This window comes from Rhinolophus sinicus, linkage group LG10 (genome assembly GCF_036562045.2).
Source record: "Rhinolophus sinicus isolate RSC01 linkage group LG10, ASM3656204v1, whole genome shotgun sequence".
NCBI classification, from domain to species: Eukaryota; Metazoa; Chordata; class Mammalia; order Chiroptera; family Rhinolophidae; genus Rhinolophus; species Rhinolophus sinicus.
In genome coordinates this window covers 70,261,885-70,406,063 of record NC_133759.1, presented here as the reverse complement: position 1 = coordinate 70,406,063, position 144,179 = coordinate 70,261,885, and the positions used below count along the sequence as shown (strand labels likewise).

General features: G+C 43.4%; 2 protein-coding genes, 2 long non-coding RNA genes and 1 pseudogene across 12 annotated transcripts; 3 read left to right on the top strand and 2 right to left on the bottom strand.

Annotated features, from left to right (window-relative positions):
- Window positions 1-18,395: 18,395 nt before the first annotated feature.
- Window positions 18,396-27,118, bottom strand: LOC109437615 (butyrophilin-like protein 8; annotated as a pseudogene).
- A 12,588-nt stretch (window positions 27,119-39,706) lies between these two features.
- On the top strand, window positions 39,707-53,454 carry ZFP62 (ZFP62 zinc finger protein). The gene is made up of 2 exons (XM_019716991.2): window positions 39,707-39,856; window positions 49,571-53,454. Coding segments are annotated over exons 1-2 (2,718 nt in total). The 5' UTR covers window positions 39,707-39,855; the 3' UTR covers window positions 52,288-53,454.
- Window positions 53,455-71,369: 17,915 nt separating this feature from the next.
- On the bottom strand, window positions 71,370-99,668 carry LOC109437629 (uncharacterized). Of its 2 annotated transcripts, XR_012489751.1 has the most exons (5): window positions 99,463-99,593; window positions 90,502-90,569; window positions 89,679-89,740; window positions 89,259-89,334; window positions 71,370-87,601 (listed from the first exon to the last, which is right to left on the bottom strand). It is a non-coding gene; the product is annotated as an uncharacterized LOC109437629 (long non-coding RNA). The 2 variants fall into 2 exon arrangements; XR_002136273.2 differs by lacking the exons at window positions 71,370-87,601; window positions 89,259-89,334 and having other exon boundaries at window positions 89,530-89,740; window positions 99,520-99,668.
- On the top strand, window positions 88,386-91,241 carry LOC141567254 (uncharacterized). Its single transcript, XR_012489752.1, has 3 exons — window positions 88,386-88,499; window positions 89,218-89,323; window positions 90,446-91,241. It is a non-coding gene; the product is annotated as an uncharacterized LOC141567254 (long non-coding RNA).
- A 49-nt stretch (window positions 99,669-99,717) lies between the features above and the next one.
- Window positions 99,718-116,637, top strand: MGAT1 (alpha-1,3-mannosyl-glycoprotein 2-beta-N-acetylglucosaminyltransferase). Of its 8 annotated transcripts, none has more exons than XM_019716964.2 (4): window positions 99,718-99,852; window positions 100,767-101,195; window positions 108,099-108,295; window positions 114,073-116,637. In XM_019716964.2, the coding sequence occupies exon 4, from the start codon at window positions 114,191-114,193 to the stop codon at window positions 115,532-115,534; it is 1,344 nt and encodes a 447-aa protein (XP_019572523.1). In that variant the 5' UTR covers window positions 99,718-99,852; window positions 100,767-101,195; window positions 108,099-108,295; window positions 114,073-114,190; the 3' UTR covers window positions 115,535-116,637. The 8 variants fall into 8 exon arrangements, with proteins under 8 accessions (XP_019572523.1, XP_019572524.1, XP_019572519.1 ...); XM_019716965.2 differs by lacking the exon at window positions 108,099-108,295 and adding an exon at window positions 103,234-103,310; XM_019716960.2 differs by lacking the exon at window positions 108,099-108,295.
- Window positions 116,638-144,179: the final 27,542 nt, after the last annotated feature.

Below are 144,179 nucleotides of genomic sequence, written 5' to 3'. Positions count from 1 at the left end.
GTGTGCACTTGAAAAGAATGTATATTCTGCTACTTGGGGGTTAAATGTTCTAAAAATATCAATGTGGTCTAGTGTGTCATTTAAGGCCCCTATTTCCATCTTGATTATGTCTGAAGGGTCTGTTCATTTGTGTCAGGGTGTGTTAAATTCCCCTACTATGATTGTGTTACTATTGCTCTCTGCCTTTATGTCTGTCAATATTTGTTTTATATATTTAGGTGCTCCTATGTTGGGTGCATAGATGTTTACTAGGGTTATGTCCTTTTGTTGGATTGATCCATTTATTATTACACAATGTCCTTCTTTATTTATGATTATAGTCTTTGTTTTAAAATCATTTTATCCAATATAAGTATTGCTACCCTTGCTTTTTCTTGTTTCCATTTGAGTTAAATATATTTTTCCATCCCTTTACTTTCACTCTGTGTGTCTTTCCATTTGTGCTGTCTTATAGACAGCATGCATGGGTTTTATTTTCTTATCCACTCAGCTACCTTATATCTTTTGATCAGAGCATTTAATCCATTTTCGTTTAAAGTGATTATAGAGATGTCATAGGACTGGCGGCAGTGAAGTGGGTTTCTTGAGTTCTCCCCTGGAACTTACCACAAATTGAAAATCTATAACCCATCAAAGGATTCTCTGCTCATCACACAGAACAGCTAAGAGACTCGCAAGAGGATTACTTGAAGGTGGGCAAATTGGGCAAGCAAGGGAAGAGGGAAAGGAGCGGTGTGGGGACGTGGCCCGCATCTACGGCTGCAGCAACGCGGGGACACCAGGACGCAGCAACCAGACTTTGGGCGCTCTCCCTGCAACTCACAGCTGATCTCTCCTGCCGAGAGGTCAGCATATCCAGCATTTGAATCAGTAAGCTCAGTTGAGCTCTCCAGCTGAGCCCTAGATCAGACAAAAAGCAAACGTGATACCTGGGACCCTCACCCCTTCTCCCACAAGAATCTTACCCCTGCCCTTCCAGAGTCTCAAGCTGGTCTCTGAACTGAGGAGTAGTGTCAGATTACAGAGGAGCTATAGTGCTCAGGACCTGGAAAAAGCCCGTTAGCAGCTGTGACCTAGGGAAGAGTCGGGGCACAAGACAGAAGACTCCTCCCTTACCACCCTCACCTTTTCTGGGCTGCTTGCAGCAGGGCAATGAGAGCTGCAGAGACACACGCACAGGTCAGCAGCAGGTGGCAGAGGCAGCTCTGGGCTTTCAGCAGCTCAGCAATCTCGCACATTCCACACAACCCTCACCCCCCATGGAAGAAGTGCCCTAAGACTCAGGAGACCTGGGCACAGAGAATAAACCCACCTACCAGTGGCTGGCTGTGGTGCTCTATGTGTACGTCTGTGCAGGCGAGTGCAGAAACTGCACTGACTTTGTAAAAAGTAACAATCATACCCCATAGCCCCACTCATCTGGAACTGCAGTGCCAGGGTCACTCTGGACATCAGGTTGGTGGCTCTGCCTCACAAGGCACAGAGAAGTCTTTGTACAGCATAGTACAACCTGGAGATACCTTGGTGGACTTAAGCCATGACTGGTGCTGCTTTTTATTTTATTTTTTATTTTTAGTATTATTATCATTTTTAGCATATATATGTATATATATATATATATATATATATATATATATATATACACACACACATTTTTCCTTTTCTCTCTCTTCTTTTTTCTTTAACTTGCCCTACTTTTCCTCCCTCTTTCCATTATTCTGTATTGATTTTCTTTTGTATTTTTGATATTTTTGCCTGTGTTGAGTGTTGGTTATCACTTGTTTTTACATGTGTATTGGGTTTTTTCTTTGTTGCTGTTGTTGTTGTGCTTCTTGATTTGTTTAGTCCTGAAATCACCCTACACCAGGGCCCAGGCCAAGAGGCACAAGATTCAACATACCAGGAGACCAATTCGACCAAACCAGAGTATTACTGTATTTGATGTACAAGTGACACACCCAAAGGGAATTCTCTACAAGCACAAGAGCCCTCATCTGAAGGGTCAACTCTCACACAGAAGCTCATCCCCTGTGGGCATAGCCAATTCTCACAACTAGTCAGCCTAAGAGTCAATCCCACCTACTGACAAACCAAAAGGAATTTAAAGCTCAACTTTAACAGGAGAATACACACAATACAAGGGTCACCTCTGGAGCACACGCACAGGAGAATAGGGAGGAGGTGCAATTCAAATATAAAGGACACATACTATATAAGGCCACCCATTAAAGATTGAGAACCCTGGGGGATCTATCTAATACATTGAAGTAAACACAGAGAGTCAGCCAAATGGGGAAACAAAGAAACATATCCCAAATAAAAGAACTGAAAGAAACTCCAGAATTGGGACTAAATGAAATAGAGGTAACCAACCTATCAGAGACAGAGATTAGAACACTGATGATAACAGTTTAAGGAGCTTAGTAACGACATTAAGAAAGAAAGAGAAATCATAACGAACAACAAGTTAGAACTAAAGAATACAATAATTGAAATAAAGCACACTCTTGAAGGAATTAACAGCAGGTTAGATGTAGCAGAGGATCAAATCAGCAATTTAGAAGACAAGGTAGCAGAGATCACCCAAGCAGAACAACAAAAAGAAAAAAGAATAAAAAACAATGAAAATGGTTTAAGAGACCTCTGGGATAACATTAAGTGCAACAACATGCGCATCATAGGAATACCAGAAGGTGAAGAGAGGGAGCAAGGGATCGAAAACATATTTGAAGTAATAATGTCCGAAAACTTCCCTAACCTGATGAAGGAAACCAACATAGAAGCCCAGGAAGTGCAGAGAGTTCCAACCGGGATAAACCCAAACAGGCCCACACCAAGACACATTATAGTTAAAATGGTAAACGTTAAAGACAAAGAGAGAATCCTAAAAGCAGCAAGAGAAAGACATTTGGTTACATTCAAGGGAACTCTTATAATACTATCAAATGACTTTTCTACAGAAACTCTGCAGGTCATAAGGGAGTGACAAAAGGTATTCAAAGGGATGAAAAACAAAGCCTAAAACCCAGATTGTTTTATCCAGCAAAGCTATCATTTAAAATTGAAGGAGAGATAAACAGCTTCCCAGAAAACAATAAGCTAAAGGAATTCATTATCACCAAGCCAGCAAACCAGAAAATGTTAAAAGGGCTTCTGTAAGCAGGAGAAAGATGAAAACAATCTTATTAATGAAGACTAGAAATACAAATAACAAAATGGAAATAACTGTGTACCTATCAATAATCACTTTAAATGTAAATAGATTAAATGCTCCAATCAAAAGACATAGGGTGGCTGAATGAATGAGAAAACAAGATCCTTTCATATGCTGTATGTAAGAGACTCACCTCAGATCAAAAGACACACACAGGCTGAAATTGAAGGGTTGGAGTAAGATATTTCATGCAAATGGACATGACAGAAAATCTGGAGTAGCAATATTTATATCTGACAAAATAGACTTTAAAATGAATAATATATTAAAGAACAAAGATGGGCACTATATAATAATAAAGGGATCCATCCAACGAGAGGACATAACCCTAGTAAACATCTATGCACCCAACATAGGAGCACCTAAATATATAAAACAGATATTGACTGACATAAAGACAGAGATCAACAGTAACACTATCATAGTAGGGGATTTCAACACACCACTGACAACAAGGGACAGGTCCTCCAGAAGAAAAATCAATTTGGAAACAGCGGCCTTAAATGACACATTAGACCAGTGAGATAATAGATATTTTTAGAGCATTTCACCCCAAAGCTGCAGAATACATTCTTCTAAAGCACACATGGAACATTTTCCAAGATAGACCACATGTTAGGCCACAAAACAAGTCTCAATGAACTTAAGAATATTGAAATCACATCAAGTGTCTTCTGTGACCACAGTGCTATGAAATTAGAAATCAATTACAAGAAAAAAACTGGAAGACACACAAATACAGGGAGGCCAAATAGCATGTTACTAAATAATAATGGGTCAATAATGAGATCAAGGAAGAAATCAAAAGATATCTCGAGAAAAACGAAAATGAAAACATGACGCCCCAAAATCTATGAGATGCCGTGAAAGCAGTCCTAACAGGGAAATTCATAGTATTGCAGGCCTAACTAAAGAAACAAGAAAAATCACTAATCAACAGTTTATCATCACACTTAAGGGATCTGGAAAAAGAACAGCAAAATAAGCCCAAAGAGAGTACAAGGAAGGAGATAATACAGATCAGAGCAGAAACAAACCAAATAGAGACCAAAAAAACAATGCAAAAGAACAATGAAACTAAGAGGTGGTTTTTTGAGAAGACAAACAAAATCGACAAACCTTTAGCCAGACTCATCAAAAGAGAGAGAGGACCCAAATTAATGAAATCAGAAATGAAAGAAAAGTGACAACAGACCCCACAGAAATACAATAAATAAATAAATAAATAAATAAATAAATAAATAAATAAATAAATAAATAAGAAATTACTACAAGCAACTATATGCCAACAAATTAGGCAATCTGGAAGAAATGGATAATTTTCTAGAAGCATGCAACCTTCCAAGGGGAACTCAAGAATAAACGGAAAAGCTGAATAGACTGATTACTACCAGTGAAACTGAATCAGTAATCAACAAGCTTCCAACAATTTTTGAATAGACTGTCTTTACCCACAATGTAAATAGTTGCTTCCATTGTTGTAAATTAAATGCCCATATAGGCATGGATTTATTTCTGGGCTCTCTATTCTGTTCCATTGATCTATGTGTCTGTTTTTATGCCAGTACCATGCTGTTTTGATTATGATAGCCTTGTAGTATGATTTGATGTCAGGTAGCATAATACCTCCTGCTTTCTTTTTATTTCTCAATATTGCCATGGCTATTCAGGGTCTTTAATGGTTCCATGTATATTTTAGGATTATATGTTCTATTTCTGTGAAAAATGTCCCTGGTAGTTTGATAGGAATTGCACTGAATCTGTATATTGCCTTAGGCAGTATGGATATTTAACTATATTAATTCTTCCTATCCATGAGCATGGTATGTGTTTCCATTTATTTGTGTCTTCTTTAATTTCTCTCTTCAGTGTCTTATAATTTTCTGAGTACAGATCTTTTACTTCTTTGGTTAAATTTATTCCTAACTATTTCATAGGTTTTGAAGCAATTGTAAATGGGACTGTTTTCTTAATTTCTCCTTCTGGTAATTTATTATTGATGTATACAAATGTAACTGATTTTTGAATACTAATGTTTTATCCTGCTACTTTATTAAATTCATTTATCAATTCTAATAGTTTTTTGGTGGAGTCCTTGGTTTTCTCTATATATAGTATCATGTCCTCTGCATATGACAATTTTACTTCCTCCTTACCCATTTGGAGGCCTTTTATTTCTTTCTCTTGTCTGAATGCTGTGGCTAGAACATCCAGAATTATGTGGAATAAAAGTGGAGAAAGTGATGGTGTGGCCGGTTAGCTCAGTTGATTAGAACATGGTGCTAACAACACCAAGGTTGCCGGTTCGATCCCCACATGGGCCACTGTGAGCTGGGCCCAACTTAAAAAAAGAAGAAAAAAAAAATTTTTAAAAAACGGGGGTAGAAAGTGGGAAACCTGGTCTTATTCCTGATCTTAAGAAAAATGATTTTCGCTTTTCCCCATTGCGTATGATGTTAGTTGTGGGTGGATCATATATGGCCTTTATTATGTTGAGATATGGTCACACTATTCCCACTGTACTAAGAGTTTTTACCATTAATCGCTGCTGGATTTTGTCAAATACTTTTTCTGCATCTATTGATATGACCATATGATTTTTATTTTTCATTTTGTTAATGTGGTGTATCACATTAATTGATTTGCAGATATTGAACCAACCTTGCATACCAGGAATGAATCCCACTTGATTGTAGTGTATGATCTTCTTAATATATTGCTGAACTCTGTTTGCTTATATTTTGTTGAGGATTTTTGCATCTATGTTCCTTGGAGATATTGGCCTGAACTTTTTTTTTTTTTTTTGTAATGTCTTTTTCTGATTTTGGGATCAGGGTGATAGTGGCCTCATAAAAAGAGTTTGGGAGCTTTCCCTCCTTCTGGATTTTTTGGAATAGCTTGAGGAGAATAGGTGATAATTCTTTTTTGAATGTTTGGTAAAATTCACCAGTAAAGCTATCTGGTCTAGGGCTTTTTTTTGTTGGGAACTTGTTGATTACTGATTCAATTTCAGTGGTAGTAATCAGTCTATTCAGATTTTCCGTTTCTTCTTGAATTAGACTTGAAGGTTATATGCTTCTAGAAAATTATCCATCTTTCAGATTGTCTAATTTGTTGGCATATAGTTACTAGCAGTAATCTTAAATTTTTTTGTATTTCTGTGGGGTCTGTTGTCACTTCTCCTCTTTCCTTTCTGATTTTTTTAATTTGAGTCCTCTCTCTCTTTTTTTGATGAGTTTGTCAAATTTGTTTATCTTCTCAAGAAATCAGCCCTTCATTTCATTGATCTTTTATATTTTTTTTGTTTGTTTAGTTTTGTTTTTAATCTCTATTCAGTTTATTTCTTCTCTGATCTTTATTATCTTCTTCCTTGTACTCCCCTTGGACTTATTTTGCTGTTCTTTTTCCAGTTCCCTTAAATGTAAGGATAAATGGTTGATTTGAATTTTTTGTTGTTGCTTTAGGTAGGCCAGCATTGCTATGAATTTCCCTCTTAGGACTGCTTTCACTGCATCCCATAGATTTTTGGGTCACTGTGGTTTCATTTTCATTTGTCTCAAGCTTTCTTTTGATTCCTTCCTTGATCTCATTGTTGACCCATTCATAATTTAGAAACTTGTTATTCAGCCTCCATGTATTTGTGTGTTTTCCAGGTTTTTTCTTGTAATTGATTTCTAATTTTATAGCACTGTGGTCCAAGAAGACACTTGATATGATTTCAATTTTCTTAAATTTATTGAGAATTGTTTTGTGGCCTAACATGTGGTCTACCTTAGAAAATGTTCCATGTGTGCTTGAGAAGAATGTATATTCTGCAGCTTTGAGGTGAAATGCTCTAAAATAAAAAGATTAAATCCAACTGATCTAATGTGTCATTTAAGGCTGCTGTTTCCATATTGATTTTCTGACTGGAGGATCCATCTCTTGGTGTCAGTGGTGTGTTGAAGTCCCATACTGTGACTGTGTTACTCTTGATCCCTGTCTTTATGTCAGTCAATATCTGTTTTATATATTTAGGTTCTTCTATATTGGGGGCATAGATGTTTACTAGGGTTATGTGCTCTCGTTGGATGGATCCCCTTATTATTATGTAGTGCCCATTTTTGTCTTTTAGTATATTCTTCATTTTAAAGTCTATTTTTTCAGATATAAGTATTGCTACTCCACTTTTTCTCATTTCCATTTGCATGAAATATCTTACTCCAACACTTCACTTTCAGTCTGTGTGTCTTTTGATCTGAGGTGAATCTCTTGTATACAGCAGATACAAGGGTCTTGCTTTCTTATCCACTCAGCCACCCTATGTCTTTTGATTGGAGCATTTAATCCATTTACATTTAAAGTGATTATTGGTAGGTACACAGTTATTGCCATTTTGTTATTTATATTTCTGGTCTTCACTAGTTAGATTGTTTTCATCTTTCTTCTGCTTACAGAAACCCTTTCAGCATTTCCTGGATTCCTGACTTGGTGGTAATGAATTCCTTTAGCTTATTGTTTTCTGGGAAGCTGTTTATCTCTCCTTCAATTTTAAATAATAGCCTTGCTGGATAAAACAATCTAGGCTGTAGGCTTTTGTTTTTCATCACTTTGAATACCTTCTGCCACTCCGTTCTGGCCTGCAAAGTTTCTGTAGAAAAGTCAACTAGACGTCATAAATACGGCAGCATGAGTTGAGCCTCTTGAAATCTCCCCTGGAATTTGCAACAAATTGAACAACTATAACTCCACAAAGGACTCGCTGAGCAGCAGAAAGGCATGACTAAGAGGCACACTACTGAAATCATCTAAAGGTGGGCAAATTGCATGAGCAGGGGAGGAGGGAAGGGAGAAGTGCGAAGATGGGGATGCGTGAGCAAGGACACAGACCTAGCTCGGTGCTCTGAACTTAGTGCATTCTGGAACTACCGCAGCTACCAGATAGGGAAGAATTCAGACTACTAGGGCTCCTCTTATGGCCCACAGGGCTGAGGGGACAGCATATAACACGGCTGAACCCAACACTTATGGCAGACACCTTGAAGGAAAGACTGATGAAAGTAGGTTGAAAACAGTGGGTTAAGCTTTCATTGCCAAGCAGAGAATAGAAGCCTTAGGCAACTGTGCCTTGCTGTCCCCGTCCCTACTCACCCAGAGCTCAACCCACAGCCACCTTCCAAGTGCTAGAAGCGAAACAGTAGCAGTGTCATATCAAAGAACAGAATATTTGCAGTTCTGAGAACTGTGGTCCGCAGACCCAGACTCACAGCCCAACTAGTTCTAGCAAAAGGGAGGGAAGCAGGACTGGATGTGGTGGTGGTTGCCGCCATTGTTCTGGGCCACCTCTCACAACCCACCCTGCCACTGTCCCCACCTATTTCGTCAAATCCCTGCAGGAGTAAACAGAGTTGCTGAAACACACGAGCTCTGAATCTTTTGCAGAAAGAGCTTTGGAACTTCAGGAGCTCTCCACATTCCCCCACAGAAGCGGTGCACTATGACCCAGGCGAACTGTTCACAGAGGAGAAGCCCACCTTCCAGGGAATCCTCCCATTGTGTGAGAAGCCATAATAGTGCATAGACAATATAACACTACAGTGTGTGAGAGAATAAAAGGCTGCAGTTGGCAAGAAAATAAAACATTCTACCAACACAAAGTGGAAAGCAAAAGAAAACCTCTTTCTATCAACCTGTTCCAGAACCCACTCCTGTAGATGTCTAGGAAGATAAATAATAAATCATTAATTGCCATGAATAACCAAGGTAACAAGACAGCTCAGAAATAAAATGAAAAGTCTTCACAAAATGAACTTCAAGACATGGAAATATGGGACTTAAATGACAGAGAATTCAAGATTGCAGTTCTGAAAAAACTCAATGAGATGTAAGAAAACACAGAAAGGCAGTTTAATAAATTCAGAAACACAATCAAAGAATGAAATAAACATTTTACCAAAGACATTGAAAAATTTTAAAAGAACCAAATAGAATTTCTGGAGATTAAGAACTCAATAAAAGAAATGAAGGATGAAATAGCCAGCTTAAGTAGTTGAGTTGACCAATGGAGGAAAGAATTGATGACATCAATGATAGAAATCTGGAAATCACTAGGATGGAAGAAGAAGAAGACTTGACACTTAAAAGAAATGCAAGAACCCTACAAGAAGTTTCTGACTCCATCAGAAAGAGCAATATAAGAATAACGGGCATACCAGAAGGAGAAGAAAGAGAGAAGGGAACAGAGAGTATATTCAAACAAATAGTTCATGAAAACTTCCCAAACTTGTGGGAAGAATTAAATCCTCGAATTCAAGAAGGATGCTGAACACCTTATTAACTCAACCTCAACAGGCCTTCTCCAAGACACATCATATTGAAGCTGTCAAAAATGAATGACAAAGGAAGAATCTTCAAGGCAGCCAGAGAAAAGAAGGTGGTAACCTACAAAGCAAAGCCCATTAGATTACATCATATTTTTCATCAGAAACTCTACAAGCCAGGAGAAGTGGAAACAAATATTCAAACTATTGAAGAGAGAAATTATGAGTCAAGAATAACATATCAAGCAAAGATATCCTTTAGGTATGAAGGAGGAATAAAGATCTTTCCAGACATACAGAAGCTGAGGGAATTTTCTAACACGTGACCTGCACTACAAGAAATACTGAAGGAGGGTATTTGACCAGCATAGTAGGGATAATTTGTGACAATCAAAACATAAAAGGGGGAAGAGTAAAGGCCTGAACTGGAAAATGGGAATGGAGAAAGTAAGCATGCTGAAGAAAATGGAATATTCTAAATATCAAATATTCTTTTACATAAACTTAATGGTAACCACTCAAAAAAAAAAAAAAAAAAAACAAGAAAGAAAGAAAGAAAGAAAGAAAAAAAAGAAAAACCAGAACTGAAATATATAATGTAATAAAAAAAGAAACAGAGGGAAAAATCATAGAATACCACCACATAGAAATAATAGACAACAACAAAAAGGCAAAGAAAAACTGGAGACACATTCTTACCAGAAAACCAAAGATAGAATGATAGGAAATGCTCACATATCAATAATCACCCTAAATGTAAATGGACTGAACTCACCAATCAAAAGGCACAGAGTAGCAGATTGGATCAAAAAACTAAACCCAACTCTATGCTGTCTCCAAGAGACACATCTCAGTTACAGGACAAACATAGACTCAAACCGAAAAGGTGAAAATTGACACTCCATGTAAATGGTATCCAAGAAAATCAGGTGTAGCCATACTGATATCAGATGAAAGAGACTTCAGGATAAAAAAGGTAACAAGAGTCAAAGATGGACATTTCATAATGATAAAGGGAACTATACAACAAGAAGACGTAACAGTCATCAATATTTATGCCCCAAATCAGTGAGCACCGAAATATACCAAGCAACTACTAATAGAACTAAAGGGAGAAATTGACCAAAACACAGTTATACTAGGGTACCTAAATACATCATTGACAACTATGGATAGTTCACCCAAACTGAAAATTAATAAAGAAACACCAGCCCTAAATAACACATTAGATGAAATGGACATAATTAACATTTATACAACACGTCATCCTAGAACATCAGACTATATGTTTTTTCTATTCTACATGGAACATTCTCAAGGATAGACCATGTATTGGGACATAAAATCAGCCTCAGCAACTTTAAGAAGATTGAAATCATACCAAGCATATTATCCGATCACAAGGCTTTAAAATTGGATATCAACTGCAAAAAGAAAGCAGGAAAAAACACAAATACATGGAGATTAAACAACATACTTTTAAAGAACGACCCGGTCAGAGAAGAAATTAGAGGAGAGATCAAAAAATACATAGAAACAAACGACAATGAAAATACATCCTACCAAAATTTTGGGGATGCAGCGAAAGCAGTTTTAAGAGGGAAATTTATATCATTACAGGCCTATCTCAAGAAACAAGAAAAATCCCAAATAAATAACCTTACGTTACACCTTAAAGAACTAGAAAAATAGAACAAATGAAACCCAAGGTCAGTAGAAGAAAGGAAATAATAAAAATCAGAGCAGAAATAAATGAAGTAGAGGACAAAAAGACAATAGAAAAAATTAATGTACCGGGGCCGGCCCAGTGGCTCAGGCAGTTGGAGCTCCATGCTCCTGACTCCGAGGGCTGTCGGTTCGATTCCCACATGGGCCAGTGGGCTCCCAACCACAAGGTTGCCAGTTCAATTCCTCGAGTCCCGCAAGGGATGGTGGGCTCTGCCCGCTGCAACTAAGATTGAACACGGCACCTTGAGCTGAGCTGCCGCTGAGATCCCGGATGGCTCAGTTGGTTGGAGCACAGGCTCTCAACCACAAGGCTGCCGGTTCGACTCCCGCAAGGGATAGTGGGCTGTGCCCCCTGCAACTGGCAACTGGTGGCTGGACCTGGAGCTGAGATGTGCCCTCCACAGCTAAGACTGAAAGAACAACAACTTGAAGCTGAATGGCACCCTCCACAACTAAGATTGAGGGGACAACAACTTGACTTGGAGAAAGGTCCTGGAGGTGCACACTGTTCCCCAATAAAGTCCTGTTCCCCTTCCCCAATAAAATCTTTAAAAAAAAAAAAAAGAAAGAAAGAAACCTCTCTTATTAAAAAAAAAATAGTAATGTACCAAGAGCTTGTTCTTTGAAAAGATTACTAAAATTGACAAACCCTTGGCTAGACTCACTAAGATAAAAAGAGAAAAGACACAAATAAACAAAATCAGAAATGAAAGGGGAAGTTATCACAGATGCCACAGAAATACAAAGGATCATCCAAGAATACTATGAAGGACTATATGCCACCAATTCAATAACATAGAACAAATGAACAAGTACTGAGAAACATATAACCTTCCTGGGCTGAACACAAAGAATTGGAAAATATAAATAGACCAATCACCAGTAAGGAAATTGAATCAGTCATCCGAAACCTTCCCAAAAGCCATAGTCCGGGACTAGATGGCTTCACTAGTGAATTCTACCAAACTTTCAAAGAGGATCTAATACCTGTCCTACTCAAAGTCTTTCAAAGAATTGAAAAAGAGACAATACTCCCTAACTCATTTTATGAGGCCAACATTACCCTGATACCAAAACCTGATAAGGAAAGCACAAAAAAAGAAAACTACAGACCAATATTTCTGGTGAATACAGATGCAAAAATCCTAAACAAAATTCTAGCAAATCGAATACAACAATGCATTAAAAAAGATTATTCATCACGACCAAGTGGGGTGCATCCCAGGGGCACAAGGGTAGTTCAACATACGCAAATCCATCAATGTGATATATCACGTAAACAAAATAAAGGACAAAAATCATATGATTATATCAATTGATGCAGAAAAAGCATTTGATAAGATACAACATCCATTTATGATTAAAACACTTAATCAAATAGGTATAGAAGGAAAATACCTTAGCATAATAAAGGCTATATATTGACAAACCCTCAGCTAATCTCATAATTAATGGTGAAAAACTGAAGCCCTTTGCTCTATGTTCAGGAACATGACAGGGGTGTCTCCTATCACCTCTGCTTTTCAACATAGTGTTGGAAGTCCTCGCCAGAGCAATCAGGCAAGACAAAGAAATAAAGGCATCCAAATTAGAAATGAAGAAGTTAAATTGTCACTCTTTGCAAATGACATGATGTTATATATAGAAAATCCTAAAGACTCCGCCAAAAAGCTATTAGAAACAATCAAAGAATACAGAAAAGTTGACAGCTACAAAATCAATGTACAAAAGTCCATTGCATTTCTATATACTAACAATGAAGTCTCAGAAAAAGGAATTTTAAAAAAAATTCCTTTTGCAATGCAGCAAAAAGAATAAAATACCTAGGAGTAAACTAAATCAAGGATGTGAAAGATCTATATGCTGAAAACTATAAGACACTTTAAAAAGAAATTGAAGAACCCAAAAAGAAGTGGAAATACATTCTGTGCTCCTGGATTGGAAGAATCAACATAGTTAAAATGGCCGTATTACCCAAAGCAATATACAGATTTAATGCAATACCCATCAAAATCCCAATGGCATTTTTTAAAGAAATAGAACAAAAAATCATCAGATTTCTATGGAACCACAAAGGACCCCAAAGAGCCAAAGCAATCCTAAGAAAAAAGAACAATGCTGGAGGTATCACACTCCCTGACTTCACCTTGTACTACAGGGCTACAATAATCAAAACAGCATGGTATTGACAGAAAAACAGACCCACAGACCAATGGAATAGAATTGAGAACCCAGAAATAAACCCCCATAAATATGGACAGATAATTTTTGACAAAGAAGCCAAAAAAACACAATGGAGAAAAGACAGCCTCTTCAATAGATGGTGCTGTGAGAATTGGAAAGCCACCAGCAAAAGAATGAAACTGGACTGCTGTCTGTTACCATATACCAAAATTAATTCAAAATGGATCAAAGACTTAAGCATAAGACCTGAAACAATAAACTGCATAGAAGAAAACATAGGTACTAAACTTATGGACCTTGGGTTCAAAGAGCATTTTATGAATTTGACTCCAGAGGCAATGGAAGTAAATGCTAAAATAAATGAATGGAACTATATCAAATTAAAAAGCTTCTGCACAGCAAAAGAAACTATCGAGAAAACAAAGAGGCAACCAAGGGAATGGGAGAAGATTTTTGCAAACAGTGCCTCCGATAAGGGGCAGCCTGGGAGTTAATCCCACCTACTGACAAGCCAAAAGCAATTAAAGCTCAACTTCAACCATGAGAATACACACAAAACAAGGGACACTTCTGGAACACACACACAGGAGAATAGGGAGACTGTGCAATTCAAATATGAAGGACACATACTACACAAGTCCACACAGCAAAAATCAAGAACCCTAGGGGACCTACCTAATATATCGTAGCAAACACAGAGAGTCAGCCAGAAGGGGGAAACAAAGAAACATGTCCCAAATAAAAGAACAGAAGAAACCTCCAGAATTGGAACCAAATGAAATAGAGGTAACCAACCTATCAGAGACAGAGTTTAGAACACTGGTGATAACAATGTTTAAGGAGCTTAGTGAGAACATAAAGAAGAATACAGAAATCATAAAGAACACATAGTTAGAACTAAAGAATACAATAACTGAAATAAAGAACACACTCAAAGGAATTACCAGCAGGTTAGATGAAGCAGAGGATCGAATCAGTGATTTAGAAGACAAGATAGCAGAGATCACCCAAGCAGAACAACAAAAAGAAAAAAGATTAAAAAAAAAAAACAAAAAAAACATAGTTTAAGAGACCTGTGGGATAACATCAAGTGCAAAAACACGCACATCATAGAAATACCAGAAGGAGAAGAGAGGAAGCAAGGGATCGAGAACATATTTGAAGTAACAATGTCCGAAAACTTCCCTAACCTGGTGAAGGAAATTGGCATACATGTCCCAAGAAGTGCAGAGAGTTCCAACCAGGATAAACCCAGACAGGTCCACAACAAGACACATTATAGTTAAAATGGCAAAGGTTAAAGACAAAGAGAGAACCCTAAAAGCAGCAAGAGACAGACATCGAATTACATACAAGGGAACTCCCATAAGACTAACAGCTGATTTTCCCTTTGTTTTTTTCAAATTAAAGTTTATTGGGGTGACAATTGTTAGTAAAGATACATAGATTTCAGGTGTACGATTCTGTAATACATTATCTATATTTCACCTTGTGTGTTCACCGCCTAGAGTTAGTTCTCTTTCCATCACCGTGTATTACACCCTGTTTACCCTCTTCTAGAGTCCCACTCCCCCTTTACGCTCTGGTAACCCCTAAACTATTGTCTATGTCTATGAGTTTTTGTTCCTTCATTTGTTTGTCTTGTTCTTTTGTGGTTTTCAGTTTTATATGCCACATATCGGTGAAATCATATGGTTCTCTGCCTTTTCTGTCTGACTTATTTTGCTTAGCATTATAATCTCAAGATCCATCCATGTTGTCACAAATGATACTATTTCATCTTTTCTTACCACCGAATAGTATTCCATTGTGTATATATACCACAACTTCTTTATCCATTCATCTATCGAAGGACATTTTGGTTGTTTCCATGTCTTGGCCACCGTAAACAAAGCTGCAATGAACATTGGAGCACACATGTCTTAATGGATAAACATTTTCTTATTTTTTGGGTAGATACCCAGGAGAGGGATTGCTGGGTCATATGGTAATTCTATTCGTAATTTTTTGAAGAACCTCCACACTGCCTTCCATGGCAGCTGCACCAGTCTGCATTCCCACCAACAGTGTATGAGGGTTCCTTTTTCTCCACAGCCTCTCCAACACTTGTTACTATTTGTCTTGTTGATGATAGCCATTCTAACTGGGGTGAGGTGATATCTCATTGTGGTTTTGATTTGCATTTCTCTGATGATTAGTGATGTTGAGCATTTTTTCATATGTCTGTTAACCATTTGTATGTCCTCTTTGGAGAAATGTCTCTTCAGGTCCTCTGCCCATTTTTCCACTGGGTTGTTTGTTTTTTGTCGTTGAGTTGTATGAGTTCCTTGTGTGAGGGTTGACCCCCTCTGATGAGACTTGGCCCCTATGGGCTCTTGTGCCTGTAGGGAATTCCTTCTAGGTGTGTCACTTGTAGGTCAAACCTGGAAATGCTCTTGTTTGGTCTGGAGTTGGCCTCTGGATGTGTTGATTCTTGTACTTCTTGGGCTGGGCCCTGGTGTTGTTGGATTTCAGAACAGAACAAATCAACAAGCCCAACAACAACAACAAAACAAATATACTCACAGGTGAAAACAACCGACAACCAATACTGAACAGAAACAAAAATACAAAAAACAAAAGAAACAAAACAAAAAATAGCAACACCCCCCCCTCAAAAAAAATCAACACAGAAAAATGGAAAGAAGGAGGAAAAGTAGAGCAAGGAAAAGAAAATAGAAAAGAAGAGAGAAAGAAAGGTGAAAAAATTTTATATACTTAAAATGATAATAGAAAAATAAAAGAAAATGAAAAACAGCACCAGTCTTGGCTTAAGGCCACCAAGCTATCTCCAAGTTGTGCTCTGCTGTAGAAAAACTCCTCTCTGTCTTGTGGCAACAGAGCCAGGCACCTGGTGCCCAGAGTGACACTGACAGTACAGTTCTAAATGAGTGAGGCTATGGGCTGTAGTTGGTAGTTTTTACAAAGTCAGTGCAGTTTCTGCTCTCGCCTGCACAAGCGTGCACTTAGAGCACCACAGCCAGCCATGGGGAGGTGAGTTTATTCCCTGTGCCCAGGTCTCCTGAGTCTTAGGGCACTTCTTCCATGGGGGGGAGGTGAGGGGGGGTGAGAGGGGGGGATGCGGAGGGTGCAAGACTTCTGAGTTGCTGAAAGCCCAGAGCTGCCTCTGCCACCCTCTGCTAACCCTTGCGTATGTCTCAGCAGCTGTAATTGCCCTGCCGGGAACCACCCAGAAAAGGTGGGGCTGGGTAGGCAGGTGCGTTTGTCTCCCTGTCCAGCCTCTTCCCTAGGTCACAGCTGCAAATCAGCTCTTTCCAGTTCTTGAGCGCTACAGCTCCTCTGTAATCTGACACTACTCTTCTGTTTAGGGACAAGTTTAAGACTCTGGAAGGGTGGGGGTAGGATTGCTGCGGAAGAATCGGGGGAAGGGCCTGGGTACAGAGTTTTCATCGATTTCTGTCTGACCCAGAGAGTCCAGCCGCAGTTCTCAATTGAGATTTGAGGCAGTTCTCTGCCTCAAATGCTGGGCACCGCCATCCTGTATGCTGATCTCTTGGCAGGACTGTGGGGCACAGGGAAATAGCCCACAGCCTGGCTGCTGCCATCTCTGGTCTATATCATGGGGCCCCGCATCTCTGCAGCCACGGATGCGGGCTGGTCTCCACACCTCTCCTTTCCCTCGCCTGGTTTGCCCACCTTCAGGTAATCTTCGTGTGAATCTTTTGGCTGTGCTGTGTGATGAGCAGAGAATCCTTTGATGAGTTATAAATGTTCAGTTTGTGGTAACTTCCAGGGGAGAACTCAAGAAGTCCTCCTCACTGCCGCCATTTCTGTGAAGTCCACCTTCTAGTGTATTCCTCATTTCAGTTATTGTAGTCTTTCTTTCTGACTGGTTCTTATTTATGGTTCTTTTTTCTATGTCCTTCTTTGTAGTTTCTGCCTCTTTGTTGAAATTCTCAGTACATTCCTTAAGCATTCTTATAACCAGTGTTTTAAACTCTGTCTCTGGTAGGTTGGTTGCCTCCATTTCATTTAGCTCCATTTCTGGAGGTTTCTCCTGTTCTTTTATTTGGGACAAGTTTTTTGTTTGTTTGTTTCCTTATTCTGGCTGCCACTCTGTGTTTGCTTCTATGCATTAGGTAGAGCTCCTATGTCTCTCAGTCTTTGCTGGGTCGACTTAAGTAGTATGTGTCCTGTGTAGTCCAATTGTGCAGTCTCCCTAATCTCCTGTGTGTGCGTTCCAGGAGTGTCCCTTGGGTGTTGTGGGTGTTCTCCTGTTGTAGTTGACCCTTGATTGCTTTTGGTGCACCAGTGGGTGGGATTGACTCCTAGGCTGACTAACTGTGAGGCTTGGCTGTGTTCACAGTGCATGAGCTGCTGTGTGTGGGCTTTGCCTCTGTGGGCTCTTGTGACTGTTGAGAACCCCCACTTTTAGTGTGTCGCTTGTGGGGCTAACCAGGTACTGTTCTGGTGTGGTCTGAAGCTGGCCTTGGGTGTGTTGTTTCTGGTGTCTCTTGGGAGGGGCTCCCATGCAGGAAAATTTCAGCCTTGCCTGTTACAGACCCATGGCTACCTGGTAGGAGCCTCAATGCTGTATGTGGTTGGCTGCTGCCTGGGCTGGATCTGGAGGCATGTGAAGCTGGCCTCACTGTGAACTGAGGCTGGCTGCCACCAATAGTGGGCCTGAGGCAGCTTAGCAAAAGGCCCAGGGCCCCCTAGGCCTGTTGCCACCTGCCAGCTGCCTGTCAGACCTAGTCATTGGAAGAGGCACTTGCTAGTCTGGTTGACCCAGTGTTGAGCGTGGCCTTGGTGATGCAGCACTAGCTGGATGGGGTGGAGTTCAAGGGAGTCATGGGATGTGACTGGTGATTTTTACAATGTTAATGCAGATTCAGTTCTTACGCCAGTACCTGACCTGTGACCACCTTGCACAGTGCCCTGAGAACACTGCTGCCAGCCACCACCTTGGCTCACAGATTCCTGAGAGCTGCCCCCGAGTGGCTGCGGTGCAGTTTTTGGGTCACTGTCCACCACCAAAATCTCCCTGGGCTATTGTGATTGTCCACTTTTGTAAAATAAACCTCCTCCATGGCTATCGGGTGGGGCCAGCCCACCAGGGGCCCAGAGTGTGCCTGGTAATGCAGCTCTAGGTGGGCTGGGTGGGGCTCCAGGGAGTTTGGTCGGGGGTTTCTATAAAAATGCAGTCTCAGCTCCTGCACCAGGGTTAGCCCGAGACCACCCTGCAAAAACGCCCCAAGAACACTATGGTCAGCCAATGTCCATCTGTGCTGTGGAGCAGGTCTTGGGTTACCACCCACCAGTAAACATTTCCCATTTTCTGGGCTGCTGCAGGCCCTCCACCCACTTTAATCCACAGTCTGTGGGTCGGGGCCAGCAGCCCAGTAGTAATGGGTTTCCTGGGCAATGTAATACCACCTGTGCAGAGGGTAGGGACTCAGGGTGTCACCAAGGCTGTTGTGCATGTGCGGATTCCACCAGACCAATGAGGTCCCAGACTTCACCCTTTGGGGGAGGGCTTAACCCTGAAAGCCACACGTGTGTTATGCTCCACACAGGGACAACAATGGCTTCTGTCCCTCCAGCTCCAGCACCAAAGTCACTCAGTTCAGGCCTTCCCTGCACATCCCTGGGCCTTCCAAGCTGCCATGCCTCCACCAGAGACCAGGTTAGTGAATGAGTGAGTCCATCTGCCAGCTCTGCAAGAGGGCGTCTGGGTTTCCAGCCACCTTCTGACCCACTGGGAAGGGCAGACAGACTCCTCGCTGATTTTCACTGCCAGATGCTGTGGGAACTCCTCTTCCTGGCTGGGGAGCCCAGTGTGGGGTTGGGGGGTCCCTCCCTCTTCAGGGGGAAACTCTGTCACCGAGGTGTCCCTCCTGGCATTTCTCTCTGTGGGTCTTGGGTCAGGATGTATGGCATTTCCACCCCTCCTACCAGTCTTGATGTGGCCACTTCTTTATATCCTTAGTTATAGTGGTTCTCTTCAGCTAGTGTTCAGATGATTCTTGAGGTTGATAGTTTTATAATTTATATGTAATTTTGGTGTGATCCTGGGATGCAGTAGGCATTACATTTACCTAGTCCATCATCTTGAAAGTCCCTCCATGCCATCTCTAGTTGATGTTTTGAATTCTGTGTTTACCCATGAAACCATCACCCCAAAGAAGACAGTGAGCATTTCTGCACCCTAAGAGCATCCTTGTTCCCATTTGTAATCCCTTCTATCCTACTGTTCCCTCCTAGCAACCACTGATGTGCTTTCTGTCAGGGGCTTCTGTTTGCATTTTCTATACTTTTATATAAGTGATGTCACACAGTATGTATTCTTTTTGAGGGTTTTTTTTCTCTCTCTCTTTGAGGGTTTTTTGTTTGTTTGTTTGGTTGGTTAGTTTGGTGTTTTTGTTTGTTGGTTGGTTGTTTTTTTATTGTTGTTGTTTTTTTATTTTTGGTCTGACCTCTTTCACTTGGAATAATTATTTTGGATTTGTCCTCGTGGTGTGTCAATATTTCATTCTCTTTAATTGTTGAGTAGCACTTCATTGCATGGATATACCATGATTTGTTAATCCATTCATCTGTTGATAAGCATCTGGATCATTTACAACTTTCAGTTACTAGAAAAAGCTGCTGTGAACATTCGTGTACAAATTTGTAGAGGAATGTATTTACTTTTCTCTTAAACAAAATACTTAGCATGAGCTGGTAGAATCACATGGTAAGGGACTGTTTACATTTTAAAGAAACTGACAAATTGTTTTCTGAAGTAATTGCACCATTTTATCTCCCCACCAACTGTGTATGACTTCCAGTCCCTCAACAGCTTCATCAAAACTTGGTATGATCAGTCTTTTTAATTTTACTCTAAAAGGTGGTAATCATGTCTCATTGTGGTTTTAATTTGCATTTTCTTACTGTGCGAATTTGTAGAGAATCTTTTTGAGCATTTACTAACCATCTCTGTATCTTCTTTGCTGAAAGAATTATTAGCAATGAATGTTGATTATGTCAAACATTCTGTTGTTGCATTTATTGAGATAATCATATAGTTTGCTTCTTTAGTTTGTTAATGTGGTGAATTACACTGCTTGTTATTTGAATATTAATACATTCCCTCATTACTGGGAAAGACGTATTTGGCCGTAATGTGTTATTCTTGCAATATGTTGTTGAATTCAATTTGCTAAAATTTTATTTAAATTTTTGCAACTATATTCTTCAAGGATAAGAATTGGTAGTTTTCTTTTATTTATTCTAATGTCTTTGTTTGGTTTTAGTATCTGGGTCATGTTGGCTTTATAAAATGAACTGGGAAAGCGTCCCTCCTCATCAATTCTTTGGGCATGGCACAGAAAGGTGAATAACTATTCTACAGCAGATTTGGAAAAGAGGAAAATGAATTAATATGGAATAAATAAACACAGATCATGTTGGAAAAGTTGAATATAAAGAACACATCGTCCACTGACACCAGGCCACCAACATTAGACAGCATGATTCACATTCACTGCGTTGGTCTTCACTTGACCCTGAGGTGGGAATTCCTGTCACTGAGGTGAGGAGCCCCAGAGCCTGTTAAAGGTCCTTTGGCTGCAGAGTTGGTGCAAACCAAATGCATCATCAGCCTTCTTCCCTCCCCGCCTCAGGGCAGCCATGACCCTGACCCCACATGGATGGGCCAACCCTCCTCATTTGGAAGCCATGCTGCTGTCTGCTGCAGGGCTCTTGAGGCTGAGAGGAAGCTCAGTGTCCTGAGGGAGAGTGTGAGGTGTGATTCCCTCTGTGCACCAACCTGGACAGGAAGGGTGTGGTCACCTGTGAGGAGGGCTCCAGGTTGTCTGTGTCAGAAGGTGCTTCTTTCTCTGATCCCGGGGACACTGGGCAGATCACTATGGGAGTCACATTTTTCTCATCACTCACATCAAGCTGGATGTAAGGTCTCAATAACCCTTCGAACTGATGTGTCAGGGTGTCAATGAGGGACTGATCATTTACATTGAAGAAGAAGACGGTCCCACCTCATAGATTAGGAAGATTCCCACTCGTGTAGGGGGTGTTCTCAAAGAGAAGATGATTCTATAAGGGTTAAATGTGACATAACAATGTTCGCTATTCAGTCCAAGCACCCAGTACCCATTGTAGGGACACAACGTCTCATATGCCACATTCCTGTCCACATTGTCCCAGCATATTCCCAAACACATTACATTGTGTCCCACATCCACCTCCCAGTAATGTTTTCCTGCCTGGAATCCCTGAGAAGACACTACACACTTCCTTGTAAATCTCTTGTCCGTGTACGTCACCTCCTGGGAAATGCTCCTATAGTACACAGCTTTCAGATCAGAAATGTACAGCTGGGGGTGAGCCATCTCTGGGTCCATAGTCACCTCCACTGGGGTGTGGTGGGGGAGAGAGAGCATGAGTTACTGAGGAGGGACCTGAGCTGGATGCAGAAATCACATTCTCCCACTGCAGACTAGAGCAGCGTGGGATCAAATGAGGACCCAGAGCCACAGACTCCATAAGACACTGCCCCCTCCCCTCCCTCATCACCAGTGGGGCCTTAGGGCCTCACCAATGCCTGGAGATACCCAACTGTGAGGTCCAAGCTCCTGTATATCACCCCAGCCATACCACTGTACCACCACATGACTTTGTGAGTCCCCGATCATCCCCTCTAACCACTCCCTTCCATTCTGAGTACTGCCCAATTTCAACCCCTTCCTCTCAGTCCATCCCCTTGGGCCAGTCACCAGTGCCCTCAATTCCCTGGAGCTTAGCCTCTGACCCCTACCCTGACTGACCCAACTCCTGCCCTATCCACTCCTAGTCCTGGGCCAAGAAATGAGTCTGGGGCAGCTGTCCCTGGGATGGATCTGGGCCTCACAGATTTATAATCTGCAGTCCAGTGTGTCTCAGTGTTACTGTTCCCCCTTGTTTGTCTCTGGTCGGCTCCCTCTCCCCTGCCCGCCCAAGGCCCTGTCCACTGTCACCCTCCCAAGCATTGGTACATGCGTGTTTCCGGGCCTTTCTCAGTTCTGAAAACAAACAGACAGAACAGGAGGGTCAGTGCTCAGGTGGAGAGCAGGGGGCAGGGAGACAGGAGACCAGGGTGGTTAATGTTTGTGGGTGTCATGGGTCCACAAGATCTGCTGAAGCCATGGGGTTCTCTACAAATGCACCTCCCCCAGCATCTGCAGACAGTTTCAGGGTCCCCCAAACAAGCTTGTCTCTGCAGAGACCCATGGCCTCAGGGTCCCAAGATTCACAAACTAGGGAATTGTAAGGAAGAGATAAATGGGGGTGGAAGGAATAGCTTTTCTCACCTGCCCCTCCATGCTTCCTTCTCTAGTCTGAAAACCAAAAACACACAAGAGGCTGAAATCACGGAACAGGGTTCCAGGGGAGAGTGTGAGGGGAAAGCTTACAACACTCTTACCCAGTTCGTGGTGTTTCCATGATACAAAAGGTAGAATATTCTGTGCTGATACAAGACTAGGATGCTTGTCTCTAAGTACCAAGCCAGGCAGGAGGTTGAGGGAGACGCCCGACAGGCTCTTCCCCATTCTGGGTCCACACCCTCAGAGACCTCGTGAAATCTATGGTTCCTCTCCCCACAGAATTATCATTAGGAAAATATGCGTACAATTTATAGGCATTTCCAACACTTGATGACCTTTAAAATACTCAGATATCTGAGAATAAAATTATTAGTCAATGGATGGGGGATTGAACCAGCTGCCCTCATTGGCCTGCCCATGCTTCCCATCCAGTCTGGAGCCAGGACAACCCCCAGGTGGCTCAAACTGGGGAACAGCAGGGACCCAGGAGAACTGTGGGGAAGGCTCAGAACATAATGAGACATTTATCCAATTCTGCCCAGATTTTCCCTGAAAAAGAAACAGAATATCCAGTGGTGGACACAGCAGTGTGTAAGTTACAAACACAGCCCTGGCTCATTGCTCAGGGGGATAAGCTGAGGATGAATAATGGGGACTCTTATAGAACTGTCCTTTTGTGCCCCCGCCCCCACCCCTATGTACTGAGCATCTAAAAGGAGAGATCAGCAACATTAATATGAAAGGAGGGGCTGACATCTGGGGTCCTGTGGAGATAGAAATGGAGGTTATCAGGTAGAAGAAGGCTGGAAGGGAAGGGGAGATTATCACATGGGTTGTCAAAGGAGTTGTGTGACAGTCCAAAACGAGAAAATTGAAAAATTTTACTGGCGTTTAGGTGCTGTTCTTAGAACTTAATTTGATGTACAGGTACTGAAAATGGTGCTTCTCCTAATTCTTGGCCATCACTGAAGTAGGAAAAGCTTGGTGGAGGCTGGCATTGCCCAAGGGATCCATTTCAAGGCAGCATGGAGAGGGTGAGGGCTGGGGTCCCTGTGGCCCAGGTGATGGGAACCTGGATCCCGGGGCTCTAAGGACAGATCCAGGAGGTGAATGGGAGCATCCCTGATCCTGGCCCCATTAGAACCTGAATATACCACAAGCCCATCCTTCATTTTCTCACTGACCTTTGGATATTGAGTAAGAAATCAGTCCTAGGACTGCAACACCCAGGACACCCAGAGTTTCCATTGTGAAATGGAGGCCAGGCAACAGGGTAAGAACTGGAAAAAAGGTCTCTGAAAAGCAATTCACAGACTCCTTAATCATTGCTGAAAGGTGAATGCAATTTGATTCTCATCTAGGGAATCCTCTTATATCTCAAGATGAAAAGGATATGTTTCTCTAATTTCTTCTAGAGGTTTCAAACTTTGCAGGTCTGGATAAGTCCTCCATATAAAATCTGTATGGATTTTACTTTTAAGTATAAAATGAGGTAGAGGTTTGGTTTCATTTCCTTCTAAATGGCTAACAACTGTGCCAGCATTATTTGTTGAATGGACTTTCCTTCACACACCGTTATATGTAATATCACTTCAGTCTACATCAAGTTTCTATTCAAGCCTCGGTTGTTTCCTGGTTCACTGTTCTGTGCCATTGTCCACTTGTCTATCTCTGTGCCCATAGTCTTGACTGGCTTCATCATCACAACTCTGAGATATGTCTTGACACATACTTGACTAAATTTCTCAGTTTCATCTTATTTTGCTGTGTTTTGGTAATTCTTAGTCAATGGCTCAATCACTTAAATTGGAACCAAGGTATATTCTGCTAAGAAAACTCTGTTGAGATTGTCAACAAAATTATATTGATTCCATAGATCAATTTTGGGAGAACTGATTTTAAATCATTGTATATCTTATATGAAAAATGTTGCATCCTCTTATTTAATTTTCTTTAGTATCTTTTAATAAACTTTTATATGATCTTAAATAAGAGTTTGAAAATATTTCATTGGACTTACTCCTCATTAACATATTTTTTGGTTGTCCTTATAGATGGCATGTTCATTTTTCTCTTGGCTGGTTTAAACAAAAATGCAATAAATTTTATTAATCTCATATGAACATGGTAAATTCATTTATGAATTGAAAAAATTTAGCTTTATATTCTAAATTTCTATTGTATGTCACCACATATCCTGTGAAAAATGGCCATTCGATTCCTTCCTTTCATATCAATTCTAATGTGTTTTTTTTCTTAATGTTTTTCTTCCTTTCTTGACACTATATATCTGTTATGATTCTCCTTATGATAATATTTGTCTGGTATGTTTTTGTTAGACTTTTATTTTCAATGAATATGTGTTATTTTTTTCTTATGTAACAACAGTCAAGTCAATAGCAACAGTCAAGTTTCAAAAATCCAGTTTGATATTCTTTGTCTTTTTACTGGTAAATTAAATCCCTTGATATAAAGTTCATTTACATATTTGAGTTTACATAAATTATACTATAATTTTTAAATCCTTCCAAAAATTATTTATATTTTTATTTTATTTGGTTTCAAAGTATAGTGATTTAATGTTTTCTAAAATATGAGTAAACTTTTCTTTCTTTTTTTTAAATTAAAGTTTATAGGAGTGACAATTGTTAGTAAAGTTACATAGATTTCAGGTGTACAGTTCTGTATTACATCATCTATAAATCACAGTGTAAACTTCTCTTTCTTCTTCCTCATGTTAGCATTCTTAAATTTTGTGTGTTGATTTTTGAGGGTTGTGCCAGTAAGAAGACCATATGATAAAGGAAGTATTTGATACTACTCTACTGCAATGGTAAACGATTATTTCTACATAATCAAATTTCATGATATTATCTGTATACTTCATGGATCTTTGGCTTTCAAAAGTAATCTTTAACTGGACGATACTACACAACAACCCTGAAGTAGAGGCTCCTGTTCTCCCTCTAAGCTACACAAACATGCATCTCTTCCCCTCACCCCCTTCTCCCTCTCACCTCTTGTCCATACCCTGGATTCCACCTCTCGGCTCTGGTCAGGGTACTGGATAGAACATGATATGCTCCCAGCATTTTCTTGGACTATAAGGGAAGTCTCCACATCAAACAGGCCATGTCTGTCTGCATCCACCTTTGAGTCTGAAGACAAATCATTTCCTAGTGGGTCTTTCCACTTCTCTGTGGGCTGGGGAAACCAGCCTGAGGACTTGCAGAGTAGCTGGATGCCTCCATCAACATATCTCATGATAGAAACCAGAGGAGCTGAGCCCAACGCTGGGGAGAAAACAGGAAAGGGATGAAAGCAAAGATCATGCTCCAAGGCCACAGAAGTTCTGAGCCAGGTTCATCAAGTCCATAGACATAACACCGCACCCCCATGGCCATTTCTCTCTTACATACACATAGACTTAGGACACTGTTGTAAGCCTTTCCATGGTCTTTGTTCACTCAACATGAATTTAACAGCTACTACACACATGGATATTCCTAAACACTAAATATGATGAAGAAAATAAGAGATTCCATTCTAATGAAGAGCTTACTGACTAAAAAAGGAGACAACTATTAACAAATGCACGTCATTGTGAAATGCGCAGATGGGAAGCATGGTCAAGTTAGCATGTGGAGACAGAGATTGTCATCGGAAGACATGCTTCCTGGGGGTGACATTTGTACTCCATTGCATCAAATGAATAGAAGGTTTTAATGTGAACAAAGAGAAAAAGAGAAGCATGACAGGCAGACGGCCCAGTAGACACCACAGCATGAGGAGTGGACAGGCCATATTATGCCCAAGGACCTATGAGCATCGGCACGTCAGGACTGTGATGCGCAAGAGGGGAAAGGTGTGAGGTCTGGGCACGGTGCTGGGGAGGCAGTGGCAGGACATGGATGAGTGCACTGACCTAAAGACTGAACCAATGTCCTATAGGCACTGTAGAGCTGTTGGCTGGCTTCCAGGTGAGAGTCATGAGAAGACATGCATCTTAGAGAACCCAGGCAGCAGTATGGAGGAGGGTCAGTGGGAACACTTAGAAGGAAAGCAGCCAGACAGATGGTCACTGAAGTCACTCCGGTGAGAGATGAGAAGGTCTGGAATAGAACACTGTGAGAAGGGGAGAGACAGGTGCAGGGAGACAGATTTCACAGGACTAACAAGAGGATGAGGAGGGGTTTCGCCTGACCTCCAAATTTGTGACTTGAGAGACTGTGGCGAGTGCCCCATATAGGGGTAACCTCTGTTTGAGGATTTCTTATTGCCATCTCCCCCACCCAAACAGAACTTACCTTCAATGTGCTGTTCTCTTCCATTCTCTAGGGTCAGGACCCAATAAATGGAGCCAAATAAATGTTTGTTGAGTGAATGAAAGAAGGAACTATGGTGTAAGCACTAAGGAAGGGGGTTCCAATAAGATGGTATAGACTAATCTCTCCCTGCTCCTCCCGCTATGTAGAATTACAAACCCTGGAAACAACACAGGAATCAACCACAGAAGTACTCTGAAAAGGTGGAAAGAAGTAGGTGGACTGACTAGGGTCTCAGGACTTGAGGACCAACACAGAAAAGCCAAACATCTTATGGTTCTCACCCCCTTCACTATGAGACTATTTGTTCTCTTTTAATTGAGATGGAGCTTCTGAAAGCAACATATAGTTAGTTGGGTCCTGTTTTCTTAATACAACCCCCTACTCTGTGCCTTTTGACGGTTGAGTTCAATCCATTTACATTTAGGGTGATTATTGATATACGAGGACTTACTACAATCATTTTAACGATTGTTTTCTGGATGCTATGTATCTCCATTGTTTCTTTGTTACTGTCTGCTATTTCAGTTTGGTGGCTTTCTATGATTCTTTTCTCCATTTCTTCTTTATTTATGTTACATATCTCAGCTCTAGACTTTTGTTTTGTGACTATGTAGGTTTATGTAAAAAGAAAGTTTCATAAATACAATAGTCTTTTTTCTTCTGGTTGCATCTTATCTTCATTCACCCATGCAATTTCAGTCATTTTCCCTTCTTTCCTTTTATGTATTTGTTGTCACAAATTATCCCTTTTTTTGCTGCATGTTTATTTCCAAATTGCAGAAGTTACAGTCCTTTTAAAATGCTTTTTCCCTTTAACCTTTATGTTGTTATTAAGTGTTTAACACCCTATTCTGACTTGCAATTTCCTGATTATGTTTGTCATGTTTCTCAAAGTTTTTTATACTTTCTTCACTTTGTTTCAGAGAAAAGAGCTCCTTTCAATATTTCTTATAATGAAGGTCTTGTGATAGTAAATCCTCTCAGGCTCCAGAGCCCTGCAGCAAACAGCAACAAGGCTTCCAGATGAGGCGGGCTGGCCCATCCATGTGAGGTCAGGGGTCATGGCTGCCCTGAGGTGGGGAGGGAAGAAGGTTGATGATGCATTTGATTTGCACCAACTCTGCAGCCAAAGGACCTTTGACAAGTAACAAGCTCTCGGGCTCCTCACCTGTGAAACAAGGACAGGAATTCCCACCTCAGTGTTGACCTCCCTAGATTTCAGGACTCCCGAGGAACACCGCGACCCTGACAGACTGATAGTCCCTCAACTAATTTTTTCTAATGAAACTTGGAAGTCTGATTCTAAAAATTTACATGGAAATGTAAATAACAATGAATAACCAAGACCTCCTTGAGAAAATTTGAGAAAATTCACCAAATCAAGACTTACTATAAATCTATTATAATAAGTAAGTATGGTGTTTGTATAGGGTGGAGAAAATATAACAATGGCACATAATAGAGGGTAGAAACAGATCCATGTATTGAGATATGCTGTTAATGGAATGGAAAGAACCATCTTTTTAAGTAATGCTGCCAAAACAATTGGGTTAGTACAAGGAAATTTTAAATTGTCTTATTACACCACGTTGTACAAAAAACCAATTCTAGGTGACTTAATATCTAAATGTTAGTTATAAATCTTATTTAAGATAAATTGGAGGATATGTTCTAAATAGGGAGTTACTTCTTTAATGAAATATGGAAAGCACTAAGCATAAAGAAAAAGATAAATAAATTTGACCTTATCTATGTAACTTTACTAATAATTGTCACCCCAATAAACTTTAAAATAAAAAATAAAAAATTGACCATATTAAAATTAAGAATGCCTGTTCAAAAAATGACAACTTAAAATTGTGAGATGACAAAACCCAGAGTGGGAAGTGATACACTAGTCACAATGTGCTATCCACAAAGGACTCACACATAGAATACATAGAAGCTCTCCAAACAACAAGGAAAAGACAGATGACCGAGAGAAAAAAAAACAGGCTAAGAATCAAAAGGCCAAACAGGAAATCTTAATTTCCCTTGAGGTTTATGGATTATGGGTTATTTAGAAGTGTATTGTTTAATTTCCAAAAATTGTGGATCCAAATATTTTTCTATTATTGATTTCTATTTTAAAGAGAACACACTTTGTACATTTGCAATTCTTATAAATAAAGGTTTATTTATGGCTCAGGATATTGGTTCCATGTGCACTTGAGAAGAATATATATTCTCCTGCTGGTGTGTGAGTTTTCTATAAATATCGTTTTGGTGATTGGTTGATAAGTGTTCAGATCTGCTACATCTTGGCTGATTGTCTATGTATTCTATAGATAACTAAGAGAGGAAGGTTGAAGTCTCTTAGCAGGAATGTGGATATGCCTATTTATTCTTTCATTTCTATCAGTTTTGTTTCATGGATTTAGAAGCTCTGATATTAGGTACATATATATGTTGGATTGTTATATCATGGTGAATTCATCCTTTTATCTTTATGTAAGATCCTTCTTTGTCTCTGATAATTTTCCTTATTCTGAAGTCTACTTAGTCTAATGTTACTATTAAGAAATATTTATCTAAAATTTTTAATATTGATGTTAATGCCAGGTTTCTTTTTACTAGTAGTTGCATGTATATGTTTTTCTACCTTTTACTTTACTTTAAATTCACATATTTAATTATACTTAAGGCTGGTTTCTTATTCACAGTATATAATTAGATCTTGCTTTTTATTCAATTTGATAATCTTTTTTAATTGGTGTATTCAGACCATTTACATTAAATGTAATTATTGATATGGTTGGATTTAGGTCTATTGCTTTATTATCTATTTATTTTCCCATTATTTACTTTGGTTCTTTTTCCTCTATGCCACCTGTCTTTCTCTCTTTTGGATCAATTGAATATTTTTATTTTGCATTTTATCTGTTGACTTTTTAGTGACTACTCTAGGGATTACAACATACTTAGCTAAAATTTCACACATATTAGAGTTAATATTTTGCAAAGTCAAGTAAAATGAAGAAGGCTTACAAACATATAAGTGTCTTTACCCTCCCCTCTCTATGTTATATTTGTCATATTTATTATATTATATACATTGACAACCCTACCTTATAGAATTATAATTTTTGATCTTAACAGTCAGGCATATTTTTAAAAACTTAATAAATATCCTATTTTATTTACTTATATATTTACTCTTTCTATTGCTCTTTCTTCATTCCTGAAGTTCCTGATGCTACCTTCAGCATAAAAACCTTCCTTCAGCTTTACTTTCACAGCAGGTGTGCTGGCAACAAAATTTCTTAGTTTGCCTTCCCTGACAATGTCTTTATTTTATCTCATTTCTGAAAGATAATTTTTCTTCATATACATTTCAGAGTTTACAAGTTTTTCCCCCAGCATTTTAAAGATATTTTACAATCCTTTCTGGGACCTATGGTTTCTAATGAAAAATCCAGTCAGTCAAATACTCGTTTATCTCTTGTTCCTTTCAAGACTTCTTCTTTTTTTTTAGAATGTTAAATTTCCACAATTGCTCCATATAAGAGTTGAATACAATGTGTAGATTAAGAAAGAAAAACAACTCTTATATCCTATCATTAGAAAGAATAAAAAGAGCATATAAAAGGCATAGATGCCTATAACTGAGAGATCTCAGGGCTTTCTATATATAATAAGCATCATGCCATCTGCAAAAAGTGACAATTTTACTTCTTTCTTTCCAGTTTGTATGCCTTTTATTTCTTTTTCTTGTCTGATTGCTGTGGCTAGAACTTCCAATACTATATTGAATAATAGTAGTGGGAGTTGGAATTCTTATCTTGTTACTAATTTTAGAGGAAAAACTTTCAGCTTTTCACCACTGAGTATGATGTTTGCTGTGGGCTTATATTATATAGCTTTATTGTGTTGAGGTAAGTTCCTTCTATATCCACTTAATTGAGAGTTTTTATCATAAATGGATGTTGAATTTTGTCAAACATTTTTTTCTGCATCTATTGAGATGATCATATGATTTTTATCTGGTTTTGTTGATTTGGTGTATTACATTGTTTTACAGGTATTGAATCATCCTTGCATCCCTTGTATGAATCACACTTTATCATGGGGCATAATCTTTTTCATGTATTGTTGAATTTGGTTTGCTACTATTTTGTTGAGGTCTTTGCATCTATGGTTAACAGGAATATTGGCTTGTAATTTTCTTTTTTTGTAATGTCTCTGTCTGGTTTTGATATCAGGGTAATAATGGCCTTGTAAAATGACCTTTTTTTTTTTAATGCTCTAAATTTTTTTTTTTTTTAAGATTTTATTGAGTAAGGGGAACAGGACTTTATTGGGGGAACAGTGGGTACTTCCAGGCCTTTTTTCCAAGTCAAGTTGTTGTCCTTTCAATCTTAGTTGTGGAGGGTGCCATTCAGCTTCAAGTTGTTGTCTTTTCAGTCTTCGTTGTGGAGGGCGCAGCTCAGCTCCAGGTCCAGTTGCCGTTTGCTAGTTGCAGGGGGCACAGCCCACCATCCCTTATGGGAGTCGAACCAGCAACCTTGTGGTTGAGAGGATGCATTCCAACCAACTGAGCCATCCAGCAGCTCAGCGGCAGCTCAGCTCAAGGTGCCGTGTTCAATCTTAGTTGTAGGGAGTGCTGCCCACCATCCCTTGTGGGACTTGAGGAATTGAACTGGCAACCTTGTGGTTGAGAGCCCACTGGCCCATGTGGGAATCAAACCGGCAGCCTTCGGAGTTAGGAGCATGGAGCTCTAACCGCCTGAGCCACGGGGCCGTCCCCTATAAAATGACTGTTGAAGCATTACTTCCTCTTCGTATTTTTGGAAAATTTTGAAAAGGATAGGTACTAATTCTTCTTTAACTGTTTGGTAGAATTAACCTTTGAAGCCGTCTGTTCCTGGGCTTTTGTTTTTGATTACTGCTTCAATATCATTGTTAGTAATTTGTGCAGATTTTCTGCTTCTTCCTGTTTCAGTCTTGAAAGGTTGCATGTTTCTAGAATTGTATCTTTTTTTCTCTAGATTGTCCATTTTGTTGGCATATAATTGTTCATAGTACTCTTTAATGATCTTTTGTATTTCTGTGGTGTCAGTTGTAATCTCTCCTCTTTCATTTCCTATTTTATTTATTCAAGTGCGCTCTCTCTCTCTCTGTTGATAAGTCTGAGTAGAGGTTTCTTAATTTTATTTATCTTTTCAAAGAAACAGCTCTTAGCTTCATTGATCTTTCTATTGTTTTTCTTTTTTTTTCAGCCTCTATTTTGTTTATTTCTGGTATGATCTTCATTATTTCCTTCTTTCTACTTTGGGTTTTGTTTGTTCTTCTTTTTCTAATTCTTTTAGGTGTAAAGTTAGAGCGTTTATTTGGTAATTTTCCTGTTTCTTGAGGTAGGCCTGTATAGCTATGAACTTCTCTCCTAGAACTGCTTTTGCTGCGTGCCATTAATTTGGGAAAGTTATGTTTTCATTTTCATTTGTCTCAAGATACTTTTTGATTTTTTTGTTTTATTTCTTTTTTGATCCATTGGTTGTTTAGTAGCATGTTATTTAATCTCCATGTATTTGTGTTTTTCTTAGTTTTCTTCCTCTAGTTGTTTTCCAGTTTCATGCCTTTGTGGTCAGAAAATATGCTTGATATAATTTCAGTCTTCTTGAATTTATTGAGGATTGTTTTGTGGCCTCATGTTGCGTGCAGCACAACACAGGCAGTAAGGATGCGAGAAAGGGCGGCGTTGGGTTAGGTTTTAAGAAAGAAAGAAACAGAGACTTAATGCAGTTAAATCTCAGAAGGCCAGGGGGTCTCACAGTCACCAGAGACTGGAGCCCCGAATCGGGCCGACTGGTGGCTTTTATTGATAATCATACAAAGAAGTGGTATTGTTCTTTACACGGTCTGTGAGACTCATCCATCATATCACAAAAGTGAATCAAATCAATTATCTTTGTCCCCAAGCAGCCGGAGTGGGAAGTCTTATGATAACTTAGGTGAGGTATGCACCTCTCTGGGAGGCAAGTTTCTCATGTTGTAACTGTTTCGTTGAGATAAGTGGAGAGAGCTGATCTTTATTGCCCTCATGACTTCTCTCATAATCAGGTGAGAGAGGAAAGCCAGAGTCAGCAGTGGCTTTTCCCAGGCACGGGGGAAAGGGAGGCAAGGCGCCTTCCCAGATTTTCTAAGGCAGCTCGTTGGTGGTCCCCACTCAGTTCCGCCTGGCTTAGGCTGTAGCTCACGTGAGATATCTTACCCGTCTTTGGCTGCAAACCGTCTTTTGGGGACCAGACAGAGAGACATAAGGTGTAAAACATTTAGATAAGCAAAGTCCCAAAAAGGCACAGTCTCACAGACTTTTCTTTCCTCAAGGAAAGACACGGGGCGGGGGGGGGGGGGGACTGTCAGCTAAGCTGCTGTGTGACAACAGCCTAATAGGTGGTCTATTCTGGGGAAAGTTTCTGTGTACACTTAAGAAAAGTGAGTATTCTGTAATTTTTGAATGAAATGTTCTATAAATTTTTATGAAGTTGATATGGTCTAATGTGACATTTAAAGTCACTGTTTCCTTATTAATTTTCTGTCAGGATGATCTATCCATTGAGGTGAGTGGGGTATTAAAGTCCTCAACTATTATTGTAATACTGTTAATTTCTGCTCGTCCACTGTAGTGACAGCCAGACTTCACTGTCATTCAGTCTGAGGGTCAACCCTACCCACTGACATGCCAGCAGCAATCAACGCTCAATTACAAGAGGGCACACATAGCCCACACAAAGGATATGCATGGAGCACCTAGCTCAGGTGACCAGGGAGACTTTGCCAAAGACAATGTCACATGCTATGAAGAAAAAAAGGAGGTGGGGGCTCTATTGAGATAGTTCTTGGGACCTCTATAAGGGGATTTTGAGCAGAGATCTGTTAAAGGTGTGAGAATAAACTTGTGTGCAACACAGGCAGTGAGCGAATGAGAAGGGGCAGCGAAGGGTTAAGAAAGTAAGAAACAGAAATCAAGAAAGTTATAAAACAGGGGCCAAGGGTCTGACAGCCTCAAAGGACTGAGAGCCCCAAATAGGGCCACCTTGTGGCTTTTATTGATGCACACACAAGAAAGCAACATTGTTTTCTCCACCTTCTGTGAATTTCAAAAATTATACTAAAAAACTGATTTGAACTAATTACCCTTGCCTGCAAACAGTTGAACTGTCAGTTTCAGGATGTACCTCCCCAAGAGACAAAACCTTTATGCTGAAACTTACTGAAATGGATAGATGGAGAACTGATGTTATTACACCATTGAATCTCTTCCCAAGCAGGTTGTGGGAAGGAATGCAGCCACAAAGGCATAAGCTCTCCTTAACCAGGGGAAGGTGGGGGTCTATGCCCACCTCTATCAACCCCGTGGGTTCTCCTGCTGGTCCCCACTCGACTGTGCCTGGCTTGAGTTGTCCCCCACCCCCCATGGGGAATCTTACTTGTCATTGGCTGACCAGCCATCCTCTGGGGCCAAATAGGGAGACATAAGGTGTAAGCACAAAGGTGAAACAAAATCCCTGAAAGGATTAGTCTCACAGATTCTCCTTTCTTTAGGGGTGGGGACGAGGGGACAGATGGGTAGGCTGCTGCGTGACAACAATAAAGTATTACAAATCAAGAGGGAAAGTAAATAATGAGTAATGGGGCAATCAGTTCTTTGCAGGGGAGGGAAATTCATACTATAAAATAAATTTTATTTAGATTGTTGTGGTTTTAAAATATGTCCACAAATTCTTTCATATTCCTCCTTTCAAGAGATGAAGTTTAATTCCCTTCTTGAGTGTGGGCAGGACGAACAGCATAACGTAACTTCAGAGACTAGGGCAAAAAGCACTGTGGCTTCTGCCTTGCCGTGTCTCTTGGATCACATGCTGCCATGCTATGAGGACACTCACATAAGCCTATGGAGAGGCCCACGTGGTGAGGAGCTGAGGCCTCCTGCCAACAGCCATGTGAGAGAGTATCTAGCCCCAGGCACACCTCCGAATGGCTGCAGCCCCAGCCAACAACTTGACTGCAATCTCATCAGAGATCTTGAGTCAGAACCACTCAGTGAAGATGCTTTCAAATTCCTTCCCAAAGCAACTGTGAGATAATAAGTTTTCGTTGTTTGAAGCCACCAAATTTAAGGGGTAATTTGTTATACAGTAACAGATCACTAATACAAAGATTCAAAAAGCAAAATATAAAATAAATGAGAAGAAAATGAGGGTAGATCTTGGAGAGGAACGGACCCTCTAAATGTTAAGGAAAGATTCCTGGGTTGCCTGAACACAGGTGTCACGAGCCCGTGTAACACACTTGGCCTCATGGGATGATGCCAGCCCAAGGCACAGAGCTCAGTGTGACCACAGGGCCTCTCTCTTTTCACCTTTTTCAGGTTCCCTGATGGTGGCAAGACTGTGACTGTTCACCAAATGTTCACAAGCTGCTCTATCTCCCAACCTTCTTGGTAGTGAGAATGGAGCTGTGTGTCTTGGTTCTGGCCAAACAGATGTGGGTGTCAGTGATGCCAGGCACTTCCAGGACTGCTCCTGAAAAACATCGTGGGATCTTCCAGCCCTCTCTTCTCCTACAGTGGCAACCCTGAAGGCCACACATTCCAGATGTGATGGGTGCAAGATGGAGGAGGGCAAGCTGACCGGTATTAATTAACCTTTACATGAACAAGAAGTAAATCTTGTGTTAAGGCACTGGGATGAAGGGTTTATGTGTTACTGTCACCAATCTTAGCCATCCTGACTAAACATTGCCCCTTCCGAGTACCTTTCGCTAGGTCTTTGGGGCATCCCATGTATTCTCCAGGGCCACTCCAGCTGGTATGTGTCCACACCCATTACAGAATTCTCTAGGGTTTTGGGGTTTTTTTTTGTTTTGTTTTGTTTTTGGTAGCTGAATCTCTTGGGATTTCCAGAAATAAAATCTTTTTATCTATAACTAGGATAATGACTCCCTGTTTTCCAGTGTTTATATTCTACTTTTCTTTTTCCTCACCCACATACAATGGGAAGTAATGGTAGTGATGAATAATAATATCCTTGTCTAGTTCGCTACTCTGATTGCTTCCAATGTTTCTTGAGTCTTTTTGCCAACTATTCAAAGGAAAATACAGAAAAAGCTTTTGCATACTACTATTTATTACAGTACTGATTAATAATAATAAAAGATTTAATTGGAAAGTATTTCAATGATTAACAACAGAAGAGTTAAAAAGATTATAGCTCAATGGCATATCACAAATTGTTGTAACATGGAAAATGATCACATATAATATTATTTGTAAAAAACACTATGTAAAAATTGCAAACATAGTGCAATTATAACCATCTGAAAAACACTGCATATTGGCAGAAAACGAAATTTGCTAAGATGTTAACAGTGCTTATCACTAGGTAAAAGAATTACAAATGATTACTTTTTCTAATTTTTCTTTCTTTTCCAGATTTTACATACTGAGCTGATATTATGCTCTATAGTGGGAGGGGGACATTTATTTTTTTAATGTGTGACCAATTCAACAACTAAAAGTGGAGTTAGAATTAGGCCCCTTTGGGCATAGCTCAGTAATCTGCACTTGAAACACCCCAAAGGTGGCAGAGGAGCCCCACAGCAAGAGGAAACTGAGGACAACGTCATGGATGTAACTATTGGCTTTCTAGAGTAGAGCTGAGAAATGTAATTCCAGCCATATATGTGATTTCTGATTTCAAATGTAGATAAATTTAAAGTAAAAAGAAACAAGTAAAATTCATCTTAACAATATATTTTATTTAACTCAAAAAAGCCAAAATATTATCAACACAAAAAACCAATGTAAATTTTAATGTTGTACATTCTATTTTCCTAAGTCTTAAAATCCAATGCGGATCTTACATTTACAGCATAGCTCAGTTTAGACCAGCCGCATTTCATGTGCGTAATAGCTATATGTGAAAAGGAACTGCCATATCAGGCAGTGCAGGTCTAGACACTGCTCTGATTTGTAGATGTCCAGAAAAGACGTATTGGAAAAAGTGTGTGTGCATGCACGTGTGTGTGTGTGTGTGTGTGTGTGTGTGTGTATGTATGTGTGCAGACACAGGGCAAACAAAAGGTGCCTAGATTATAGCAAGGCTCATGGAGGATAAAACATCATCCAAAATAAAAATCACAAGAATTAAGATTATTCACCTGGGCTTCCCAATGATCCCTCCCTCCGCCACACACATACTACCTTTCATGGAGGAGCATTGCCTCCTAACCTGGCCATAAATATTTGTCCACCTTGCTGCCTCGAGGGAAAAATCCAGTCAACTCCTGCCATGGGTGACAGACTGGCCTGACACACCAACCTTCAATCTGGAGTATGAATTCTTCTGGAGGCCTGGGAGGGCTGTCTGAAGCAACTTGGGCTGTGCTATCCAATGAGGCAGACTTTAGCTACATGTGGCTATTTACATGAAATGTAATTAAAAATTCAAACGCTCAGCCATCTAGCCAGTTTTCAAGTGCTCAAGAGCTACATGCGTCTCTGCTATTTTGGGGGCAGCTCTAGGGGAATCCACTCCCAATTCTCAACAAGTGAGTGTGCTTTTGCCTAAAAACTGCAGCGTGAGGAGAGTCCGGGGCTCTGCTCGTCCTGAGGTTTGCAGCTGCCTGGGTCTGCTCTAAGACACAGTATACATCACACTGTCCCTGACTTTCTTGGAGGTGCATGCAGTTCTGGCATGGAGCCAAATGCGGTTTAGAATGCATGGGTACACACAAATGCCCTTCTATTCCCTCTGTTTAACCAGCAACTGCATCTATAAAAAATGGAAGATTAACATAGAGTTGATTTGGTGCTGAACACTGGCTCACTCCAGCAATAAGTAAAATTCACCCAAGTAATTTGCATAACTTGAACTGTTAAAAAAACCTACCTTATTAAAAGTTGTGCTTGCAAAACATTTCAGGTTTTGTGTAAAAACTGATAGTAAAATTTTGAAGCATGTTTATATAATTTTGCTACTAGTCTGGCAAATAATATCTAAGAGTGAGAAAAAAATTGCAACCTAATTTCTTTACAGAGATGTGTGCTAGGGTGAACAATAAAACTTAAAGCATGCAACTATTTTACATTAGGATAAAGTGCAGCAATACACGTAGAACGAAATCATTTTAGATTAGGATAAAGATGCTGTGAGGGACGTAAAATAAAAATAGAGGTTCAAGGAAAAAAACAAAAAGTAAAATTTCTGACTGTTAAAGTGGTTGGTGAGCATTATTTACAATAGCCAGGAAACGTACACAACCTAAATGTCTATCGATGGATGAAGAAGATGTGATATATATACACAGGATGCAAAAAAAGTATACACATTTTAAGAAAGGAAAAAAAACTGTATTAATACTGTAATACTCAGTATATAGTCACGTTTGAGTTCTGCAATTACAACAGGTGCTCAAAGTGGTTGTCATAGCAGACACTTCTGATTATGGCGAACTAGTGCTACATAAATAACATCTCTTAAAATGTGTATACATTTTTTTGGCACTCCCAGTATGTATGTATATCATGGAATATCACTCAGCCATATAAAAGAAGGAAAACCTGCCACTTGTGATACCATGGATGAAACTTGAGGGCATTATTCTAAGTGAAATAAGCCAGAGAATAAATACCATTTGATCTCATTTATAGGTAGAGTCTTAAAAAAAACAAAAAACTCAGACACAGAGAACAAATTGGTGCTTGGTGGTTACCAAGAGTCCTGGGGTGGAAAGTACACACAGCATGGTGACTATAGTTAATAATACTATATTGCAAATTTGAAAGTTGCTAAGAGAGCAAATCTTAAAAGTTTCCATCACGAGAAAAAAAATGTGTGTGATGGATGTTAACCAGATTTATTGTGGTGATCATTTCATAATATATACAAATATTGAATCGTGTTATCTGAAACTAATGTGTCAATTATATCTCAATTTTAAAAAGTGGGTAATAGGTCAACCATGTGTACTTAGATTACAGTAGATGTGTTTGAAAGAATAAGCAGTTTTGTCTTTTAAATGTTAATATTAACAATATGCAAAAAAATGTTTACTACTGTAAAAGTAAGGATAGTTTTTCACACTTGATCTTAGCCAAAAGACCGAGAAGCGATGGGATAGTTTTTCAGTCATTTTATGTCAAAGGTTGGGAGCCAACACCGGGGGATGACTCACTAGCGCCGCCTGATGGTTGGTCGGGGGGGTCTCCGGTTGGCTCAGACTGCACGCCGGGCGCCCCCTACAGGTCTCTCCAAGGCAGATGGGCCTACAGTCCCCGCGCTCTGCTCCGCCTCCTCCACGACGGGAGGGGAGGTGCCCCCCCCCCCCCCCGTGGTCTTACTTTGTAATGAATTGTGTGTTCAGGTATTAGATCGTTAGGTGTTTACCCAGACACTTGTTTGCTTCCTTGTCGGCCCCACTCTACAGTGGCAAGTCCAGCAACACCAGCAGCTTGCCCGGTTGTTCCTCCGCCGCACCCAAGCACGCAACCGGCGAGCGCCCGATGAATAGCAGAGGAGTAACCCGCCAGTCAAGCGCACCACGGATCACGTGCTCCAACGGAGGCTTACCATCGAGTCAGTCCTCCAACCTCCTAGAGAGGACTCGGAAGTGTCCCGGAGCCGGCGCGGGTCCTTCCGGCTGGGCTGTCCGCGCTTTTGTGCCGCCGGTGGCCGGACTCCCGCGGCGCCCCGTCAGCCAGTAAGTGAGTCTGCGGCCGCCCGCGCTCCCGCCCCCGGCCCTCGCCTGCCACGCCCTTCCCTTCTTGGCCTGATTTTGGCTGCCTTTGGGTCGCGGGCAGGATCTGAGAGGAAGTGTGTTCTCTCCCCATACACCTCAGGAGGCGCGTCTGGGGGGTGGAGGGGAGGGAAGAGCTCGGGCCGGTTGAGGGGTGTGGGGCCCGCGCAGCTGGAGTAGACCGGACTCACTGAAGGCGCTAGCTCCGGCCGTCCGAGCGGTCAGGGTCGGGCTAGGGCTGCCCGGTGTCCAAAGAAAGGCCCCGCGCCGCTGTTTCTCGACTATTTGATGCTGACTCGAGAGGGAGGGGAACCGTGAAAATTAGCGCTTTAAAATGCTCCCCTTGCCGGGACCCCGTTACAGTTAAGTTTAGTCTTGGAACTTTAAAGTGAATGTGAGCGTTAGAGGGACCCCTAGGGGTGATCTGATTCGAGCCCCCCCACCTTTTGTTTTTCTTTGATGGAGGGGTGATGTTGAGACATCTGGTGCTGGTACGGATTTAGCCCTCGGATGGCGCTTCCCGGCCCTTTTCCTGGGGGAAGCTCACCTATATACAAACAGCGGTGTGTCCGGAGAAGGCAGCCTGCCCTGGGCTCCGCAGGCTGAGGAGTTGACTAGGTTGGGAGAAAGAAGGTCGAGGAGGCTCCCAGACCCGGGGACAGCCTACGGGAACCCAGGCAGAGGGGATATGAAAGATGAATGGGGTGCCATGGCTGGGCGTGCTGCTCTAAGACGTTTGGACTAGGTGGCCACTAGGCGTGTTTTCTGTTGGAAAGCACGAAGTGTGTTTTTTTTCTTTTAATAAATGTTTATGTAACATATTCATATGGTTCAGATATCTAAAATATAAAGTTATCAGCGAAAAGGTTTCCTCCCACGCAGCCATCTTCCTAGGCCCAACCCCCTAAGATAATCACATTTAGTTTATTTGAGCATATCCTCCCAGAGTTTCTTTATGCAAATACTGGCAAATGTGAATGTAGTCAGTTCCCTCTTTTTTCCTCATAGATGGTAAGTCACTTCAAAATTCTGCCTCTTGCTGCTTTCACTTTATCTTAAAGTTCATCAGAACACAAAGAGCTTTTTGTTTGTTTGTTTTACAGTGCTGTGGTATTGGATTAGCCATTGTTTGGATGTTTTGGATGTGCCATAATTTTTAAATCTAATCAGGGACATTGGGGTTTCCAATTTTTGTCACTTCAAACAGTGTTACACTCAGTAACATTGTATTAGGGCATATCTAAGCAAGAGTTTTTAAAGTAGGGATTAAACAATCAAAATTGTTTTATTTTACATCAATTCAGCCAGTTATGGGTAGATTGTTAAATATACCAGATCATTATTATAAGTCATATAGAGTGTTTAAAGAACATAAAACCAAGTAGCTTTTCTCTCCTGAGACTTGTGTTAACTACTTCAATTAACAACTCTCTTTAAGCCAGTCTCCACCCCTTTGAATTTCAGAAAATCTCAGTCTCCCATTTAGAATCTCCTTTGCTTAACTTATTCCCAAGGATGACTAGAAATTTCTTCTCCATTACCAGGTATGAGAATGTTCTGTTTCATTTTTTACTTTGGAAAACAATTACCTTTAATCCTTATTTCTACTTTTAAGCAATAGAACCAACTCATGTTAACCATTTACTATCCTGCTAGTCATAAACTATAAAATAATAACTAAAGCACAAACCATATTCTCTCTCTTCCTATCTGCATATCACTTCTCTCACTCCTTGGTCCCATTTTTCACTTGTCTTGTTCTCCCACTGCCTAGGTACTCTTTCTTCCGAATTTGTAAGCATTTTGTGTTCACATCCCCTCTTGTTTTTTCTCTCTGAAGAAAGAGGAGATGACTTGGTCATCTCCAAACCAAATACAATTTCCAAAAATTGAAGATACAGAATCCAAATGTGACACTTGATGGTAGATTGACTTGTAGAATATGGTTGGAAATCCACAGTGCTGATGTGTTGTACCTTTTGCTTGTTGCAAGAAGTTGTTAATAGGCAGAAATTTTCAGCCAGAGGGAGCAACAGTTGCTCTCTGGTCAGTTGTCTTGGCTCTTGAGAAGTGTTTCCTGACTCTGGGGCAGGGACAGCAAGAATTCAGGGCAGGTTCATAGTATCTGCATGAGATGTTCTAGGCATTGGTGTCAGAACATGACATAAGTCCAGAGGTGCCCAGTGGTTGTGGGTCATATGTAATTTGGAAGGCGTGGATGGCTGTCTGTGGCTGAGACTTGACTGATGCAACCAGGCTACTGCATCATGCTCCCTGTTGAGAACTGATTAGAGAGGAGTTTCTAATCTAACTCTTAGAACTGTTAAGAAATTAAAACTTTTCTAGCCTTCTCTGTGTAGGAGTTGTGCTTTTGGAGTGATTTCTTCTCTTGTGTCATGGTGGGCACATGATTCAGCTACCACATCACTCATCTTGTTGGATTATAATAACCTTCCAGACTCCAGGACTCGGTTCGCTCTCCCCTTAATCCATTTTCCCACTGTAACTAATATGAGTGATCTTTCTTTTAGATTTTTATTATGAAAAAATTTAAACATACAGAAGAGTAGACTAATACAATGAACTCCATATACCCATAGCTCACGTTCAACAATTATCAGGATTCTGTTACATTTGTTTCACTTTTCCCTTTTTATTTTTGATTTGTTCAAATATTTTAAAGGAAATTCCAGACAGAAAGCACCAAGACATATAAAATCAGCACTATGGTAAATGCTGATGCTACAGCTTGAATGTTTGTGTCCCCTCTCCCCCCATTTCCTGTGTTGAGATCCTATATGTCTTGGTGCATTTCTGCCTGTTTTTGACTGACCTTTTCGTAGACTCTCTTTCTTAGTATTGATTAATATGAATCTCATTGCAAATCATCTATTTTCAAGGAAGATGCACATTTATGTTGATCTGTTTTTATTTCAGTCATTAGTGGATTGGGTGAACTACGTTGGGTGATGGGACATTGTGCCCCCCCAGAGGAGGTTAAGCAGGGCTGGAACAGGGAAACTGCTGGCATCTGCCTAGGTCAGAGGGCTAAGAGGTGAAGTATTTGTGATTATGCAGACGAGGCCAGTCAGCAGCCGCTCAAACAGGGAATCCCAGAGGACATGAGGGGTCTAAGAATTAGCCTGTCAGAGAACATCAAGGGAAAGGGTCCATCAGGGCCGAGGACCAGTGAGTGCAGTGACAGTGAGGGGTTAATTAGCATGGCCCATTTGCTGTCCAGCAAGTTATTTCAGGTGGCCAGATGCAGAAGGCTTCATGTGCCATATTGGGTAGCCTGGGAAGATTTGGCATTGGTGAGTGACTAGGTGTGCATTTTCCAAATCTCTTTGACACCTGTTGGAGGAAGAATTGAACTGGGGTAAAAATGAAGGTAGGGGGACTGACAGAAGTTCAAAAGGGACTTGAGGAGGGCTTAAACTAGGTGTTAGCAGTGGGAATGGAGTTGGGGGAGGGAACTTGAGAAGTATTTAGGCAGTAGAATCAGCTGGTCCTAGGGGCTCTTTCAGATATGAAGGGGTGAGGGAAAGAAATGAGCACACTTCTGATTTAGGCAAAGGGGAGTACAGAGGTGAATATGAGGGTCTGTAGTTGAAGAGAGGGGTCTGACCCAGAGAACAGACTCTGAGACAGCTTATAGGAGTGGCAGGAGCCGCACATATAGATGGAGCTGTCATCTATAGGCATGTAGTGTCAGAAGAGGAAAGGTTCCAGGTGGAACAGGGGCCCAGGAACATCCAAAGGGCAGCAGGCTAAGGAGTTGGTGTGTGGCCTAGAAAAAACTAATGCGGTGTGGTCTGAGAAATCAGATTGAGTAGATGAGGCATAAAGGGACATGGGAACGTGGAGACCACTTTTTCAAGACACAACAGTTAACAAGAGGGAGGCAGGATGTGAAAGCAGTACCTGGAGGGAAAAATATAGTTGAGGGCATTTTAAATGTACTTTTTTGAATTTTTTAAACTTTTTATTTGGAAATAATTTCAAATATACAGAAAAATTTCAAGAATAAGAATAGTAAAAAGATACCCTTAACTCATATTCACCTGTAGTTAACATTTTATTTTATTTCATTTTGTTTTCTCTCTCGTGCTCTTTTATGCATATTATTTTTATAAACCATTTGAGAGTAACTTACATACATCATGGCCATTTACTCCTAAATACTTTAGTAAGAATATTTACTAAGAATATAAGGATATTCACCTGAATAAATAACAGTACAACTGTCAACTTCAGTAAATTCAAAATTAGTATTACTTTTGTCTAACCATCCATATTCCAATTTTTTCAGTTGACACAATTATTTTTTATAACAGTTTTTCCCTCCAGTACAAATCCATTCCAGGTCATGTATTGAATTTAGTGGTCAAGTCTCTTTAGCCTCTTTTAATCTGGAACATTTCTATAGCTTTTCCTTGTCTTTTATGAAAATGATACTTTTGAAATGATACAAATACCTTTTAGTAGAATGTTCCTCATTTTGGATTTATCTGATGTTTTCTTCTGATTCAATTCAGGTAGTGCATTCTCATAGGTGATGTGTCCCTAGAGTGTCACTTCTGGAAACACACGATGTCCATCTGCTTCCATTGGTGATAGTAATTTACAGTACTTGGCCAAGGCATCATCTCATTTCTCCATTGTGTAATTACTGTTTTTCCCTTGTAGTCTGGGGGAATATTTTAAGACTGTGTAGATAAACTGCTCCTTGTCAAAGTGTCCCCCTCTATTTCTACTTTAGAATACGTTGATAATTCTCCTGATTCATTCTCTACTCGAGTAGTTGTAGAACGCTGATTTTGTTTTTTTCCAACTCTACTACTCTCCACATTTACTAAGCAGCCTTGGCATTCTACTGTAAGCAAGAGGCCTCCCTTTCTTCCCTGTTTGTATCTATATGGACTCATGAAATCCTATTTTCAGTAATTCGTAATGCATTACTTAATTATTATGGAGCCTGAATTAACTATTCAAGCTGGCTCTTATGGTCTTGTATGTTGACATGGCCCCATCATTGTTTTTGAGCATCTCCTTACTTGGTAGTATAACAAGATGTCCCAGCTCATCTAGTATATATCCTGCCCCTAGCCTGGAATCCACCAATATAGGCAATAATAATAGAGACTGAGAATAGGGTGCTAGATGTGTGCATTACCACTGAGGTGTTTGTATTTCTTAGCTTTTCAGCAGATAGAGCTAGGGAATATATACAGAGGGTGCCAAAAAAATGTATACCCATTTTAAGAAAGGAAATAACTATTAAAATTACGCTGATGGTAACCACTTTGAGCACCTCTTGTAATTGTAGAAGTCAAACATGACTTGTATTCATCTTTTGTTATTGGTATATACTGAGTAGTACAAAATTAATAGTTTTTTCCTTTCTTAAAATGTGTATACATTTTTTTGGCACCATATGTATGTGTGTGTGACACACAAATATACATGTGAATGTACATACATACCTATGTGTGTGTGTATGTATAATTTAGAAATCATGGGTTCACACCAATACCTACATTTCACCCCCACAGGATTCTTTCTTGTCTTCCCTTATTCCATATTTTTGTGTCCCTTCTTCTTCCAGGAGAGCCCTGGCTCACAATCAAGCACGTATGCTCAATCCCATAACAGATCTAAAATTGTTTCACCCATATTACCACAGAAAACAAACCTGCTTTTAAAAAGAGTTCAGTTGTTTGCAGCTCTCCCCCACCATTCCCTCTAGCCTTCCCCAGACTGAGAGTATGTAGTATATAGTCGTATTATATACCTAAGTTACACCATTTTTAAAAAAAATTTATATATTAAGGCTATTAGCCTTTATATAGCATGTATGTTGTAAATATTTTCTTTTACTTTGTCATTTATTTCTTGATTTTTCTTATGGTATGTTTGAAATGCAATTTAGTTTTATTTTGATACAGTAAAAAATATCAATCTTTTATTTCATCTGGGTCATAGTTAGAAAGCTTTCTCTATACCCAGGTTATAGAGGCATTCACCCATGTTTTGTTCTAGTATTTGTATAGTGTCACTCTTTTATATTTAGAGCTCTGCTCCATTTGGAGTTTATTCCTATGTATGGCATAAAGAATGGATCTAATTTTTTTTCCAAACAGCTTTATAATTGCTCTGACACCATTAAAGAGATCATCTTTGCCTCAATAATTTCATGTACCATCTTTATCAAATGTTTTATTTCTATTTGTAATTAGAACTATTTCTGGACTTTCTGTTCTGTCTATACACCAATACCACATTCTTTTGGTTGTAGAGGCCTTGTGGTATACTTTAATATCTAGTATGTCTAGTCTCCCCTCACAGCTCTTCCTTTTCTCTAGCAATTTTTGTGTGTTTATTTTAGGGGATTTGGTTTCATGTCTGTAGGAACTTGAACATCTTTCTCTCCTGAGGGCTAAGGAGTAGTAGATGTGGAGGGACCATGGCCAAAGGGAATAGATGGTGCAAGGTCCCTGATGTGTGTGGAAGCAGGATTTAGAATACAGATAAAAGGTGTGTTGCTGCTGATGGTTCTGGAATTGCACTGCTTACCCAGTAGCCCTCACACATTATGTGACATGGACTGCTCTGCCCAAAGTAGTAAAGAAAGGGAGCAAAGAACGAGCCTGTGCCATCATTCCTCAGTGACCTCTGAAGATCTCTTACCTAATATCACTTAATAGTCATTTTGTGAAGCTTTCTGAGCTAAACCACCTTTTGGTTTAATGTTTACTGAGTAGTGCTTTGTTTTATTGTCCTACTGATATTCTGAGTTCCTAGCTTCTTCTCCTTTTCTGTAAATTTTATTTGAGTCCATCATTCCAGTCCCGTAAGCATAGGTTGGATCATGAGTGTGCTTCTTTATACATGTCTACTTCAGAATATACTTTGTACTTTCCTTTTTCCCCCTGCTTCCTTCCTTCCTCACATTCACATATAGGGTGTCTAAGTAGGACTGACAGAATTTCAGAGTACTGACCCAAGAGTGTCTGATACCCAGAGTAAGAGTGGAGATTCACGTTTGAACTAAGTCTAAACACATGCCTAATGGTCTAAGGTTGGGGGATAAGGTGTTTACAATTGTTTCTTTTGCTCTCAGGAGTTGGTCTATCAGTAGGTGTATAGAGGAGTGCCAGCTGTGTGTAGAGTACCTTCAAGGGAACACAGCATCCCTGCCTGGCTCCTAAACTCCTCTGGGAAGGAGTTTACCTTTCCTGAGTCCTGTGTTTTCTTCTCAGGTTCCAACCCTGATCCACTAACCTGACCTCGGATAGCACATAGCACTCACCAAGTGACATGCATTGTTTTCAGTACTTTACATATGTTCTCTCATTTAATATTCACACCAACCTTATTGCCTTCATTGTACTTATGAGGAAACTGTGGCACAAAGAAGTTAAATAACTTTCTCAAGGTCATACAGCTAAGTATTTGAACCTAGGCAGAATTATTTCCTTCGTTTAATGGTTTGTGTTTTCCTTCTGATCTTTGATATTCTCTGACTGTAGTTAGCATGTTCATAAAGTAGGAGTGAAAGCCTCTTTGCCTGCCAGGCCGGAGCATGTTCTTCCATATAGAGTTCTTCCCTAACTACCTACTTTCCAGGGTCAGTGTTTCCCTTGAGGGAAAGCCAAGGAAAAGGAGGCCAAACCAAAAGGCTTGTTTTCTTCTCATCTCTGACATGACTATGCTCATGATTGTATAACCACCTCCCCAATACTTCTCCCTGGTACTACTCTCTCCTTTTCTTTAGTTTTGCCTGTCTTCTGCTGATTGTCTTCTTAACTTTTGTCTTATTAATCTTTCTGTCTCCTCTTCTTCAGAGATTTCTTCTATCCTTTGTTTTTCCATGACTTGGTGACAGTTTCAAAAACTGTCAATGTTGCCCTTGGTTCTGTACAAGGTGTGATTTAAAAACATGGTGAATGTTTAAATAAATAAATTATTACAGTAAAAGACACATTGCTATTAATCCCCCTCAAAATACTCCCCCTCACTTCAAACACACATAGTCCATCATTCTTGCCTCTTTCTGAAGCAGTTCTGGAAATTCTCTTTTATGAATGTCTTTAGTTGTGCTGTCATGGCTGCCTTGATGTCCTGAATCATTCTGACTTTGGGGAAGACCCAGAAGTCACATAGTGCCAGATCCGGTGAATAAGGTTAATGAGGACACACTATAATGTTTTTTATTTGACAGAAATTGCCATACCAGAAACGATGTGTGACACAACCTTTCCATTGTGATAAAAAAGTACAGTGAATGCTGCTGCCAAGTGCCATCCAACGGAAAAGCAGGGATTTTCAATACAGGAAGCGGCATGTCAAACCTTACTAACAGTGTGTGACAAGTTTCAACTTGTTTGGTATAGTCAGTCGGGTGTGAGCTACAGTTGAGAGGTGTGTTTTAAATATGTGCCGTAAATCATGGATCACGAACAATGCATTAACATGAAATGGGCATATGGTTTCATCCTCCATCATAACGGTTTGTGTCATACATTGCTTCTGGTATACGGAAATCTCTGTAAAATCAAAACTTTACGGTGTGTCCTCATCCACCTTATTCACTGCATCTGGTACCATGCGACTTCTGGCCCTTCCCCAAAGTCAAAATGATTCAGGACATCAAAGTAAGTACAACAGCACAACTAAAGACATTCATGAAAGAGGACTTCCAGAACAGCTTCAGAAAATGGCAAGAATGATGAGATAAGTATGTTTGAAGCAAGAGAGAGTTGTTTGTTTTTTGTTTGTTTTTTAAGATTTTATTGGGGAAGGGGAACAGGACTTTATTGGGGAACAGTGTGTACTTCCAGGACTTTTTTCCAAGTCAAGTTGTCCTTTCAATCTTAGTTGTGGAGGGTGCCATTCAGCTTCAAGTTGTTGTCCTTTCAGTCTTAGTTGTGGAGGGTGCAGCTCAGCTCCAGGTCCAGTTGCCTGTTGCTAGTTGCAGGGGGCGCAGCCCACCATCCCTTGCAGGAGTCCAGCCGGCAACCTTGTGGTTGAGAGGATGCGCTCCAACCAACTGAGCCATTTGGGAGCTCAGTGGCAGCTCAGCTCAAGGTGCCGTGTTCAATCTTAGTTGCAGGGGGCGGAGCCCACCATCCCTTGCGGGACTCGAGGAATTGAACTGGCAACCTTGTGGTTGAGAGCCCACTGGCCCATGTGGGAATCGAACCGGCAGCCTTTGGAGTTAGGAGCATGGAGTTCTAACCGCCTGAGCCACCAGGCTGGCCCAAGAGTGTATTTTGAGGGGGATTGATGGCAATGTGTCTTTTACTGTAATATTTTTTTTTAATTTAAGCATTCACTGTATTGTTCAATCACACCGTGTGCATCATTTCAGCACATTTCAACTTAACCTCACGCTAAGCTGTTATGAAAGAATAGAAAAGCTCTTTGTTTCATTGAAAATCCAGAGCTCTAGCATTTTAACATTATGTCCCCTGGGGTAGAAAATTTGGCATGTCCACCATTGTATCCCAGTGGTTAAAAATGGTGCCCATCACACAGTATGCAGTCAATAAACACTTATCAAGTGAATGAGTGAATTTAGATGTAATTCTTTCAGTTTTTTCTAAACAAAGTGAACAAGTGCCATTTTCTTTCTTTTTGTTTTTTTGTTTTTTTGTTTGTTTGTTTTTTGTTTAGTGTCACATTTCAAGACGAGGGGCACTGAGGATGAGGAATCAACTGAGAAATGTGAAAATGTTGGAAATACAGAATCTATGTGGCTAAGAGTAGACGGTCTTCACAAGGGTCATATGCAGGAATCTAAGGTTGGTGAAACTTGTAATTGGGATAACAAGGTAGAAAATCAATTGGAAAAGCCTGAGGGAAAAAGAATGAAGGAAGTCAAAAGTGACATCAGGGAAAAGATTGGAAAACCCAAGAACACAGCAAATATAAAGACAGAACAGGAAGACGAGGCATCTGAGAAAAGCTTACATCTGAGTTCAAAGCATGTTACACACCAGACCATCCCTATAGAACAGAAAAGCAGTGAACAAGGCAAACGTGTGGAGAACATTAATGGAAACTCTCATCCCCATCTGCAGCAGAAAACCAGCGCTGTTAAGAAATCCCATAAATGTGATGAGTGTGGGAAATCCTTCAAATATAATTCCCGCCTTGTTCAACATAAAATTATGCACACTGGGGAAAAACGCTATGAGTGCAATGACTGTGGAGGGACTTTCCGGAGCAGTTCGAGCCTTCGAGTGCACAAGCGAATTCATACTGGGGAGAAGCCGTACAAGTGTGAGGAATGTGGGAAAGCCTACATGTCCTACTCCAGCCTTATAAACCACAAAAGCACCCATTCTGGGGAGAAGAATTGTAAGTGTGATGAGTGTGGAAAATCCTTCAATTATAGCTCTGTTTTGGACCAGCATAAGAGGATCCACACTGGAGAGAAGCCCTATGAATGTGGCGAGTGTGGGAAGGCCTTCAGGAACAGCTCTGGTCTCAGAGTCCACAAAAGGATCCACACTGGGGAAAAACCCTATGAATGTGACATCTGTGGGAAAACTTTCAGTAATAGCTCTGGCCTTAGGGTCCACAAAAGGATCCACACAGGTGAAAAGCCCTATGAATGCGATGAGTGTGGGAAGGCCTTTATTACTTGCCGAACACTTCTAAACCATAAAAGCATCCACTTTGGAGATAAACCTTACAAATGTGATGAGTGTGAAAAATCATTTAATTATAGCTCTCTCCTCATTCAGCATAAAGTCATCCACACTGGGGAGAAACCTTATGAATGTGATGAATGTGGGAAGGCCTTCAGGAATAGTTCAGGCCTTATTGTGCATAAAAGGATCCACACAGGAGAGAAACCTTATAAGTGTGATGTCTGTGGCAAAGCGTTCAGCTATAGCTCTGGCCTCGCAGTCCATAAAAGCATTCACCCTGGGAAGAAAGCTCATGAATGTAAAGAGTGTGGAAAATCCTTCAGCTATAACTCACTTCTCCTTCAGCATAAAACCATTCACACTGGAGAGAGACCTTATGTATGTGATGTATGTGGGAAAACTTTCAGAAACAATTCAGGCCTCAAAGTCCACAGAAGGCTCCACACTGGGGAAAAACCATACAAATGTGACGTGTGTGGGAAAGCCTATATCTCACGCTCTAGCCTTAAAAACCATAAAGGAATCCATCTTGGGGAGAAGCCCTATAAATGTAGCTATTGTGAGAAATCCTTCAATTACAGCTCTGCCCTTGAACAACATAAAAGGATTCATACGAGGGAGAAACCTTTTGGGTGTGATGAGTGTGGAAAAGCCTTCAGAAATAATTCAGGCCTTAAAGTACATAAACGAATCCACACTGGGGAGAGACCTTACAAATGTGAAGAATGTGGGAAAGCCTACATCTCACTCTCAAGCCTTATAAATCATAAAAGTGTACACCCTGGGGAAAAACCCTATAAATGTGATGAGTGTGAAAAAGCATTCATCACATACCGAACCCTTATGAACCACAGAAAAATTCATCTTGGGGAGAAGCCCTACAAATGCGATGTGTGTGAGAAATCTTTTAATTACACTTCACTCCTTTCTCAACACAAAAGGGTTCACACTAGAGAAAAGCCCTATGAATGTGACAGGTGTGAGAAGGTCTTCAGAAACAACTCAAGCCTTAAAGTGCATAAAAGAATCCATACCGGGGAGAAACCCTATGAATGTGATGTGTGTGGAAAAGCCTACATCTCACACTCAAGCCTTATTAACCATAAAAGTACCCACCCTGGCAAGACACCCTATACATGCGATGAATGTGGAAAAGCTTTTTTCTCAAGCAGAACTCTTATGAGCCATAAAAGAGTCCATCTTGGGGAGAAACCTTTCAAATGTGTTGAGTGTGGGAAATCTTTCAGCTACAGCTCACTCCTTTCTCAACACAAGAGGATCCACACTGGGGAGAAACCCTATGTATGTGATGGGTGTGGAAAGGCATTCAGGAACAGCTCAGGCCTCACAGTGCATAAAAGGATCCATACAGGTGAGAAACCCTATGAATGTGATGAGTGTGGGAAGGCATATATCTCACACTCGAGTCTTATCAACCATAAAAGCATCCACCGTGGGCAGCAGCCATATAATTGTGAATGTGGGAAATCTTTCAGTTACAGGTCAGTCCTTGACCAACACAAAAGGATCCACACTGGAAAAAAGCCATACCAATGTAATGCGTGTGGGAAGGCTTTTAATATCAGATCAAATCTCACCAAGCATAAAAGAATCCATACTGGAGAGGAATCTTTAAATGTGACAAATATGGGAAGTCATAGTGGCACATCACAGAAGAGAACTCACGAGGGTGGGAATGTTCTGGATGGGACCAAGATGAGTTTCTCTCTGTAGGAGGCAGAGCTTACCAAATCTCAGAGAACTCAAATGGAAGAAAAACCATGTGAATGTAAGAATGTCTGAGGCCCTTGTTCATGGCTTATAATTTACATAGTATAAATGAAACCATGAGTAATCTTTTCTATGTGATCTTCAATCAGCCAGCAAGGAAGCCTCCAATGTCAAGGTACTTGAGCCCATATGGAATATAAAATAGTTCATACTGGGAATAAAACTATCAGAGTGATGGGATGTTAAAATAAAACCTTTAGAATAAGCAGACATTTCTGAACATAAAACATGGATAAGGATATGATTCCAATTAGAAGTCACATAGTCACCATTAGAAAGTTTATATTTGGGTAAATTCTGTGAATCATAGTGTGGGCATTCAGGTATAACTTTGACTCCCAATTATACATTGGTCAGTGGAAAAAAAATTCAAGAAGGGCCTCCAAAAGGCAAATTCAGGGAGAGATAGGCTTCAGGGAATATAAATTTATTTAATAGTGATAATGAAGTATAAACTTGATATAATTGAATGATTTGAGGGGAGTGATGATAAAATCTGAAACAAAATTTGAATTCTGTTGTAAGAAAAGTAAAAAGTATAGTTATAAATCTAACAGGAGATAGGAGGTAGTCACTCCAGAAAAATTGCAAGTTGATTGGACTACACTGTTGTAATATTGTGATATATCAGTTGAGTGGGTGAAACTTTAAAAATGTTATATGAACTCCTCAATGAATGATGAATGTGTGATGAGTGAAAACTTCACACATTATACTGCAAACAAAAGGTTCTACTGTGGAGATAAATTCAGTATACTCAATAACTAATGGAACACATCTTCGGCATAAATTTGCACCTTACACAAAAAGAATTGATTCTAGGATTCCTGTGAGTAGGAATGCTGAGAAAGAGGGCATGTTATTGCAGAAACTAAAGAGCTAAGTAGCTACCAATAATTGAGGGATAGGAGGAAATTCATGTTTCTTAATAATCCTGTTAAATGTTTGATTGTTTTTGACTTGTAGATTTCATGCACTACACGTGTGTATTGTCTGTTGTAAAATGTTATGAATACTTTGTTCAGGTCTCACTCTCTCTTGGCCATGAAGAGCCAGGTAGTTGTGGGGAGGTAAGGTGGAACTCCAATAAAGAAATTCCTCAAAAGTAAACAGGCTGTGCCTGACTTTAGATGGAGCGATATGCAGAGAAAGCCATTTGTGTCACATCTTTTTGGGGTAAGTTATGCCAGATACAAACTAGGGAGAGCAGTAGGGGCTCATCCCCCAGGGCTAGCAGCTCAGGTTTCACTAGAGGTTAAGTGACATCTCCACCAGGAGAAGTGCAGAATAGATTGAGCCTCACATACTGGGACTGGATCATAACTCCTGGGAATGGATAGGCTCTGTGAGTGATAGTCAACATATAGAAACAGTTCTGTTGGGGACAGACAGAATTTAACAAAATATTAACTTTCTGTAAAGCTGTTAACTAGATAACTAAAAGGAGAGTTTTCTGAGAGTTAAGTTACCTGCCCAAGAATACTCTGGGTGGGGCCCACTGGTGGAGGCTGAATTCTAAGGTCTCTCTGGCTCCAAAATCCACTCTTTTTACAAGAGAACAATTTCTAGCCACAAAGTTTCCATGCCTGTCTCTAGGATTATAATTCTTTCACTTTGTCTCCAAATCTCCACCAGTAAGTTTTGATGGAGGCAGGAGGGATAAGACTAGGAAGGGGAGAGGAAAAGCATTTCTGCCACTCAAATCCACTTTGGAATGTCAGTACCACACTTGCTCTTTGTCCTCTCTACACGCAACACTGTCAAACATGATCCTCTCCACAAACGGGTTAATTTAATTCAGCAAATACTTGTTGAGGATCTGCTAGGCACAGTCCACTGTCCTAGGCACTAGGCAGCAGGAGTAAGTAAAGGATAAGGGAGAAAGCCCATAGGTAAAGCCACCTTAATGGATGCTAAACTAACTGCAACATTCAGAGGAAAGTGACCACTACCAGCTGGGAAGAGGGAGGCAGCAGTGACATCTGGGTGGGATAATTAAGTGGGCTTTGTAAGAGGGAGGAGTGAGAAATGGGTCGGCCTGATCAAAGGCAGCATCAGGAAAGCTCGTACATTCTCCAGAGTGGCCAGGCCCTGGGAGGGTTGGCGCCCAGTGGCAGAAAAGAGGAAAGCCGTGGAGTAGCTATTGATTTTTCATTTACTGAAGATAAGACTGGCACTGATTGTTTTAGATGGGTTGCCCGAGGGTTGTGTGTGGCCAGGGCTTGAGGCCTCCACACCCCTCTCTCACACACACACACACCTACTTGAGCTCCACCTGGACCTAATGTACTGCCTACTTTGGGGAGAGACACAGGTTTAATAAGGGAGATGACGGCCACAACTCAAATGGGTATACTGAGTGCCCCCACCCTGTGAGCTCTGGGACATGCTCCTAACAGGCCTCCATTGACTCTGACCCACAGGAAACAGGCCTCTTGGCCTCGGCCTTGAGTCTACTTAGAGACAGATACATGCAGCGTGGGCCGATCCCAGACAAGGAGGAGCCTTTGGGTCTCCAGCCATTCCAGGTGGACTTTGTGGTGCAGATCCAATTAGGTGGTGTAGCTGCGCCTCTTCAGGCCCATCTCAGGACAGGAAGCTGGTTTAGGAACCACCATCCCCACTTTTTCAGAGAAAATGTCTGATATGCAGGAAGAAAAAATTGTGAACAAGTAGGTAAATCAAAACACTTTTTTTAAAAGCAGTGTCTAATTCACAGGGCAAAATACAATTGAGGTGGTGGACAATAGTAGGTAAATCAGAAGCTGGAAGATATGCATACAAGTAGTCCAAGTGCTTGTATTTGGGAGGAGGGTCAAGATGCTGTTTAAGTCTAGATTTTATTAAGTTAACTGATAAAATGTCATGGACAAGGACTAGAAAAATAGAAATAAAATATATAAATCTAGAAGTCTGGACTGGAAAACCTCAAAGTCTACAAAAGAGAAAAACAACATTGAAAATGTGGGACAATACTTTCTCGTAAGGGTAGGCGAGGTTATTTGGATCAATTTCCTACCAAAAACAATGTGGAAAAGACTGCATTTTAAAAAATGTAAGTAGTGTGCCCTCCTTCCCCTCAAGAGAGGATTGAGGGTGAAAAGACTGCAGTTTAAACAGACAAAGTGGTTTAACAATGGCACCTTGTCATCAGCGAGGGGAACACCAAAACAGCTTATGCCCTAGACTCTGCTGATGCTGCACAGTTGAGCACCACTTCAGCCACAAGGAGTAAGAAGGTCAGGGCCAGGCTCACTTGAGGTGATGAATCTTATAGGAGACCTTCCCAAATTTAAACTGAGTTTCCAAAGTGCTACATCCTTGAGATAAAGTAAACCAGATCTAAAGCTATCCTCCAAAACCAGAGGACTATAGAGAGTGGCCTTATTACTGAGCAGAGCAGTAGAAGCAAAAGGGAAAAGAAAACATCCCTGACACCCTGTGGTCACTGACCAACCCAGGTAAACACAACCAGAGACCTGGCAGAAGCAACGCAAAACTTCTTTGGAAGACGACTCCTTCAATCTAGACCTCAAGTAACCCTTACAGATAATTTTTGATGGGCAATTAAACAAAGACAATTAGGCACATAAGGAAAAAAGGCAACATGACTGAAAACCAGAAAAAAACACCCACTTAGACTTCATATATTGAATTATTGGTTATATTGGGGGGGGGGATTGTTCTTAAACTATTTAAAGATGTATTTGGCAACAGGTTGTAACAGGAAAAAAGAAAATTGGTGAAAAATATGAAAGATATGGGTGAAGAAATGACCCAGAATGCAGCATGGATATAGGAAAATTTGAGAAAATATAGAGAAGGAAGGTTTCATTGGGAACTTTAATACATGTTTAATCATATCTCAGAAGGCAAGAACAGAACAAAAGGGGTAAAGAGAATGGGGCTGAGAATTTTCCAGAGCTGATGAGAAATATTAACTTACAGGTTTAAAAGCCCAAAGAATACAAAGCAGGATACATTTATAAAAATCACATCTACACACATCATAGTGTAACTGCAGAAAATCGAAGAGAAAAAAAAAAAACAGCTAAGGACAAAAACAATCCCTTCAAAGGAATAATAGGCATCTCAACAGTAATAATGGAAGCCAAGAGTGGAATGAAAGATCAATATAAAGATAGAAAATAACTGTCAACCTAGAATTTTATACCCAGTGAAAATATCTTTAGGGACAAAATAAGCATATTTTAAGAAAAAAAATTGTTTCATTATCCACTGTGGACCCTCATTAAAGAAAACTATAATGTATTTTATAATTTTAATACAGAAGGAAAGTGATTCCAGATGGTGTTCTGAGCTACAAAAAGAAATGAAAATAAAAGAGTAAGAAATATGTAGGCAAATATAAATGAACATTTTATGTGAAACAGTAAAAATCTAGAGTTAAAATATCAGACAACAAGTCAATAGTAAAAAAAGAAAGTATTATATGGAAGGTTTTGGTTAATATATATATTTTAAAATCTAGAGGAATCATAGAATATGTATTTCAATACTACATAGTAGAGAAATATGAAATTGTTAAAATCAAAAGGGCAAGCAAAAGAAAATGGGTGGAACAGAGGGGACAAAAAGATGGTAGATCTTAAGACAAAAATATCAGTATTTACATTCTATTTAATTTCATTAAATGACAAAGATTGTCACTGTCTTAGTGTGGTTAGGCTGCTGTAACAAAATACCACAAACTGGTGGCTTATACATAACAGAAATGTGTTTCTCAGGAGGTTGGAAGTCCAAGATCAGAGTGGTTGGAGATCAGCATGTTTGGGTGAGGGCTGTCTTTCTGGTCTCGGATTTCTAATTGTATCTTTGCATGGTGAAAAGGGCTGAGAAGTTCTGTGGGGTCTATTATAAGAGCACTAATTCCATTCATGAGGGCTCCACCCTCATGACCTAATCACCTCCCAAAGGCCCCATCTCTTAACACCATTACACTGGGCATTAGGATCCCAACATGTGACTTGGGGGAACCAACTATAATACACAGAAAAGTACAAAACCCCACTATATGTGCTGAATACAAGAAACCTTCAAAAAAGGACAACATAAATAACCAATGGAAAACTGGTGTGTGTAGTTCTGCTAATACCAAAAGAAATACAGACTATAAGGCACAAACCATTCCTAGAGATAAAGGGAATCACTACATTAAAACAAAAGTTTCAGAGAAGAGAAAGTGATGGGAAGATATAACCGTTTTAAGTTACTATCTACCTAATAACAAAGCTTAAGAGTTGGCAAATAATATGCAAGCAACTCAAAGGAGAAATATAAAATCCACAATCATGATGGCAGATTTTTGACACCTTGCTTAGTAATTAATAGGACAGGCAGAGCAAAAATTAGTAAAGATACAAATTTGAACAATATGATTAAGAAGCAATCTAATGGATATATTTTTTGGAACATTGCACCAATGTGTCAAGGATACATTTTTTTCAAGCACACATTAAACATTTTCAAACATTATTGAAACATCAACTATATCTCAGTAAAGCTGGGGAAAGAAATTGATCATATGCTGGCCCATAAAGTAAATCTCAACAAAATTTTTTATTGTATTTTTTTATTGGGAAATGGGAAACTGTTTTTCCAGGGCCCGTCAGCTCCAAGTCAAGTCCTTGTCTTTCAATCTAGTTGTGGAGGTCACAGCTCAGCTCCAAGTCCAGTTGCCGTTTTCAATCTTAGTTGCCGAGGGCGCAGCTCACCATCCCATGAAGGAATTGAACCAGCAACCTTGTTAATGAGCCATCCAGCCACCTCAACAAATTTTTAAAAATTGAAATCATACAGAGGATGTTCTCTGCAATTAAATTAGAAATTAGTAATAAAAAGATACCTTGGTCATCCCCATTATATTTAGAAATTTATAAATAGACTTCTTAATCATAAAGAAGAAAATATTTTGAACAGAATGATAATGGAAATATTACATATCAAGACCAGTGGGATATTGCTTAAGCAATGCTTACAGAAATGTATAGCTTTAAAAGATAGTTTAGGGGCAGACGGGTCGCTCAGTTGCTTAGAACGTGAGATCTGGGCAACGGGGCTGCCAGTTCAATTCCCATGTGGGCCAGCAGGTTGCACCCTCTGCAACTAGAATGAAATCAATGGGCTGCCACTCAGCTCCCAGGTGGCCAGATGGCTCGGTTGGAGCACGGGCTCTCAACCACAAGGTTGCCAGTTCAACCCCTGGACTCCCACAAGGGATGGTGGGCTGTGCCTCCTGCAACTAACAACTGGCAACTGGACCTGGAGCTGAGCTGCGCCCTCCACACATAAGACTGAAAGGACAACAACTTGAAGCTGAATGGCACCTTCTACAACTAAGATTGAAAGGACAACTTGACTTGGAAAAAGTCCCGGAAGTACACACTTCCCCAATAAAGTCCTGTTCCCCTTCCCCAATAAAATAAAAAGAAATAAATAAATAAAAGATAGTTTAGAAAATCAGAAAACAGTAATTAATCACCTAAGTACCACCTCAAAAAAAAAATAGAACAATCAAAATCTCAAAAAAAAGAGAGTAACAAGGTGCAGACATTTATAAAATAGAAATACAAACACAATATAGAGGATCAGTTAAGCCAAGTGTGTGTGTGTGTGTGTGTGTGTGTGCGTGTGTGTGCTGTGAAAGACTAATAAAATTGACAAATGTGGTGAGATAAATCAAGTAAAAAGGAGCACAAATAAAAAACGTCAGGAATAAAAGGGGGGAATATGAAGCACTAAAATTTTTTCCTCTGAACATACACTAACCTCCTTGCTCCCTGATATGAGCGAATAACCCACCCCCTCTCAATTGCTTGAGTCAATTTTGAGAACAGGATGTAACATAAGATGAGCCAAATTACAAAGAAACAACTCATTTCTGTAAGACTGTGATGCCTACCTGACCAGAGCCCACCGAAACTGCAGTAGGCATGGCTACTTTTGTTTATTTCCCCTGTAAGACCCTGCTATTCCTCTTGTTTGTGGAGACATTCTATTTGACAACTTTCCCTGTTGCAACAGGTTCAATAAAGCACCCATTCCCTTCTAGTACAAGTCTCCGAGAACTTCTAAAATTTGATGTCATTTTACAACTTTATGAAATAAATTAGAAATTATAGGTGAAATATGAAAATTCTTAGAAAAATATAATTTACCAAAACTTACTAATGATCTCACATCTTATGGATGTGGAGAGTATGGGGAGTCTACAGAATGAGTTCAATCCTTATGGAACAAAAAGGAGGAGCAAGAGGAGAAGAGCAGAGAGCGGGAAGGGGGAAGAAGGCAGGAAGGGAAAACCTTAAACAACAGGGAGTCAAGAAAAGCCTTCCAGAAGCACGCAGTCTTTGTTTCCACTGGTGACTCTGTCTGAAAGAGAAAGCCTGAAAAATAACTTCATCTGGGTTTGTGTACAAAGACTCTAGGCGTGAAATTGTACTGAGGACCAGTTGTGCAGTACAAGGGAATTTTTACTCATGGGATTCAAAACACAAGAGAGGATCATCTGAGAACCAGTTAGCTAAGGACAGACAGTGGGAACCTGAAGTCTGCCTGTATCAGGACCTTGAGAAATTGGGTGTATCCACTCCCAGGGGCTTTGCAGAGCTGGGAGGTCTCTCCATGCTTCCCCCCAGCCTCAGCCTGAGCACCTCAGCCTGGAGACAGGCAGAAAGAAGTCTCAGTACTTTTAACTCAATATTTCCACTGAGTGTTCCCATTTAACTCTGGCAATTCTTCTCAGGCCATGCATTGTATAGGTTATGCTCAGGAAGGAGTTTGTGTGAACACAGTGTAGTGGCCAAGAGCACCATCTCTGCCATGAAGCCCAGACTCAAATGAGAACTCTCACTTACTCCCAGATGACTTTAGGCAAGTGGCTAAATCTGTTTTTATGCGGTATGTCCTCATCTTTCTCTCATTGGTTTGGACAGTCACAGTTGTGACCTCAGGTTGTAACAAGGGTTGGAGAACTTGGTGGTGTTAGAGCCATTAGAAGCATGCTTGGGATGAGCAGTGTTTGTATACAGGTGAGTTAAGTAAGTCTGGAGGTGTGGTGGCCCCAGTCCCAGGACTAGCATCTGGACACTTAGGTAGTGGAAGGCAGCCCCACCTGATGGCCAAGAAAATCCCCCAAGGACCACCACACACACACATACAACCTGAGACAAGAGTTGAGGAAAATAATTTTTTGACCTGGCTACTCAGTAGTATCTTGCTTGTAAGCAAGCAATGCATTGTTTCTAAGCAAATATGCTTTGCTTTGTCAAGCAGGAAAAGGAGTTAGCAGGAGAAGCCTCTGTCGTGCAGGGTGTCATGCGGGGTCTCTTGTCCCACTCCCCACATAACGCAGGATATGGCAAGGCCAAAAAGGAATAACCATGGAGCCATAGATAGGGGAGTCATACCACTATACGCTTGCTGGGGGCTGGGTTGGAGACACAGGAAGCAGGAGCCACAGTATCCACAACCTGCCATCTGCTTCTCTGCCAACCAACCTCACATGCTAACTGCAATCCGCTCTTGCTAGCTCAGCCACCATCTTCTTTCCATGGCCAGCTAGCCACAGCTGATGGCCATCCAATCACAGTTAATGGCCATTTACTACCTGAGTGAGCATCTTTCCACGTGAGAGCGAGAGCCTGGAAACTGCACTCCTGGCTCTGTCCCCACAGCCTCCATCTCTATCCATTGACCCAGAGTGTTGGGTGGAGTCAGGGCTACTTCACACTTGCTTTGGCAGCGTGCCCAGTCATGCTGTATGCTTTTTGTTCCCAGTTCTTGGCAATAGGTGTGCTGGAGATTCATGCAGAAAGGGTTGGTGAAAGCTAAGCTTCCACCATCTTAACCATGGCCGTTTTGGGTGAGTGTCCCTTAAGATCTCAAAGGTTAAGAGGAGGTCCTGGGGTGGGCAATGTGAAGCCCTGGAGGAGGGCAGGAGAAGTACCTCTGGTCTTGGATGCAAACCTTAAGACCAGTATTCCAGTGAATGCAATAATTATAAATTTATTTATTTTCCTTTCTTTAATGTCTCTATCTGTAAAACGAGGGGAAAGACCCAACTCACAAACTTTCTATAAGAATTAATGAAAAGCACTTTGTATTTTGTAACTCTTCATACAAACATTATTGTTAGGTTGACTAATGATCTATCTTATTTTTAAATGTTAAATGAAGGAGACAACGATGAGAACAAAAATTAATGAAACAGAAAATAACACAGTAGAAAGGATCAAAAGTCCAGGTTGGTATTTTGAAAAGAATATTAAATTTAATAAACCTTTGGTGTGATAAACAAGGAAAAACAAAAAGCACAAATAAACACAACAGATCCCATAGGTTTTTTAGAAGTGTGGCTTAAAAAAATTTTTTTTTCCAAACATGCAGGGACTTCCTAGTTACATTTTTATTATTATGTTGTGGTCAGAGCACATACTCTATATGATTTCTATCCTTAGCAATTTGTTAAGATTTGTTTATGGCCCAGTATGTGCTTGACTTTAGGTAGGTTCCATGGGCACTTGAAAAGAATGTGATCTACAGATACTGCATGCAGTCACCTAGATAAAGCCATTAGATCAAGTTTGTAATGTATTGTTCAGATCTTCTCTGCTCTTAATGGATGGTTATCTGCTACTTCTGTCATTTAATGAGATAATTGAGTTATCCATTTCTACTTATAATTCTGTGGGTTTTGCTTTATATATTTGAAGCCTTGTTATTAGGTGCATATAAATGTAGAATTGTTATAGCTTCCTGGAGAATTGAAACCTTAAGAAGTAAACATCTATCTGTAGTAATGCTTTTTATTTACTTAAACTCTATTTTTTTCCAGTATTAATAACATCAGCTTCTTTTGTATTCTGTTACATGGCATATTTCTTTTTTTTTTTAAAGATTTTTTATTGGGGGAAGGGGAACAGGACTTTATTGGGGAACAATGGTCAAATTGTTGTCCTTTCAGTCTTAGTTGTGGAGGGTTCTGTTCAGCTTCAAGTTGTTGTTCTTTCAGTCTTAGTTGTGGAGGGCGCAGCTCAGCTCCAGGTACAGTTGCCGTTGCTAGTTGCAGGGGGCACAGCCCACCACCCCTCATGGAGTCGAACTGCAACCTTGTGGTTGAGAGGACAGGCTCCAACCAACTGAGCCATCCAGGAGCTCAGCGGCAGCTCAGCTCAAGGTGCCGTGTTCAATTTTAGTTGCAGGGGGCGCTGCCCACCATCCCTCACGGGAGTCGAGGAATTGAACTGGCAACCTTGTGGTTGAGAGCCCGCGCTCCAACCATCAACTGAGCCATCCGGGAGGCAGCTCAGCTCAAGGTGCCGTGTTCAATCTTAGTTGCAGGGGGCAGAGCCCACCATCCCTTGCGGGACTCGAGGAATTGAACTGGCAACCTTGTGGTTGAGAGCCCACTGGCCCATGTGGGAATCGAACCGGCAGCCTTCGGCGTTAGGAGCACGGAGCTCTAACCGCCTGAGCCACCGGGCCGGCCCTACATGGCATATTTCTTTCCATCATTTCATTTTCGACCTTTCTGTACCCTTGTTTTAGATGTGCCTCTTGGAAATACTGTATAGTTGTTGTTGTTGTTGTTGTTTTAATCCAGTCTGATAACTTCTTTGAACAGGAACATCAGACCTTTAATACATAATTTCTGATATGTTTGGGTTTAAATCTTATTCACTGCTTTCTGTTTATCCCACTTTATCTAAGTTCTGTTATTTTTTTTCTTGCCTTCTTTCAGATTGGATTAGAATTATTCTATTAGAATTTTATTACAATTATTCTATCATTCTATTTTCCCCTAAATTGGTTTGAAAGTTATACACTTTTTTCTTTCAATGGCTAAGGAATTAAATAGTCCATTTTTTAATTATCAGAGCCTAATGTAAATTGGTACTTTTATCTTCATCCTAGACAATGCAAGGATCTTAGAATACTTTTAACTTCATATACCTCTCATTTTATATGCTATTGTTTTTGTGAATTTTAATTATGTATATGTAAAGGAATATAGATATATATTGTAATATATTATTGTTTTCTACAACAAATTTTTATTTAGATTTATCCTCATATTTACTATTTTAATTACTTTCCATTGCCTCTCCAACTTTCCATGTGGGCTTATTTTTCTTCTGTCTGAAAAACATCCTTTAGAACATTCTGTCCTGTTAGAGGTAAACCTTACAATTTTTGTTTGCCTAAAAATAGAGTTATTCCACCTTTGTTCTTAAAAGATATTTTTTCTGGGAATAGAATGCTAGGTTGAGCACCATATTCTTTTGTCACATTGGAGGTACCAAGCCACCAATTTTTGATGTCCATTCTCCCTGGTGAGCAGTCCGCTGCTCATCTGCCTATTTAATATACTGTTTTGTTAATGGCTTCTTTTAAGACTTTTTTTCTCTGTCTTTGGTTTATTTATATAGTTTTACTATATGTTTAGGTGAATCCAGGTTGGGATTCTTTGGGCTTTTAAATTTGTGCATTTGTATCTTTCTTCAGTTTCAGTAAATTTTCAGCCATTGTGTGCTCAGATATTAGCTCTACACCATTCTCTATCATTTCCTTCTAGAACTCCAAATAAAGGTATGTTAGACCTTCTCACACTCACTGTATATTCTATGCCTCTTAATCTCTCATTTCCATCCCTTTGTCCTCCATTCCCTACCCAGGCTTCATTCTGGATGTAACTTATCTTTCAGTTCACCAAGTCTCTCTTTAGCTGTGTAATCTGCCATTAAATATATATTCTACTTTTCAGTTATAGACTTTCCATTTGCTTTCTTTTTAATAACATGCCAAATTCTCAAATTTGCCTTTATTTTCCTTGAACACTGTTATTTTAAAAGCTGTATTGGATAACATCTGACAGTGGCTTTCTATGATGCTGATCTCTGAGTATGTCACAGATCCCCTGCATTAGAGTCCCTCTGTCCAAGTACATAGAGTGGTTTCCATTTTCCTGGTTGGACCCTGATGGATATACCACTATCTGTCAAGCTCTCAACCCTGGACCTTACAGTTGTAACTTTCTATGCAATTCTTTCACAGCCTACAACACTTCTTTATATTTTGTTAACTTTCAGCAAAAGGGAACTTGGTTCAGGAGCTATAGAAGTTGTGGTCTAAAGCCAAGATTTCCAAATGAACACAAATGGAAAAGAAATCCCTTTTCTGAAGGCTTCTAGTCTTAGTAAATAATTTTTTGAAATAAATTAACTTTTAAAAAAAATAGCTTTTTTGGCACACTGCCATCTTTCCAGTTTTGTTTTAGTTGTTCTGTTATCCAGCAAGTTAATCAAAAAACAATGTCTGAGATACAGAAGTTGGCTGTTTACTAATAGCTAAGTTGTCTTGAGGCCATTTCAAATATGTATTTAAAATTTTTCATTCAGAAGTCACTTATTCCAAAAAAATTGTTTCTTAGACCCTGTCCTCTGAAGATAGCATTAAAATAAAAGAAAACAAGAATCCTCAATGAGCATAAACTGGAGCTCCTAGATCCCAACTTTTTCAGCAGACTTTTCTCTTCTAAAAACAAAGATCAATTCAAGTATGTTACAACATAAATACAATAATAGCAACACTGAGACTAACATTTTTCTTCCTGTAATCTTACCACCCTCCCCCCACCAAAAAAAAAAAAAAAACTGTTTTTTTAGCCACTTCTAGGGCAAGAGTTACATCATTTCTCAGTTCTATTCTCACTTCCCCCACCCCCACATCTAGAGTTCAAGAAGTCATCTAGTTTATTTTGTCTAGAAATATGCTGACTAGTGAGGCTTTGAGGGGCTACCTCAGGGCCTTCAGCATCCCCCAGCTACTTAACTCTCTCTGCAATTCCCTGTCCCTGTCATGGCCAATGCATTTAGGAGAAGCCAGGGATCTGCCCCTGGGCACACCAGCACTTGGCTCAGACCACTGTCCATCATGCCTAAACAGTCAAAGGTAGGGGACAGTGGACAAACGCCATACTGTAACTGCTTCATAAAACACAGCTTTGATGACTCAGCAGTCCCATGCCACTTGCTGTGGGTTCTCCACCCCAGGATACCAGCCCTCCTCTCTTGTCTTCCTGACCTCCTTTCTTGTAGCCAATCCTATAACTGCAGTCTTTCAGGTGGGCTGCAGACTGGTGGAAAGGGACTACAAACATTCACCCATTGGAGGTTAGATTAAGTTTCCTATTTAATTAACCAATAAGTCAAAATCTTATCAGAAGTAAGATGGTGGCTGGGATAGGAAAGAAGCAGATTCAGCACATCACAATTGAAGCCTCCCCCCTTCAGACTGCTAGACCCCAGAGGTCCTGATTCAACAGGTCTGGAATAGGCCGAGAATTTGCATTTCTACGTGTTCTTAGGTGATGCATTTTCTGTTGGTCTGGGGACCACATTTTGAAAAGTGCTGTTCTAGAATCTCTCCACATTAAAGTCCACCAGCCCTGGCTGGTCCCGGGGAGCTCATGAGGTGGCCAGTGGGAAAGTAAAGATACAGTCTTAGAATTTAAAATAATGCTTCATACCACCAATAGATTTTATTTTTTTTAAAAAGGAATTACCAAATGTGGTTTATTAGCTTTCCGTTGCTGCTGTAACAACATAAATGGTGGCCTGAAACAACATAAATGTATTATCTTACAGTTCAGGAGATTAGAAGTCTGAAATATAAACGTGGTAGCTGGGGTCAAGGACATGTGTGAAAGAGAAGGAAATTGTTCTGGGACAGGGTAAAGGTTAGAGGTGGAGTGTGGAGATTTGTGAGGGAGTGAGGCTCTGGTGGAGGGGACTGGAACACCAAGGGCAGTCTAGGTTCCCACCTTGGAGGAGCTAGGTAGGCCCCGCCCTCCGGGCCCGGCCTGCCCCCTCGGGCCCAAGTCCCGCCCTCCTCCTGGCCCTGACCCCACCCCTCCTGGCCCCGCCTACTTCTGACCAGCTCTTTCCGTTAGAGCTCCCACGCGAATCCCTATTCCCACGCGTCCCCGATAGAGCCATTTCTCTAGGAAGTTGGGGGTCTCGGATTTTGAGTAAAGGCTTATTCGGCCTTATGAAAACATAGGGGAAACCAAGAAAATGGGTGATGGCAGCTGCAGCGCTCCTCTTCTCCGTCTTGTGTCCCAGGGCCTCCTCTCCCAGCCGCCTGGTCTACCGCGCGCGGAGAAGAGAGTGGGGACGTGCGGCACTGCGAGCGGGGAAGCCCTAAATCGGCTCTCCCGCCATCTGTCCTGGGCCCAACTGTACTGGGACCCTCCCCAAAGATCCCAGGTGTGGGAATGGGGTGGGCTGATAGCATCGCAGAAGAGCTCTTGGCACCTAAAGATTCCACGCAAACTCCGCATCAAGGGATTTAAGCACTACCTGTAGCAGTGTTTCTGTGTTCAAGGCCAAGGCCCCAGGGTGACTAACTACTCCAGCCCTCAAGTTCCTGCCTGGGAAAAGTCAAGGCTACCAAAAGAATTTGCTGTTTGTTCCAGCCAATTCTTGAAGATAGGGTCCCCGCCTCCCAGTCTCTGTAGGGGTAGACACCTAGTTTCCATAAACGCCAGTTAGGCGCCAGTTAGCAAATCCTGATGGTCTAATCCCAATTTTTGTAAATTTACACTCCCCTGACTGCTCGCCCCCTCCCTCATTTTCCCGCTCTACTCCCTTTTTCTTCCTTTAAAACGCCCAGGTTATCTCTACACAAACCGAAGTTGAGGTGCATTCACGCTGGACTGTCTGCCCCTGTTGCAGTGGTTATTTAATAAAATCTGTTCTTACCACTTTAACTAGTGTCTGGCTGTGTTTTCCTTTGACAGCTGGAAAGTAGTATTCCACCCCATCCTACCCCCTCAGTTAGGATGACGAGTGGTGCTTTAAGTGAGACCCTAAGTGACAGTGGCTTAGACAAAATGAAGTCTGGGACTGCAGCCCAGGACTGCCATGGTGGTTCTGCAATCATCAGGGACCCAGGCTCCCATTACCTTGTTACCCACTCCTCTTGTGCTGCTTCCTTCTTGTGGTCCCAGAAGGCTGCCCGAGATCCAGCCATCAGTCAGCAGAAGCTTCCTGAAGGAGGAGGCAGCATAGTTTGCTCAAATTACATACCACTGACCAGAACTTGGCTTCAGGGGAGTCCTGGAAATGGGGTGGAGCAACAATGAGACCCGTCAAATACTATTTTTGTGTCAGAAGAGGAGGCTGAATATGGGGACAGCCACCCTTACCCCACCCCACTCCACCTCACCCCATCCTAGTATCTGGGTGAGGGAGGACTTTGGTGGTACTTACTGGTGTAGAGTGAAGACGGACCATATCCACTGTGAAGACATTTCATAGGGACAACCCAATGACCACACTTGAAGAAAGATGGGATTTTTCAACCTTGGGACTCATTTTCTCCTGAGATTGAGGACAGTTGGTGAGTGTAGAAAATGGATTGGGTAGAGAGAAGATCGAAAAGCAGATGAGCTTGTGTGTGAGCAGATGGGGCCTGGCTCTGGGCAGCACCACCACCTCTGACCTCAGGCTCCCCTTGCTGTGTCAGACCGGCAGTGGCCGGGGGAGTCCAGGCACAGCCCTGAGGTATTACAGTGCTTTGGGCTGTCACCTCACTGATTTGAACTTCTCTTTCCACTTGGCTAACTAATCTTACATGAAATGGTCGTCAAGCTTTTTTTCAATGCAGAGAAACTTATTTTTCAGATAGAAATTTAGATACTGCAAAACAGATGAGAGCTTCTCGGGTAGAGAGTGGGGAATTGGGGTGTTGCCCACTGGGTCTTACAGACTCTCTTGAGGGATTTTAATCACCGCCAAAGAATTCGGGATGGCAGAGACTACTAACTACTTCAAAGCACCCAGTCTCACCTTCTTCCATTTAGTAATCGGACCCAGGAGAGTTTTGGCAGGGCACACACCCAGCTTTCCCTTAAGCTTCCAGCCAGTGGGATGTAAGCAGAAGCAAAAGGCCAAAAGGTGGTATCCTTAAAAAGAAAGCTCTTAGCCCTCTGCTTTCTCTGCCCCTTCCATCCAGCTGGAAAAGGGGACAACTGGAGTGGCATCTTGAACCCACAGGTGAATGGCACGTTATTGATGATGGCAAAGCCAACATGCCAGCCTTGGTGCCCAAGTGACCTTCTGGAGCCATGCAACTATTGTTCTGGACCACCCACCTACCCACCTCTGTACTGTTACCTGCAAGAGAAACAGAGGCTGTCTTGTTAAAGTCAGTGTGTTTGGGGGTCTCTGTGTGCAGTGGCTTAACCATTTGCCTAACTAGGAAACCAAGGCTCAAAGGAGCAGAGTTTGATAAGTTCTACATTACCTACTCCAAGTCTCCAGCAGGGCTCAACTTACTGAAGACCATGTTGCATATTATGACACATATCCCCATGTGGCTTTGGCCCACTTTTAAAACTTCCTCAGCTCCACCCCAGTAAAAAAACCTGCAGCTTTGTTGAATGAGAGGATCAGAAAAGCTGGTTCATCCAATCAGTCATAAATGTAGACACTAATTTATAAATTGATGTAAGAACACCAAGCAAATTAGTAGAAACTCTGACTTCTGTTCTCCTTTCTGTTTGCATCACTTCCTGCCAACTCCCACCTTTTCTTTATTCTTACCACTCTTCCTCGCTCTTCCTTCCCCTTGGATTTTTCTTTCAAGTGCCTAAATAAGTTGTTCAAACATTTGACATTCCATGGATCATTAACGATGGCTCATGGAAAATTAGGAAGGCAAAGCATCTAGGACACAGCTGACTGCTGGCAACTCAAGCACCGGGACATGGCAAGACCACGTGAGAACTATACACCGTGGCTCAGAGCTTTCCTCCTGTGGAAGACTCTGCTAAACCTCAGTAAATAAAAAGCATCAGTAAAAAGACAGAAATGTGAAGTGTTCAATGAACCCTCTTTTCAAATTGAAAACTTAATAATTGCCACCATTTGTCATAAACCTAGGTGTCTTGCACACATAATCTGTAATCTTTACAGAATGACTCAAAGTAAACATTCCCCATTACAAATGAGGAAACCAGTTCAGAGGAGTAGGATGTGAACCCAGCTTTGGCGGTTTTTCCCCCACATCACCTTGTCTTTTATACACTTTAACAAGCAATATAAAGTGTTAAAAACTAGCCTTGGAGGATGTGATGTTTAATTTTGTGTCAAATTGGCTGGGTCATGGTGCCCAGAAATGTGGTCAAACATCATTCTGGATGTTTCTGTGAGGGTGTGTTTTGGTGAGATTAACATTTAAATAAATTTTGGGTAAAGCAGATTGACCTTCACAGTATGGGTGGGTCTCATCCATTCAGTTGAAGGCATGCATAGAGCAGAAAGACTGATTTCCCCTGAGCAAGGAGGAATTCTGCCAGCAGTCTGCCTTGAACTGCAGAATCAGTGCTCTTGCTTGGGTCTCCAGCCTGCTGGCCCACCTTACACATTTTGGACTTGCCAGCCTCTGTAATTACACGAGCCAGTTCATTAAAATAATTCCTCTCTCTCTCTACATAAATATGTATACATGTGAGTATCCTATTGGTTGGTTTCTCTGAAGAATCTCAACTAATACAGAGGAGGAGAGGGACTTATAAAATGGATGGAAGAAAACAAAGTTCTCGGAGGTGAATGGTGGTAGATTGCAACCCAAAGGAAGAAGAGAGAAAGTGAAGTAAGTTGATTGACTGCTATGTACTGTTCTGAACTGCTTTCCTGCAACCTTCAGGAGTTTCTCTGAATGGCACAGCCACACACATATGCAGGGGTAAATCAGCCAATCTAAAGAGGCTGAGGCCAGACAGTGTCCTCTCCCAGTTTGTAATTATGAATCTATGGCAGAGTTCCTCTTCTTGGGTTTATAGGAAGACTACTATTCCCAGTCTCCCTTGCAGTTAGAGGTGATCATGTGGTTCTGGCCAATGAAATGTGGGTGGTGTGATGTAGGTTACTTCCTGGCCCGGCCCATGAATACTTCTGTAACCCTCCAGCTCTCTCTTCCACTGTTCCAGCAACCTGAGAAGTTCATATTCAAAACGAGTGGAAAATGGAGGAGGGCCACCGGCACCATATTAGACTTTGCATGAGAAAGAAATACACCTTTAAGCACATTAACTCACTGAGATATGGGATTTATTTGTTCCCACCACTAGGCTATTCTTTTCTGACAAAGGCAGCGTCCATTAATCTCTGCATTGGTTAGAAGAGGGCTAGGCAGCCATAACAAAGAGCGTCAACAATTCAATGGCTTAAAAAGCGTGACCAACTGATCCGTTTACACAAGCTATGCCAGTGTAATTATTTTCACAGGTGTCTCAGTATAGATGATAAATTATATAAACACCCTACTTAAAAAGCAAAGGACCTGATGCCTCTTTCATTTCACAGTCCAAATGCCCTCAGCTCTTTCACATAGCTGCTCTGCAGACTTCAGGGTGTTGTCACCTGGAGGGTAGAAACTGGGCTACTCGGGGCGGAGGTCATCATCAGTGAGTTTTTGGTTTTTTAATCTTCTGATTCCCATTGTTAAAGAAAAAACAAAGTGGAGGCCAGTTTGAATATAGCCCTAAACCAAACAGTCACGGAACCAAAACTTAAAACTGTCCTGATTTCCCCGAAATGCTGACTCTGACCTTAAACAAAACTTAAGATTTCTTCATGTCAGCATGACCTTACAGCATCCTAGGAAGTGCTTCCTTACTATATACAAGTGAGCTTGTGCAGTGCTTCTACCCCAAAAAGAATGTCAGTGCCTAGTAACCAATCACAGTAGACATCAATGTATTTCCTCTTTCATGCTTTGCAAACTGAGCTGAGCTGTGATTGCTGTAACTACTTTCAGTTTGAAGTCACCCTGTTCACAGTTTTTTCTCACTCAATAAAATACTCTCATCATGTAAAGCTGTCTGGATTTCCTTTTGACACCATTCTAGAATGTAAGCACAAAGAGACCAAGGATCCAAGTTTTTTTTGTTTTAATTATTATTTTGAGATAATTTAGATTCACACTCAGTTGTAAGAATACAGAGATCATTTTCCAGTTTCCCTTCAAAAATAACATCTTGCAAAACTATAATGCAATATAGTTGCATTATGAGATGTTGACATTTGTATACAAAAGACTTGTACAGATTTCCCCAGTTTTGTTTGTACGTGTGTGTATTTAGTTCTATGCAATTTTATCACATGTAGGATTATGTAATCAACACCACAGTCAAGATACAAAACAGTCAAGTTTGATTTTGCTCACTGTCACTTCCTCCAAAGCCTAGCACAATGTCTGTCACAAAGACAGTAAATACTTGTGAATGAATGAATGAATGAATGAATGAATGAATTAGTGGTGTACCAGTTCGGATCCTAAGCTCCCATAAACCAGCAGTGTAAATGAGATACATGTAACAGTCCAGAGGCAGGACTGGCAGGACAGCTGTGCCATCTGCCTCTGGGCCAGGTGACCGCCGCAGTCCAGCTGTGTCCCCAGCTGATGGGCAGGAGGGAGGCAGGGCATACCCAATCCTTACCAGGGCAAGGCCTGACATTGTATGTATTGCTTCCCCTCACATCCCACTAGCCAGCACTTAGTTGCAAGGACACACCAAGCCACAAGGGAGGCTGAGGTCCATTGTGTTATTGGCCTGCAATTCTTCCTCCTCTCCCTGCCCTTGGCAAGGTTCACCAAGGTGGAGTGGATTCCCTCACCCCACTGACATTGGCCTTTGGCAAGTGGAATGTGGGCAGGAGTGGCCCATTATGTTTCTGCTTGCCCCACTCACACAGTGCCACCCTCACTGAGAAGAACCTGCCCAGGTAGCCATTGGGCCAGAGGATGACAGACAAGTGCAGTAAGCCAGTTAGTTCATAGCCTGAAGGAGAGCTTCCGCTGCTGGCCTGCAAGGAAAGCAAATGGCTTTTTTGAAGTTGAGTGTTATGCAGCTTTGATGCAGAAGAGGAGTTCTACTAAAGAGAGGAAGAACCAACACTGGTGTACTCGAGCATCTTGTGGGTATGAGAGGGACCTCTCTGTGGAAGAAGCAGAGACAACCCTACCTGTAGGGGACCCCTGTAGGAGTCCAGAGCATTGCCAGGCCAGCGTTGTTAGCATGAATACACGTAATGCACCGCCCACTTTGCTGGAACTGTCATGAGAGGAGGCTCTGGCGACGGGCCAACCTGGGGCCAGCCAGCAGGGTGAGACTGGACCATAGCATGTGTCATGCAGGGTGTCATGTGGGGTCTCAGCTCCCGCTTCCCACATAAGAACGCAGGATATGGTGAGGCCAAAAAGGAACACCACCGGAGTCATAGATAGGGGAGTCATACCACTATGGTCTCACTGGAGGCTGGGCCCACCGGACGCGCGACCTGCCGTCCGCCTTTCCACCAACTGACCGACGACTCTCCTCCTCTCTCCTTGACTCTGTTTCTCTACTCTCTTCCACTCTCCTCGGCTCTCCTTGGCAATCCTCGGCTCTTCTCCGTAGCCGCAGCAGTTATACTAGCGGCCAATTGGCCAACCGGCCACAGCCGACGGCCAACCAGCCTCAGCCGATGGCCATCCACCACCGGAGCCAGTACCCCCTCACGTGAGGCCGAGAGCCTGTAAACTACTTTCTGGGGCTCTGTCCCCACACTCTACCCCTACAGGTCTCGCCTCACAATCTACGCGACAAGCGTCTTCCGCAAGGGTCCCTGTGCCGTATTAGCCTACTGACACCTACGGACGAAAAGAAACGGTAGTCTTAGGAACCAACAATGGCAAATCCCTTCCATCTGGGAGGATACATGCTAGCTTTTTGTCCTGGGAAAAGGAGGGTCACTGCCACTGGCACCTTTCCCGGTTTGTGGTACCAGACCTTTATGGCAGTGCTTGGGGTCCCTTGCATAGTTTCAACATGTAACAGAACAGGGGACCCCATAATAGGCCATAGTGAGAGCACATAGTTTCCTCGCAAAATCATCCCGGTATTGGGATCTCTGTATACTACAGTCACTTGCGGTGGCCACTCAGCCACCACCCCTGGCGTCACTTGCAAATCATGAGTCAAACCGGCCCCCCATGGGCTATCAGGCCCAACCATTGACAGTGGGGGCTTTTGACCTGCCAGGGCCAAGTCCGTTACATAGTGATATGTCCCCAGGCTGACAGTCAGACGATCCATTAAATCATCAATTGAAGGCACTGCAGCATGCAAGGGTGGCGTCACCTTATTTAACTCCCTATAGTCCACAGTCATTCGCCAGGTCCCATCTGGCTTCTTGACAGGCCATACTGGGGAGTTAAAGGGACTGTGCGTTCGCCTCACAATATGTGCCTTCTCCAATTCCAATATTGTACGACCAATCTCCTCCTGTCCTCCTGGCAGGCGGTACTGTCGCACTGTAACCACGCGCCAGGGCTGTGGCAACACTTGAGGAGGGTGGTGAGCATGCCCGCGTGTCACCACTTTCACCACCTGGATCCGGAGACGGAACTCTCCTACTGACGTCTGTAAGCTGAGGCCATGTAGCACGTCCATCCCTAGAATATACTCCGGAACCGGGGAGACATAAACCTTGTAGGTACGAGGAGGAAGCCTTCCTATACCTAGTGGTAAGGAAACGGCTTTCACAGTCACAGTTTTTCCCCCGTAGCCATCAATGCAGATTGCTGGTCCAGGGAACAGTTCTGAGTTCCCATAAACGAGACTGCAGTCGGTGCCAGTGTCAACTAGAGCCAAAACCCTCTGTACATTCGAAGGGGACCAATGTATGGACAGTTCCACGTGGGGCCTCAGGTCCCTGCTCGTCCCCTCTGACCGGGTACCTTGGCCCCACCCCTAATCAAGCTGAAAGGAGTCGGCCTCAAGCGGCTGCATGAAGTCCTGGAGGGACACAGGTCGTGCTTTCCCAGACTCCTCCTTTATGCTTCTCCGGAATTGTTGTTCCGGACGCAACTGTTTCCAAAGTTCAAGCAGGAGTGCATTGGGTTGTCAGTCTATTTTCTTCCTATCGACCCCTGCTGCCACGAGATCACGCCACATCTGTGCCCGTGTTACTCTCTGAGGCCCGCGACCTCGCCCCTTTACCTTTGGTTTGGGCTTCCAGGTCTCAACTGTGCGGACCTCCTGTCTTAACTTCCTTTGCCTCCGGCTTTCAACATCCCCTAGGGTGGCCATGGCAGTTGTAACTTCATGGATCCGTCGCCCTACATACGGTGTAAGAATAGCAACCAAGGATCCAAAAGCACTCGCAGGTGCAGTATCCAAAACCAGATCTCTCATGCTGGCAGTAAAAAGCTCATCATCTGGGCCCTGCATGTTGAGGTTAAAAATAGCATGTCTCATACCCATTTCACGGATTATTTGCATAAGTTCTGTATATGACTGCCATTGACTCACAGTGTCTGGCAGCTCGCCAGCCTGTCCCCATACTGTGCGTACCGCAGCAGTGAGCCACTGCATTAGAGAATGGTTGCCCTGCTTGTTGGCCAATCTATGGCAGTTTTGTAACCTTTGTCGCAGGGACGGATGCGCTGTCATGAAGGCTAGCTTTTCCATCTCGCCTGGGGAGCAGAGAATGCTGTCTGCTCCCTCATCCCATAAACGTAATAGCCAAGCCGAGACTGGCTCTCCAGGGCGCTGTCTGTACCACCTCCCCAGCTCCTGCAGCTCAGTGGGAGTGTATGGGGTGTAGGTCATGATCTCAGTCACAGCTGTGTTGCCGGTAGCAACACCCCCGGGGCCCAAAGGTTGCTCACGTTTTACCCTTTGCTTCAAGATTGGCTGGGCTTGGGGGTTGGGAGCTACATTGTCTCCACTTGCTTCCTCCGCCTCTGCCTCAGAGTCTCCACCTTGGGGCCCCTACTCTAACAGGCGGACCCGGGCTTCCAGAGCTTCCAACCAGGACACCTGGTTCGGCACCTGGGCCATTTCATTAAGCCCATTTTCCGTGTTGAGACTCAAGGCCATGAGGAACATCCAGCCCACGCGGCCGGCTGTAGCCTTCTCCTCCTCCGGCAACCGCTCAGCCAGAGCCTGCAGGGCCCTCTCCACAATGGCCAGAGAGCCATCCATGTCCTCCCACCTTTCCTTGGGGGTCCAACTCCTGAGAACAGTGGCCACCGGACACCATACACTGTGTGGGGGCCATACATCCTCCTGCCCAGAGTCAGACGCCATTCCTACCTGGTCGGAATCTTGCTCACCGTGCCAGGTGTCTGAGAGGGTGGAGACCTCCTTGTAAGATGTCCACCACCCTAGGAGCTTAAGGCCGCAGCAAATCAACAAAAGGAGGACAACACCTTCTATGGCCAAGAAGGTGGTGTGCCAGCTGGAGGCTTGAGTCTCCCAGGAAGACCGCGCCTCCCGTTCCCGGTGTCACTCGCTTCTCATGGGCCTCCTGAAGCTGGGCTCTCACATGCACAAACCGCTCCACCATGCTTCGGTAGGTTTTGGCCGGCACCGTACCCTGCTCGCTGCGCCATTTATCGTGCGGGGCGGCCTGTGGGGTCTCTGGTCCTGCTCCCCACAGAAGAACTCAGGATATGGTGAGGCCAAAAAGGAACACCCACGGAGCCATAGGTAGGGGAGTCATACCACTATGGTCTCACTGGAGGCTGGGCCCACCGGACGCGCGACCTGCCGTCAGCCTTTCCGCCAACCGACCGACGACTCTCCTCCTCTCTCCTTGACTCTGTTTCTCTACTCTCTTCCGCTCTCCTCGGCTCTCCTCGGCAATCCTCGGCTCTCCTCCGTAGCCGCAGCAGTTATACTAGCAGCCAATTAGCCAACCGGCCACAGCCGACGGCCAACCAGCCTCAGCTGACGGCCATCCACAACCGGAGCCAGCACCCTTCCACGTGAGGCCGAGAGCCTGTAAACTACTTTCTGGGGCTCTGTCCCCACATACAGTCACTTGCGGTGGCTACTCGGCCACCACCCCTTGGCATCGCTTGCAAATCATGAGTCAAACCAGCCCCCCATGTGGCTATCGGGCCCAACCACTGACAGTGGGGGTTTTTGACCCACCAGGGCCAAGTCCATTGCTGCCGTTCCCCTGCTTTCAAGCATGTGGGTGCTGGCAGCAAAATGTTTCCATTTCTGCCATAGCCTGGTTTTACCAGAGTCTCACTCGTGGTAACCCGTAACTGAATGGGAGCAGCCGTCTGATGTAGCAGAGCTTCTACTGGTGCGGGCCCTCCCTTCCATGATCTCTCATTCAGGATTCTCAACACGTTCCATAGACGCAAGGCCCAGTCGCGCATCGTGGGAGGGTGTTTTGACACCCGGAGGCCTTGCTTCAAAGACCGTTGTAGCGTTCAATCATGCCAGCTGCTTGTGAATTGTATGGGGTATGAAACAACCATTGTACATCCATCCTGGCAGCCCAGCACTGCACTTCTTGCCCCTTAAAATGGGTACCCCTGTCACTTTCAATGACTTGGGGCGCCCATAGAGGGCGCACAGTCATGTAAGAGCGACCACTATATGCCGCTGATCTGCAGCCAGACACGGCCAAGCAAACATCAACCCCGTAGCAGTGTCCACTGCTGTGAACATATACATCGCATGGCGGGCCTTAGGCAGGGGTCCAATGTAATCCACTTGCCAGCAAGTGAGGGGCACCCGCCCTCGCATAATCTGCTGTGTCTCCCAGGGAAGGCTCCGCCTTTGGGGCTGTCCAGGGCACAGACGGCACAGACATAGCAGGCATCTGCTATCTCCTGCCATTTCAAAGGCAGAACCCAGCATCTGCTCACCTGCCACATGGTTCGGCTTCCAGCTTGCTACAATTTCTTATGCAGCCAATGGGCCACATCAGTGGCAGGAGCCCGTTCTAACTATCGGACCCGTGCTAGGGCATCTGCTTCATCATTACCTGGGGACATTAAGAGGGAGTGATCTGTGACATGCATTAGGGTCACCTCCTTTCTCTGCACTAGGTCCCAGAGGTCTTGCCACAGGGCTTGACCCCACAGTGGATGGTGTCCTACCAACGAGTTCTGGTGTTTCCATGTAGGGAGCCACAACGTTAGGCCCTGAAACACCACCCACCTATCAGTACAAATAACTAGGGGCGCAGGCTCGTGGCTGACTATCATCCACACAGCCTGCAGCTCAGCCCACTGGCTACTCTGGCCCAGCCCAGTATCAAACCAAATGGTGTCTGTTTTGGGCTGCACACCAATAGCCGTCCAAACAGCTGCAGCCCCTCAGCTAGAACCATCAGTAAACCAGGCATCCTCAGGTACTGGGGACTGTCCTTCTTTGTAGGGCGAGGGCTCCAAGTCCTCCCCTCTAGGCAGAGTGCTTGGCTCAGCCTGGGCTACAAGCTCCTCAGGCCTCAGGACCTGCTGTAGCTCTGTGTTCAAAGGGCTTGAACTAATGGTGCTACATTGCTCCAAGTAGGCACCCCACTTGGCAAGGGTGGTGGTCTGTGCCACCCCCGTTTTGGGTCCCTGGGTCCACGTATGGCCCCACCCCTGGACGGGATAGATTGTTCGAACCAACACCCATGCCATTCCTGTGATGGCTTCTGTGACCACTAGGGCTGCGTACACAGCAGCCAGCTGTTTCTCTATGAGGGAGTAGCAGACTTCTGCTCCTTTCCACAATTTGGACCAAAATCCCATTGGCGACTGGAGATGCTCCTGCCATTGCCAGAGGCCCCAACCGTACGTGAACATCAAGTTCAAACAGGCAACCAGGGTCCACTATTTGCAGAGCCTGTGCCTGCTTCACTGCCTGTTTCGTGGCAACAAAGGTTTGCTCTATAGCCTCTGTCCAATCCCACGAGGCCCCCTTTTTTATCATGTTAAACAAGGGCCTTGCCATTTGTGCTAAATGGGATACAAAGGCCCACCAATACCCCAGCAGACCCAAATACGTCTGCAATTGGGAGACTCTGGTCAGCTGGGGAAAGGCTTGTATTTTGTCAATAATCGCCTTAAGTATGACCTTTGTCTTACCCGACCACACAACACCCAAAAACTTGACGGATAAGACAGGGCCCTGGAACTTTTCCTTGTTCACTGTCCAGCCACATGACTTCAGGTGGCGGAGAAGAGCGGAAGCTCCTTGCTCTAAATCTGAAAGAGAATCAGATGTTAGTAAAATATCATCAACATAATGAAACAAGGCCAGAGGACGGGTGATCCCACTGTGCCAAATCCTGGGCTATGAGCCCGTGGCAGATAGTGGGGCTGTGCAAGTATCCTTGCGGAAGGACTTGAAAAGTCCACTGACGCCCATCCCACGTAAAAGCAAACTGCTTTTGACACTCGGGTGCAATGTCAATGGAGAAAAAAACATTGGCCAAGTCCACTACATAGTGATATGTTCCCAGGCGGACAGTCAGACGATCCATCAAATCGTGTATTGAAGGTACTACTGTGTACAAAGGTGGTGTCACCTTATTTACCTCCCTATAGTCCACAGTCATTCGCCAGGTCCCATCTGGCTTCTTGACAGGCCATACTGGGGAGTTAAAGGGACTGTGCGTTGGCCTCACAATATGTGCCTTCTCCAATTCCAATATTGTACGACCAATCTCCTCCTGTCCTCCTGGCAGGCGGTACTGTCGCACTGTAACCACGCGCCAGGGCTGTGGCAACACTTGAGGAGGGTGGTGAGCATGCCCGCGTGTCACCGCTTTCACCACCCGGATCCGGAGACGGAACTCTCCTACCGACGTCTGTAAGCTGAGGCCATGTAGCACGTCCACCCCTAGAATATATTCCGGAATGGGGGAGACATACACCTTGTAGGTACGGGGGGAGGGGGAGTAGCCTTCCTATACCCAGTAGTAAGGAAACAGCTTTTACAGTCACAGTCTTTCCCCCATAGCCACCAATGCAGATTGCTGGTCCAGGGAACAGTTCTGGGTTCCCATACACAAGACTGCAGTCTGCGCCAGTGTCAACTAGAGCCAAAACCCTCTGCACATTAGAAGTGGACCAATGTATGGACAGTTCCACATGGGGCCTCTGGTCCCTGCTTGTCCCCTCTGACCGCGTACCTTGGCCCCACCCCAATTCAAGCTGAAAGGAGTCAACCTCAAGCAGCCACATGAAGTCCTGGAGGGACACGGGTCACACTATCCCAGACTTCTCCTTTAGGCTTCACCAGAATTGTTGTTCTGGACACAACTGTTTCCAGAGTTCCAGCAGGAGTGCATTGGGTTGTCGGTCTATTTTTTCCCCCATCAACCCCTGCTGCCATGAGATCACACCACATCTGCATGCGCGTTACTCTCTGAGGCCCGTGACCTCGCCCCCTTACTTTTGACTTGGGCTTCCAGGCCTTAACTTCTCAGACCTCCTATCTTAACTTCCTTTGCCGCTGGCTTTCAACATCCCCTAGGGTGGCCATGGCAGTGGTAATTCATGGGTCCATCACCCCACATAGGGCATGAGAATGGCAACCAAGGATCCAAAAGCACTTGCAGGGGCAGTATGCAAAACCAGATCTCTCATGCTGGTTGTAAAACATTCATCATCCGGCCCCCGCATATTAGGGTTGAAGATACCATGTCTCATAACCCATTTCATGGATGATTTGAGTAAGTTCCATATATGACTGCCATTGACTCAGTGTCTGGCAGCTCACCAGCCTGTCCCCATACTGTGCGTACCGCAGCAGTGAGCCACTCCATTAGAGTGTGGTTGCCCTGGTCTTGGGCCAACCTATGGCAGTTCTGTAACCTTTGCCACAGGATGGATGCACTGTCACAAAGGCTAGCTTTTCCATCTCGCCTGGGGAGCAGAGAATGTTCTCTGCTCCCTCATCCCATAAACGTAGTAGCCAAGTCGAGACTGGCTCTCCAGGGCGCTGTCTGTACCACCTCCCTAGCTCCTGCAACTCAGTGGGAGTGTAAGGGGTGTAGATCCTGAACTCAGTCACAGCTGGGTTGCCGGCAGCAACGCCCCCAGGACCCAAAGGTTGCTCATGTGTTACCTTTTGCTTCAAGATGGGCCAGGCTTGGGGTTTGGGAGCTACATTGTCTCCACTCCCATCATTTGCCTCAGAGTCTCCACTGTGGGTCTCATCCCCTAACAGGGGGACCTGAGCTTCCAACGCCTCCCACTGCAACACCTGGTCCCGCACCTGGGCTATTCCAGCAAGTGCTTCCTCCAAGTTATGATGCACCGCAGTGAGACCCTCCTCCAACTGGCGGTCCTGAGCTTCCAGTGCCTCCGCCGGGGGCTGCTGATCTGGCACCTGAGCTATTTCGTTAAGCCCGCCCTCCTTATTATGACGCAAGGCAGTGAGGAACATCCAGCCCACAAGGTCGGTTGTACCCTTCGCCTACTCTGGTAACCGCTCAGCCAGAGCCTGTAGGGCCCTCTCCACGCTGGCCGGAGAGCCGTCCACGTCCTCCCACCCTCCTCAGGGGTCCAACTTCTGAGAACAGTGGCTACCGGGTACCACACACTGTGTGGGGGCCACACGTCCTCCTGCCCAGAGTCAGACTCCATTTCTACCTGGCCGGAATCTGCTCGCCGTGCCAGGTGTCCTGGTGGGTGGAGGCCTCAGTGTAAAATATCCACAACTCTAGGAAGCCCATGGCAGCAGCTGACCACCAAGAGGAAGACGAAGCTTGCTTTGGCCAACAGGGCAGCATGCCATCCAGAGGCTTCAGAGGCCCACCAATTCACCGAGGGGTCACATTTCTCCCAGACAGATTGTGTTTCCTGCTCCCGGCTTCGCTCACGGGCTTTCTGAGACTGAGCGTTCATATGCACAAACTGCTCCACCATCCTTCAGAAAGTTCTGGCCAGCACCATACCCTGCTCGTGAAACTGAGCTTTCATATGTATAAAGTGCTTCATTACCCCTTTGAAAATTCAGGCGGCACCATACCCTGCTTGCTGCACCATTTATCATGCAGGGTGTCATGTGGGGTCTCAGCTCCCGCTCTCCACATAAGAATGCAGGATATGGTGAGGCCAAAATGGAATACCAATGGAGCCATAGATAGGGGAGTCATACCAAAATTGCTTTGAAGAGTGGACTAGGCGTTGGTGTCAGTGCAGCACTATATTCTCGCTGGAGGCTGGGTTGGAGACACAGGAAGTAGGATCCACATGATCCACAATCCGCCGTCTGCTTCTCTGCCTGCCAACCTCATTTGTTAACTGCAATCCGCACCTCTCTGCAATCTGCTATCCGCAATCCATGCTTGCTAGTTTAGCCATGGCAGTTATATCAATGGCTAACGGCTAACCTGTAACAGCTGATGGCCAACTAGTCACAGCTGATGACCACCTACTACCCGAGCCAGCACCTTTCCATGAGGCCAAGAGCCTGGAAACTGCTCTCTGGGACTCTGTCCCCACAGCGTGGCTGCCTGGAGGCACCTTGGGAAGGGAGGGCAGGTCGGGAGTGGGAGGAATGGTGACGATGGAAAACTGTGTCAAAGCCAATAAAACTGTCATGTGAATAAAAAATTGGGAGGAGTTTTCCTGGTGAGTCAGGGATGGTACCGTGTTTCCCCGAAGATAAGACTGGGTTTTATATTAATTTTTGCTCCATTAGGGCTTATTTTCAGGGGATGTCTTATTTTTTTCATGTACAACAATCTACATTTATTCAAATACAATCATGTCATCATCTTCTGGAACATCGTCATAACGTACTAAATGCATCCGTCTGGCTGAGATCTTAACTGGGCTTATTTTCGGGGTAGGTCTTATTTTTGGGGAAACATGGTATTAGCAGAAGCCTGAAAGAAGGGTGCATTTTACCATATTAAGTAGTTAATCAGTGTCTCCCTGTTGCTAGTACAGCTGTAAAAAATGATGCCATTCCAATCTGGAACCTATACAAGATGAGGAGTACATGGAAAAGACTAATGCCTCCACCAGATCTATCAAAATGGACCTCAAAAGGGTCATTTCCCACAGTGCCTCCCGGGCCTCAGCACCCCGTTTGTGCAATGAATGCAGCTTTGTACAGGGAGCAGCTCTCGGTACTATTTGCTGGTTATTCTGCCAACAAGAATTTGTGTGTGCAGAAATGACATCAAATTTTTTCCACCTGGGAAGTTGCTAGCACCATGCAAGAGGCTTTTGAAAGCATAGCAATTTGGGTGTGACTATCCAGTCTAAGGTGGATGAATTTGTCCCTGGTAAATTATTGGCTACCTACTTGAAACTGGTTGGGGAAAATAAAACATAGTTAAAATACAATATATTCTAAATTTTACCTAGGGTTTTTTTGTAGTTATTGCCTTACTTTTTATTGTGAAAATGTTAAAACACTTAAAAATGTTGAAAGAATAGAACCACAATGTTTTACCATATTTGCTCTCTCTTCTCTCTCTCTTACCCCTTTAGACACATACCAGTTTTCAAAATAAGTTGTCAATATGACATCATGATCCCTAAATACTTAGCATGAACCTCCTAAGGATGACAATCTTCTATATAACCACAATGCCACTATCACACCTATGAAAGTGAAGTCATTCTACAATCACAATTAATATCTAAGACATATTTAAATTTTCCCAGCTGTGCCCTAAAGAGTCCTATACAATTCCTCCCCCTTCCCCTGCAATCTCACCAAGGTTTGTGAGTTCTATCTAGAGGTTAATCTGGAAAATCTCCCCACCTTAATTTCTGCTTGGTTTTGATTTATGACATTGACTAGTGAAGAGTCCAGGCCAGGCAACTTACAATTTCATGTTCTTCATTTTCCTGATTGTTTCCCAATGGTGTCCTTTAACTTTTACTTTTAAACCTGTTTTCCTTAAAGTGGAGGTTAGATCTGGAGGCTTGATTGGGTGTGGGTTAAACATTTTTTTGCAAGAATACTTCAGCAGCACCTCATGAGGAGGTCAATACAAGGTCTGACAATTAAGTTCGCGAACTTGTTGCAATGATGTTGCTAACCTTTTTTGATATCAGAAGGGTTATTCATTATGAATTTGTACTAACTGGACAAACAGTTAACCAAGTTTACTATTTGTAAGTGCTGAAATGGCTGCGTGAAAAAGTTAAGACGACCTGAACTTTCGCCAACAATTCATGGCTCTTGCATCACGACCATGCACCAGCTAACAGGGCACTGTCTGTGAGAGAGTTTTTAGCCAGTAAACAAATAATGTATTGGAACACCCTCCCTACTCACCTGATCTGGCCCCCAATGACTTCTTTCTTTACCCAAAGATAAAGGAAATATTGAAAGGGAGACATTTTGATGATATTCAGGACATCAAGGGTCATACGATGACAGCTCTGATGGCCATTCCAGAAAGAGTTCCAAAATTGCTTTGAAGGGTGGACTAGGTGTTAACGTAAGTGCATAGCTTCCCAAGGGGAGTACTTCGAAGGTGACCATAGTGATATTCAGCAATGAGGTATGTAGCACTTTTTCTAGGATGAGTTTGCGAGCTTAATTATCTGACCTCGTACATTGGGTGTTCCCACTACTAGTGACGCTAAAGGGAGATTGATGATTTGGTTGAGAAAGTGGCTGGCATATCTTCATGAAGAAGAATCTATCTGGAAACAGAGACTGAGTCAAAGTTTACAGGCTAGTTATTTTATGATGAATACAATCCTATGAAAGCAGAAAAGGGGGGGAAAAGAATTCAGAGAGAAAGGGCAGGAAAGTGAATACAAGGGGGGTTCATTGCCAAGCTGTCCGTAGCTTCCTAAGCAGCTTGCTGGGCGCTTGGTCATGGGGGACATCTTCCAAGGCACTGAGTGACACCGTTGCATCCTGGAGGACCCCTTTCCCGGCATGTTAATACCCTTAGGCTTCTGGATTGTGGGTAGGCACTGGGAAAGCCAGGGTCTCCGTGGGTCCTGCTGCATTGGACCTGGGCGTGGGAACTGCCCCAGCTCCTGCCCTGATAGGTGTAAGGACACCCTTGCCAAAGGCAGAAAGTCTGTCATTGTAGAAGGTGAAGTGACACGATGGAAGCTGGAGCTTTCCAACCCAGGAATCAAGGCAAGTGGGTCCTGAGGGACAGGCCAGGCCAAACGCGTCTGCGGGGCTGGGCCTACATAGGGTCCAGTACAAAAAGGAACATCTCTCCCACTGAAAGTAGTAACAGTCTGTGGGAATAACCTGCTGCCCCACTGCCTGGCATATAATGGTGTTAGTACCCATTGCTACTGGGGGTTATTGCTTCTCAGCTCCCTCAGGGACACAACTCAGAGGTCATGTATATACAAAGCAGCAGAGTTCATATTGTTACTGGCATTAACATAACAGTGTTTTTCTTATTCTTTTCATATTTTATCTTTTTCCTTATATTAGAAATTCCTGGTTCCCAATAATACTAATGAATGTCTTGTCAGAGCAGTGTATTCAAGTTACCAAAATAACTTGCTCTTTCATTGTTGGTTCAGTAACCAATTTCACATAGTTGTGTCATTTGTTTCTTTTATGGTTCAATTTTAAGGCTTTTCCTTTATGATTTATTTCTGAGAATGTAAAATATATGGCTCAAAAATCAACATTGTCTAAACTCACACTCATACAGACCCTCTGTACCCTGTTCCAATCTACCCCTTATAGATTACCACTTTCATTAGTTTCTGGTTTATCCTTTCCTGTATTTCTTTTTGCAATAATAAGCAAATACATGTGGACATTTTAATTTCCCTTTCCCTGCTTTCTACACAAAATGTGGCACACTATGTAGTCTGTTCTGTAGCTTGCTTGCTTCTTTTCTCTTAATAATATATATCCATAGAATTGTTCCATACTGGTTCATAGTTATCTTAAATGCTAAGATTCATGAACCATTTACTATATACATATCAAGTATATTACTCAGGGTGGGCCGGGCAATGCAGTAACAAACCCGCAAATCTCAGTAGCTCTATAAATAAAGGGCGATTTCTTGCTCACATAAACCCCTATGTGGGCCGGGCAACCTACCTTTGTGTTGTAGCCACATGACCTGGAATGTGTGTCCTCCAACAGTAAACTGGTCATTGTCTGAAATCGCTCACAAATAGTTTAGAGCAGATTGTCCATGCCTCCTTGCTGTTCAGGCTGTTTCCTTAACTTAACGTTTGGTTAACAAGGATAAATGTCACCTTCTGGTCAAGGCTTCTCCAAGGCCCCCAGCAGCCTGGCCCTCGGGTCCGGGGCCTTGCAGGACCTCCCTCCACAGCCTGGGTTATGTCATGAGGCTGCTGATACGACTGTTTCTCCGTCTGGCTGTGAGCAGCACCAAGCCAGGGGCTCCATGTTTGTGAAATCAGCTGCTGCAGCTGGACAGAAAGGGGCAGTTTACAAAGTACAGGCTATGGTCCTTGCTGTCTCTCCCTTTTACTTTCATCAAACTTTTTCAGGAAACACCTTCCTGCTGACTGCCAAGACATACCAAAGACCTACTGCCCAGGCCACAATTCCTCCTGGGGCCTTCTCTTCCTTTGTTAATACTGATTTATCCAGACCTTTCTCCCAGGGCCATCTGGGTCTTCCAAAGTAGCATTAAAACATTAATCATTGCTAATGTGTAAATGGTTGCTGTTGGGATATATTTGAAACTTTGAGTTTGAAAAAACCCCAGCAGGTATTTATTAAGCTCTGCTATGTGTGGTGAACACTGTTAGGTCATATAAATTAAGACACAAGTTCCTGCATTCAAGAGTCATACTGGAAGACAAGATTTAAATACCTAAAAAGCCATTTAAGAAGGACCTGGAGACTAGCAGATAATAAAATGTGTTTGAAATGACTTGCAAAGGTGATAAATGACAGTTTCATCATCTGCAGAATCACACAGGATTTAATTAAGCTATCCCTAAAGTTTCCTTATTCATTTCAATTAAATTACCAACTAGATCTTTCTAATTGTATATAAAAACACGATATGGTACCCACTAGGCACCAGGCCCCGTCTTCACAAGAATACCATGAGGTGGCCATTGTTCATGTCCCACTTGGCAGGTGGGGAAACTTAGAGGTTAAGAACTGCCCACAGGCGCAGAGCTTTGCGGAGCAGGGATTTGAACCCATGGCCCAGGATCTCGACGTGTGTAGCACGTGCCACTGCGTCCCTCTGTGCAGGCCTGAGCTCCTGCTTTCCCACACTTAATTTCAGATTGTACTGTCTTACTTTTTCAAATGGGAAAACAGTGTATCATTCTTGGAATGCCTATTCTATTTTCCATTATCCCACGCAAGCACGTTTCTAACATTTTCTTGGCTGTATCTCTTCTCTAGGGGTATGGTTTACTGGAATCTATCAATTTCACTCAGATTTTAGCCCAAACTCCTGCCTCCATTGTTATCACAGTATTTTATTCGTTTTCTCAAAATTTACCAGGTTAAATCTTCAATATTTTACCTCTTTTCTACCTCTCTTTCCTAAATTTGATTTCACAGCCTGCCTGGGAGGATTTCTACCTAGTGCTTCACTAAAACTGGTTCCCTTCATGGCTGTTCGGTGCTCTGAAGCTGTTCACATTCCACTGGAGTTTCCAAGATCCCGCTGGGATGTGTGGGATTGAGGAATACGGAAAGGAGGAAGGCTAGGGACAGCAAATTCCCACTGTATCAGCAAATTCCAACACAAGGCGAAGAAGAATCAGCGCTGACAGCTACTGAGGTTTCCAGGAGGGAGTGGCATTTGAGCTGGTTATAAAAGACTTTGGAGGACTTTTGGGGTGGGGGAGAGGAAGAGGTGGAGCCCAGACTGAGGGCGGAGGGATGAATCTGGAGTCTCTGTGTTCCTCAGACCACCCATTCTGGAACAAACTGCCTGTGGTGTTCCAGGCATTGACAAAGCCCAGAAAAAAAGTAAATCAAAACTTTTTCTTGGAATATTCTCCTCACTCTGGGTTGCAGCTGAGTAATCTGATCCATTTCATACATCACACCCAGTTCTCTGCTGAAATTCCAGTAGTTTTCCCCCCACTCAAGAAGGCATGTCAGAATGCAGGCAAGTAAGCTTGATATTCCTCCAGATATGACGACCTCAAATGGGTCTGATTTATTTAGAAGAGTCAATAATCTGAAAAGATCAGTCCCTTAACAGTTATTAGAAATGAATCAGTGTATGTCACAACACAGGTGATTGCCACAGAGCAGTGAGACAACTAGGAGGTAGCAGGCACAGGAAGGATAATTAACTTCCAAAGTTCAAATTGCCTTGAAGAGTTTCCAGACAATACCTGATGACTGTTCTCTGGGGGTGTTGGATTGCCTTTAACTTCCATTCTTCTGAAGGGGTATAGTGTTGGTTCTGAGAGGGTGGGAGAGGCATATATGGACTACAGCTTTGTTCCAAAATAAAGTGGAAAACTGAAAGTAGCAAAAGATCAGAGATGGCATTTTGAAAAATTAATGTATGTTTCCCTTTTTATGATTAATAAAGATTATTACTGACAACTATTTAAAATGTTTCTAACAATTAGAAATGGTTGTTCTTGCTTAATGCTTAAAACCCATTTCAAAAAAGATAAAGGAATTATGATAAAGTTATAATTGTGGTTTGGGAGTAACAGTTGTAATTGTTTTCCCCAAAGTACTTTTCAATTACTCCTACATGAGGAGCTGCTGTAGAGGATTTGGTTAGGGTATGTGAAAGCTGGTCACTGAAGGACCAGTATCCAAGCACCCGACACCAGACCCAGCAGAGAATACAGAGTACAGACTCCTATTGGAGTTTGGTTCTGCTTGAAGTACAGAACTTAAGCCCCAAACCAGGGGTTGATCTCTGTTTCCCTTCAGACCTTCCTGGTGTAAAAATTGACATAAGTGGAGCCATTTTAAAATAGAGCCAGGGCAGCCATTCCAGAGGAATTCCTTGTGTGTCCTGCTCCTTGAACCTTTGGACTGGGCCAAAGCAATGTTGTCTTACAAACTATTGTTTGTAAAACTAACAGGAAAGCAGACATCCTGACCACAAGAACTGTTGATTATGAACTCTCTTTCTAAAGATAGAATCAGTAACCAGCCATGAATAGCTAAAGAGCAGATCAGCTTGTCAGCACAATAGGAATTCTTCTATTCATGTAATTATTTCCCTTCCTAGTCTCATAAAAACCCCTTGGCTTCACCTCATAATCGGGACACAATTTGGGTTTCTCTGTGAATCTGTGCCCACGGATTGCAATCTGTGATCTCAAATGCTCATTGCCTCTCACTTTGTTTCTTTTTATTTTCAGGTTAACATTGGTGACCCACCTACCCCCAGGAGGTATTCCTAGTTAATTTTATTTCTCTCTAAAACACTTCTTTACACCAGCACTTCTGAATTGTCTTCAGTTTTTTACTTTTAAGTTTCTTTCTTTCTTGGGAATGAGTCTCCTCGTCCTGTCCTGTGACCTGGTATGTCCTGAAGGCAAAGGCACTTCTATTTTGGACTGTGCTCCCTTCACTGCTCCCTTCTCCCACTTTTACACTCTCCACCCCTCTCCCCACCCCCATCACTGGAGGCCCAGTATAGGAAAACCTCAGGCTCCTGGCACCAGGACCCAAGGTTTCAAATACTCACTAGGTAACTGGACAACCCCCACGGACTGGAGCTGGTCTAAGGAAATACTGAGCTGAGCAAATGCTCCTGGGTTAAATGCAAATTCATAGATTTAAAAACCAACCCAGTGAGAGTTACAACTTATAACAACTGTTACAGAAAGGTGCTTTAAAGCAGACTGGCTTTCTCTATGGCATTATCACACTTTGAGAGCTCTGAAAAAGGGAGAAGCCAGGTGAGACAGGAGTGGCTTTCTAAGGGAGGGGATGCTGAGGCCTGTTTGTTCTCAGATGGGGAGGCACTGAGTGACCACCTGAAAGCTCAATGCCACCCAGCACCCTGGATCTTTGATTGCTATCTGTAAACTTCTAAACACCGTATTTACATAGCTTTTTCCAGTTTTAAAAGGGTTCCCACACCTTTGGTTTAATTTGATTCTCAGGAATACCTGGCAGGGCGAAGGACAGCTTTCATTATCCTCACCTTGGCAGAGGAAACCGAATCTCCCAACTCCACGGGAATCAGAGGACGAGGAGCTGAGCCCACAGGTAAATGTTCACTGAATTGAACAAATGTAGAATGAGTGTTTTAAAAAATTAACAGGGTCTCTTCCCTTAGGAAGTTCATAATCTAGTTGGGGAGAAATGCCCCAAATTAAAATGATTAAAATAACAGTACAAAGATTAAATAATGGAAGACCAGACACTAGACCAAGGCATTGTGAAAGGAGGCAAGAAAGTGTTACAATTTTAAGTGTTCTTAAATAACTTCTATTCCATGACTGAACTGAAATTCCCAAGTGTTCACCACCCACCAGGCCACCTTCATTCCAAGTCTCTGCTTAATATTCTGGGTTTTACTCAGATTCCGTATGAAATCTATAAAAACTCTTCAGCTTTACACCTTAGCTGTGGTGATGTCTGGGCTTGTCACATCTTCTTCAGTCCTGTATTTGCAGTGTAACTCTAAGAAAAAAAAAAAAATTTAAGCCACAAGGAATATGAAAAGGGGGTAGGGATATTTGTCTTCAGTGTTCCAAAAGTCCACCCTCACCTCCTGGAATTGCTGGAGCAAGTAGATTTTAGAAAATGGTATGATGACTAAAGAACTGTTACTGAACTTGTGGGTTTTCAGTTCTCCCAAGAGGGAAATCGTGAGAGAAATAACAAAGTGAGAGGTCGTCAGAGAAGAAAGGAAAGATTTTTATTAGAGGAGGATAGCTTGATGCATCACGAGAGCCCCCACCGAGCGCTGGAGAGCATTCCCCTCTGGGTTTTGAGTCTGCCTTTCATAGCGTTTCCAGCCCCGTGCTCTTGCTTGTGCAGCCATAGCTTCTGGTTTCTGCCCCCTAGTTTCGCAAGCCTACTACTCTGCGCAAGTGCAGTTGCCCTATGTAGTCTAACAGAGCTTGATGCTTGCACGTTTCATTAGCATTAAAACTCTCCGCCCAGGGGTGTGTTTTTTCCTATGCTAAGGAACAGAGGTCAGAAAAAGGACGGAATTTAAGCTTACAGTGCCTGCGACTAAGTCAGGACTTCCCCGGCCTGTCAATTATTTTTCTTTGTGGTCTTCCAGGCTTCCTAACAGTTGTTCTTATTGGTTACAGTCTAACCTTGGCTTCCTGCCCTGTGAATAATCTCACGTGTTTTCCCAACATCCGCCCCTTACAGAATCACACATGAAGAGAGACACATAGGAGAAAGGCATTTCAGGAAAGCATACTGACCATGCCAAAGTGAGAGTGAGTGAGAAGATAAGGTGAAAGATCCGGTCCACGGCCGGGACTGTTTCCACCTGATAGAGAAGAAACATGGTATGATAATTATGTATATACTACTAAGGCTAACATATTATTTAACACTGGGATTTCCCAAAATCTTAGATGGCACTGGCCCCTACCCACTGCCTCCAGAAAACACAAATTCCCCTCAAATACCTTCTTCATCCGGGGTCTTGTAGCCTTTTATGTGGAGACTGTGCTCCCATCTCCTCATTCATTCCTTATATCACATGGGCAAAAACAGATGTACAGTGGAAACAACTCAAGCATCCATCAATTGATGAATGAATAAACAAAATGTGGCCTATCCATACAATGGAATGTTATTCAGCCAAAAAAAGGAATGAGGTGTTGATACATGCTATGACATGGATGAACTTTCAAAACTATGCTAAGTGAAGGAAGCCAGATGCACAATGTATTATTGCATTCATATGAAGTGTCCAGAATAGGCCAATTGATAGAGACAGGAAGCCAGTTAGTGGTTGCCAGGGGACAGGGGAGGGAGGAATGGGGAGTAACTGCTAATGGGTATGCAGCTTCTTTCTGGGGAGATAAGGTTCCGGAATTGGTGGTGATGGTTGTACCACACTGTGAATATACTAAAAAAACAAAACAAAACAAAAAAAACCCCACCAAATTGTACACTTTAGAAGGGTGGAAAAACACACCTGTATAATGTTAGAGCTTTAGTTTAAATTTAAGGAAAACAGTGGGGGAATGGAATTGTTATTAGCTGATATTTCCCTGGAAACATCAGAAACAAGGACATAAAAATGAGGGACATAGAAGATAGTCAAATGAATACCAACATATTGGTATTCCTAAGGAAGAGAATAGAACAAATGAAGCAAAAGCAAAAGTCAAAAGAGTACTACACTGAAACTTTTCTGAATTAATCTTAAGAATAGTCACTGGCCTTTATCGAGCACTTACTGGGCAGTTTTAAGCATCTGACATGCATGATCTCATTTAATGCTCATAATAATTGAATAAGGTTAAATACTATTAGCATCCCTACTGTATGCATGAAAAAAACTAAGGCACAGAGAGGTTTAGTAAATATCCAAAGGAAATACTGTAATAAGGGGCAGAACTAGAATAAAATAGAACTTGAATCTGCAGATTTAAAGGGTACAACATGTCCAGGAAAAGCTAATACAACTAAGCCATTCTGGTAATGTTTACGGAACTTCATAGATAACAGAAAACCTACGTATGCATCCAGAATGGAAAACCCAAGTTTCTTTCAAAGGAAAACACCAGCTTGGCTTCAGATTTCTCCTTAGCATCAGCTAATATCAAAAGGTCAGAAGGCTGAGCAAGCCCAACATATCTGGAGGAAGTGAGACTCAAGGCTTTTATGGTTGGCTCAGCTCTCCTATAAATAGAAAGGCTGAAACTACTGTCATTGGTGCTTGAGGTTTGCCACCTGAGAGAAACTTTCCCTGAATTCAGCAAATCCTGGGAAGAAGCTGGTTGGCCAGGCTTGGGTCTTATGCCCCCGAATTGCCATGACCTGGACAAGAATGCCATGCCTGGCCAGCTTGGGAAGAGACGGAGAGAAGAGCACAGAGTCACGAAATGACTGGGAGGTGAACTTCGTGGGGTATGTTGACTGACAGGATGTAGGAACTTTGTGGAAGACTTTTGGGTTTCTGGCACGAGCAATTGGTTGGATGATGGAGCCACTTGCCAAGAAGGGGAATGCGGGAGAGGAGCTGGGGGCATATTACGAATTCAACTTTGGACTCTTGAATTGGAGGTTATCTATCTGAGAGGGGAAGAGGAGAGGTCAAGCAGGCAGCTGGGCATATGTGCCTGGAGAACAGAGGAGAGAAGGGGCCTGGGGGGCTTATTGGGTGTCTTTGGCACAGAAATGACAATGGAGGACAGGTGACTTCTAGGGATTGCCTAGAAAGTTGGGTAGAGCAAAAGAGGGAGGAGGGAAAGCTAGATAGGAAGGTTGAGAAGCAGTGGTCAGAAAGGGAGGAGGATACCCAAGAGGTGGTGGCATGGGGTAAGTGGGCAAGAGCGCTGGAAAGAAAAGCGCACAGGCAACTGTGTCAGAAGTTGCTAAGAGGTACAATAAGATAAAGGGAGAAAATGGGTGGGCTGTTTCCTTATGGGTCAGGATTTTCAAACACATCCCAGGATAAAAGAGCACGTGACAAATGGCAAATTTAAAACTGCCTCTCGTACCTCTCAGACTTTGGACTAAAATCAGTACAAAGAATACTTGCCAGAGTAAGGAGAAGTCCAGTAAATTACAAAAGAGAGCCTAGTTTTTAAAACAAATTCAAAATAATTATCATTTGAAAAATATATTATCTGAAAAAATATATTATCTAAAAAATATATTTGTGAAAGTAGCCAAGAACACACTGAAAATCAAGGCAGTGAGGGAAGACTCTTACTACCAGGTGCCAGAACAGATAGCTGCTAAATCAGAAGGGAAAGAAAGCTCCAATTCTTTCTTTGGGGGGGAGGGGGTACTGTTAGTTAGCTCCTTGGTCTCTGGCTACCTTCTTTCTAGTTGGAGAGGTTGGAAATCTACCTCCCATGCAATCAGATTTGGCCCTTAACCGAGGTTTAGAAGGCAGAAGAAAGACCATTTCCCTGTCACTCCTGATAGAAACCTGAGGCTTCCAGGGGAGGAAGGACCTACCTGGTGTAAACAGTCCCCTAGCCACACCCAATCCCAATTGACGGTCCAGGAGACTGCCTGCTAGTCCTCCAAGTGGAGTAACTCACACAAAAAGCTCTATTTATTTGAACTTTAATGGAAGGCAGAGCATGTACAGATCAGACTTCTGGCCTAGTGGCAGGGACTCCTGGAATGTCTAAAGAGCACAGACATAACTAAAAGGCAAGTAAGAAACTGGGAAAATATCTGCAACAGTGGTAACAATATTTTATTTTTTTATATTCTACAAAGAGTTCTTGCAAATAAATGACACAGTCTAAACGAGCATAAGATATGACGAATAGGGCTGGCTCAGTTGTTTAGAGCGCGAGCTCTGGGCAATGGGGCTGCCGGTTCGATTCCCACATGGGCCAGCGAGCTGCACCCTTCACAACTAGCATGAAGTCAATCAGCTCCAGGGTGGCCAGATGGCTCAGTTGGTTGGAGCGCCAGTTCTCAACCACAGGGTTGCCTGTTTGACTCCTCAACTCCCACAAGGGATGGTGGGCTGCGCCCCCTGCAACTAACAACGGCAACTGGACCTGGAGCTGAGCTGCGCCCTTCACAACTAAGATTGAAAGGACAAGTTGACTTGGAAAAAGTCCCGGAAGTACACACTGTTCCCCAATAAAGTCCTGTTCCCCTTCCCCAATAAAATCTTAAAAAAAAAAAAAAAAAAAAAAGATAAGAGTAGGCAACACAAAATGTTGCCTAAGAAGAGGTTAAACTTTACTAGTAATTAATGAAATGCAACTTAAACCAGCAATGCAAACAAAACCACTGTTCTATCGGATTAACAAAGATGACAAAGAATGATTAAGACAGTGCTGGCAGGGTGTGGATAAAAGGACCTTCCTGCTGCAGATGTCAAAGCAGTGCCATCTTTCTGCAGGTCTGCTGATAGCATGCATCAAAAGCCTTCTAGACTGAGGGACAACTTGGAGCTGATGAGTCCTGGAGAAACACACTGTTCCCCAATATTCCCCAATAAAATTAAAATTAAAAAGAAAGCCTTCAATGATGAGTGCACCTTTGAATACCAGTTCCAGAATTTTATTGTGAGGAAATAATTAGGGATGGGCACAGAGAATTAGCTACAAGTGATTCTGCAAAAGTGAAAAGTTGGAAACAACCCAAATGTACAAAAACAAGGACAATAATTATGGTACTTTTGCATAATGGGATACCACACAGTCATTCAAAATGCTGTAGAAGTATATTTTGTAACATGGAAAAATGTTTGCAATATATTAAGCAATAAAAGCTAGTTAAAATATGATCCCCAAAATATATACGAACAGAATAAATCTGGAAGGCTTGATTATTTCTAGCTGCTGGGTTTACAGATGGTTTTTATTTTTTCATTTCCCTTATTTATGGTTTAATATTTTCCTATAATGAATGTCCATTTCTTTTATAAGTAATTATGTGAAGGTGAAAGGAAAAAAGAAAGGGCATTGGTAAATTCTGAATTCACTGGAATTAAACTATATATGATAATAAAGAAGCAAATTGTAAGTGCTACAATTTACCTTGAATTAACTTGATTTAGTTTTTGTCATCAGAGGGAATGAGGCCTAAAATAGAAACTGACTTGAGTTATAGAAAATAAAGTTACAATTCAGGCATACCTGTCTTGAGCTGTGAAATTTGTACCTGTAATATATGTATATGTGTGTATATAGAAAATATTTGGAGGGATACGTATCCACTAAATTTAAAAGTATTATAGCTTCCTTCAGCAGGGTGGGATTAGAGGAGGAGAGAAGATAGCTTTTTCTTTACACAATGCTGTATTGTTGGATTTGTTATAACAAGCATGCAAAAACCTAAGTACATTTAAAAAGCAAAAAAGGTTATAACTATGAAAATAATTAGAAACATGGACAGTATCCATAGTATGATGATAAAAATCATACTGCAAAACAAGTACACTATGCTCATAACTATGTTCATGCATCCGCACATGAGGGAGGCCTTGCTGGGAACATTTTATCATCAAAATAGTTGTTCAAGTTCATTCATTCATTCATTTATTCCACAGATGTTTGTTGAACACCTACTATGGGCCACGAACATGGCCCTGTTCTAGGCACTTGGGAGTCAGCAAGGTATCAAACAGCCAAATACACCTCTGCTCGTGGAACTCACACTCCAGCAGGGGGAGATAGATAGTAGGTAGTAAACGTAATAAATGTGTTAGGAGTTGATAAGTGAGGAAAAAATGGAGCAGGGTAAGGGAGACAGGCAGTGCTGTGGATGAGGGCAGGGTTAAATAGGTTGCTCCAGGAAAGCCTCACAGAGAAGGTGACATTTGAGAAAAGATGTGAGGGAGTGAGTTATGTAAATATCTGGATGAGCTATATAATGAGAGGGAACAGCCAGTGCAAAAGCCCCAAGGTGGGTTCGAGAAACAGCAGTGGAGGCAGCATGGCTAAGGCAGCGTAAGCAACAGGAGAGCAAGTCAGAGGTAAGCAGGCTAGTTAATCAGTGTTGGGCTCTGTAGACTACTGTAAGAACTTTGGCTTTTTATTCCAAGTGAAGTGGGGAGCTCCTATGGGGTTCTGAGCTCAGAAATGCCAGGATTCCTCTGCTGTGTGGAGACTAGGCTATTCGGTGGGGCAGGCAGAGAGATCTAGTTGTCCAGAAGTGGCTGTGGGCATGATGAGGTGTAGGATCCTAGACATAGTTTGAAAGTAGAGCCAACAGGATTTCCAGGCAGATTAGGTAGAGGATGGGAGAAAGGAGCACGAGGATGGCTCTTGGGGTTTGGGCCTGAGTAAGTGAAGCAGAGTTGCTATTAATTAGGATGAAAAAGACAGCAAGGTGGAGTGGGTTTGGGGTTGGGGAAGGATCAGGAATTTACTTGTGGCCCTGTTATGTTTCAATGTAGTAGCAATAGAAACTTTGTTTGCAGAATGTTTTGAGGAAAGAGTGAAGATAGGGAATACATAAAATGGAATCACTTTAATCAAGCTGCTAAAATTATTAACAGTATGAATTGAAGGTTGAGGCATGAAGAAAGACTCTATTCTTGTTTTAAGTAGCCTGGGAACTTAAAACTTTTTGAGGGCCAGCCCGGTGGCTCAGGCAGTTAGAGCTCCATGCTCCTAACTCTGAAGGCTGCCGGTTCGATTCCCACATGGGCCAGTGGGCTCTCAACCATAAGGTTGCCGGTTCAATTCCTCGAGTTCCGCAAGAGATGGTGGGCTCCGCCCCCTGCAACTATGATTAAACACAGCACCTTGAGCTGAGCTGCCTCCTGGATGGCTCAGTTGGTTGGAGCGCATCCTCTCAACCACAAGATTGCTGGTTCGACTCCCACAAAGGATGGTGGGCTGTGCCCCCTGCAACTAGCAATGGCAACTGGACCTGGAGCTGAGCTGCGCCCTCCACAACTAAGACTGAAAGGACAACAACTTGAAGCTGAACGGCACCCTCCACAACTAAGATTGAAAGGACAACAACTTGACTTGGAAAAAAGTACTGGAACACACTGTTCCCCAATAAAGTCCTGTTCCCCTTCCCCAATAAAATCTTAAAAAAACAAAACAAAAACTTTTTGAACTTTCCAGGCCTGTGTCAATGCCTGGATATACCTCTGGACATACACCAGACTCCCAGATAACCTTCTATTATCCCCAGAAGAACTCACATATCCAGGCCACTTGACACCCATTATCGAGGCCACCAGATGTGACCAGACCTCCTGGCACCCATCCTCTAAATCACCTGACATCCATCATCCAGACAGCCTGACATCTGACTGATAACCCGCCTGGACCAACTTAAAACTTTTTTAAGAACGCAGGGCGGATTATTCTCAGGAATGCATGTTTTACTGTAAGAACTCTTTTCTTTCTTCTTCAGAACACTTCTGGGTTTTGGCCTAGTTGTGTTTTCTGTGTGCAAACTCTAAGACCCTTGAATAAATCTATCATTTATTTTTTAGCCAAAGGCTCCAAACTCTAAGTTTGTTCGACAGTTTCTAACGATGACGTCTTTCTCAATAAAAATATAATTTCAAGACTTCTGACGCAACAACTATTACATTCCCAGTACTGAAAATATGCAAGTTAGTCATTGCTAGTAATCTAGAGAAATCACGGGGATAGAAGATACACCAGAAGATTGGAGCCTAAGCTCCAGTTTCCTAAAGGTGTGTGTGTGTGTGTGTGTGTGTGTGTGTGTGTGTGTGTGGGAAAGAAGCTGCAAATCCATTCACAGTCCTGGCAAAACTCCACGTCATTAAACGGATGACATATGAACTCCAGAAATTAGTAGGAGCTCCTCTTGGATTCAACTTGAAGTCAAGAACAAGTCAGATCAATATATTTACTAGGGAAACCCAGTCTTTCCTCCCTTACTCCTCCTACAGAATACTTCACTTTTGACATCAAATATGTGGGTTTTCCCCCCACCAATCAATTCTCTGTGACACCATCTGGATGTCCTACAATTTAACTCAATTCTGACACCATCTACTTGGAGACAGCGTCAGATCCCACAGGGTAAGAGTTCAGTCCCAAGAGACTACCCCCCTTCAGAAGCCAATCGCAAGATAGTAGATTCCAGGTTACCCATAACCTCTGTCTAACTTGGATACAAATCCGAGGTTCCCATGACCCCTTCCTCCTTGGATTTGCTAGAACAGCTCACAGAACTCAGGGAAACACTTACTTATATCATCAGTTTATCAAAGGATAAAAGATACAGATGAACAGCCAAATGAAGAGGTACATAAGGGCGAGGTCTAGGAGGGTCCTGAGCACAGGAAGATCCTACCCAGTGGAGTTGGGGTGCATCACCCTCCTAGTAAGTGGATGTGTTCACTGACCTGGAAGCTCTCCAAACCCCACACTATCAGGATTTTAACAGAGGCTGCATCACCAGGCATGATTGATCGGACTCCATTTTCTGTCCTTCTCCCTTCTCAAGAGAAAGGGGGGGAGGGCAGGGCTGAAAAATACAAGCTTCTCATCATGGCTTCGTCTTTCTGGTGACCAGCCCTCATCCAGGAGCCATCCAGGAGCCCACTCAATTACCTCATTACAACAAAAGACACTCCTATCACCTAGAAATTATAAGGGTTTCAGGAGCCCTGTGTCAGGAACAACAGTTAAGACCAAATATTAGAACTAAAACTGCTCCTAGGGCTCTTAACACTTAGGAAATTCCAAGGGTAATTTCATGAGCTCTGTGCCAGAAAGTAGAAGGGGGCGGGGGAACGACCAAATATATATTTATTATAAATCACAACATCACAGAAGATATGCCAGAAGAGTGGAGTCTAGGTTCCAGTTTTCAAAAGGGGGGAAAAAACAGTCTGTAAATCCATCCATAGTCCTCGCATGATTCTAGAACATTTCATTAAATAGATGACATCTGAACTCCAAAAATTAGTAGTAATTCCTTTAAGATTCGACGTGAAGTCAAGAGCAAGTCAGCACAATATATTTAGAAAAAAGCAACCAGGGTAATTTTGGAATTTGCAAGTCCAGTGTTTGAGGGACAGCAAACGTTTCTTTGGAGGAGACAAGTCTCAGGTGGCATGCAATGGTGGCACTATTGGCTAGTGTTTCAGACGTAATCACCAACCCCGATTGGGAGGTTCCCGTTCACCCCCTCTCACTTTCTGGCCACGTAACTGCGGGCACACCTCTCTGCTGCTCAAGGGATGGTAACTGTGCTCCCCAACGTGCTTCGCACAGTGCGTGCACAACGAAGGGCTGTCCTGGGGCGAGGGAGGGGCATTCATTTTGAGTATTCTCACCCTCTTTTTACACCCGAGGAAGGTCCTGCCACAGCGAGAAAAAGCGATGAACAGAAGAAAACAACTTTCTCTGGCACTGCCACAGAGCTCTCAACACAAGAAGAGTGAACACAGGCCTTAGTGCTTTTTGAATTGTTTTTCGGTGGGAGAACGCCGTGGGCAAAGGCGAACAGCCACGGCCATTTCCAGAACCCACAGCAAGCGGACGGTTGCTAGGCAACCATAGGAAGGAGGGAAAGGGAACAGGCAGCCCCGCCCATGCTCCGCCCCCATTTCAGCAATCCTCGCCCCACCCTCTCCCCGCCCAAGTCCCGCGGGGCTAGGCAGTCGAAGCATCAACGCCCGCGACAGGCCAAGAAACCGTGACGCATGCGCACTCCTTCCCGCGCGGTTCGACGTGACGCGCGCTCCCGCTCTCGACCACATTCTCTGCCCCGCCCCTTCTTGCCTGGCAGCAAGTGTGGCCCCCAGGTCAGCTTTCACCCAGATCCGGCCCTGCCCACACCTGCTCTTCAGTCCTGTGGACAGTGACTGTAGAACAACGTCAAGTCTGCGGACCCACATCCCGTGCTCCCTTGGTGGCGGTGGTGATGGGCCCCCCGTGTGGGGTAGAATAAGGCGGGATGAGAGGAGGCGGTAGTAGTCGCGCGCTCACTTCCGGAGGACGGGCGGAAGTGGCTGCTGTGGATGGTGGGGGGAAGGAGCGCGAGGGGAGGGCCGGGCCGCCGGGGGTCGAGGGGGTGGGGCCTGGGCCAGCAGTGGGGACCCGGCCTGGGGCCTGGACTCCGGCCGGGGGCGCGCGGCGACTCCCATCCGAGACTGGGCGAGCGGAACCCAGGTAAATACCCGGGCAGATTGGGCGAGGGTTGTCCGGGCGGCGGAGGAGTGGGAGTCAGAGTCTAGGAAGAGTCGCTGTCACCCCCTTCCCCGGTGAACACAGATGACTGCATTTCCGAGAAAGGTGGGAGGAGTTAAATTCTTGGCGGGGGGTGGAAGGGGTGTCATGCGGACGCCACGCCCCTACAGGAAGTGTGTGTGTGTGTGTGTGTGTGTGTGTGTGTGTGTGTGTGTGTTGAGTAATAAAGTTAGAAGCGGGGGTGACAGGGCTGGACTCCCGGACTGAGGGACTGGAACACTGTGGGGCTACTGCAGGCAGGACTCGGGCCTCAGACATTCCAGGAGCGTGTTCTCGGGAGTGGCCCCGGGGAAGGAGTTTGACAACGATTAGGAATTACATCTCTGGCACAGTTTTGGAAGCTGAGGGGGAGGTGAAAGGAATGGAGCAAAGAATGCATGTGGAAGGTGCCAACATCTAGGTTTGGAATGGGTTTAGCTCCGTTGGGGAGAGGTAGACGATTATAACATTGCCCACCCTAAGAAGCTTGGGAGACGTAGGGCGATTAGTGTGTGGCACTAACAAGACAAGAGGACCGGAGGAGGATGTTCTTTTCCACATTTCTTAGAAGACAGTCTTCACACACCGTCAGTGCTTTTGGTTACTTTTCTGTTGTGGGAATAGATGCAATCATTCCTTTATCCTGACCCATGTATGTATATACATATTGATGAGGTGGCTGTGTTTTGGGAGGGCAGTATATGAGTGAAACAGGTACTTTGTATAACTTTGTGGAGTTGTTTAAGGAAGGATTTTGCATGATAGAGCATAGTAAAGGGGTCTAATTTAGATAGGGGGTCTTAGGAATCCATTTGAGTATATAATAGAGAGTGCCATAATGTTGAAATATTCCACAGGTTAACACAGAAATCAGCCTCCTGGGCCATGCGGGTTCTCAGGCCTGTTTCTTCTCATGAGCCCCGCAGAAGACAACAGAGCCAGTCCTCACAGTGGATGACTTCCCCTTCCTGAGCAAGAGATGAGATAGTACCTGGGACCCACCCAACACCAGACTCTGGGCTTAATAAGCCAGCTGAATGAAGGGATGTAACAGACCCCTGGGGGGGACACTGAAGCCTGCAGTGGGGGGGGAGGGGCCTGGACATACCCCTTCCCCCCCAGACTCCTCCCCCTCAGTCCACTCAGCCATGGACTTTGGACCTGGATAAGAGGAGAGAAGCTGCACTTTGTTTGGTGTCTCTGATTTGGGATTCTCAATTTTGGAAATGGTGTACTGGATGGGGGTTTGATGATCTCAGGGGAGCAGCTGAGAGAAGAGAAGAAAGGTAAGGTTCCTGTCTCATTTCCCACTTGGTGTCTTGCTGCTCCTATGCAGAAAGTGTTGAGTGGGGCAAGTGTGGGGATACTGCCGTTCAGGAGTACCCTGATGAGAACCCTTACCCTGATGGGTACACAGGAAGCTTCATCAATCCTTCACCTTCTCCTTGTGCAGACTTGTTCCTAGCTACTCCTCACCCAGGAAGGGGGACCTGGTAGCGAGCAGTGGCAGTTTGTGAGGTTAGGCCAAGGAGAACATGAAAAGAATTCAGCCCTCTGAAAAGAGGTTGGATTAGATTGCCTTAAGGGCCTTTCTAACAGTGAGGTAATAGGATTCCAAGTCAGTGGAGCTAAACTAAGACACTGGAATGGATAACCCCAGCCAGAGGCAGGCTGTTGTGTTTTGAGGAGCTGAGTAGAACTGCCTTAAGGAGGGTGGTCTAGATAACCTCCTAAGTTGCCTCTCCTCCTAAAAGGAAGCTTAGACCATGAGACCTCATGGGAAGAGCAGAGGAGTAGAAAACAGAATTGGGCATTAGTAGGATTTATGTTCTAACTCTTACTTTCTTAGTATACATTGGTTAATCTCTGCCATGTTCTCTTCACCTGTAACATGGGGATAACTAGCTTTCCAGGTCCTTCACAGGTTATCACAAAGGGCAAAGGAAATGATAGATTTCGAAAAGTGTCCAGGGTTGTGTATGTATAAAACAGTAACACTGACATTGCTTGATGTGCTCATATAATTGTTACATAGAGAAAAGCTCTGTTTTTTCATTGAATTACTGTGCTGGCAAAACCTTGAATGGCCTTAATTAAAGCCTGCCCTGCATTTGTCTCATCCTGATGCAATTAAACAGTACCTGGGATCAAGTTGTGGAAAGGTATATGGGTCCAAAGAGGACTTAGACTGAGGGATTCTCGCTCTCAGGGCTCTCCAGTCAGCGTGGCAAGAGTCTTCCAGAGTGTGGAGGAAAATCAAAGGCTCAAAGGCTCAAGGGTCGAGTGTCTGGTTAGGAGATGAAGCTCCATTTTTTGGAGTGAGTGCTGGAGCTTTCCTTCCTGTGCTATATCCTAGTCTCCTCTTTTGCTCTTTAAGATGACAGTTTTTTCAGACTACCATCTCTTAGCCCTTTATATTTTCATAGACTCTGTTCCCCCTTAAAGAAGACCTGTTGCTCAGAGTTACCTTCCTACCTCCTGCCCATTCCTTCCTGGAACTCCAGTTTACCTGTGCCCAGATGCCTGCTTTTCTCAGTGACAACACAGGAGAAGGTGTTGGGAGAAAGGAGAGGTGTTGGAAATTTTGATAGACAGTGGGGTATGTGACCTGGGTGAGGAGCAGGACGCTTGGCTTCTGGCATCTCTTTGCCTTTCACTAGCTGGGTAAACATCTGGGCCTCACATTCATTGGGGGCTGGCAGCAATAACTAAGGTCATTTGCAAGCTGAAAATCATGTATTTAGGACTCAGTTTCTCCCCCCCCCCCTTTTCTTCTTTGTCATAGGAATCCCTGAGTCCCCCCAGTGGCCTGAAGGTTGGGCAGGCAGGTTTGGGTAGAGTCACAGGTCCTGAGCTGTTCCTTCTCCTTTGGTCTGATGGGTGGGGGCAGTCCCCTTGAGGCCAGGCTTTTACTTTAGTAGTTCCAGATTTCAGGAAGGGCATGTCACCTCTCCCAGCTTCGCCCAGTAATTCCTGGTGCCAGTTGTTGCTTAGGCACCGGGATCACAGCAGTCCTTCAGGTATATGTGGTCCTAGGATGACACTGCAGCCCTCATCCTACCTGGGAGACCTGTGAGTGCTTCAAAACACTTTTAAGTACCACGGAGTTGTGCTATATTTGTATAGTGCTTATATTATGTGAAGTGTCCAGGCTGTTGTGTTGTCAGTTTTTGTCACCACATTATTCTGAGGAGGAGCGAGAGGGATTATTTCCCCAGTTTGATAGGTGAGGGGAAGCTACAGAAGCCCTTAGCAGGAAGGGCTGGCTTGAGTGTGGACGGTCAGGCCTATGATTGCCTGCTCAGTGCTATGCTGCTTCTATAGCTTCGGACCTGCTGCCGTCTCGATTCTGCTGCAAATCTCCAGGGAGGGGAACTCAGTGCCCTGTCAGACAGCCTCTGGTAAAACATTTCCTACTTGGAGTGAGCCAGAATTCCTCTCCCCTGCCATTTCACCAGAAGCGCTAGTCCTGCCCTCCGCCTGACCCTTCCACAAGACAGTCCTCTCAAGAGAGCCATCAGCCCTGTCACATGGACACTTTCGCACAGGGTCACCAGGATGCTCAGGTGACTTAGCCAGGACAGGCTTGACCAAATGTTGTGTGTGTTTCAACTAAACTTACTTACACCCCTCTCTCTTCCAAAAGGAATTGTAGGTGGCTAACCAAAAGTTCCACTTCACACACATTGCTCAGTAATTATTGTGTTAATCTTTTCTCCTTTCTTTGATCTTGTTGAGCTGAGTTTCTAGGTCTCCATGGGGAATGGGGACGTTGGGAGGAGGGAAGGGGGAAAATAGACACAACATTGATTTAAAATATTGCTTTTACTTCTCATGGTCTCAATCCAAGGTCTGTCTTATGTTCAGAGCATGAACTCTTTCTAAATTGTAAAAAAAATTCAAGTTATCTTGGGCGTGGTATATGGGAGGGCAGTTTCCTGCAACAATTTTCACTTCCTTCTCCTTATCTCTCTGGTCTTCTTCTGGAAGTGATGGGGGGTAGGCAGGATACAGTATTGCCCCTTCTGTTCTATCTATCCTGTAATCAGATCTTCCTGTTTCTTCCATATTCACACAGTCCAATCTGAGTTGCATCCAGAATCAGGCTCCTTGTTTCTTTGGCCCTTCTTCCCCCATAACCTCTCCCCACGAAACCTCCATCCAGAGATTATAGGGCCTCTTTTCTTCCCAGGTCAATTTGGCACTTATCACCCTGGCTTCTTGCCTCTCAGACCAAATGTTTTCTCTTGCTTCCATCCAAAAATTCAGCCCATCCCAATTCTCTAACCAGACCTTTTCTTCTTGGGATAGTCCTCTTGTAGTTGGTGAATTTGTACTTGTCGGTCTGACTGTGAGCCTTGGAATTTAAACAAAGGACTGTCATAATGAGATATGAGTTATGGTGGACAGACAGTCCTCCATCTTGTTCCACATTGAACTGCCTTAGATGGAGAAGAATTATTGTTAGAGGTGGGAATCTGACACCCTCATGGGCTGGTTGGTCTCCCCACTTTTCAGCATCCCACTGTCCTTTGTCCGGAAAAGTGATTTTAGCTTCTGATATCGTGGATCTACAAATGATTGTTTCCCAACTTTTTACACTTTTAGGAACTTTATCATTTTCCCTCTAGTCTTGACATGGAATGTGAGTATGTAGGCCTTCCACATCCCCTACATGAGGAAAAGCTTAGAGGGCAAAGGTGCAGGCACTGGCCACTGGCTGGCACGTGAGCGTGGGCTCGCATTTCCTGCCAGTCCACGCAATCAGCTAAGCTACAGACCTTGGACAGACAAAGACACAGTCCAGCCTCCCTGATGTGTCAGCTCTTCTCTCACTCTACTTCTTCAGGGCTGAGCTCCATCTGCTTCTACCAAGATTCCCTTGCTGCCCCACTCTGCACCTGTCGTGCTGGACACACAGACATCTCAGAGGGCCCCTGCATTCCAGGGTGCATGAGGGGAGGGGGTTAACACTAGCTTTGGAGGCAAGAGTGCCTGGATCTAAAACCGGGCTGTACTCTCCGCTAGGTCTTGTGACCTTCAGCAGTTGGCACTTACCCTTAGTCTCAAACTCCTCATCTGTAGACCAGGATGACAATGCATACTCTGCAGACCTGCTAGGAGGGTTAAAGGAGAGGCTGAGGGTGGGGTCTGGCTTGTGGAGGCTCCTGTGCAATTGTTTTAGCACTCACATCCAGGCAGGGGCCTTAGGGCATACCCTACCTTTTGTTTCTTTAGTACCCTGTGTAACTGCTGGTTTCTTATAGAAACAAGTGAGCGAAGTCAGTAACCACACATCACAAAGTTCTGACCTGTGCTGCTCTGCAACACTGGGGAGGGAGGAGCGTGGCCAAGGGTCTGGTGCCAGTAGAGTGTCCTGAGCACATGTAGGGTTGGCCCTGGACTCAGTCCTTCTGTGGAAAGTCATTTGCAGAGCAGCCAGTAGTCCTCAGCTCCCAACCCCCACTTCTCAGGGTTAGATCAGACTTTTCCAGATTCTGTCCCCATCCCCTTTCATAGAGCTGCCACAAAAGCCTGTGATTGAGTTTTTCTCCTGAGGTACAGTGGTTCTACTCTGGGGACAGGTCTTTCACTCAGAGTTAACAGCTCTCGTTCCTCACCCCCAAAGGAAAAAAAGAAGAAACCACAGCTGCCTTTCTGCTGCTTTTGGCAGCAGGTGTTTCCCCCAGCTTCCCTTTTGGCGTCTTGGTTCCTGTTCTCACATCTCTGCACCAGCAGAGAAGTCTGGGCTCAAGGGGTTGAGGGGTGGGTGGGGTCGGGTGTCGACCCGAGCAGTGCAACTGGAAGCAGGAAAGGGCCCAATAGTAACAGCTGCCTCCATAGCATCTCCCAAAGTTGGAGACCCGGGAAAACTTGGGCTGTCGGGACGGCGGGTGATTGTGAAGTCTGGGCGAGGAGGCGGGGCCTGGAGGGAGGGGCCCAGGGCCAGTAGGGGCGGCCGGCCCCGCCTCCCGCCGGCCCCGCCCCTGCCGGCCCCGCCCTCCTGGGGAGGGCCACGTTGCCCGCCTGGCGGCCCGGCCTCTGCCAGGCGGAAGGCGCCGGTAGCCGCACGAGCGCCAGGGACTCGCGGAGGCTCCAGGCTCGCTCTTCGCGCCTCGGCGCCTGGCAAGTTCAGAGTCGGGAAGTTGGGAGGATCTGGTGAGTAGAGGCCCGGGGACGCTGGCGTCCGTCACCTAGGGTACTTGTCCCCGGGAGGCGACGGAGGTTGGACTAAGGGAGGCTCTTGCGGGAGTGAAGAGGGCGCTCCAGGGCTCGGGTCCCGTCTTTAGCAGCTGCCCCTTTCCGAGCCCTTCGTGCCCCCACGATAGCCCCAGCCAGAGGGGCCTGGCCCGGGTCCCGGCCGCCGCCCCCTACCGAGCCGGGAAGTCGCGTTCTGCGTTCCGCTTTGGGAATCCCGGGCCTCCAGCCCTTGGAAGAAGGGCGGGCTTCGCGGGGAGGGGAGGCGAGGCAGTTGTGAAACTCGGCCTCAGGGCGTCTGTGGGTGCGGGCCGGAGGAGGTGGGGTCGATGGAGAGGAGAGGGCTGGGGAGCCGGAATGGGAGGTGGCCTTTCCCCAAACCCCACCCCGGCGTCTTTTCCGCGAGTTACTAAGGGTTCTTTCTATTCAGCCGTAAGGAAGAATTGATTCAATGTAGAAATATGTAAATCAGCAAGAAAACTTTTCTACCTGTTTGCTGACATATGTATTGTAGGGAGCCCTGAGACTTGCAAGGGCCCCATCTTGTAAACCCTGGAGCAGAGGGACAGTGGCGGGCTGGTTTGTCTCCAAGGCACAGTGAGCCCCGGGGTGAGGCTCCACCTCGGTTAACCCTTGCCCCTTGGGCGTGTTTAATTAGTCTTTGCTTCAGAACATCGCTGCCAGAGGTGTTATCCAACTTTGTTTTTTGTCGTTTATAATGCTTTTCAGAACATGTAGCCTTTTCTCTTAGATACTCATCACATCCTCCGGGATCTGCCTCCCACCGAGAATTACCCCATTACTGGAGAGAGCATGAAGCTCTCCTGGATCCCGGCTTCTGTGTTGGGTCAGACAGCATTGTAGTGTATCTCATCTCAGTGACGTATGTGACAGGTTAAATTCGTTTCCTGTTTGGGACAATGGAGACATTATCACTATCCTTTTCATCATCAGAGATGAAGATGATCCAAATGAGCCCTCTCCCTGTTCAAATGAGGGAACCAAGGCTTAAGCGGGTCAGGTGACTTGCCCCAAGGTTACCTGGTTTGCTGGTGCTGGATTGCCTGAATCCCAGGCTTTCATGCTTTTGCTGCGCTAGCATCATACTTGCCTTTTCTTTTCCAGGATGAATAACCTGCACCCCTTCCCTCCTAGGTCTTATTCTCTAAGCACTTCAATTATTTAGTGTATCTTCTCTGACACCCTTTCAGTTCTTCCATCCTCCTGAAATTATGGAGCCCGGTACATGATACAAGAGTCTAGCCGAGGTCTAACTAATGAATGAGAAAGTAATTCAGTTAAGTCTCCATTATCTGTGTCGTGTTCTATACTTTGTGGGTATGTTAGGCAATGCTTTTTAACATACTAAGCAAGGCAGATATATAGAAGGGAAAGTCTGTCAATATTCCTTTAATTCCCATACTTTTTAAAAAGCTAAATATGAATTATCCATTATTGCTCACCATAGGAAGTTGACTGTCTGGTGTTCTGTTGTTGTTTAGGAAACATTTTTTCCAGAGAGAGGGGACTGGCTGGAGAATACCATGGAATCAGAGTGTTAGAAAGGATCTCACAGCTCCTGGGCTTCAGATGAAGAAACAGACCCATTGGGGTTGGTGGGACCTGACCAGAGCCTCCTGGGTTTTGGCTGAGGGTTACATATACTAAAAAGGCTCCCACCACGGGGCAGGTGTCTTTGTACTTGATGTTGTAGACCAGCTGTGTGTCACTTCCCTAAAGAAGTCGTGAAAACTCTAGCAAATCAAAACCAGTTTTGAGTCTGTGCCTTGCAGACAAATGTCATTAATAACGGAACATCAGGACTCAGGTCAGGGTTGGGGACTATTGATCTGTATTAGGAAAGGAAGGTGTGGCAGGTTGTGTTTTCCCAAAACGGGCATGCCCATAAATATCCCATTCCACATGTTTTTACAAGTGGACATTGTCCTCCTCCCACCCGTGGCTAGGTTTGTGATTTTCTCCCCTTGAAGGTGGGCAGGGACTTGGGATACCCCTGACCTGTGAGTAAGGCAGAAGAGATCCAAGACTGGATCATCAAAAGGATACAGCTTCACCTGGCTTGCTCTCTTTCTTGGGACACGCACCTTTGGAACCCAGCCATCATGTTCAGAGGAAGCCCAGGTCACATGGAGAGGTCATGTGGAAGGTGTTCCAGCCAGCACTCCAGGTAACGTCTCAGCCAGCACCAACGTCAGCCTTCAGACGGTGAGAGAATGAGCCTTTAGGGGAGTCCATCCCCCAGCTTTCGAGTCTTCCAGCTGAGGTCTCAGATGTGGAGCAGAGGCAGTTCTTCTCTCTGTGCTCCACTGTCCAAATTCCTGACCCATGGAACTGAGAAGGATACATGATTGCTATTGTCTTAAGCCGTTGAGTGTTTCATTATTCAGCAATAGATACCTCATAAGGACTAGGTGAGTAGACACTGGCCCTCAGAGTTTGGACGTGGGGCCTGAGCACAGAGGGCAGGACGAACTCTGGCCTGCTTGTGAAGCCTGCTTACATTCGTTTTACTCATTGTTTAGGATACTTATTGCTGCATAACAAATCACCCCAAAACTTAGTGGCTTAAAACAACAGAACATTTCATTCCTACCTCAGCTATGTGGTTCTTGCTCCTTCCTGGTCTTTTGTGTGGTTGCAGTCAGATGTAGCGGGTTGGGATCATCTAGAAGGTGGCCTCTATGTATAATGGTTGATGCTGGCTATCAGCTGGGACTGTGGCTGGCCTTGTCAGCTGGAATACCTGTAGGTGTCCTGCCTGGGTGACCTGGGCTTCCTCTTACCTTGGTGGCTGGGTTCCAAGAGCAACTGTCCCTGGAGCACCAGATGGAAACTGTATTGCCTTTCATGCAGGAGAGGGAACACAGATCCCACCTCCCCCACTTCTGGAGGGAGGACTGCCATTGTCACTTTGTAAGATGAGCATGGGGACGCTATATGTAGAGGGCGTCTTTGGAAGAGGTCTTGTGTCACCCTGATTTAGTCAATAATGCAAGCAGTCCTCCCTTGACCACTTGAATCTCATACATGTACCAAGCACTGTGGTGGGCTTCACGGTCATAGATCCTTTTTCCTGAGGAGTAAGGTGAGAGGCAGGTAAGGCACAGCCACAGAGTCTGTTACAGCACGGAGAGGAAAGATGACGTATGGAGAGAGCGTAGTCATGGGAAGGCCTGGCTCTGCCTGTGATGTCACAGGACTAGCCTGAACTGGGCTCTAAAGGATGTGTGAGTGCTTGCACATGGGGCTGTGGATGATATTTCAGGATAAGGGACCAGCCAGAGCAAAGATACAACAGCATACAAGTGTACTTATGAGGGAAATAAGTCAGTAGCCTGCTGAGGCCGGAGTGTGGGGTCCAGGGGGTGGTGGTTGGAGGTGAGGTTGAAAATGGACGTTTGAGTCAGTGTGTTGTGAAGGCAGAGTAATGAGTTTGAGTTTTATTCTGTGGGCAGAGGCTGCCTTGCAGTTTGTAAGGTACGTTATGTTGTGACCAGGCTTGCACTATAAGAAGGGTGCTCTGTTGCTCTTAGAAAGGTTGCTTAGAGGGAAGCAAGATGAGTGACTGGTAGGCAGCGGAGAGGCTCTGTCAACACGTCAGGCTTAAAATAATATTTTCTAATAAGGGAAGAGAGTTCAGGTGGAAGGGTTTCAGGGCTTGAAATGGGACGATGGCTGTGAGTGAGGAACTGTTACTTTCATTTTCATAATTTTGAAATTCCTAGAGCTGCATGTTTCAGAATTTACAATTTTTTGGATTTTAAAAAGCTGATCTGGTACATTTATGATGTAGTGTAAGGTCTAGAGCAGCACACCATAATCCAACATACTCATTTCTGTAGCAAAATGTGTGAATAGTCGTACTAAGTGGGTTACATAAAGATTATAAATAAGCTCACATTAGATCGGATTTCACCAAATGAGGTTGTCAGGTTTTACTGCCTAACTAGTGTAGAAAACTTCTGTTGGTCAGCGCTTTTTGGACTTGGGAATTGCAGTTAAGGGCCTGTGGATGTTTAGTACCCACACTGAAGCCAGCTTTTAGGTCACAGGCAAATCTCTTGAATCTTGAGGATTCCAGCACAGCAGCTCGGCTCACTGGGGGAGCTGGTCCCCATCCTCAAGTAACTTGTGTCCGAGAGGAGATCTGACAGATGTTGAGCTGGTGCTGATGGTTGTGAAGGGGAATGGACCTCACTTGGTCGGTCCTAAGACATCAGGGAGCTGTCCTGGTGGACACATGAGTCAGAGCGTACCAGGTAAAGACGACCGGGAAGAGCTGGTCTGGCATACAGGTACATGCAAAGGCCCTGAGGTGGGCTCGGGTGTTTGGGACCTGGAAGGAAGCTAGCAGAGAGGGGACAAACGAGTGACTGGCTAGCATTTATGTTGTCACGTGCGGGCCACTGTTCTAAACACCTGATGGGATTACCTCACCCAATCCTCACAGCAACCCAACAAGGTATTCTGTTAGGGTTTCCACCTTAGAGGTAAGAAAAATTGAGTCTCAAATGTGAAGACCCATGCTAAGCATTGCCCCAGGCCGTCCAGCTTGCCTGTTACTCCTGTATCCTCCTGATGGGAGGCCTCAGAGCAGTGCCTCCTGGAGGACTGTGTGGTCTCCGCTGGCCAAAAGGCTGACCTGCTGGGCTTGCTCACCCCTCGGGGCACAGCCAGCTGCTGGAGAGTGTGTGTGCTCACGTGTGTGCACTCGTGTGTGCATACAACACAACTTCCAGACAGAGTGGGGGAGCTTGCTCTGGAGAATACGTGGACCAGCAGTAGGAAACTGGGACTGGGACTCTGGAGGAGTCTAGATGGAGAAGCTGGGGGCCCCCGGGAATAGGCATGTTGTGTTCTTTTATGGAAGGAGGAACAAGTTCTGTTTGTGAAGTTAAAGAAGAGGGTCATGGGCTGGAGAAGAAGGGCGGAGGTGGAGGCCTGGCCGGACTGGGGCAGCTGTTTCCTGTGGGCCATCCGGCTGCTTTCATGTTTGCAGACTTGCTGAAAATCCAGTCTGCTGAGGGGCCTTCAGAAGATTGCTCCGATCTGCATGGCTTAGAAGGGTGGAGGGGAGGTCTTTCCTTTGGTAGTGGGTGTGGGCCACCTAATTTTAATATCTGCAGAAAAGTGAAGGCTCTCACCAGTCATCTGCAAGGATGTGATCCCTTGGGTTTTGCCAGCAGCTTTTGACAGCTTGCTGGTCTAAGGTGGCTCACTGACAAGTCAGGCAGGCCTGCTCCTCCAGCCTTGAGGTCAGCCCTTCCGCTAATGGAGTTTAGGCTCTAGGGTCTTTCCCCCATCCCTTTATCTGAAGACTCTTTCCTGCCCAGTCAGTTAGGAGGCAAGAAGTTGGGGATAGAGAATCCTGGCGAGGAGATTGGAGGGAATGTTCCAATCTTGACCACATGCCAAGGGGGTGTGAGGAAGTAACTGGAAATCTGTGTGTCTACCCCTTCTAAGAAACCCTGATTGGTTTACAATTGCTGATACAATGGGAAGTTAACGGCACAGTAAAACCGAAGCAGACTTGAGGTTTCTGAGAAAACTGGTGCTGTGGAGTTGTGGGGAGATGGCTTCCGGTAGGACAGCCGGTGGTGGTTGTGCTGGCAGGCACTGGGGGAGTCTCCGCAGGAGGTAGACAGAATCCAGGTCCCTGTAGAGGCCCTTCAGAGTCAGCCCCTTTGATACTGTATCTGTCTGCCTGAGAGCCCAGGGGCGCAGAGATGACATCTAGGACCAAGGTTTTGGCTGGGATTAGAGAACTGGGCTGTGTAAGACAGAGGGCAGCTGGCAGAGCAGCTGGCACAGGAGGGCATATACCTGCAGTTTTGGGGTATGAAGGGCTGAGACCAGAGGCAGGAAGGGCAGGGGGAGAGTCATGTGGTCAGGAATGACAGCTGTCTAGGAATTGGAGGGTGTCTGTCGTAGGTCTGGCAGAGTGAGGGGATTGGTGGGACCATGCTTTTTTCTTGTTGGGCATGTGTCTCAAGTCCCTTCTCAGAACCTGGCAGGCAGCAGGTGTATCATGCATGTCATTGAGTAGTTGAAGAATTCAGGACAACAGGATTGTCCCATTGCCCTTAACTGATCTGCCCAGCTGGGGCCATATTGATGGACAAAGCTAGTGGGCCATTCCCTATATTTGATTTTTAAGAAACTTCATTTGGAAATAATTTCACACTTACAAAAAAATTGCAAGAATCAAAATGGTATAAGGACACACATATTCCCTTTATTCACTTATTGTTAATATTTTGCTCCATTCTCTCTTTCTTTCTCTGTCTCTCTCTCTCTCTCTCTATATATATATATATATGATATTTTTGTTCTGAACCATTTTGAGGATTTTTGGCCTTTTTCCCCCTTAGTTTTTAGGAAGTGCTTTGTCTACTAAGGTATTGGCTCTTTATTTGTGACGTACACATATGTTGCAAATATTCTCTCCCAGTTTCATTTGTCTTTTTACCTGGCTTATGGTGTTTTTAGCCATGCAAAAGTACTTTATTTATTATTGCATCAGGATTTTGAATTATACTCTGAAAGCCTTTTCTTATATCCAGGTTATAGAGGAATTGACCCATGTTTTCTTCTAGTACTTGTATAGATTTTTATATTTAGATCTCTGATCCACTTGGAAATTATTCTTGGCATACACATCTAAGTTTATTTATTCCAAATAGCTATATAATTGTTAACAATACTATTAGTAAGACCACATTTTGCCCCAGGATTTCTAAATATCACCTTTATCATACCTAAGATTTCTATGTGTAGTTGGGGCTATTTCTGGAGTTTAAACTTTAATCCATTGCGTGATCTGTTTACATATCGGCACCATATAGTTTTAATTATAGAGGCTTTGTAATATATAGAATTTAAAATCTGGTAAAATCTCTTCTCAGCTTTTCATTATTTTCCTAGATGTTTTTGCATGTTTGGTTTCATGTCTGTTGTTTCATGACACTATGTTTTCAACTTTAGTGTCAATTTGTGTAGCTCCATAAAAAAGTATTTTTATTGAGATTTTTGATGATACTGAGATGTCCTAAGCAAGAACAAGGGATTTAAGTCTTTTGTGTCTTTCAGGAATTATAGTTTTGTTTATATAGAGGTTTTGAATATTTCTTCCTGTATAGTTTATTCCTATATAGTTTATCATTTTCATGGCTTCTGAAAAATAGGGTTTTTTCATCCATTATTTTTTTTAATGAGTTATTATTTGTGGGTATGATGGGTATTTTTGCATGTTAATTTTTATATTTGGTACCTTGCTCAGTTTTTTGATTGGGTTGGTTTTATCATTGATTCTCTTAGTTTTCCTTAGTATTCTCACAGCATCAGCAAATAGAGGTAGTTTGTTTCTTTTCCACTTCTTGTGCCTTTAATTGTGTTCTGTATTCCAATTGCCCGGGCTGATCCTTCAACAGAATGTTAACCGTGTAGCTGGGCGGCTTGGCTTTGCTCCTGACTGTTGTGGGAATGCCTCTGGTGCTTCCTTATTGGGTAAGCTGCTGGCTTTAGCCCTGAGGTACGATATTTGACTTTTTAGATCAGTAATCTTTGGGCAATTTGCTTTGAGGAATGGGAGGCAGATGGTCTCATCCTAAGCTCTAGGTAGAAGATAGGAAATTAAATATGTCAGGTAGGGAGGGGAAGGTGGGGTTCCTTTGCTCTTTCTCTTCCACCAACATCACTCTCCTTCCCCTTCAAACACATGAACTCATGAACTCATTTTGGAGTCAGGGAGCATGTCCTATTCTCCCACTCAGATCGACGTTCCGGGGACAGGCAGCTCTTTTCTAAAAGAGCCCTGGAGTTACCTCCTGGCCTTCAGCACTTTTCACCTATTTCTGGAATCCCTCTCCCCACCCCAACTCCTACCCCCACCCCAGGGTGCCCCATTTTTTTGTGATCGCTGCTTTTCTCCTCTCCTCTCTTCAGGTGCATGGCTGCTTCCTAATTCCAAAACCCAGAGGACAGCTCCCTAGAACTGTGGGGAGTGAACCCAGCTAGTGAGGGCAACTTAGAGCCCCATTGTGCCTCCCCCGTGGGGGCCAGGATGCTGAAGAAGCAGTCTGCAGGGCTTGTGCTGTGGGGCGCCATCCTGTTTGTGGCCTGGAACGTCCTGCTGCTCCTCTTCTTCTGGACGCGCCCTGCGCCCGGCAGGCTGCCCTCAGACAGTGCTCTGGATGATGACCCTGCAGGGCTCACCCGTGAGGTGATCCGCTTGGCCCAGGATGCCGAGGTGGAGCTGGAGCGGCAGCGGGGGCTCTTGGAGCAGATCAAGGAGCATCATGCGAGGTGGAGCCAGGGGCGGAGGACGCCCACTGCGGTTCCGCCGGCGCCGCCACATGGGCCTGCGACGTTGTCGCCGGCTGTGATCCCCATCCTGGTCATCGCCTGTGACCGCAGCACTGTCCGGCGTTGCCTAGACAAGCTGCTGCACTATCGGCCCTCGGCTGAGCGCTTCCCCATCATCGTCAGCCAGGACTGCGGGCACGAGGAGACGGCTCAGGTCATCACCTCCTATGGCAGCGCCGTTACACACATCCGGCAGCCCGACCTGAGCACCATCGCAGTGCCGCCCGACCACCGCAAGTTCCAGGGCTACTACAAGATCGCGCGCCACTACCGCTGGGCGCTGGGCCAGGTCTTCCACAGGTTCAAGTTCCCCGCGGCCGTGGTGGTGGAGGACGACCTGGAGGTGGCCCCGGACTTCTTTGAGTACTTCCAGGCCACGTACCCGCTGCTGAGGGCTGACCCCTCCCTCTGGTGCGTGTCTGCCTGGAATGACAACGGCAAGGAGCAGATGGTGGACTCGAGCAAGCCTGAGCTGCTCTACCGCACCGACTTTTTCCCCGGCCTGGGCTGGCTGCTTTTGGCCGAGCTGTGGGCCGAGCTGGAGCCCAAGTGGCCCAAGGCCTTCTGGGACGACTGGATGCGGCGGCCAGAGCAAAGGCAGGGCCGGGCCTGCCTGCGGCCCGAGATCTCCAGAACGATGACCTTTGGCCGCAAGGGTGTGAGCCACGGGCAGTTCTTTGACCAGCACCTCAAGTTCATCAAGCTGAACCAGCACTTCGTGCCCTTCACCCAGCTGGACCTGTCCTACCTGCGGCGGGAGGCCTACGACAGGGACTTCCTTGCCCGCGTCTACAGCGCCCCCCTGCTGCAGGTGGAGAAAGTGAGGACCAGTGAGCGGAACGATCTGGGGGAGGTGCGGGTGCAGTACACGAGCAGGGACAGCTTCAAAGCCTTCGCCAAGGCCCTGGGAGTCATGGACGACCTCAAGTCGGGAGTCCCCAGGGCTGGCTACAGGGGCATCGTCAGCTTCCTGTTCCGGGGCCGCCGCGTCCACCTGGCGCCCCCGCAGACCTGGGACGGCTATGATCCTAGCTGGAATTAGCAGCACCGGCCTGCCCCTCTTGGGCTCCGTATTTGCCATGTCCGCGGCTGAGACTGACCGCAGGTCCTGGGCTCCATCATCCTTTCTTTCTTGGGTCCATTTATCTTTTTTTGTTGTCTTCCTTTTTTGAGTGGCATTCGAGTGCAAGGTGAAGATTATTCTCCCATTCTCAAGGGAGGGTCAAATCAGGTGAACCTTTCTGGGGTATGTTGGGGGCGTGTTAAGCAGGAAACCACTGTGTGGTAAGGGAAGACTTGGGCTTGTTGGAGCCATGAACTTCCATGTGCCAGGTTTTCTCCTAGGGCACTTGCAAAGAGGTTGGCAACTTCGGTTCTCTTGACCAGGCCTCTTTTCCCTGTTCTGGCTCTTCCAGCCAGGGTGTGAGCCCTTCCCTGCTTTCCCCCAGTTGGAAGGAAAGCTGGGCTATGTGAGAAAGGGACATATTTGTGGCCAAAATGAGACTAACCAAAGGGGTTTTATCTTCAGGGTCTGGGTGGACCTGTTAGGTTGTCAGGGTTTATGCCTCCCGCCCATTTCTCCTCTTTCCCTCTCTCCCTATCCCTTACCTCCTCACAGTTCTTTTCTCCCTGCAGCCTAGCAATTCATGACTCTAAGATGAAAAGTTGAAGGAGAAAAGCAAGACCTCTCCTCAGCTCATCCCTGGCAATGGGGGGAATGATGGGGTGGGGAAGCCTCAGTGTGCTGGGCACCCCTCCCTCGTCCTGCCTCAAAGAAACAGACTCTGGCCCTGATCCTGTTTTCTAAAAACTGATCCCTTCTCTGTCACTCTTGGAGGGCTCTGTGCTGGCCTGGTGGAAGAGAGATTAACTCCTGTGCTCCTTTTCACCTGGGGTTTGGTGCACAGGCTCCGCCCTGAGGCTGTGGCTTCTGGAGGCCCTCTCAGTGTAAGCTGGAGCAGCCAGGACAGGAGGGCTGGACTGCCTCTGCTCTTCCCCAGATACCCGGTGTCGGCTCAGATTAGGGTGCAGATGGCGGGTTGGAGAGCAGTGTGTGTTTTTGTTTCTTGCCTGACCTCAGTTCATGGAAGAAAGTTGAAACTACAGAATTATTTTCAAAAATAAAAGGCTGAATTGTCTGAAAAATACTGTGTGTATGTATGTGTCCTGGAAGAGAGGAAGGGGGTAGAAAAGGAAGGGGGGGGGGTGGAGGAAGAAAGGAACAGAGAGAAAAGGGCCACCGGAAGGGGCTGGATAGGCAAGAGGAAGTGGATCAGTTGAAGGAAGGAAAGCAGATGACCAGAAGAGGAAGGGGAGGGGACAGGCACAGGAGAGCTGAGGGGCCTGGGGTCAAGTAAAGGCCAGGCTTGATGGTGGACAGGTCCAAGACGACATTCCACTACTGCCAGTATTTGGAGGTAGGCTGTGGAGCCCCAGTGGGCTTGGGCTTGCAGAGCCCAGAGAGCAGGGTCAGTCCCTCAGAGTGGGTGTGATGTGGGGCGCCCTCTGCTGGCGCAGACAGCATTTGTGGGTCTCCTCCAGGATGTACTCCTGAGCTCTAGGATGCAGAGCTCATACCCCGGTAAGCTCTGGCAGTACGGCTTAGTGTCCTGGCCATGACCCCAGTGAGAATGCCATTTACACTGCCACTCAGAACACACACAAACTGGCAAACGTTTCCTGAAACTATTTACCCATATCATGTATAATGTATTCTATGTTTCTATTTGCCACCATTTTTTTTTTCCAATGCTGCTTGTGACCTACCAACTTGATTTTATTAGTGGGTTTGAAAACCCCAGACTAGGTGACTTTGTTGACAGAAACCATTCCGGAGCTTCACACCAGGTGGGTCAGCTGTCCAGGGGGCTGGGATCACCTGGTCACAGGGAACAGCTCCGGCATCCAGGGCTCAAGAATTCCCAGTGTGCTAAGGCAACCAGCCTCAGGCACTCATTGTAACCTTTTATTTTTCTGTAGAGCTAGTTTTGTCTTACCATGTGCTCCTAGGTGGATTATTTAACCCTATTTTGGGATAGGGAGGTGGTCATTATCCATGATTTTTGGATAGGGAATGAGGCCCAGTGAGGCGCTGGGTGCCGCCTGACACAATCAGGCCAGCAGTACAGCTGCCAAGCTCCATGTTCTTTGCAGGTCTCAGTTTATTTAACAGCTGCTTACCAAGCGCATCGTTCTGGGTGCTCCATGATCAATATTAACTCACTTACTCCTCAAAGCAATTGTGGGTAGTAAGTATTGCTCTTGTTTTACAGGTGAGGACGAGGACATGGACATGGAGGTTCCCTTACCCAAGGTCACACACCTGGTTGGGTTGGAGCAGGGATTTGAATGCAAACAACTACCTTATGCTGGACTGTTCCTTTCTATCCATTACAGCCTCCTTCATACTCTGGTCTCCCCTCCCTCAGGCCTCAGGGTGGTGGGTAGGGCTGAACTTCCAGACCAAGTGGCAGGTGGTCTGCCAGGGGTGGTGGGCTGGGCAGGGGGCAGCCCTCCTAAAGTGATTGCAGAGGGGGGACCACTCTAGAAGATACACCTATTTTCTCAACGTTTCTCCTGAAGGGTGGAGCCCTTTCAGGGGCCTCTGTGTCCTGTTTCCCTTTTGATGTACATCCCCAGAGAGGCCACGCTCACCATGTCAGAGCATCCTCACGTGTGGTTCATGTGCACATGGCTGCTGCCCCTTAAGAACCATGATCCTCCTGTGGACACAAAGCAAATGGAAAATACCAAGTGGAAAAGCATTGTGATGTTAAATACAGCAGAATTCTGTTAACCTAGAGTTCGGAGATTCAGAGGCAATTCCAAAGAGCTCACCCAGCTCATGCAGCCCCCAGGCTGGTTGGGTCCTGACTGAAACACTAGTCACTGACTGTCACGGCCTGTGCAGGTTGAAAGTCCCCATAGGTGGAGGGTCTGTGTGGCGTGTGGGGTCTCAGCTGCTTGCAGGAGGTCTTTCGGAGATTCACTGTGTTTGTGGGCTCAGCAACAGCTCAGGTCAGTCTACCACTCCTTCACCTCACCCTTGGCGCTTCTGCCTTTGCCCAGACCCACCGTCCTTCCTCATCTACTTCCTGCCATTCTCTTGCTCCTGGTTCCTGAAAACTACTGTTCCCATCTTCCATCCACTCCATAAGTCTCTCAGCCTTTGCCCTCCTTTCTTATCACAGTCATTCTGGTGGGATCTCATTTGTGGGGTGAGTCACCCCCTGTGTGGACAAATTTATGGGTAGAGTTTCAGGCCAAGCCCCCTTGAGCCTTCAGTTCCACGTCTCATATCTTCCTCTACTGAAAACATACATCCTATTTTTCAATACAGTTATTTTGCTTTATCTTTAGTATTTTCTAGTGGTTTTGTAAAAACCATAGATGTTTTACAAATTAATTTTGGTAAGGGAACTTACACAGCAGTTTATATTTTTAAAAGGCCATATTTTTTTTCTCTAGTTTCTGTGGGCAATGTTTCGGGTGTTTACATTTCAAAGACATAAGATTTACAATTTTCAGAGACAGAGACTGTAAATTATTTTTGCATTTATATTAGTAACATAACTACATAAATAAAATCAAAGGTTTAGCATAATTTATTTGACAGTGCTTCCCATGTAATTTAGCATACCAAATAAGCCTAATTAGTTTAATTTCCCCCTTTTATAGAGAGAAATTTATCTAAAGTGTTTCAGGAATCCTGAAAAACTCCAATGATCTTAAAAATTTCAAAGGTCAAGAAAAAGACTTGAAAGTTCAAATCTTGAAAAGCATGTCAAACATCAAAAGTTTTAAAATATTTGGTCAAATAAAATCAGGTCATTGTGGAACAATACTTAAGTTAATCATTTAATCATGGTGTCAGTGAAAGACTAGGCAAATACAGAAAGTCAAATAGTTGTAAGAAAAATTTAGCTCAATATTAAGACTTGTTTACTTAAGCAATTAAAGACCTGATGATAAAGAGCACAGGAAGTTATTTAAATAAAACAAAATCTTTGTTTTTCCTTTATAATCTCTTACTAAGAGCATACCAATAGTACAGGAAAATCTGTCCTTTTAACAGAAATAACATTAAATTTTAACTTTACATAAGACATTGATATTAAAGCTTAATTTTAGAAAAACTTAATTAACTTTAGTCAGCTTAAGAGGTACAATTCTCTTTTCCACTCTGAAATAATCAGGGCAAAATTATTTTCTTTTTCCTTAATGAAAACATATCTCCATATCTTATACCATTTTTTATTGAAAACATATCAGTTTCTTCCACAAGATTTAGAATTTTTAACCCTGAGAAAATCTTAATTTTAGTGACAACCAAAAGTAAGTAATCAGCATTCTTTAGATTGGTAAATTTATAAATACATTTTATAACCTCGAGAAATGTAAGTTCTTTGACAAATATATTTTATAATTTTTAAAAACATACATTTTCTTAACATAGCATAAGACATTTTTATTAACAGACCCAAATACCTTTAATTTTTTCTGTATGAAGAAGCCAAAAGTAGGTAAACTTACATTAATTTAGCAATTAATGTTTCAGTATTTCATCTTATTTGGAAATGATTTAGATATTCAATCATTTTTAATATAACTTATTAAAACTCTAAGGTTTCAAGTTACCAAAATACTTTGGGAAACTATTTTTAAGTACCTATACCATAAAACAATTATTGCTGAAAAGTTTTATCAAAAAACCTTTTATTTTACTTACATCTACTTAATTTATTAATTCTCAATAATTTTACTTAGATTATTCATGAAAATTTTATGAGACTTTAGACAGTTAATTATTATCCTAAGCTATTTTCCTGTTGACAAATCCTGTAACAGAGATAACATGAACTTATTTTTTGTAAACCAAGATAAAATAAAAATATTATATTAAATATTGCTAACTTTAAAGACATGTCTGTTTTAATTAAGTATACAAACTTAAATTAGCTTTACTATTAAATAATTTCCTAGATCATGTGATCCTGAAAAGCATTTGGGTTAGTTTATCTTATATTTGTTAATTTTTATAAGCACTTAATTTAAGCCCTTTAAACAGAGCTCTTATAATAATTTCCTCCAGAGGTAAACATATATATATATATACACACACAGACATACACATATACAGACAGACACAACCAGAGACTTGATAATTTCATAAAAAAAAAAAAAAATTGTTTTAGCCATGAGATAGTTACAATAAGGTAAAACCTATTAATTTATAACAGTTGGAATAGTTTATCCCTTCAGATGGCTAAGGCTTTAAGATTTTTATTTGTCTTTGATAAATAATTTTTAAGGAGATTGGGGATTGGTTGCTTAGGCAAGGGAGACTTTTCAGCTGCTTGTGCCTTTAAAAAAGCTTTATTTTTCCACTTTTTTCCTTTGGTTTGTTTAGTCGAAGGCAGTTGTGAACTGTGTTTACATTTCTGGTTACCTGTAAGACCTCGAAGGTTACTGAGAGGACTTAAAATCCTACTAGACTTCTAATTTTGCCAAATTTCAGATCATACAGTTACTAAATCTTTTGAAATAGCTTGTCAGGTTTTAGGCAGAACAAAGTAAGAAATTTTAAAGTACCTACTCAGATGGCCAAAGTTTATTTTAGGATTCATTTAGAAGTTATTTTGTCTTTTAGCAACTTCTACTTATTAACCAAAGAATGTGTTCCATTGTCCCAGAGAGGTTTGGATTCCTCTCCTTTTATGAAATGTTTTTATTATGACAAACAACATAACAGACAAGAAAAAGAAACAAAGGAACACAATTAAATGAGTAATTAACCATTGGGAAATGGCACCCTTTCACTCCTGAGGCATCACACTGCATGCCAGCACTTGGAGCAATCACCCCTCACTCCCCAAGGGGAACAAAACCCTACCTTAAAGGAAAATCCCCTCCTGATCTCAAATAAAGGTATCTGACCTTTACCAAACAAGGAAGGAGGTCCCTAAGAGGGCTTCACAGTCAGGGAGATGGTAGTATATGAGAGCAGTTAGCCGAAAGAGGCTCTGTAGGTACATACCTGGTTCCAGGGGATGCTGGACCATGAAAGAGATGCCACTTTAGCTCTCTTCATAGTTACCAGATATAATCTAAAAATAAAGGCCTTTCAAAGAGAGAGGCAATAAATATATTTAAGATTAATAAGAATAGCTATTCTGGAGGCACTGATTCAGGAAGAAACCCAAATAGTGTTCTGATTAGGAGACAAAGGCAATGGGTATCTATGAGAAAGAGAAGGAGAACAATTCCATCAATAGAAGGAGGGCATTTCTATTGGTGCAGGTAACATAACATAATGATGTTAATTCTAAATTATGTTTTTAATTTTCAGTCTGGTGTCATCAATCTGGTAGTCATAATAACTGCTTTCTTGTTATCTTTACAAACAGTTTTTTGGAACACAGTGTTGCTTTAGGCTCAATCCAAAGGTTGTTTTCACCTGTTTTAACATTCCAAAGGTTTCAGACATCAGGCAGGCAAGGCAGTTCCTGAGGGATGGCAGGTCCCGCTCCATTTTAAAGTGGCTCCATTTATTTATTTATTTATTTATTTATTTATTTATTTATTTATTTATACAAATGAAAGGTATAATTTACTTTTTTTCTTATTACAAAACCAATACATGTTCATTTTAGAAAATCAGAAAGCAGATAATGTAACAATAAAGACATTTACACTTCTACATTCATCTCTGTTCACACCTACCAGGCTTCTTATGTATATAAATAAATAGACAAAACATTTCTTTATTAATAAAACCTATAAAGTTACATAAATATTTATTAAGCATTACTTAAGTTAAACATTTATATATACACTATAGAATATTGTTTTATAACCATATCAAATATTCACCCTTATCATAATTTTAATCATTTATTCTCTTTCTTAAATATCTTGAACACACAGGATTCCAGGCTTCCTGATGGGATTTCCATAGAGGTCAGTGGTTTGCCTCCAGCGGAGCCCTTAAAAATCCATCTCTTCTCCCACCAAGCCTAACCTGGGCAAGTCACAGAGAGTTTATACTTGGAACAGAGGTCAGGGTCCTTGCTGGTGAGGGACACATCTCCTGTCCCGAGTCACAGAGACCAGGACCAGTGGCGAAGGTCCTATGGTGTGGTGGACCTGAGCTGGACTGCACATCCGACTCTGGACCAGCCATTTGTCTGGTCAGCCTCTTCCTGTGAGACGGGGACAATAATGCCTCCCTCTGGAGAGGTTGTGAAGATGAACCAATATGTGTGAAAGCGGCAGTTCAAGTCTAGAGAAATCTGTCTGGTGCTGTCCTTTTCCTAGTTTGACCTTTGATCCACCTTCTGCTCCTCTCCGCATGTGTCTGGAGGGAGCAAAACATGTGCAGACATAGATGTTGAGAGAAAGGGGCTGGGAAGTCCAAAGGCGATTCCTCTTCCCCACTGCCTCCCTTGGCTTACCTGAAATATGGCTCTTTATAACTAAAGTGATAAGACAATGTGTCGGATTAGAGTCAGGTGTATACAGAAGAAATCCCAAATCACAGTACCTACGCATGAGAGCTAGGTGCTATGGGGCTGGCACGGTGGTTCCTGCTGTCACCAAGGCCTCAGATGCTTTCCTTCTGTCTCAGCCTCCTCAGCATGAAGCTTTCATCCTAGATGTCACTCCTTGGCTGTGGGAGCTCTGGTCATGATGCCCACATTTTAGGCAGGAAGAAAGAAAAAGAAAGGGTAAAAGGTGGATGCTGCTTACCAGAGCTCCTTTCTTGGAAGCCCACAAACTGCCTGATCACAGCTCCTTAGCCAGAATGGGGTCACATGACACACAGATCTGCAGAGAGGTTGGAAAAAGTAATTGTTTAGTGGAATCAAATTAGTAAGGAAGAAAGCAGTGATTGTGTAAGAAACCATGGGCACCTCTGCCGCATACTGGGCCTGAAGGATGACCTGTGATAATGGAAGGGACGATTTGGAGATTTTGGAGGATGATGGGGCGGTTTTGAGGAGCCTGGACCTGGAGAGGAGCAGAGTTTCAGCCTCCTGGGCTCTAACCCTCGTGGATGGTGTGAGATGCACATCCCACTGAGCTGAGAAGGACTAGGCTTTCTCAGAGTTACACATGACAACGGAAACCCTTAAAGGCCGCACAGCCCCAGAAATGCTGATTGACAAAGGAGCAGATTATTTTTCCTTCTTAAATATTTTCAGGAGTATATACCCCACATCTTTCCTGGACCTTTTGCCTAATGGTTCCAGTGTTGTGGGAGACCCTCCAGGACAGGTCAGGGTGCCTCATCCAGAGTTATTATTCCTATTGCTCTTTGTTTCAAAGGGAAAACAAGAGAGTTACTTTCTTTTGACCATTGCTTAAGCCATGTACCCAAGATTATACGTGTCCTTTCCCAGGAGATGCGATTGTTGACCTCAAGAATGAATGTACCTGTTGAGAATGGCTCCTGGTGGCTAACTGAACTCAAATTTAGAAAGAGAGCCTAGCAGCCATTTCTAAACAGGGACCTGTCACACAAGCCATGATTCAGGGAGAAGCCTGCACTGAACTGCCTGCTGCTTTCACTAAACTACCTGCACTGGGCTCCTGCCGACTGAGCCAACCCTTATAAAGGAGTTCCTGGAATCAAATTTTAAACAATAAGACCGAGACTTTCCCAATCCAATCACAGCTGTATCCTCCCTTTAGCATCTTCACTGACCAGTCAGAGTGGCTCCACTCCAGCTAATCAGGACAGTGCACTTTGGACCAATCAAACTGCAAGGATTTGGAGTCCTCATTTGCATGAGGGTAGATCAATCAGGGACAGGGGCAGGGACTTCTCTGAGAGGGCACTTTCCCTTTACCACCAAAGACTGCAGACTGCAGTTCCCCAGCTGGAGCTAAAACATCAGAGATTTCTCAGTGGACCGAGTCTTGGCCAACTGGAGTGGAGCCAAACAGAATGGAGCAGAGCAGAGCTGTGGAAAAGGGCCTCACGCCCAGGGTGGCCTCACAGCCATGCTGTATCATAACTGAGCTGTAACAATATTGAGCTGTCTCACAGCCCTGCTGTTTTGCAGCTGTGCTGTACCAATTTCCCTCCTGACTACACCCCTAAATGGGAATTTCTGTTGGTGTTGAATTGGCACCAACAACCATTGGTTTTCATGCTGTACACCACAATATTAAAAACAGAGGACCTTTATCTGATAGGGTATCAGTCTGGCAACTGGAACAGAGAGACCTAACATGATTGTGGCCAAAATAAGATGGTTTATTTCTCATTCACTCAAAAGTCCAAGTGGGTGGTATTTGGGGGCTGCTACAGCACACCCACACCCAACAGGGACTCAGTCTTCTATTTTGTTTTTCTACCATCCTCAACACATGGCTCCCAGCTCACAGTTGAAGATGGTGCCCTGGCTGCAGTAAGGAAGGAGGAGAAGAGAAGGGAAGGGCAAGCCTCTTTCTTTTTAGAATGAAACCAAGAATTTGTGCATATCGCCTTCTCTCACCTCCCGCTTACCAGAACTCGATCTTGTTCTACATGCAGGGCAGACTGGGAAATAGAGTGGCAGCCACACGTTCAGTGAAAACTTACCACCAAGAAGGGGAAAGAAAGAAAGAAGGAAAGCAGGAAAGAAGGAAGGAAAGGAAAGCAGCAAAGGGAGGGAGGGAGGGAGGGAGGGAGGGAGGGAGGGAGGGAGGGAGGGAGGGAGGGAGGGAGGGAGGGAGGGAAAAAATTCATCCTAAACCCCACTGCCCAGATAAACTGTCTTGATTTTTGGTCAGGGCACAAGTTTCTCCTCGAAATTTGGTTTTCAGTGGGCAGGGCTGCCCTCTACTGTCAAATGGGTGAATTGTAAGGTAGTGGGATTCTCATTTATACAGTCTCTTGAGGGTTTTGGTTGAATGGAGTCCTCAGACTCCTTATTTATGGGTAAATCAAGAAAGCTGTGTTTCTGAAACCGCAGAACAGAGTCCCATGGCCCCATACCTGGGGATTTATCAAAGTCTTGGGTGAGACCTCACCTGAAACAGTCTGACTTACCTGTCCTTACTATACTGCTCCCTTTAATTGGGGCCCAAAGTGGTGGACTCCCGGCTCCAATCCACGTGCTGGCGGCTCTCCACCCAATTACATGGTACAAACATGTGGTTCCAATACCTTTCTTCCCAAACTGAAGCAATGACCCTGACTTTTCCTAGATTCTTTTTTTTCCCTTCAGTTCATCTTTCCCTTTTTTTCCCATTCACATCTTGTCTGTTTACAGTTTCCACCTTCTAGGGTCACTTGTGTAAATTCACTTCACTTTTGTTCTTTTTTCAATCTACCAACTTATGCCTCATTGCAAATTAATCTATTCAAGTATTTGTGTTCATATAACAAAGCCTCTATAAAATTTATAAATTTCTCTCTCTCTTTCTCTCTCTCAGAAGTCACACTCTCCCTACAAACAATATTCTGCTTCTTAGGAGTTCCCAACAGCCCTCGCATTCAGCTCATGTTGAGTCAGCTTATTGTCGGCCTCCATTCCACAGTAGACAGGAACTGAAGTGATTTGAAAGTTAAGATAAATCAATAAACTAACGTAAAGATTCCAGGGTTTACTGTCATACCCCTTCCATCAGGGAAAATTCCAGGGAAATAGTTTGGCTTCGTTGTAAGAGTGTGGGGAGTGGAGTGAAGGAGAGAGTGAGACATTTGAAGGTTTCATACACTGGCAGCATCAAACTAGAGTGGGCTAAAGTGCAATAAAGAGATAGGACTGGTCACTCTCAGCTTTTTGGCCAACAGTCTTGTCTCATTGCCTCATTTTGCCTATGTCAGACAGCTCCTTCTCAGTGGGCTCCAGATCCTCATGCTGTGGAATGTGAAACAGTCTGAAATTGTCGGCTTGCTTGGCACATGCAGAGAACCACGATGTGACAGCTAGAACGAAGATGTGACTACTAGGACCATGACGTGACAGCTACAGGAGATGCATCTATCACAGTGCTCTCCACTTAAGCTAACCTGGACCTGTTCTCACCTTACCTTCACTAGCAGGTGAGAAGCTTTCTTAAATACCTGACCTCTGCCACCACCATGTCAGACCCAGTTTTCAGTGAGTCCCAGACAACTGCCCTGCCCCAGGCCACACAGAGTTCTTTGGGCTCCAAATGTGTGGAAATAAATAAGCTCTACCCAGAAAGGTCTCAGATCTCTGGTCTTGTTTTACAAAACACTCTCCTTCTATCTGATCTATCTGATGTTTGGCAGCGATATACATAAGGAATTCTGTTGCCTTACAGCTGCAGAACCGTTTGTTCCCGTGCCTTTCCCAGGATTTCACAAGGGAGTGCCTTGGCAAACTGAGACTCCATGGAAAGTTATTGATAAAGCGCCCTTGAGGGGATGTCTCAGTAGACTGAGACCCGATGGAATAATATTGGCCCCTCCCCTTTCATTCCCTGGGGTTATGTGTGTGTGAAGGCACAGTACATGCTGCAGCACAATCTCACAGATCTTGAGATTAACAAGCTTTATCTCCTCAATTGTTAACTAATAAAAGCTCTGGTTGGCGCCATTCCCATTCAGGCCTCGAGGCTTGAGTCCCTTGGCCCCGCTTGCACTCTACTCTTGGCTACTGTCTTTCTTAACCCTGCCGCCCTTCTTGCTTCCCACTGCTCTTGTCATGCAGGACGCGACAGAATTCTATATTTGACACTGACTAAGTGGTCATATCTACCTTGGGATTTGTATCAGCTCAGTAAATCATGATTTTCACTGAGCATCTTCAGGATGTCTGGCCCTGACCGGATGCTGAGGATACATCAGCGAAGCCACCAGCCTAGCCCCCACTTTATGGCAATCACAGTCACCCACTCCATCCAGCCAGGCCCCAGGCACTGTGTCACGCACCTGAGAGGAGCCAGATGAGGTCACCAACCTTCAAAGGGCAGCCTCCTGACCCAGGGTTCTCATCAGTAAAGTGCTCTGGCATCAAAGGAAATGAGGTGACGCGGCCTGAGAAGACTCTGGAAAGCTCTGCACTGAGGAAGTAATGGCACTAACTCCACAGCCTTTCCTGAGCCTCTCCTGAGCGCCAAGCACGCCAACTGCTGCACAGGGCTATCACTCTCCCCCCATAACAGCCGTGAGGTGGGCACTGTTATTATTCTGAAAAGACTGGGGGAAGGGCACACAGACTAGGGACTAGACAATATTGAGGAATTGTTGTTGGATGTGATAATGGCACCACAGCCCCATTTTAAAAAAAGACCTTACCTAGTGGAGAGGTGTGCTCATGTGCACATGAAACGATCCGATACCTGGGATTTGGTTCAAGTACTCCAGTGGGAGAACAGGCAGTTGAGGGGCTGGCAAAAACAAAAGCAGCAGGTTGGTCATCACTGAGGCTGGACGAGAGGCTCATAAGGGCTCATTATACTGTTCTTGCCAGGTTCATGGGTATTTGAACATTTTTCATAAGAAGTCATTTTTAAATGATGAAATAACTCCACTCCTCCCCCAAAAGAGGGTAAGTAAAAAGAGAAAAATACTTCCTTTCTGAGTTTTAAGGAGGGAAAATTAAAAATACTGGGTGGTCTGGTTCCCACCTTCTGTTGAAGTCTGTAGTAGTCAAATATCACAAAGAGGCTAAGACCGAGGACCAGAAAAGGCGGTTTATTTTTATCAGGATTAAATGCACAAGGCAACTTGAAAAATATAGCTCCTTTTAAAAAATTATATTAACATTTTGAAAAAAAAAAAAAAAGGGACGCAGCTAGCTCCAAATCCTGGTTCCACCTGATCCTAGCCATGTTATGTTGTCATATAGGGAGAGTGTCTTTATCTTGCTAATAGATAAACCACTTCCTTCTCTGCAAAATAAGTTTTTGATTTATAACTTGAGATTTCACTGAGATGGCAGTGATTGTGAGCCCAATGCCTGGCTCAGGCACTGTTAGTTTTTCTTTCACAATGCTGGCAGCCTGGGAATGCAGCCGCCTGGACAGAATGTGAGAAGGGTTGGGGCATCATTTCCTGAGAAGGCCCTTGCCCTTGGAATGACCTTGTTTCTGGAGGATCAGCTAGTACACAAGAAGCCACGGAATAACAAAGGCAATCCACCTGCTGTTTGGATACTGCAGGACCACAAAAGGTAAGTGGCACACACCTGAGACTGATTGCCAGGGTCCTCCCTCCCAACTAGCCATCTGTCTGGGAGGGCAGGAGCCTGGAAAGGCTGGCCTGGGGAACAGAAAGGATTGTGAGCCTCAGGACTGTATCTGGGTTTCCAGACTCCTGGGAGGACGCCTCTAAGTCCTAGCTTGGGGGTGGTGTCATGCAGGGTCTCTGGTCCCACTCCCTGTACAAGAACACAGGATATGGTGAGGCCCAAAAGGAACACCCAAGGAGCCATGGATGGGGGAGTCATACCACTATATTCTCGCTGGCGGCTGGGTTGGAGATACAGGAAGCAGGAGCCACATGATCCGCAATCCGCCATTTGCTTCTCTGCCAACCAACCAACCTGCCAGTGTAGCTACAGCAGTTATATTAGTGGCTAATGGCTAACCACTAACAACTGATGGCCATCTAGTCACAGCGGATGGCCATCTACTATCCGAGCCAGCACCTTTCCACGTGAGGCTGAGAGCTTGGAAACTGCTCTCTGGGACTCTGTCCCCACAGGTGGAGATAGACCTACACCCGAAGAAAAGAGCCCTTTGCAGCTTCTAGGAGAGAACTGGGACTGAGCGTTGGAACACAGCCTTCCCTGAAGGGCTACAGACAGTGGAAGTACCCTCTCTGTGTTTCCAGGACCTCAAGGTTGACTATTAATAATACGAGTTAATACTCACTGAGTACAGGCTGTTCTGTCACCGTGCAAGTTTTGCCTCACTCAGGCATCACAGCCACCCTATTCACCATCTTCATTTTACAGATGAAGAAACCAAAGCACCGTAAGAGTAAATATCTAACTCAAGGTATTTTGGCCAGAAAAATGGTTTAGCCTGGGCTTTGAACTCTGGCTGTGGAAGGCCAGGCACTTAACCAGACAGCCTGGCTGTAAGGGGTGTAATGATACTCAAAGGGTGTCCTCAAGTGAGGCTGGGGGTTTGGATGCAACAAGATTGGCCATAAGTTGGTAAGTGTGGGATCTGGGCAATGGGTTCATGAGGGTACCGTGTACCATTTTCTCTACTTTAGGGAATATTTGAGTTTTTCCCATAATATAAAGTTAAAAATAAAAATCCCAATGCCTGGACACCACCAATGCCTGAGTTAATGAATTAGGTGTCAGCTAACAGCCACCAGGAGCTTTGATAAGAGGCCTGGACCCAGAAGCCTGCAACTTAGCTCTCCAGGCACCACCTGCCACCCTATAGTCCTAACCCTGAGAGCAGCCAGCTAAGAGCCCCTGCCCAAAGGAGAACCAGACAAACCAAACTGGCCACACAGACTTTCAACTGTGGACCCTGAGAAAAAAGATAACCTACCCAAAAGGACTCCTGGTAGCTAACTGGGCTCAATTTTTTTGTTGTTGTTTTGTTTTGTTTTAAAGCAGATCCTCAGCAGCCATTTCTAAACAGGAACCTCTCACGCAAGCCAAGCTTCAGGGAGAAGCTTGCACTGAACTGCCAGCCTGAATTATGTTCCTGTCGCCTGAGCCAGCCATTATAAAGGAGTTCCTGGAACTGCATTTCAACCAATAGGACTAAGGCTTTCCCTGTCCAATTGGAGCCGCGCAGCGGTGTCTCCCATTAGCATCTTTACTGACCAAGCAGAGTGGCTCCATTCTGACCATGAGGACTGTGCTTTATGGATCAATGTGTAAGAATTTGGAGTCCTCACTTGCATGAGGACAGAACAACCAGGAACCAGGGGCAGGGACTTCTCTCTCTATAAGTCAGCTCCCCTCTGCCTCAGAGAGCCTTACCCTTTTCACTGAAGATTGCAGTTCTGGAAGACAGCTCCCCCAGGCAGGGTGGAGTGGAGCCAAGGGGATCACAGCAGAGTTGTCTAGCCAGAGAGGGGCCTCGCAGCAGGGCCACCTCACCCCAGGGCCACCTCACAGCTAGTGCTGTTCCACACCTGTGTGGTTCCATAATTGAGTTGTTTCACAGCCATGCTGTTCCTCAGCTGTGCTGTATCACAGTTGAGCTGTTTGCACTGAACAGTTTCCTTCTTCACCACACCCCAGATTGGGGATTTCTATGGGCACTGAATTGGTGCCAATGACCATCAATTGACACAACCAAACCCAAAGACGTTTGAACTAAGCCAAGATCCATGACCGTAAACAAATCCTGGGACATCAGAGCCTGTAGAAAGATAACCTTACCCTGACTACCCAAAACCCAAGTGACAAATGGACCTACTGCACCACCACCATCTATCCCCACCTGGGAATGTTTAGCAGTTTCTTCTAAACCAAACCATGTCCCAGCCTCTAAATCTGGGCATGGAGGATCCATGGCCTAAACAGCACCCATTCTCCACCATCTGGAGATGCTTGCTTGCTTGTCCCAGGCCCAGCCAGCCTCTGCCAAATATACCTCAACTCACTTTCAGGTCAGAGTCGTCGTCCCCCGCCACCACCCACCCCAGGGCTCACCCCTCCCTTCCGGTAAGAATTCAGGGGATCTCGGGGCCAAGGTGTGCCCCCTCCCTACAACCGGGGTATGTTTGCTTCTAAACCTAGACTGTGTCCACCTTGCAGAAAACCTAGGGACTTCCCACTTAAGCCCCACACACCACAAGAAGAGAGAGCTAGAGCCATGCAGCCTCCACCACCACCACCATGGTCCAGAACAGTCCCACACTGCCCCCCAAAAAGGAAAATTGGGGATCACGGTAGTACTGGGGCCCCTGCCCAGGCCTAAGGCGTGTCCCACAACCCCAGAATTCGCTGCCCAGTCACGCCACTCTGTAATTAATCCCTCTAGTTCACTCCATGAGTCCCGAGCTGTATCCCCCAATAACAATCGTGATCGCTACCCTAAGCCTTGCCGGCAACCCCCATCCCAGCATCTCCGACCCTGGGTCGCACTGACCTCACTCACACAGAGTGGCTGAAGGACCCGGTGGGTCCAGCACCGCTGCTGCGGTGTCGGCCACAAGGACCGCAGTCCCCAGATCCTTCCAGCTTTGTCCCTGCAGTCTCCGTGGCCCACCGCGGGCGCCGTGAGAGGGAGAGGCCTTGCAACATGAGCCACAGTCACTTTGCTCTTTTCTCAAAACGTGGTTAAGGATAGGCTTCACCAGCCTGACCTCTTCGGACCCCTCCGCCTCAAGAGGACACTCCCCATAGGGCCGTGAGGTCACTTCCGTCTGCTGGGCCCTTCCTGCGTGCGTGTCCAGTTAGCTGCTTCTTGGTTGTAAATTCCCACTGTCTAGTGCTATACTCAGAGTTGAGTCCATTCTCCCTCCCCAACTGCAAGACCCCATTACACTCGTCCCTACGCCTGTTGCCATGGCCCCTCTTGAATAAAGTCTGCCTCACTGTCTTCAACAAATGTCACGAATATTTTTTCTTTAACACCCTTCCACCCACCCTTTCCAACTTAGGACCAACCAGAGAAAGCCAAGTATGCTTCCAAACCAATCACAGAGGATGTCCCACTGCTAGTTATCCCACCTCCAGCTCCCCTATGTCAATAGCCTCTAATCAGGGCACACCTGAAGCCTCCCTGTTTTCCACTCTAAAGCTTTCCCACTCCTTTGCCTGAGTTTGAGTTTCTTTGCTTTTCTCATTTGAGTGTTCTTCATTTATTTCCAATTTACAAAGTTAAACACAGACTTGCCATACAACCCGGCAACCATATTCCTGGGTATTTATTTAAGTGAAATGAAAACACATGTCTACAAAAATCCCTGTACATGAATACTTACCATAATTGCCAAAAAGTGAAAACAACCCATATGTTCATCAATTGGTGAATAAATTGTGAAGGAGGAATAAAGCCTTTCTCAGGTAAACGAGAATTGAGAGAATTTGTCAGCAGTAGACCTGCCTTGCCAGAAATCTTAAAAGAAATTCTTCAGAGAGATGGAAAACAATAGAGGTTGGAAACTTGGATCTACATAAAGGAAGAATGTTAGAGAAAGAATAAATAAAGGTAGAATAAACTCTTTTACTTGTCATATTGTTAGTTGATCTAACAGATGGAGTTTGTTCAAAATAATAAGATCAACAATGTATTTGGTGATTATAGCTTATGGATAAGTGAAATGAATAACAACAATGTGATTAGGGATGGAAAGGAGGAATTGGAAATACTCTGTTATAAGGTATTTGCACTACGCATGAAGCAGTATATTGTTATTCTAAAGCTGACTTTGATTAGTTATAAATGTATACTGCAAACTCAAGGTCAACTACTAAAACCATTTTTTTAAAAAGTCATATGATAGACATGCTAAGAGAAAATGCAATCATATTGAATGCTTAATTAAAATCAGAGAAGGCAGGAAAATAGTGGAAGACAAAAAAAGAAACAAAGAACAAAAGCATCAAATAGAAAACAGTAACAAATATGGTAAATATTAGTCCAATTATATCAATAAGTGTTTTTAAATGTCAGTGGTCTAAATACACCAATTAAAAGAAACTGTCAGAGTGAATAAAAAAAGACCCAACTATATGTTGTCTACAAGAAATCCACTTTAAATATAAAGACACAGATAGATTAAAAGTAAAGATGGAGAAAGATAAGCCATGCTAGCACTAATCAATGAAAGTCAAAATAGCTACATTATTTTCAAACAAAGTCAACTTCAGAGCAAGGAAAATTATCAGGAATAAAGAGGTTCATTATATAATGACAAAGTGGCCAATTATCCAAGAAGACATAAAAACCCTTAATGTATTTGGGCCTAACAAGAGTCTCAAAATACATGAGACAAAAACCGATAGAACCATAAGAAACAGATGAATGCATGTTACAGTTGGAAACTTCAATACCCTCCTATTGAATCCAGCAGGCAGAAAATCAGTAAGGACATAGTTCAACTGAACAGTACCATCAGTCATCTGGATCTAATTGACATCTATAGACTACTGAATCCAGCAACAGCAGAATACACATTCTTCTCAATCTCACATGTGTCATTCAACAAGATAGACCACATTCTGGCCCATAAAACACACCTCAACAAAATTTAAAAAATAAAAGTCACACAAAGTATGCTCTCAGACAACAATGGAATTAAACTAGAAATAAACAACAGAAAAGGAGCTGGAAAATCCCAAAGTATTTGGAGATTAAACAACATACTTCTAAATAACATATGGGTCAAAGAAGTCTCAAGAGAAATTCACAAATATTGAACTAAATGAACATAATTTTGTGAAATGTGTGAGATGCAGTGAAAGCAGTGCTTAGAAGGAAATTTATAGTATTGAATGCATACATCAGAAAAGAAGAAAGATCAAAAATATAAGCCTCCACCTTAGGAAACTAGAAAAAGAAGAGGAAATAAAAGCTAAAGTAAGCAGAAGAAACACTAAAGATTAGAGAATAAATCACTACAATTGAAAACAGGAAATAGAGAAAATCAACAAAACCAAAAACTAAATTGATGTATTGAAAAGAATAATAAACTTGATAAAATTCTAGCCAGGCTAAATAAGAAAAAAAGAGAGAAGACATAAATTGCTGATATCAGAAATGAAACAGGGGCCATCACTACTGAGCCCATGAACATTAAAGGATAATAAAGAAGTATTATGAACTCTATTGCTCACAAATATGATAACCTAGATGAAGTGGCCCAAGTCCTTGAAAGATATAATCTACTTCAATTCATATAGGAAGAAATAGACAATCTGAATAGGTCTGTATCTATTAAATAAATTGAAATAATAACTAATAACTCCCCACGGCCCAAATGTGTTTGCAGATGAAGTCTGCCAAATATTTAAGGGAAAAATAATAATTCTTACAATCTCGTCAAGAAAATAGAAGCAGAAGGAATACTTCCTAACTCAGTCTATGGGGCCATCCATTATTCTAACACCAAAAGCCGACAAAGGCATTACAAGAAAGGAAAACTATAGACCAATATCTTTCATGAATGTAGATGCAAAATTATCCAGCAAAATGTTAACAAATCAAATCCAACACACTGGAGAACATGGCTGCTGTCAGCCACATCTAGAGAAGGGACAGCATCCCTAAGGAAGCCCGGTGTTTGGAGGGGTGAGGGGCAGCCCTTGTTCCCCAGGCAGCCACAGGCCCCACTAGCCTTGAGTACCATCCCACCAGGGCGTGTCCTGGAATCCCAGCCCCATGTAGCTAGCTCACCCCCAGGGTGTGCTGTCACTAGACAAAACCTTCACCCCAACTCCCCAGCCAGTTCCACCTCAACCCCAGGCCCCAAGCAGAAGACCTCTTGAATGCTTCAAATAAAGGGATCCACGGACTTCTCAGAAAGGTTGTCTGTGGAGCCGGCATTCATGCCCATGCAGCCTGGCTCCAGGTTCCAAGGCCTCCTGCCTCAGCTTCCCCATGCATATATAAAGAGGGTTCTCAGGGCAGCGTCCCCTGACCTGAGCCTGTTGGGCCCATTAGGGACACCAACCAGTGGCACCGTGGAGGTCTCAGGCACACAATAAGAATTGGGTGTCGGTGCCCTGCCCTTCCCTGGTGGCACCTGGAGACACCCCTCTCTCTGTCCTGTGATGGGCCAACAACTTGTCCTGGTCTTATGCCCTCTTTCCAGGGGGGCAACCCACAGGGACCCTCTGAGAGTTATCTTCCCCAGTCTCCTTCTTCTCTGCGGATTTGGATCTTGCGAGGGGTTTCGGGAGAATGAGTGGTGGCATCCTGTCCCTCTGCTTGCCTCCCCTGATCAATGGTCAACTTCCAATGGAGAGAAATTCTAGGTGATAAATCCTGTTTCTGGTAGTGATGCAAGAAATTGGTCTTCTCACACGTCGCAGAAGGAAACAGCTTTTCATCTTTTTTGGAAAACAATTTGGAAACGTCCAAAAGCATTAAAATGTATCTACCTCTAGACCCAATTATCTCATTCCTGGATATCCATTGCGAGGGGACAATCACTAAGAAAAGACTACATACAGGGGTGTTAGTGCCAAAATTTTCCTGGTGCTCCCCAGTAGTGAGGGGCCCAGTACAATGCAGTTTATGTCGACATGGATTAGGGCCTGTGTCAGTGTTAGGGTTTGTGGGATTAGCATGGGGAATAGGGTTCAGGTGAGTACCCCACTGTTAGGGTTGGGGTAAGGCCTCATGGTTAGGGCCTTAGATTTAAGATCTGAGGGTTAGGATTTAGCTTAAGGTGACTGTCAAGATTAGGGTCATAAAAGGAATATGCTAGGTCCCTATTGGCTGATTCACATACATCTCTCAGATATGTTAAGAAAAGTAAGATGCAGAGAAATGCATTATTCTACATATATTCTGTATATATTCTAATAAGTAATTCTATTAAAATTTTGGTAAAACAAATGGTGACCAACTTTTTGTGTGTGCCATTTCTGTGTATGCATATACACTCGTATGAGAATGTCATTGACACTGGATAAAAGGAAGGGAGAGGAGGGGGGGGAAGGTTTTTTTTTCAAATTTGTGTTTTAAAAGTAGGGGCACTCACCTCTTTTGACCCCACTGGCCTCACAGAGGAACAACCACTGGTCCCCAACCTTCCCTCTTCTGACTCCTGTCCACATTCCCGTATCTAGTCACCTGTCCGTGGACACCTTGATTTACAAGGTGAATAGGGTACAATACAAAATGCAACATCTCAGATCATACACCTAAGGCCTCTGGAAGGGTCTCACCTGTAGAAGCCATGGTGTCCTGTTTGTGCAGGAGACCGTTCGGAGGTGGCAGCAGTGGGGGACACTGCCCCAGGTCAGCACTAGCCTCACCCAGAGGCTGCCGCCCCAGGAGCCCAGAGCTGGACACCCCCTTGCAGTTAGGCCTCGTGGAATGTGCCGTGTATCCTGAGTCACCTGTCATATTGTGAGTGCCCAGGTGCTGCCATCCCCTGCTGCTCAGCATCTACTGTAGGGAACAAATACCAGGCCCCAACCCTAAGCAGCAAGGGTCATATTGCTGCTCTGGTCTCTGTCACTCCACAGTGAGTGACTGTAGCCCAAGACAGGCTGCTACGGGCCCTCCTCCTCCTCCAGACCCGTGAAGGAGCACCTGGGGGGTGACTTAGGGTGCAAGTGTTTTTCTGGGGACCTAATGCTAGGTTCTCCTCTCACCAGACCTGTCCCTCCCTCCAACTAGTCTCACAGAGCCCCCTGCTGGTGGCACATCTGGCCTCAGCCTTCCACTCCTCTTTCAGGACTCATCTCTGCTTCAGGTCTCAGACCCGCTGTTCTCTTTTTTCTTGAACTGCTGTAGCTCTGCTCTGGGGTTCTCACTACCATAGAAAAAGAAACTCAATTGGATTTGATAAAGCTGGCAATAGAGTAGATGAGTGACTGGAAGTGGGACAGTGTGATGGGAAGACAGGAGAAATTTAGGGGAACAGAGGCAGGAGAGGAGGAAGAGGGTGTATGCAGTCCTCTTCAGTGGACTGGCATCTATCCTCCACCCGGTCCTATATACCTGACTTGAGCACCTATGTAGAAAGGGAACCCAAGGTTGAAGCTGATGATGCCACTGAAGAGGGTTTTTATGATGCTCTGGACACAAATACAGATGCTTCAGTGGCATGAGGAGGAGAGTGGTTCTGGGAGAAGGATGGGGCGCTTCCCCTAGGCTCTGCGTGGAAACCAGCACCGCTGTGGCGCCATGAAGAAGGAAGGGTTGAGGAGCGTCTGCTCAGCTCATGCGTGAGCATCTCATGATGGCCAAGGGAAGTGGGAGGAGTCTCTAAGAGGCTGTGTGGGCCACTGATGTGGCCGGCAGAGCGGAGAGGAAGTCGTAGTAAGAGATAATGCATACAAACACTTAAGTATAAGTCAGACACTACAGTTAGCACATTAGATGATTATCTTTTTTTAAATATCAAAATGACCCTTCATGGAAAGTGACATTGCATTGCAAGGACAGAGTATAGCCTCAGGCTTGAGGGTCAGCTCATATGTGAGTGAGTTACGATGTCACTGTCCTCACGTTATTTAATTGCTCTGGGTCTTAGCTCCATCATCTGTAAAAGACAAAAATAATAACAACTATGTAATGAGGAATAAAAGGAGTAATACATGCAAAGAGCGTGACATCATGGAGGACTTATGTCAGCACTGTGTAACTCTCACCCATTGTGATCAGCCCCATTTTATCTGTAAGTCAACAGAGGATCAGTAACTTACCCAAGACACATACCAAGATGTACAAGCATCCACGTTTGAATGACTGACCCTGACACTAGGACATAAAATTTTATCCACGAAAGTACCCAAGAGACTCAAAACTTATAGTGTCTTCAGATGACTGCACACTACTATCAAGGTGGTAAGGGGATATATGTATCAACCCCCAAACTTTAAATCTATTAATATTATCTTTAAAAGTTGAGGGCTAAAAAGAGTCACTGAAGATATAAAATGATTAAGACAGCTTACTTCCATACAGTCTCACTAAAAGAGCTATTCAAAAATTATTACAGCAAGAACAAAGATGGACCTAGAGAACATACCAGGAATACATAGAAAATGATCCCAGAAATGTATAATTATATAAGGTAATCAATTTCTCTACCCATTTTAAAAACACGGATGTCTAAATAACAATAAGAAATTAACGGGACTAGTTGATGAGTATTTGGACTGTGCTATGACCCTTGAGAGGAGAATACAAATGTGGAATAAATGTAACTTTTGTTAGAAAATTTATAATTAAATTGATTTTAGGATGAGACTTCCAGAATGGCAGAGTGAGGAGGTCAGCAAACCCTCACCTCAAAAAGCCATATTAGAGACACCAGCTCCATAACGAGATCCTGTAGACTGACTTTTATGTGCTTCTCTCTTCTAAGTACCCCGGGAATAATTACACAGACAACAATTAAAGGACTTTGAAGGTTGGAAAGAAGAAAGCAGACTGACTAGGGACCTCAGGACTTGAGGGATGACATGTAGTGAGTTCCTTGTAGGTTTGTTTTTTAATCTCTCATATACCCAAGACTTGGGGTTAAGGAAGTCTGAAACCTGGAACCACCTACAGGCATTTACAAAGAAAAAGAAAAACAACTCAACAACAGTAGAAGCTTGCTGTCTTTGGCCAAAGGACAGGAAAGAAGAAGCCCAACAGAGACCGACTGAGTCACCAGCAAGTAGCCCCAGCTGCCCACAGCAAGGTTCCCTGCCTTCCACCAGCGACATAGGAGACCCAGAAGCAACAGCTTCTGTCCGCCCCCCTGTTCAGCAGAAGGTGGCCCAGGGACACCAGGGAACACTTCCTGTCCCCATAGACAGCACCGCAGGGACTGAGCAGGAGCCCCAGGAGCCCCAGAAGAATGAGGCAGACCCGAATAGTATTGCAGGGCTCTGAAAGCTAACCTGTCAAACACAAAAAATAGATCAGAATATATGGGTAAATCTGAACAGCAAAACTGCCTGCTAAATAGAAGATTGAAACAAGATCAAGAGTCTCTTAACATAATAACCAAAACGTTCAGGATGTAACCAAAAATCATTCCTCATGCTAAGAACCAGAGAAACCACAATTCGAATGAGAAAAGACAACTGACCAACACCAATACAAGATGAAAAAGGTGTTGGAATTGTCAAACAAGGATTTTAAAGCAGTTATCATAAATATGCCTCAGTAAACACAATTCTCTTGAAACAGATGAAAAAATTAAAAATTTAAGCAATGAAATAGAAGTTATAAAGAAGGAGCAAATGGAAATCATATAACTGAAAAATACAATTACTAAAATTTTAAAACTTGCTAAACAGACTCCATAGTAAATGAAGATGACAGAGGTTAGAATCAATGAATTTGAAAACAAATCAATAGAATTACCCAATCTGAACAGAGAGCACTAGACAAAAAACAAAATAAACAAACAAAAAAGACAGACCCTCAGGGACTTGAGGGACTATAACAAAGAATCTAGTATTTATATCATCAGAATCCTAGAAGGAGAGGACAAAGAGTGGCACTCAACAAGTATCAGAAAAAATAATGGCTGAAAACATCCTAAATTTGGCAAAAGATATAAACGTACAGATTCAAGAAGCTGAGCAAATCCCAAGACACATACCAAGGTATATTACTTTTAACTTTTTATTTTGGAATTATACATTCACAAGTAGTTGAAAAAAGAAAAAGTACAGAGAGTTCCCTTGTACCATTTACCCAGTTTCCCTCAATGATAACATCTTGAATAACTATGGTGCAATATAAAAGCAATGAAAATTACATTCGTGAAATCTACAAAGTTTATTTAGATTTCACTATTTTACATGCATTATGTGTGCGTGTACAGTTCTATGCAATCCTATTACATGTAGATTTATGAAACCACCACCACAATCTAGATTTAGAACTAATCCATCACCAAAAGTCTCCCTTGTGAAATCTCTTTATAGCCACTCACATCCATTCCTCCTCCCATCCCTAACCTCTGTCAATCACCAATCTGTTCTCCATTTCTATACTTTTCTCATTTCAGGAATATTACATAAATGGGATCATAAGCTATGTAACCTTTTGGGATTAGCTTTATTCACTCATCATAATTCTCTTGAGGTAGACCTAAAATGTGTGTATTAATAGTTTGTTTCTTTTTATTACTAATAGTAGTATTTCATGGTATGGATATACATGGTTGTTTAACTGTTCATCCATCGAAGAACTTTGGGGTAGTTTACAGTTTGGGGCTATTAGGAATAAAGCTGCTATGAACATTTGTGACCAAGTTTCTTCATGAAAATAAATTTTCATTTCTCTGTGATAAATGTCTAAGAGTACAATTGCTGAGTCATATGGTAAATCCCCTTTTGGTTTTCAAAGCAACTGCCAAACTGTTTTCTGGAGTGGCTGTATCATTTTGCATTTCAACTAACAACATATGAATTATCTAGTTTTTCTGCATCCTCACCAGAATTCCATATTATCCCTACTTATTTTAGGCATTCGATAGGGTGTAGTGACAGCCCATTGTGGTTTTCATTTTCCTATTAGCTAATGATGTTAAACATCTTTCCATGTGTTTGCCATCTGAATGTCCTGAGGTAGATTTTTGAAAATTTAAGATCCATATTGTAATTCTTAGAGCAACCACTAAGAAAATAACTCAAAAAAATAATAGAAATAAGGAGAGGATTAAAATGATACACTAAAAAAATATATTTAACACAAACAAAGGTAGTAATGGAGATACAGAGAAGCAAAGAACAAAACAAAACAAACAAAAAACAAAAAAAAAATGAGATAAATAGAAAATAAATATCAAAGTGGATAAAGTGAATAGATTAAAAAAGTCCAATAAAAAAGGCAGAGACTGGATTTTAAAAAGTAGTACCCATTATATTCTGACTATAAGAGACACACCTTAGATTCAAATATACAAATAGGTTGAAATTAAAAGACTGGAAAAATATATTTTCCCATAAGAGAGCTGGAATAACTGTCACAATATTTTAGAAAGCTGATTTTAAAGCTAAAAATATTACTAGAGAGAAAGAGGGACATTCCATAATGATAAAAGGACCAATAATCAGGAATATATGTAACAATTTAAAATGAACATGCAGCTAGCAACAAAGCCCCAACATCCACACAGCCATAACTGAAAAAAATTGAAATGTGAAATAGACGATAAGACAATTATAGTTGAGTATTTTAAGATTCTATTCTCAATACCTGATAGAAAAATTAGACAGGAAATTTGTAAGGATAAGAAGACTTGAACACCATCCAACAACTTGACATGACATTTTTAGAACAGTCTGCCCCAACACAGAACACACCTTCTTTTCAATGACATGTGGAACATCTTCCAAAATAGAGCATGTGGTTGGCCATAAAAATGTCCCAATAAATTTAAAAGGATTGAAATAATTAAATGTAGGTTTAAAGCCACAATTGAATAAAGTTACAAATCAAAACCAGAAAGAAATGTGGGAAAATCTTCAAATATTTGGAAATTAAAGAACACATTATTTTAATCTTATGGGTCAAAGAAAAATCACAAGGGAAATTTGAACATATATTGAACTGAATATAATCCAAATATCACATATGTATCAACATTTTTTGGAATGTGAATAAAGCAATGCTTAGAGTGAAATTTATAGCCTTAAACACCTATGTTATAAAAGAAAGCAGTTTCAAATCCATAACCTAATCTTCCATCTTAAGAAACTAGTACAAGAAGGACAAACTAAACTGAAAGGAAGCAGAAAGAATAAAATAATAGACTAGAGCCTAAATTAAGGAAACAGAAAACAGCGAAGCAATAGAGAAAATAAAACCCCCAAAACTCATTCCTTTAAAAAAATGAACACAATTGACAAGCGTTTAGCCACACTGACCAAAAGGAGAGCAAGAGTGAGAATGAGAGAGACAAAGAGAAAAGATATTAAAATCAGTAATTGAAGAGTAATTAGTAATCATTGAATTAGTAATCATTGTCTACCTTACAGATACTAGGATTATAATACTATGAATAATTTTATGCCAACAAATTAGACAATTTAGATGCAATAGGAAGATTCTTAGAAAGATGCTGTGAACCCCGAGGAGAAATATGTCTGCCCAAATGGACCTCTCGTGGTTTACTGGGCCCAAATTCATAACCTGAGTCTCGTGGCTGTTGCTGACAGAGGCCTCTCACGCACTCTGCATTTCAGGAAAAGCCACAGACTGAGCTTTCAACCTGCTGTACTACTATGTCCCTGCTTGTTTATACCGCCTCCAACCTCCACAAGGAACCTCCACAAGGAACTTCCTGGTTTCATCTTTCCACCAATGGACTGAGACATACCCCATCCAACCAGAAACTCAAAAATTGTATCCTCCCTTGCATATATAACCTCATTTACATCTATATCAACCAATCAGAACTGCACAATTTGGACCAGCAGGATGCATAAAATGGACCAAATTAAAAACTGGGGTGGGAACTTTCTCTAAAAGATAGCCTCCCCCTATTTCTGTGCAGCACACTTTCAGTTTCCACCTGAGGATGCACCTCCCTGTTTTGCAAACTGATCACCTGAAAAAGTTTCACCTTTCTGGGAATTTTTGCTGAAAATGCCAATTACTGAAAGTGACTCAAGAAGAAGTGGAAAACCTTAGTAGACCTACAACAAGTAAAAAGTAATTTAAAATCTTCCCATAAATAGCATACCAGGCCCAGATGGCTTCATTGGTAAATCCTTCCAAACATTTAAAGAAGAAATTACACCAATCCTTCTACAAATTCTTCCAGAAATAGAGGAGGGAACCCTTCCCAAGTCATTCTACACGGGCAGTATTACCCTGATACCAAAACCAGACAAGGGTATCATAAGAAAAGAAAATTTTAGACCAACATCTCTCATGAATACAGATACAAAAAATATTGAACAAAATACAAGCAAACTGTACACTACAAGCAGTGAGTTTTACTATTTACAAATTCAAATCAACCAGGTTGTTGGAGGAACCCCAAGAGGAGGAGGGCAGGCATGTTAAAAGGACTCAGGAGCTAACCTGAAAGAAATCACAATCATTAAGTCTGGAACAATTTCAGCAACAAAATTAATAGTGATAAGATTAGATTATATTCCAAAGAATAAAATAAATATTGATGAGTCCATATAGTTTTAATGATTGACTAAATAGAGAGAACTCTTCCTTAGAGAGAAATTCTAATAAAATATAGAAGAAATAAAGAAAATAGAAAATCATTAGAACACCACAAAAATCGTTGCTGCACACAAGATCCATTGATGATACTAAAATTAGTAGTGAAAATTTAAGGTTAAACAGGATTTTGTGTAACATCAAAGTCTCACCCCCAAATATTTATTACACAGGAAAAAATAGTAACTATGCAGCAGAGAGCCCTGGTGATCAAGGTTAACATTTCCCCTAAGAAGACACATGGAAATTATTAGGTTGGTGCAAAAGTAATTGCTGTTTCGGACCGGGAATTTTAAATCATTACAACTAGGCTCAAACACATCTTTATTAATCAAAATAGAAACTATTACAATCAACACATTTTTGCCAATGAGAAATAAGTTTGGTTATTCCTGTAGCATAAAAATCTGGGGTTCGGGATTTGATGAGCTCTTGGAAAGCATTTTCTGCATCCTGCTGGTTGTGGAAGCGTTTTTCCTGCAAAAAGTTGTCGAGATGCTTGAAGAAGTGGTAGTCGGTTGGCGAGAGGTCAGGTGAATATGGTGGACGAGGCAAAAATTCATAGCCCAAATCATTCAACTTTTGAAGCATTGGTTGTGCAACATGGGGTCGGGCATTATCGTGAAGAAGAGTTGGGCCCTTTCTGTTGTCCAGTGAATGGCAGCTGCAGGCATTGCAGTTTTTGGTGCATCTCATCAATTTGCTGAGCATACTTCTCAGATGTAATGGTTTCACTGGGATTCAGAAAGCTATCTATAGTGGATCAGACCTGCAGCAGACCACCAAACAGTGACTATGACCTTTTTTTTGGTACAAGTTTGGCTTTGGGAAGTGCTTTGGAGCTTCTTGGTCCAACCACTGAGCTGGTCATCGCCTCCACTTTTCATCGCATGCCACAATCCAACCGACAAATGGTTCATTGCTGT

Excerpts from the sequence above, each read along its gene's own strand:
- MGAT1 (XM_019716960.2), top strand. The coding sequence starts at position 114,191 with ATGCTGAAGAAGCAGTCTGCAGGGCTTGTGCTGTGGGGCGCCATCCTG.